The sequence below is a fragment of the Bidens hawaiensis genome, unplaced genomic scaffold, assembly GCF_021521415.1.
Source record: "Bidens hawaiensis isolate Kalapana, Puna unplaced genomic scaffold, B.hawaiensis_p1.1 tig00010745_1, whole genome shotgun sequence".
NCBI classification, from domain to species: Eukaryota; Viridiplantae; Streptophyta; class Magnoliopsida; order Asterales; family Asteraceae; genus Bidens; species Bidens hawaiensis.
This window is the reverse complement of record NW_027491825.1, coordinates 251,473-395,651: the sequence shown is the minus strand read 5'-3', so window position 1 is coordinate 395,651 and position 144,179 is coordinate 251,473. Positions and strand designations below refer to the sequence as shown.

At 36.6% G+C, this 144,179-nt stretch overlaps 5 protein-coding genes, 1 long non-coding RNA gene, 3 other non-coding genes and 2 pseudogenes across 15 annotated transcripts; 5 read left to right on the top strand and 6 right to left on the bottom strand.

Moving 5' to 3' along the window:
- Positions 1-26,345: 26,345 nt before the first annotated feature.
- LOC143536217 (uncharacterized) lies at positions 26,346-27,318 on the bottom strand. Its single transcript, XR_013135854.1, has 3 exons — positions 27,169-27,318; positions 26,685-26,803; positions 26,346-26,485 (listed from the first exon to the last, which is right to left on the bottom strand). It is a non-coding gene; the product is annotated as an uncharacterized LOC143536217 (long non-coding RNA).
- A 31-nt stretch (positions 27,319-27,349) lies between these two features.
- Positions 27,350-30,329, bottom strand: LOC143536216 (serine/threonine-protein kinase 12-like). 4 transcript variants are annotated; one of them, XR_013135853.1, is made up of 7 exons: positions 30,040-30,329; positions 29,598-29,672; positions 29,396-29,476; positions 29,222-29,316; positions 28,346-28,608; positions 28,171-28,233; positions 27,350-27,445 (listed from the first exon to the last, which is right to left on the bottom strand). XR_013135853.1 is itself a non-coding variant. In XM_077030262.1 (5 exons), exons 1-5 carry the CDS (start codon positions 30,271-30,273, stop codon positions 28,404-28,406), a joined length of 690 nt encoding a protein of 229 aa, XP_076886377.1. In that variant the 5' UTR covers positions 30,274-30,329; the 3' UTR covers positions 27,832-28,403. The 4 variants fall into 4 exon arrangements, 1 of the variants encoding a protein (XP_076886377.1); XR_013135851.1 differs by having other exon boundaries at positions 28,171-28,608; XR_013135852.1 differs by lacking the exon at positions 27,350-27,445 and having other exon boundaries at positions 27,831-28,233.
- A 991-nt stretch (positions 30,330-31,320) lies between these two features.
- Positions 31,321-34,782, bottom strand: LOC143536214 (F-box/kelch-repeat protein SKIP4-like). Of its 2 annotated transcripts, none has more exons than XM_077030259.1 (3): positions 34,723-34,782; positions 33,224-33,709; positions 31,321-32,012 (listed from the first exon to the last, which is right to left on the bottom strand). In XM_077030259.1, exons 2-3 carry the CDS (start codon positions 33,688-33,690, stop codon positions 31,415-31,417), a joined length of 1,065 nt encoding a protein of 354 aa, XP_076886374.1. In that variant the 5' UTR covers positions 33,691-33,709; positions 34,723-34,782; the 3' UTR covers positions 31,321-31,414. The 2 variants fall into 2 exon arrangements, with proteins under 2 accessions (XP_076886374.1, XP_076886375.1); XM_077030260.1 differs by having other exon boundaries at positions 34,718-34,779.
- An 18,513-nt stretch (positions 34,783-53,295) lies between these two features.
- On the top strand, positions 53,296-54,057 carry LOC143536213 (large ribosomal subunit protein eL36y-like). Its single transcript, XM_077030258.1, has 3 exons — positions 53,296-53,498; positions 53,591-53,790; positions 53,894-54,057. The coding sequence occupies exons 1-3, from the start codon at positions 53,298-53,300 to the stop codon at positions 53,922-53,924; spliced, it is 432 nt and encodes a 143-aa protein (XP_076886373.1). The 5' UTR covers positions 53,296-53,297; the 3' UTR covers positions 53,925-54,057.
- Positions 54,058-55,449: 1,392 nt separating this feature from the next.
- LOC143536231 (protein transport protein SEC13 homolog B pseudogene) lies at positions 55,450-61,553 on the bottom strand (annotated as a pseudogene). The gene is made up of 2 exons (XR_013135856.1): positions 61,512-61,553; positions 55,450-56,521 (listed from the first exon to the last, which is right to left on the bottom strand). The product of XR_013135856.1 is annotated as a protein transport protein SEC13 homolog B pseudogene (transcript).
- A 1,211-nt stretch (positions 61,554-62,764) lies between these two features.
- TRNAY-GUA (transfer RNA tyrosine (anticodon GUA)) lies at positions 62,765-62,852 on the top strand. The gene is given in 2 exon segments: positions 62,765-62,801; positions 62,817-62,852. It is a non-coding gene; the product is annotated as a tRNA-Tyr (tRNA).
- Positions 62,853-63,550: 698 nt separating this feature from the next.
- Positions 63,551-63,633, top strand: TRNAY-GUA (transfer RNA tyrosine (anticodon GUA)). The gene is given in 2 exon segments: positions 63,551-63,584; positions 63,600-63,633. It is a non-coding gene; the product is annotated as a tRNA-Tyr (tRNA).
- A 700-nt stretch (positions 63,634-64,333) lies between these two features.
- On the top strand, positions 64,334-64,416 carry TRNAY-GUA (transfer RNA tyrosine (anticodon GUA)). Its single transcript is given in 2 exon segments — positions 64,334-64,367; positions 64,383-64,416. It is a non-coding gene; the product is annotated as a tRNA-Tyr (tRNA).
- A 9,816-nt stretch (positions 64,417-74,232) lies between these two features.
- LOC143536211 (uncharacterized) lies at positions 74,233-84,909 on the bottom strand. Its single transcript, XM_077030257.1, has 2 exons — positions 84,868-84,909; positions 74,233-75,857 (listed from the first exon to the last, which is right to left on the bottom strand). Exon 2 carries the CDS (start codon positions 75,517-75,519, stop codon positions 74,833-74,835), a length of 687 nt encoding a protein of 228 aa, XP_076886372.1. The 5' UTR covers positions 75,520-75,857; positions 84,868-84,909; the 3' UTR covers positions 74,233-74,832.
- A 24,913-nt stretch (positions 84,910-109,822) lies between these two features.
- Positions 109,823-120,154, top strand: LOC143536230 (ATP-dependent helicase BRM-like; annotated as a pseudogene). The gene is made up of 14 exons (XR_013135855.1): positions 109,823-109,975; positions 111,501-112,697; positions 112,764-113,981; positions 114,688-114,800; positions 114,928-115,015; positions 115,098-115,184; positions 115,257-115,349; positions 115,420-115,503; positions 115,594-115,797; positions 115,901-116,140; positions 117,002-118,519; positions 118,610-119,066; positions 119,143-119,376; positions 119,469-120,154. The product of XR_013135855.1 is annotated as an ATP-dependent helicase BRM-like (transcript).
- Positions 120,155-120,802: 648 nt separating this feature from the next.
- LOC143536229 (ubiquitin-conjugating enzyme E2-23 kDa-like) lies at positions 120,803-124,115 on the bottom strand. The gene is made up of 6 exons (XM_077030272.1): positions 123,954-124,115; positions 123,754-123,833; positions 122,986-123,100; positions 122,843-122,895; positions 122,281-122,409; positions 120,803-121,125 (listed from the first exon to the last, which is right to left on the bottom strand). Exons 1-6 carry the CDS (start codon positions 123,995-123,997, stop codon positions 120,992-120,994), a joined length of 555 nt encoding a protein of 184 aa, XP_076886387.1. The 5' UTR covers positions 123,998-124,115; the 3' UTR covers positions 120,803-120,991.
- Between the last annotated feature and the right edge of the window lie 20,064 nt (positions 124,116-144,179).

The following is a 144,179-nucleotide window of genomic DNA, read 5'->3' as shown; positions in this document are numbered from 1 at the left end:
ACATACTAGAGTACAAACCATCAATGCATGAAAAGTCTCACCACTTTTTAAAATGTACAATCATCAATGCACCAATATCACATAATAAGGCTTAGCAAGTATTTTAGAAATTGGTTTCATGCATACATAAATAACTTATAGAGTACAATTTGCGTTATTGTCAACCAATGAATACGTCAGTCCCGTCAAGTTTGTTTGTCTGACACAATTTACAAAGTCATGTTATGTTCGAGCTCAACTTGGCAACCTGTGAACACAAATTACATCACATTCAACAACAGACCGCACATTCAACAATACACTAGCAACAACATGTCTAAATAAAAACCACCGTATGCTACATTGCTGATCATGAACGTTGTCGGCTATGATGTTTTTACATTTCTCCATAGTGTTTGTTTCTTTTTTTTTTTTGAACTGTGAAAAAAAAGACTTATGGGTTCCATTTTCAAATTTGAATTAACGTGCGTATGGTTATATTGAATCATAATTCCAGAGCGTATAGAACACAGGCGATAGTTATAAAGACTTACACGTTGAGTGATTTCGCAGCAGCTTTGGAAGCCCGAAAGTCTGGAGTCTGGATAACCTTTAAGATAACACAAATAACAATATTTTGCATATCGGCATGTTGACCAAAAATGTAATAATATATATTGTGTAATGAGAAACTTCAAAATTCGCATTTTAGAATTTGCCTGCAGATTTACGGTTTCCATTTTCAAATTACAGATTTTTGAAAGCCAAAACGTGTGTCTAAATTTGGAGCTTGATAATTTGAGAGCACTATTATGGGTCTAGCTAAACAAACAAGACCATGCACGAGTAGTAGTTGAGTACTGTAACAACTCGGGTTTTTCCAAACTTATATAACCCGACCCGTTTTTATGTTCGGGAATTTATCTCGTTTATCGAGTAATTTCTAATTTATTTTTATTGCTTATTATATTTATTAAATATAAAATAACTTTGAAAGATTTACATTTATAACCCAAAACCATACTTTAATACATTTTAGAATCCACAATTGTAGTTGAGGGACCAAACTGTAAATTATTTAATAGATTTTATATTCATCTTAAACCGTAACCCATTTACCCATATCCTATACCCAAACCCAATAATCAGACGTAACCCGTATTCATTTAACGAACCCGCTACCCGTTTGATTATCTTGGACCACAATTCTCGCCTCAATCATGGAAATCAAATCAAATTATAGGTTATACATACCATATGCAGCCAAATTGACAGTTAAATCTTGTTAATTCGATATTAAACGATTCGCGATTTCCTTATTTACGTGGCCAACCTTAAACTTGATTCATAATACATATAATCGTTCATACAAATTCAATTAAACGCGTATACACAATCCCTTAACCCTAGCCGTCATTTACCCTCAGTTTAATTTAATTATTATCGCAATTAATGTCGTGCTCTTAAGCTTGTTTATGCTGGCCCTGTTGCTCCAGTTACATCATCATCGAACATCGTATAAGGTAATTGATTATACCATCTTGGTCGCCGTTGATCGTAGATCGATAACCCTATGGTTAATTGTTCTATAGTTGGTTAGGGTGCGGGAGGGCTCAGGTTCGAATCCCTCAAGCCGCATTTTTGTTTGTTTTAATTATTTTTGAGGTATTATAGTTAAACCCTTAAATTAACTAATATTATAAATATTAAACAAACGTCTTTTCTAAATCCTTGGTAAGAAAACCATATTTATATATATGTATGAATATGTATTATGTATAAAATTGATTTTAATAAGATCTTAATTTAAAATACACATATTTAATATAATCTTGTTTATTAATGTATAAAAAAAACTATTTTAAGAATTTTATAAAACTTTGATCATAAACTAATAAATCCAAGTAATATTAAACTTTCGTTAGAACGCACCCGATCATCAAATCTCGAACGTCTATCTAGTTTAAGATTCATTGTTGAAATCATAAGTTATTTAAATTCGTTTCCCTAATTTTTTCGTTAATAGGACGTCTCGTCAATATTCCTTGAAGAGTTGATCTATCATTCACATTCTTATTATATTGTTTTCCTCGTTTGCTCGTCTGTTAAGGTGAGTACCACATTCCCCCCTTTTTACTCATTTTATCACTTTTGGGGACATATGCGTAACTTAGTATATTTTCACATTTATCTATACACAAAATTGCAACCGTTTGTCTTATGTGTTAACTAATCTCATGCCATACTTGTTATATGTTTATGTGCTCAATGTGAACCGCATTCGGAGAGGTCCAGCATAATCTCAGAAAGTAGTATGATCATACGCTAGTCGATTTAGCCTGGTGCTTTTCGACATCTCATTTTATTTGCTCATTGGTTGATTTGTTAATCTCATATGACTCGTTGCAGCTACGTATTTTATTATATATGTATAACTGAACTGGTGTGTTGCTTACCCAACCTCGTGTTGACAAACTAAATTATTTTTGTGACATTCGTCAAAAATTCAAATCTCGATTTGTATTCGTGTTGTAAACTTTTATTATGCAAACCCGACTCAACATTTTGTTTCCTTATTTAATTATTATATAATATTATCATATACCTCGATCATCAATAAATCGATGTTTGTCATGTTTTAATGTCGTTAAGAATAACATAAGGGGTAATACTTGTCATTTCTGAATCTATATTATCATTTCTTAAGTTTTAAAACCCTTTCATAAAACAATTAGAACTTGGAGGACCTTTTGTGTAAATATGTATTTATAAACCTAAACAAAACCCTAGTCTTAACAATTATCACCCCCATCTCTTTCTCTCTTATACCAGCCGCCACCCTTAAGCCGTTTTCCGACGACGACGGTCCAGCGACACCCCACCACCTCCGAACACCACCCACCACCTCCACCGCAGCCATCACTCCAGCCCCACCGCACCACCACCACTACAAACCCACAGCCACCCCTTTCTCCCTCTTCCTCGAACCGGTTTCCCGGCGACCGGAAGGCCGCCGTGCCACTCCGCCGTCTCTCCCTCTCTTCAATCTCTCACTCTCTCTCTCCCCGTCATTCTCTCTCTCTCTCTCTCACGGCTTTTCCACTCTCTCTCTAGCTCTCTCCGACAACTCTTGCTCGGCTCCGACAAACCGTTCTCGGCCAAACATCGTTTGTAGGTAAATTAATTTGGGGTTTGGTATTGTTAATTTTCATATATCGATTTGTCGGAATTAGATTGTTAATAATTGGTTTGGTAGTATCGATTATGTTTTTGGTCAAATACTTTGAAACTAATCGGGTTTGCGTTGTTGGTATGAATTGGGTAAAAGATGAACACCCGGGAAATGGATATAATAAGTTATTGGGTTTAATTATTTTGGTTCGGTTTGGTTGGTACGTTTATTAAATTAGAGGTCTCGGATTCGGGTCATCCTAAATCGGTTTTTGGTATTGTTTCTTGTTATACTTAATAAATTTATTATTACTATTAGTATTAACATAAATACGTAAAGATTATTATTATTATTAACTATATTATTATTATTATTATCGTTATTATTATTAACTAGATTATATTATTATTATTAACTAGATTGTTATTATTCTAATTATTATTATTATTATTATTATTATTAACAAGATAATTATTAGTATTATCATTATTATTATTAACAATATTATTAATATTATTATTATTATTACTATTATCTTTTAACAAAACTATTATTATTATCATTATTATTATAAATATTAAAGTTGTTATTAATATTATTATTATCTTCATATTATTATCATTAATTATTAGCAATAATATCACTATAGTTATATTATGAATTCGTTTAGAAATCAATCCGACATCGTGTATAATATCATTATTTACTATCAATATTATTTATTATTATTATTATTATTATTATCAACAACGTCTTAATTAATACTAAGATCTTTATTCTTTAACTATTATTATTAGTATTATTAATAATAATTATGGTTATTATTTTTACGTCATATCTTACATATCTATATATATATATGAAACATTTCTTTTTTAAAATTATCATTATCATTATTATCATCATCATAAATAATATTATTATAAGCTTCATTATAAATTCATTTTCATAAAAACCGAACTCTTGATTTAAAACCGTATTGCTTATATTTAATATTGGTTAGTTATTTAAAAGCCCAATAAAGTAATATTATTTTTATTTTAATTGTCATTTAAGTACGAGTCCCTAACCATTAACAAATTAACCGATAATCCGATTTACAACCGAACCTTCTCGTCCAATGTTTCCAATATAGTTTCATTATGGTTTCAAGTTCATTAATATATATTACGTTATTTATTTTAGCTAAGGTGTTTATCGTTTCAAGTCGGATCTGTTCGTTTACCGTTCGAGCTTCATTTATTTGTCTATTTAGTTCTCGGTTCATCAATCGAGGTGAGTACTTTCATACCACTTTTTCCATCTTTCTTTTGGGGTGACATTTCATACTTATCAAACTAAATGCTTTATTTACTTGAATCTTAAACCCACAAACGTGATTGTATACTTTACTTAAATAATTGCTTGATTTGGTGTTCTATGCTTACATGCTATGTGCCTATGTGTTTATCGCTTTCAGTCATGGGGAAGTCTATAAATCCGTGATCTATCTGGTATTCTCTTATAGCACGGTGTCGTTAATGTAATGCAATTAACGATGTTCTATTAAATCCTAGACTACTTGGCAACCCCTTGTAGCTAGGTGGCGCTAACGTAATTTTATTAGCGATTGTCAATTTATCCGAGTTGTTGCTTTTATTTATTGTTTTGTATACAATTTTTGTGGCTTTTTACACTATATACTTGTATGCTCAAACTTATGAATTGCTCACCAACCTTTGTGTTGACAAACTTTATTTTATGAAATGTTACAGGTTTGACTTTTGTTGACTCGAGGACTGGATGAAAACGTTACCAAGACCATTAGGGTATTAGTGAAACAAACAATATGATATTTACTTGTATTCAAATTGTTTGTGTGAACGAGATGTGTTGATTATTGATTTATGAAATAAATGAGTTGATTAAATATTGTCACTTTAAATAGTGTCTTGTGTATTTGTCCAATCACGTTGCACCCCGACATGTTCCGTCACCTTTGGTCGGGGTGTGACAGATTGGTATCAGAGCCACAAGACTATAGGATAGGTGGTTAGATGTAACGACCTAGTATAGTCTTTACTTTAGGGTCCTTATACGTGTTGCCTATACGTGTTTACCCTACTTGATTGTTCAATACACTTGTTTATTTATATACTTATTTATTTTATCAAATCATAAATATACACATGCACACACTCTCATAGAACTCCAAGGTATCCTTACCTTAAAACGCAAAAACGTTATATTTTTTTATTGTGTTTTATGGATCACGAGCTTAACTTGGACCCCGTTGTTTCAAATCTCCTTAAAGATTGTCTCATATGAGATGACCACTTTATGTAGTCGAATGCGAGCGTTCCGTTCGCCATCCTTATTTTCGGTGTTAAAACAATAGAACTACGGTGGTTCTTGGACTAGTGTTTTGACATGACGTTGTATTCCGATTTATTATTTTTGTTACAATCGTTATTTGAGTCGAAAACATGAAAAAGCGCGGTGGTACGTGCACATGTTTAGACTCCAACAAGGTAATTTTGTAAAAAGGTTTTAGGGTCGGAATATCAAGCCATGGTGGTTCATGCACGATTTTTTCCGACTTTAAATCTTAAAGCATTATTATTAGGTTTCAAGAATTTAAACCATTTTTCATTCATTTTGTTATAAATTCTTATCACAAGTCTTCATTTATGAATGTTATGTTTTTACTTATTGTTAATAATTCTTTTATATTTCGATTTTATATGGTAGAGTTTTACACCAATTTTCTCATTTTGATTTCACAAGAATTTTTTTTATTGCAATTTCGTTCATTAAAATCTCTTCGTTATAAAAAGGAAAATAAATAAATATATGTATATATAGAGTTTGATCGATACATAATAATTTTTAATATGCCATTTATTTTCATTAAGACGAGTTACAAACGAAAATCTTATTTTATAGAGTTTATCATATTAAGAAGGTTTTATGATAAATTTCACCTCAACTTTTCAAGTAAATTTCTTATTGAATAAACCTTAGATTGTCCTTAAAGTCCTTGTACAAAATTTTATAAAATTTTATTTTTATAACTATTCCGTTTATTTTGAACGATCCTTTCACAATATTAATTATTTAAACTTTTCATGACGTTTTAATTATATTACATAATACCCATGGTAGAATTCTCATTACCTAAATCTATTTTACAACAACTTTCATTATGCATTTTTGCTTCATTATAAATTTTCACCAATAAAACTTGCATCTTATGATACAACTCGTTTTAAATTTCTTATGGTAGTTTCGCTTTGATTTTTCAAGAAAATTCGCAAACTTATAGCTTGTAACTTCCTTGAAATCCTCACGCAAAACTTCATAGAAATTTTATTTTAAAGACAAAAAAAAATCGTTTACTTGTGATTTCTCGATTTACAATGCCGGTCATTTTAACTTACCATGGTATTTTCGTTACGCAATATTAAATAATGAACTTGGTAAAAAAAATTTTTTATTTCCGCAACTTTGTTTTGCCAAAGACGACATTCATCATTTAATATTGAAACCTCATAACAAATTTTGACATTCAATTTATGTATTTTAAATTTCCTCATAAGCAAAAATAAAAAAAATTATTGTAATCTTTATAAAAAAAAAATTTTGTGTGGTTCACACGCTCGGATCTCAAAAATTCTATTTATATAATATATATATTCATATATATATATATATATATATATATATATATTAACTTGTAATTTTAATTATCAAAATTTTCATGGACATTTCAAACATTATTTATAAATTATGATATTTTCAATTTAATACCTACTATTAGTCAAAATTTCCCTAAATGCAACCACAAATTCCCAAACGCCCGTGTCCCATCTCAAACTACCACCCTAAATCAAACCACCCTTCCATTTCAAAAGTTTTCCCACGCACTTAACTCTCTCCTCAATATGAACGAAACCTAACACATCAACGTTATATCCTTATCAACTCAAACCCCATGCAAAATCCAAGATGTACAACATTAAGCCAACAAAAGGCCTTAAATACCGACACTCCCACGCCACGAAAACCTATCAAGCCATTCACCATCCTAATATTTCGAAGACACCGACAAACACACCCACGAGTGCTTTGTACATATACAAACCAAAGTTTACCCAACTATGACTCAAGACCCTTTAACCCATGCTACGTCGAGTCACAAACCATATTGCCACAACGTTTCCCATTCAACCATAGAGTTTGATATCAAAATAGCAACCCAAACACTCATTACAAAATACATGTATAAACCAAATCTCAACCCAAACTAGCCAAGATCAAAATTATCCAACCCATCAACTTAACCTGAGCTTAAATAAGCCAAACCTCACCTATTAGCCCAACCACTATTCACACAAGCATCCAAGCCTAAACCACTCAAACAAACTAAACTCAACAAACCACATAAATCCAACTCAAGAAAAACCAACTATGCAAGCCAACCGAAACATACTCACTCTTCACCAAATTTCCAAACCATTCACCATCCGAAGCCTAAAACCTCTCCATACACACGCAAGCTTCGCTTTACCCTTAATTTTTTTTATTTTTTATTTTTATATATATATATATATATATATATATATATATATATATGTATACCTACATACAACTAGTGTATTTATAACAACCTCATGTGTTCAAATAATCACTTATAGATTATAAACTCTTTCAAGATTAACGGTTTACATGTTATGTCCATATTTTATTAATTATCTTTGTAAAATGTAATATTGTCATGACAACAAAATTTGATTATGAGGATTTGTTTTCAAAGAGATTATGTGTATAATTTCAAGATTTTAAATATTGTCACCTAAGGTGATAAATCTCTTAATAACTTTATAAATACGAGGTTTCATTTAGAATGTTGAATGCGGGATTTATTTAGTAATAAATTACAACTTTCACCATATTGCATAAACTCCATGACCATGGTTTTGCAAATCTTTTGGGACGCGTTTACAAATATTTTATATTGTAACACAAATTTTTGCTCAATAACAATTTACGCAAACTATTACTTCTTATTATCGCAAGCATAATTTTAAAAATATTTTTCATCACAACCGCTTATTGTATACAAATTCCTTAAACAACTTGGTTTACAAGATTCACATTTGGTAATGATTTAAATGTTTCTCTAGCTACGCGTTACTGCGAGGTTATATTATTATTATATTTCATTTTATGGGAACGAATGAACGGTTTTACTTAAAGACTTCATTTTTTTCTTAAATTTCATCCTATACGCTATGCGATTTACATATTTAGTTATTAATTCGAGTCACACGATTATTTTGATTTTTCTTCTCATTTGATGAGATGTTTCGATGACAATATTATGCACATGAGATTTCATTTTTTTGTTTTGAATTTTCATGACCAAATGCAAACTATTCAATGACAATTTGTGTAATACTTTCAAAACCTTAACTTCGTTGAAAATTTCATTTATCTTTTAAACGATATTTTCATGACTATGTTATTTATATTTGAGCATTTATGTAAACACGATTCTATATACATTACTCTATATCATTTCATCTAATCTATTAACGGCCTATGTGTGGTTGTCTACAAGTTTTGGCACTATTAGAAACCGTTATTATAATGACGATTATATAAATGGTTTCACGATAGTGGCCGTATTCACGTTTTATCACATTTCATCGATTGTTTTGGTTGTTTACTAAATGCTATTTTACTTATATTGATGCACGTATGCGTCACCCCAAAGAAACTCACCTCATTCTCGTGATTTCACGCAATCGTAATCCTAATTACTTATAACCTCAAGTTTGTTCACGTATGAAACTCATCGTACGCTATTATTAATTGTAACGTTGTTTACCCCGACCTTATGTACTCACTTTTGGGTTTCTCATTTACACCTATATATAAGTGCTTTTATTATGTTTCTCATTTGTAGCGTTTTTTCGAGTCATGCAAGGATTTGACGTTACTCTTTTGCTTAAAAATTTGTTCACGCAATTATCTTACTAAAGACAATATTCGTTAATAATTACTTTTTCTTTAAGTTTATTTTAATTTCGGGACGAAATTTCTAAAAAGTTGGGAATACTGTGACATTCGTCAAAAATTCAAGAATCTCGATTTGTATTCGTGTTGTAAACTTTTATTATGCAAACCCGACTCAACATTTTGTTTCCTTATTTAATTATTATATAATATTATTATATACCTCTATCATCAATAAATCGATGTTTGTCATGTTATAATGTCGTTCAGAAAAACATAAGGGGTAATACTTGTCATGTAAGGCCCCGTCACCGGTAACCCTACTTTCTTGTTGGATTTACTCATAAACGCAGTTCTAAATATCAGAGTTAATTAAAACATTCGCGGAATTTAAAAACTTTCATAAAACATTTCATAACAAAACACGTCTTGTCTTAAAACATCATTTTGTCTTTCAAAATAAACGAAACATTAAACTTAAGCGTCTTGAGTCTTTCGATGCCAGCCTCTTATTCAGTGCCACGTGTCTCCTCAAGCGAGCTGCCTCATCCTACTCACCTGCGTGCATACTAAAAGTCAGCTACGCTGAGTGAGTTCTAGTTAATCATACACTATACAATACACATAAACTTATATTCTTTCATTCATACTTTCATTCATACTTTCATACTTTCATTCATACCTTCATTCATACTTCCATTCATACTTTCATACTTTCATACTTTCATTCATATTTTCTTTACATACATAATCCTACGTTTTAAAGAGCCTTTCGCCCTATAACCTCACAGATATTATAAGGGTCTGGTCCCTAACATCACAGATATTATAAGGGTCTGGTCCCTAACATCACAGATATTATAAGGGTCTGGTCCCTAACATCACAGATATTATAAGGGTCTGGTCCCTAACATCACAGATATTATAAGGGTCTGGTCCCTAGTTCTCGAATATTAGTAGGGTTCGATTCCCTCTTCGTTACCATACAACCATACATCATACCTCGAGTATTATTAGGGCTCGGTACCCTTTTCGTAACCATACAACCATACAACCGTCTTTTCCTTCTTTTATTAACTTTATTACATTCATACACATAAGCATACATATCATACTTACCTTATACATAGAGTTACAACCTGACGGTACGTGCAATATCCGAAGATCGTTCACGTACTATCAAGCAATCATTCATACATATCACATATATCACATATGGCATACACTTATCACTTAGGATAAATGTATTAACAACACATCGAGTATGCACACAGCCCCGAAAACATAACAAGGAATGGGGCTAGAAACTCACCTGAACACGGTTACGTTCACCGTTAATCGTAATCCCTTTCTTCAGTTGTGCACGGCTGACTGTATAACAAGTATACGCATCAATTAACTATCACTTCTCATATTGCATTTCTATCTTTATATGACCCACAACGAACGGGGGTCCGGGGGCAGCGCCCCTGGCAGCGGGGTCTAGGGGCGGCAGCCCCTAGCAGGGTCCAAGGGGCAGAGCCCCTGGCTGGGGTCGAGCTGCCAGGTCAGCTTGGAAAAATTTTATTTCCATTAACTGTCTTAACACATTTTTCATTAGGTTTTTAATTTATTTCCTAATCGAACTTGACTTTAAGCGAAGTTAAACCTTAGGCGAACTTAGCTTTAAGCGAAGTTAAACCTTAAGCGAACTTAGCTTTAGGCGAAGTTATCAGTTAGGCGAACTTGGCCGTAAGCGAAGTTATCAATTAGGCGAACTTGGCCTCAGGCGAAGTTACCAGTTAGGCGAACTTGGCCGTAAGCGAAGTTATCAATTAGGCGAACTTGGCCTCAGGCGAAGTTACCAGTTAGGCGAACTTGGCCGTAAGCGAAGTTATCAATTAGGCGAACTTGGCCTCAGGCGAAGTTACCAGTTAGGCGAACTTGGCCGTAAGCGAAGTTATCAATTAGGCGAACTTGGCATCAGGCGAAGTTACCAGTTAGGCGAACTTGGCCGTATGCGAAGTTATCAATTAGGCGAACTTGGCCTCAGGCGAAGTTATCGCTTTGAAGGCGAAGTTATCGCTTTGAAGGCGAAGTTGCCCAGTTCAGCCGCTGTTTGGTTTCTATCAAGCATTTTTGGCGATTTTAACACCCTTGTTATGGTTCGACATCACCCACTACGCTCCCCAACCGTTTTCGGTCGTATAAACACTATAAAGCTTGGATCTTTAAACTTCAAAGATCAAGAATCATACATTTTTGTGCTTGTTTGGATCTCGTTTAACTTGTTTAATCACAACTAATCGCTCACACTCTCTCGGATCTCGCTCGTTCCTCTCCCTCGGCCGCCGGCGGTGTGAGTGGTGTGGGTGTGTTTTGGAGAGTTAGAGAATAAGATGGAATGTGTGATGTTTTAGGGTTTAGGGGATATTTATATCCCTTAAGCCCATGAACCTAAGACCCATTCTCATTTAACCCATCTCAATTAATCTAAGTCCATGATCCGCTCCTTACTCGATATTAAATAATCAATAACGCGAAATCACTAAACATAACTTTCTTTATTCAACCTTAAAATTTTAGGATGTTACATGTCATTTCTGAATCTATATTATCATTTCTTAAGTTTTAAAACCCTTTCATAAAACATTTAGAACTTGGAGGACCTTTTGTGTAAATATGTATTTATAAACCTAAACAAAACCCTAGTCTTAACACTTATCACCCCCATCTCTTTCTCTCTTATACCAGCCGCCACCCTTGAGCCGTTTTCCGGCGAAGACGGTCCGGCGACGGCGGTCCGGCGACACCCCACCACCTCCGAACACCACCCACCACCTCCACCGCAGCCATCACTCCAGCCCCACCGCACCACCACCACTACAAACCCACAGCCACCCCTTTCTCCCTATTCCTCGGACCGGTTTCCCGGCGACCGGAAGGCCGCCGTGCCACTCCGCGTCTCTCCCTCTTGTCATTCTCTCTCTCTCTCTCCCCGTCATTCTCTCTCTATCCCTCTCCGGCTTCTCTCTCACGGCTTTTCCACTCTCTCTTTAGCTTTCTCCGACAACTCTTGCTCGGCTCCGACAAACCTTTCTCGGCCAAACATCATTTGTAGGTAAATTAATATTGGGGTTTGGTATTGTTAATTTTCATATATCGATTTGTCGGAATTAGATTGTTAATAATTGGTTTGGTAGTATCGGTTATGTTTTTGGTCAAATACTTTGAAACTAATCGGGTTTGCGTTGTTGGTATGAATTGGGTAAAAGATGAACACCCGGGAAATGGATATAATAAGTTCTTGGGTTTAATTATTTTGGTTCGCTTTGGTTGGTACGTTTATTAAATTAGAGGTCTCGGATTCGGATCATCCTAGATCGGTTTTTGGTAATGTTTCTTGTTATACTTAATAAATTTATTATTACTATTAGTATTAACATAAATACGTAAAGATTATTATTATTAACTATATTATTATTATTATCATTATTATTATTAACTAGATTATATTATTATTATTATCATTATCATTATTAACTAGATTGTTATTATTTTAATTATTATTATTATTATTAAGATAATTATTAGTATTATCATTATTATTATTAACAAGATTATTAATATTATTATTATTACTATTATCTTTTAACAAAACTATTATTATTATTATAAATATTAAAGTTGTTATTAATATTATTATTATCTTCATATTATTATCATTAATTACTAGCAATAATATTATTATAGTTATATTATGAATTCGTTTAGAAATCAATCCGACATCGAGTATAATATCATTATTTACTATCAATATTATTTATTATTATTATTATTATCAACAACATCTTAATTAATACTAAGATCTTTATTTTTTAACTATTATTATTAGTATTATTAATAATAATTACGGTTATTATTTTTAACGTAATATCTTACATATATATATATATATATATATATGAAACATTTATTTTTTAAAATTATCATTATCATTATTATCATCATCATAAATAATATTATTATAAGCTTCATTATAAATTCATTTTCATAAAAACCGAACTCTTGATTTAAAACCATCTTGCTTATATTTAATATTGGTTAGTTATTTAAAAGCCCAATAAAATAATATTATTTTTATTTTAATTGTCATTTAAGTACGAGTCCCTAACAATTAACAAATTAACCGTAATCCGATTTACAATCGAACCTTCTCGTCCAATGTTTCCAATATAGTTTCATTATGGTTTCAAGTTCATTAATATATATTACGTTATTTATTTTAGCTAAGGTGTTTATCGTTTCAAGTCGGATCTGTTCGTTTACCATTCGAGCTTCATTTATTTATCTATTTAGTTCTCGATTTATCAATCGAGGTGAGTACTTTCATACCCCTTTTTCCATCTTTCATTTTGGGGTGACATTTCATACTTATCAAACTAAATGCTTTATTTACTTGAATCTTAAACCCACAAACGTGATTGTATACTTTACTTAAATAATTGCTTGATTTGGTGTTCTATGCTTACATGCTATGTGCCTATGTGTTTATCGCTTTCAGTCATGGGGAAGTCTATAAATCCGTGATCTATCTGGTATTCTCTTATAGCACGGTGTCGTTAACGTAATGCAATTAACGATATTCTATTAAATCCTAGACTACTTGGCAACCCCTTGTAGCTAGGTGGCGCTAACGTAATTCTATTAGCGATTATCAATTTATCCGAGTTGTTGCTTTTTTTTATTGTTTTGTATACAAGTTTTGTGGCTTTTTACACTATATACTTGTATGCTCTGTCACACCCCGACCAAAGGCGGCGGAACATGCCGGGGTGCAACGATTGCTCATAAGCGCATGACACTATTTAAAGAGACAATATTTAACAAACTCATTTCATTTCACAACATCGAAAATGTCACATAACTAAATATTCATAACTCAAATACAACAAAATATAGCAAATCAAATATTGTTCTTTTTTGCTAATATCCTAACGGTATTTGTGATGTTTTCTTCACCGAACTCCATAATCAACCTAGATGCAAACCTGTAATATTTCATAAAATAAAGTTTATCAACACAAAGGTTGGTGAGCAATTCATAAGTTTGAACAATAGATATATAGTATGAAAAGCCACAAAACCATAAATAATAGCTATAAACTTGGATAAATAGTTATCGCTAACAAGTTAGCGACACCCAACTATAAGGGGTTGCCAAATAGTTTAGGATTTTATAGTTATCGTTAATTGCATTACGTTAACGACACCTTGCCATGAGGGGTTGCCAAATGGTCTAGGATTTATAGTTCCACCATCCAAAAGCGATAAACACATAGTCAAATAAGCATAGAACACCAAATCGAGCAAGTATTCAAGTAAGGTATACAACAACGTTTGTGGTTTAAGACCCAATTATAAAACATTTAGTTTAGATAAGTTGAAATGTCACCCCCAAAATAGAAGATAGAAAACGGGGTATGAAGTTACTCACGTTCAAGTAATAAACTTGAAAGATTGATTATTTGGTGATTTGCCGGAACGACGAGTTTAACGTATGAAGCCTAAATAAAAGAAAGTCTTGGATTTAGAAAGGTTGTCTTGAAGATCTTTAAATAAAATAATTGTAGCAAAAACTAATCAATTAAAGTTCAAGGTTTAAAATGTAACTATTTAAGAATTTATAATAATAACCCTTTTAAAAAATGTAAGTTTGCTCAAAACCGGGTTAAAGTATCTAACCTTAATATTTACTTAACCAATGTTAAGTAATAAGGTGGGGAAAATGCTAAAATGCAAGTTCCATTAGGCTAAAGATACTAAAACGGGTTTTTAACGAGTGTTCGGGTTGTCGGTTCGGGTCTTGACAAATGGTCGAACCCAAAGTCAACTTTCCAAAATATTAATTGTTATGAGATAACTCATTAAAACATACTAACACTTAACCAAGTACGTAGATCTATTGTTTAGAACTAACAACGCACGTTAAGCGAGTGTTCGGTTTTGTCGGTCCAAACTATGTTATGAGATCAAGTTGGATCCAACTATTCCAAGTACTTAAGAAAAATAATTAAAATCAGTTTGTAAACTATTTTTTAAAGAAATATACAAGTCTTGATAACTAAAAACACACTTGTGTGTCTTAAGCGAGTAAAAGTCGGTATAGTTCGGTCTCCATCTCACAAATAGTTCATAGATGGTTTCTACATGCCCAAATATCATAGAACTTGTATATTGGTTTATAAATGAAGAAAACTTAAATTTTACAACAAAAAAAGTTAACTACAAGTCTTTTAAGCAAAAGTTTCGGTTTAGTTCGGTTTCCATCTCCCAACGAGTTCATAGATGGATTCCATATGCTTAATATCAAAGAACTTGTAAAAATGATTTTTGAAACTAAAATCTAGCAATAAACATGTTTAAACAACTATTTTAACAAAACTAGTAAACAAAAGTTCGGTTTCCGGTTTGGACTAGTTTCGGTTAAACCGAGGTTAGTCTTATACAAACCCACACCATGGAACTTGTAAATAAGATGAACAAACTAAAGGGTTAGAAGTTAGTCATAACTGATATGTATAATAAGTTATGTGTGTGTAAATATATATCAAGAACACGAAGTACTCCATGAAGCCTTGCCTTATGACATTCGAAACTTAACCAACCAAAGTCGGTGAAGTAACAAATAAAGGAAACAAGGGGTGTGTATTATATATATGTTGTACCACCATATTCAAGAGTTAGTAATGTTAGATGAACAAGTTAGAATGAAAGACTATAGTTAGTTTGACTTGAGAAGTCAAAACTTCAAAAATACATAAGAAATAACAACCTTGAATCTATGGAGTTTGAGCGAGTTTTTTGGAGATGTAGCAAGAGTAAAATGAAGAAGATGGGTGTGTATATATAGGGAAGGAGTGAAGGGTTGGGTATAAAGATTCTTTTATGGTTTGCATAAAAATGGGTATGTTTAAATGGTCAAACAATGCATAATATAAAAAAAACAATATTTTATATATTTTATATATTTTAAATGACAAGATCCAATATTTTATATATTTGAAATGTTCGGGTTACAAACGGGTCGGGTTTACATAACAAAAGTGACCCGAAATTGACGAATGTCACAGTATTCCCTACTTTAGGAAATTTCGTCCCGAAATTAAGATGAAGACGACGATGCAAACAAATGTGGATACTTCTCTTTCATTGCATCTTCTCACTCCCCAGTAAACTCCGCGCCACGCCGTGATTCCCAACGAACTTTTACTAACCGAATACGACTAATTTGGTTTTCTTCTCGTTGCGATCCATAATCTCAACGGGTCGTTCAACCATAATCATAGACTCATCAACATGAACTTCATCGAGGGGTATATGAAGATTACCCTCGGCTAGGCACTTTTTGAGATTTGAAACATGAAATGTCGGATGAACACCGGCAAGTTCTTGCGGTAGTTCAAGTCGATACGCTACTTTCCCAACACGCTCAAGAATTTTAAATGACCAACGAAACGAGGAGCTAGTTTACCCTTCTTTCCAAAACGGACTACCCCCTTCCAAGGAGATACTTTTAGAAGGACAAGATCGTCAACATTAAATTCGATCGGTTTTCGCCGTTTGTCAGCGTAACTCTTTTGACGATTTCTAGCGGTTAGGAGATTTTTACGGATTTGATCAATGACGTCGGTGGCTTCTTGGACCATTTCGGGTCCCGTGATTTGAGTTTCACCGATTTCGTTCCAACAAATCGGGGAACGACATTTACGACCGTAAAGAGCTTGAAAAGGAGCCACATCAATGCTAGAGTGGTAGCTATTGTTGTAGGAGAACTCGATGAACGGAAGATGAGAATCCCAATTCCCACCGAAATCAAGAACACATGCTCGTAGCATATCCTCGAGTGTTTGGATTGTACGTTCGGATTGACCGTCCGTTTGAGGATGATAAGCGGTGCTAAGATCGAGACGTGTTCCCAAAGCTTCTTGAAGTGAACGCCAAAAATGAGAGGTAAAACGGGCATCGCGGTCGGAGATGATAGACAATGGCAAACCGTGTCGGCACACGATTTTCCGAACATAGATTTGAGCAAGTTGCTCGACAGAATACTTCTCGCGGATCGGAATGAAATGAGAAGATTTGGTTAATCGATCGATGATCACCCAAATGCTATCGTTGCCTTTTTGGGTTTTGGGTAATTTGGTGATAAAGTCCATAGCAATATCTTCCCATTTCCAAACGGGAATCGGTGGTTGCTCGAGTAGACCAAAAGGTCTTTGATGTTCGGCTTTGACTTTCGAGCAAGTAAGACATTTAGATACAAACAACGCTACGTCCTTTTTTATACCCGGCCACCAAAAGGTAGCACGAAGATCGAAGTACATCTTATCCGCACCGGGATGAACGGAATAGTGCGAATTATGAGCTTCGTCGAGAATACAAGTACGAAGGTCATCGCGATCGGGAACCCACAAAGGATTGAGAAAATACAAAAGACAATCGGGTTTGGTTTCGAGTTGAAGTTCGGCTCCACATGACATTTCGTCATACATGTTACCTTCCTCAACGGAGGTGCGTTGAGCTTGAAGGATACGAATTTGAAGATCGGTTTGAACAATGACGCTTAGAAGCAGAACGGATTTAACATTAACCTTTCGACTTAGGGCGTCGGCGACAACATTCGCTTTACCAGGGTGGTAGCGAATCTCGCAGTCGTAATCACTAAGTAATTCTGCCCATCGTCGTTGTCTCATGTTGAGATCTTTTTGGTCAAAAATGTGTTGAAGGCTTTTATGATCGGTAAAAACCACACATTTTGTTCCATAAAGGTAATGTCTCCATATTTTGAGAGCGAAAACGACGGCACCAAGTTCGAGATCGTGAGTCGTATAGTTCTTCTCGTTGACCTTAAGTTGCCTTGATGCGTATGCGATGACTTGACCTCGTTGCATGAGAACACAACCAAGTCTTTGATGGGATGCATCACAAAATACAACAAAATCATCGTTTCCATCGGGAAGAGTTAGAATAGGAGCATTGCAAAGCATGTCCTTGAGAGTACAAAAGGCTTCCTCTTACTTCGAACCCCAATCGAAGGGTTGTCCCTTATGGGTGAGAGAGGTAAGAGGCAAAGAGATCTTGGAAAAATTCCGAACGAAACGCCGATAATATCCGGCCAAACTGAGGAAGGATCGAATTTCCGTGGGAGTCGTTGGAGTTTTCCAATCCTTAACAGCCTCAATTTTAGCAGGATCAACATGAATACCTTTGTCGTTTACGATATGTCCCAAAAATTGAACTTCCTCGAGCCAAAATTCACATTTGGAGAATTTGGCATAGAGTTGTTCGTTTCTAAGGAGCTCGAGAATGGAACGCAAATGATGTTCATGTTCGGCGTTGGATTTAGAGAAGATAAGGATGTCATCAATAAATACAATAACAAATTTATCAAGGAATGGTTTACAAACGCGGTTCATGAGGTCCATAAACACCGCGGGTGCATTTGTTAACCCGAAGGGCATAACCAAAAATTCGAAATGTCCATATCGAGTACGGAAAGCGGTTTTTGGAATGTCTTCTTCGCGAACACGCAATTGATGATAACCCGATCGAAGATCAATTTTGGAGAAACAAGTTGCGCCTTGAAGTTGGTCGAATAAGTCGTCGATACGTGGCAATGGATAACGATTTTTAATAGTAAGTTTGTTGAGTTCTCGATAGTCGATGCACATACGAAACGAACCATCCTTCTTTTTCACGAAGAGAACAGGAGCGCCCCAAGGAGAAGAGCTTGGACGAATGAAGCCTTTATCGGAAAGTTCTTCGAGTTGGTTTGATAGTTCTTGCATTTCCGACGGGGCTAGACGATAAGGAGCCTTGGCCACGGGCATCGCGCCGGGCACAAGATCGATTTGGAATTCAATCGGACGAATGGGAGGAAGACTGGTAACATCATCGGGAAAGACATCAAGGAAATCACGAACAATAGGAATATCTTGGATCTTCCTTTCCTTTTTGTCTTTTGTCACCGAGAGAGCTAAAAACGGAACGTACTTTTGGCGTAAGTACTTTTGCGATTGAGAACACGACATGAGATTTAGCCTTCAAGACGTTGTGTTTCCAAAGACCTTAAGAACCTTGCCGTTGACAAGCGGAATGCGAATGAATTTATCAAAACAAACGACTTCGGCACGGTGCAAAGACAACCAATCCATGCCTACTATGACATCGAAGCTACCCATTTGCATCGGGATGAGATCGATGGAGAATTTATGCTTAGAAAGAATAAGAGAGCAATCACGGACGACGGAATTGATGGTAATAGAATTGCCATTGGCGACTTCGACAGAGAACGGTCGGGAAAGCTTAGTTCGAGGCATCGCAAGTTTCGACTCAAATTTCAAAGAAATAAAACTTCTATCGGCACCGGTATCAAATAAAATAGAAGCCAAATGATAGTTCACCAAAAACATACCATTCACAACATCGTTGCCACTTGAGCTTGATTTGCATTCATCATAAACGCCCGCCCTTGATTACCATGGTTGACTTGATGTGCTTGTTGTGGAGGTGGAGGTGGTGCTTGGATTATTTGGATGGGTTGGATGAGTGGTGCATTGAGTTGGGGAATTTGGGGTTGGTAAGTTTGAACTTGGTAAGCTTGTGTTTGGTAGTATGGTATGGTTACGGTTTGAGCTTGGTTGGCAAAAGATAAACGTGGGCAATTTTGGCGGAAATGGTTGGGATCACCACATTTAAAGCAAGCTCGGGGTTGTTGGGGTTGGTTTGATGGGTATGGTGCATAGCGGTTTTGGGCATTTTGGGGAAAGTTTCTCGGTTGGGTTGGTGGCTTAGGTTGGTTGGGTTGGTTTCGTTGGGTGGATCGGCATGTGTTGGGGAAGTGACCAAATCGATTACAAATTGTACAATGGCGACACGGCGAGTTCGTTGGGTGGTGAAGTTGGCAAGTGTTACATAGTGGGGAGTTACCAATATAAGGTTTTCGGTTTTGGGGAAGAGTTTGGGCTTGTTGTGGTGGTTGAGGTTGGGTGACGGCAAAGTTTCGGTAATTAGTCTTGGGTTTCTTCTTCTTGTTGTTGTTGTGTCGGGAGGAGTTGGAGTAGTTTATAGCTTGTGATGCGGGTTCAATCTTGGCTTGGGGAGCGGGCTCGGTTTTGGCTTTCTCGATTGTTTTCTTGAGGGTTAGGGTACCCTCCTTCACGTGATTTTCCGATAGCCAACCGGCTAACGTGATGGCTTCCTCAAGGTTCGCGGGTTTGCTACTCATGACTGAGTCCCGGATTTTCATCGGTAAACCCCCAATATATTTGTCAATTTCACGTTCGGTTGGGGTGACCAAGTGAAGTACAAGAACGCTTAGCTCGTGGAAACGGAGCGAGTAAGCGGCGTTATCACCACCTTCTTGTTTTAGGTCCCAAAATTCTACCTCAAGCTTTTGGAGCTCGTGTTTAGGACAGAATTTCTTCTTCATCAACGCCTTGAGCTCGGCCCATGGAAGAGCCATGGCCATATCCGTACCTTGGAGGTGCATGACACTACCCCACCAAGTTAGGGCGGTTCCCCTAAACATGCTTGAAGCGAAGTTTGTCTTTTTCGCTTCGGGGCATTCGCTGTGTAAAAACACATTCTCCACAGATTCGAACCACTGCAACAACGTAGTCGCACAGTTGGTTCCATAGAATTCGGACGGGTTGGCACTAGTAAATTGTTTAAGCAGGTAGGATGCGAGTTTGGGCTCAATAGGTGCAACAACGGGTGCGGGTTGGTTTGCTTGTATTTGGGTTATTAGTTCGGGAATCACAGCGGCCATTTGCTTGGCGATGATGTCGGCCATACGTCGAGTGGAGTTCTTGCGCGGTTGGCGTCTTAGCGGAGGCATGCTAAAAAAATTATAAAGAAAATGGGATAAGTTTTTGGGTAAAAAAGAAATGAATATAAAGGTGTATAAAATAAAATAAGATTTGGGTTTTTGATTTGTGAATCCTAGAGTTAGTATGGAGAAGATGTTAGTGTTAGATAAAATATAAAACTTTGTTTATAAATAACAAAACCGAAAACAATAGTAAATGGTTTTTTTTTTTTTTTTTTTGAGAATTTAAAACTTAAAAATTTGAGATTTTGAGATTTATAGAGTTGGAAAAATCGTGCATGAACCACCATGACTTGATATTCCAATAGTAAAAAGTTTTATAAAACAACATATTGGAGTCTAAACATGTGTACGAACCACCGAAACTTTTTCATGTTTTGGACTCAAATAACGATTATAACACAATAAATCGAGATACAACGTCATGTCAAAACACTAGTCCACGAAATCACCGTAGTTCTATTGTTTTAACACCGAAAATTAGGATGGCGACCGGAACGCTCGCATTCGACTACTTAAAGTATTGACATTTATAACACGATTTATGGCCTAGAAAACGAGCATTATAACTCAACCATCCCAGGTAAGTAAATCACCTTCGATTCTTGGAATCTTTTTGTCAAATGGTCATTTTATAATTTCTCGCTTCCTATGATGGCTACAAACCCGAAATAAACGCAACCTTTAAGGGATTTGAAACAACGGGATCCAAGTTAATCTTGTAATCCATAAAACACAATGAAAATCTACTTTTTGCGTTTTAAGGTAAGGATACCTTGGAAATACTATGAAAGTGTGTGTATGTGATCATTTAGGATATTGGTGAATTTTAAACAAGTTAATAAATAAACATGCGATATGAACAATTAGATAGAGTAAACACGTATGAACACACGTATAGGACCCTAAGCATAACAATTCTAGGTCGTTACGTCTAACCACCTATCTTAATTGTCATGGCTCTGATACCAATCTGTCACACCCCGACCAAAGGCGGCGGAACATGCCGGGGTGCAACGATTGCTCATAAGCGCATGACACTATTTAAAGCGACAATATTTAACAAACTCATTTCATTTCACAACATCGAAAATGTCACATAACCAAATATTCATAACTCAAATACAACAAAATATAACAAAATATAGCAAATCAAATATTGTTCTTTTTTGCTAATATCCTAACGGTATTTGTGATGTTTTCTTCACCGAACTCCATAATCAACCTAGATGCAAACCTGTAACATTTCATAAAATAAAGTTTATCAACACAAAGGTTGGTGAGCAATTCATAAGTTTGAACAATAGATATATAGTATGAAAAGCCACAAAACCATAAATAATAGCTATAAACTTGGATAAATAGTTATCGCTAACAAGTTAGCGACACCCAACTATATGGGTTGCCAAATAGTTTAGGATTTTATAGTTATCGTTAATTGCATTACGTTAACGACACCTTGCCATGAGGGGTTGCCAAATGGTCTAGGATTTATAGTTCCACCATCCAAAAGCGATAAACACATAGTCAAATAAGCATAGAACACCAAATCGAGCAATTATTCAAGTAAGGTATACAACAACGTTTGTGGTTTAAGACCCGAGTATAAAACATTTAGTTTAGATAAGTTGAAATGTCACCCCCAAAATAGAAGATAGAAAACGGGGTATGAAGTTACTCACGTTCAAGTAATAAACTTGAAAGATTGATTATTTGGAGATTTGCCGGAACGACGAGTTTAACGTATGAAGCCTAAATAAAAGAAAGTCTTGGATTTAGAAAGGTTGTCTTGAAGATCTTTAAATAAAATAATTGTTGCAAAAACTAATCAATTAAAGTTCAAGGTTTAAAATGTAACTATTTAAGAATTTATAATAATAACCCTTTTAAAAAATGTAAGTTTGCTCAAAACCGGGTTAAAGTATCTAACATTAATATTTACTTAACCAATGTTAAGTAATAAGGTGGGGAAAATGCTAAAATGCAAGTTCCATTAGGCTAAAGATACTAAAACGGGTTTTTAACGAGTGTTCGGGTTGTCGGTTCGGGTCTTGACAAATGGTCGAACCCAAAGTCAACTTTCCAAAATATTAATTGTTATGAGATAACTCATTAAAACATACTAACACTTAACCAAGTACGTAGATCTATTGTTTAGAACTAACAACGCACGTTAAGCGAGTGTTCGGTTTTGTCGGTCCAAACTATGTTATGAGATCAAGTTGGATCCAACTATTCCAAGTACTTAAGAAAAATAATTAAAATCAGTTTGTAAACTATTTTTTAAAGAAATATACAAGTCTTGATAACTAAAAACACACTTGTGTGTCTTAAGCGAGTAAAAGTCGGTATAGTTCGGTCTCCATCTCACAAATAGTTCATAGATGGTTTCTACATGCCCAAATATCATAGAACTTGTATATTGGTTTATAAATGAAGAAAACTTAAATTTTACAACAAAAAAAGTTAACTACAAGTCTTTTAAGCAAAAGTTTCGGTTTAGTTCGGTTTCCATCTCCCAACGAGTTCATAGATGGATTCCATATGCTTAATATCAAAGAACTTGTAAAAATGATTTTTGAAACTAAAATCTAGCAATAAACATGTTTAAACAACTATTTTAACAAAACTAGTAAACAAAAGTTCGGTTTCCGGTTTGGACTAGTTTCGGTTAAACCGAGGTTAGTCTTATACAAACCCACACCATGGAACTTGTAAATAAGATGAACAAACTAAAGGGTTAGAAGTTAGTCATAAGTGATATGTATAATAAGTTATGTGTGTGTAAATATATATCAAGAACACGAAGTACTCCATGAAGCCTTGCCTTATGACATTCGAAACTTAACCAACCAAAGTCGGTGAAGTAACAAATAAAGGAAACAAGGGGTGTGTATTATATATATGTTGTACCACCATATTCAAGAGTTAGTAATGTTAGATGAACAAGTTAGAATGAAAGACTATAGTTAGTTTGACTTGAGAAGTCAAAACTTCAAAAATACATAAGAAATAACAACCTTGAATCTATGGAGTTTGAGAGAGTTTTTTGGAGATGTAGCAAGAGTAAAATGAAGAAGATGGGTGTGTATATATAGGGAAGGAGTGAAGGGTTGGGTATAAAGATTCTTTTATGGTTTGCATAAAAATGGGTATGTTTAAATGGTCAAACAATGCATAATATAAAAAAACAATATTTTATATATTTTATATATTTTAAATGACAAGATCCAATATTTTATATATTTGAAATGTTCGGGTTACAAACGGGTCGGGTTTACATAACAAAAGTGACCCGAAATTGACGAATGTCACATGCTCAAACTTATGAATAGCTCACCAACCTTTGTGTTGACAAACTTTATTTTATGAAATGTTACAGGTTTGACTTTTGTTGACTCGAGGACTGGATGAAAACGTTACCAAGACCATTAGGGTATTTGTAAAACAAACAATATGATTGTTACTTGTATTCAAATTGTTTGTGTGAACGAGATGTGCTGATTGTTGATTTATGAAATAAATGAGTTGATTAAATATTGTCACTTTAAATAGTGTCTTGTGTATTTGTCTAATCACGTTGCACCCCGGCATGTTCCGCCGCCTTTGGTCGGGGTGTGACAATTTTCGACGCATATGCAGGTCACCGTTTGATGTGAAGTGTGGACTTAGAAGAATTGTTTTAAGAACTTATGCTAGAAGAGTTTATTTTTGAGACTATGAATTTTCATTTGAATTATTTGGCGTTTTGTTTACTTTGGATTTCTTTTTATAATGAATAATGGTGTTATTTGAATTAAATAAATAGATATTTGAATTTTAATATTTGCATGATAGTAACTTTGTGAGCTGTGACAATCAGTCCACGCCCCGGTATTTTCGACGTAAGTTGGGGTGTGACAAGTACCGGAGAAGACCCATGCATGCGTACATGGGATACTTGCTCTTATTTAATTTAGCTATTTACTTTTTTGCTGTTAACTTTTCAAGTTAAGTTAGTAGTGAGAGAATAAAGGGATTCGTGGGTTATGCATGGCTTTCCATGTGCACATGTTTTCCAATTTCCTAGGTAGTTGGATTTGTAGTGGAGTAGTTTGTTTATACCCTTTATAAGAGATTTTCTAGTTTAATTATGTGCACATATAAAAACATTTTTAATCAGGTGGTTACTTCTGGTTACTTCTTGTTTTAAACAGTCGCCTCTATATCATATTAATGTTGTGAGTGTAAGAGATTAAATAATTAATATTTATGGGTGAATTTAAGGAAACAATTTTCACCCTTTATAATTTTTAATATATGTTGAAATTGGTTGTGAGAGGGATAAAGATTTATAATGATAAATGTATAAAAACGTATTATTTAATTATAAATAAGAAAAAAACATTAGTGATTTTTAGTGTAATTATACATATGAGGATAAATTTGTTAGAAAAATTAACTTATGATTATATATGTCAAGCATAATCATAAGTATTTAATTTAGAGGCATATTAATAAAAATTAAAATTTTGAATTATAACTGCATGAGATAGTTGCCCAGTTAAACTGCTCCTGCAGATATACATGATGCTCCATTCAATTGATCGATTCTCTTGTTCATCTTTCTCACAAAATCATACATTATTCTTGTCTCAAATTCAGAGTTTTATCCTATTAAATTATTTTTGAGAACCGTTGAAATAACTTTTAATCTGAAAGTTATCATACGACTCTCTGAATAATCAACATCACCAGCAAGAGTATCAGTCCAGAAGACTCTTACATACTTTATCTTTTCTGTTATAGATAATTAATATGAGTGGGACCTGCTCTCAACTATTTGTTTGTGTTCTTTCTCACAAACTAATGGTGTCAAGATGCGTTAGGGGAAGTGGTTTGTAAGTTGTGTTTTTAAATGCAAATGGTGCCATGTGGGCACCGTTAAAGATGCTGTTATATGTAGTTTGTAGAGAGAAATATGTTGTTGTCCATATGCCAATGGTGCCCCATGCCCGCAACTTAATTGGCACGGCCAACATGGCAAGTGATGCGGGTGGATTAATGCCCACAACACATAGCCTGATAGTGATTTCAGATTTCATTTCTTTTGTGCTTGAATTGGGGTGATATGAATTCAACTGACAGTGGTCAATTTTTGACTCTTTTTTTAGTAAGTTTTGATTAGAGATAGTTCATTTATTGTAACAAGAGAAATACATAAGATTTTTGTATCAAAATCTTACATCATAGTTCTATATGCAGAGTTTACCAAACATACCATACGTATACAAATGTATGTATGTATATATACTGACACACACAGATGACCAAAGCATGCAACTCAAAAGATTCCACATGGATGGCATGATCCAACGGTCAACTTTCTTCGTTCATTCTCCAAAACGATCTCTACTTCTGTTATGATCTCTTCAAACACTGGTCTCGCATCAGGATTCCAGTGCCAACATCTTTTTAGCAGCCTGTAAAGTAGAAACATGTACACTTTGACTTTTTAAGTCAAACATACAAATTTGACCTTCTTGTTGACTTTTCTTAAGCATTAATGCCAAAATCTTTCTATTCATAATAATTATTATGGATGTTTAGACTAGTTGCCAAATCTTGTGCAATAGTTTTTTTACATTAATGAAACAAATTGAGCACATTTAAGTAACTTACATCCTCACGTGTTCAGGGTATAAATAACAAGATAAAGGCGGCCTTGAGTCCTCATATGCCCGTCTGTCCGCTACTTGTTCGGGTGCTTCCTCTCTATTAGATGGTCCACCCTGAAACATCTAAAGCCACATCTAGATATAATATGGAAACAATGGAGATTAAGAAGATCAAATGATTATAAAAGTTTTATAGTCTTTGCATACTTTGACTTTTAAAGTCAAACTAAGCAAAAGAAACGGGTTGCGTAATTTAGTTTGGATTTTAAGATTACAACTTTTCTATTGATAGAATTTCTAATATAGTTTTACCAAAATCCTTTTTCCCATTTAACAAGAGTTGCTTCGAATTTGAGTTCTAAATTGACCAATTTTGACCACAAAAGTCAATTTGACCAACAAGTTTGCATTATAAGATTGACTAATTTGACCAACCAGGTCAGACTATGCATCATTTGTTAAGAACTGACTCACTGAGTATGTCTTACATCATGAACAATGAAAGCAAATGCGTAAACATCAACACTTTTGCCATAAGATTCCCGACGATAAACTTCAGGAGCCATGTATCGATCTGAAAGAAACACACAAAACATTTGATCTTTAAAAATCAACTTTTATGACTATTATGATAAAGTGACAGATTTAGTACATGAATTAGTGCCTCCTGTTATTTTATAGCCAGTAACATCTTTCTCATGTGCAGATTTGCTTTTTCGAAAGTTTGTAATTTTGAGGTGACCGGATTCATCTTGCAATACAAGCCTGAAAGGTTTTTTGCGGAAAAGAAAAGTTTATTAACTCAAAAGGTATCATAAAATTATAACATCAAAAAGTTAAGTGTGAACTGCATAGACGTGTGAATTTATGCCACCACACGAACCTGAAACGAAATCAGGGTTGTAAACGAGCCGAGCCAGGTTGGGCTTGTGCTCGGATTGTGGCTCGTATATATATTTTTTTTAAAGTAAGATTATATATATATATGTTTTTTTCACATATTGATATTATAGAAAAAGAAAAAAAAATTATTATAACATACCTATAATGCCTAATTAATAAGCTACAAAATTTATGATATATATACATTAATATTTGGGTTATAAATTATATATATTAAAATTTGGGCTTTAATATAAATGACGCAACAAGCGAGCCAACGAGTTGAGCTTACTTTGGCTCAGGCTCAGCTCGTTTAACGAGCTGATTTCAAGCGAGTGTTTTCTATCATAACTTAAACCAAGTATTTTGTACCAAATTTAAAAGATAAAAGAGAAACGAGAATCTGGTTTTTATAGCTAAAATGTAATTGCTTTATACATATTTATATATTTTGTCGTAAATATTAATATGCTTAAAGAAGAAAATAACATGTTTTTCAGGTTAAACTGGTTGTCATGTCTGCCTGCAAATACGCGTGTTGTGTTCATGTAAGGTTTTCGGGTTAGTGTCAGGTTTGACTCCTAAACAAAGAATGTTTCAATGCATACCTTGGGGTCAAAGCCCTGTGAATTATAGCATGAGGTTTATGGTTATGAAGATAATTCATGCCCCTGCAGATCAGGAAAAAAAACCATTGAAACTCAAAATAAAATTAAAAAAAAAACAACTTAAAACCAAGACCCAAAGTGAAATAAGTATTAAAAAAAGTGAGAAATGATATACCTTGCAATATCCAAAGCATAAGAAACCGCAGTCAATGTGTCAAGCCTTCCTTTCTTACTTAAAATATCATGCAAACTTCCCTAAAAAAATATCCCAAATTATAAGTACAGACTAAAAGAAAAGAACCCGAAAACAAACCAACATTTTTTAAATATTCGCTCAGGAAAATCAGGCGGTCTGGGTAGTTCGAGACACCAAGAAACTGCACAATGTTCGGGTGGCGCAACTTTTGCCATACTGTAAGTTCCTTCAGAAAACTTTGCCTGTGAACATATTTTAATACATGAGTTTAAATAGCTAAATGAGTATCAATGAGTCCAAGTTTGACCTAAGGGTGGTCATTCCTGACATGTTCCGAAACACAACATGAATCCGACACGAAATAATCAGGTTGTGAGTTATCATTTATAACCCGCTTGATAAACAGGTCGTGTTTTTACATGTTTAACCCATTAAGTAAACAGGCCAACCCATCAACTCTTTAACCCGTTTGCATCTTGATTACAACCCATATACAACAGCCAACTACTTGAATAAATAATTGGGTTACACAGATTGTGTTTGGGTTGACGTGTTTAACCCGTTGAGTAAACAAGTCGACGCGTCAACCCGTTTAAAAATAAAAATAAAAAGGTCAACCTTTTTAACCAAATTATAATCACCCGTTACCCACCAACCCGTTTATGACTTGCTTACAACATTTACATGTACAACTGCCAGCCCGTTTGGCTCGTTTAGATAAATGGGTTACACGGGCCATGTGCTTTAGTGATTTAACATGAATTAATATATGGCTAGTGTTCTGGTTCGTAGATTCAGCCTGCCAGCCCAACATAATTGCACCACTAGACTTGACTTTTATTGGTCAAAGCTCACCTAACTTTCTCATTTGATGCAAGTGATGACCGGATGGTCTTTGCCGCGACTTCTGTACCATGCCATTTTACTTTATAAACTTCACCATATGCACCCTGCTATCATGAAGTTTTGTTAAATATGCAACTCATTTCCAATTTTAATTTCTTTTTAAAAAATAAATAAAATAATTACTTCGCCGATGAGAACCGCTGCTTGAAGTTGAAGTTCAGAGTAATGAATCTGGTAACACGGAGTCTGAGAGTCAAGTGCAGCCTGTAGAAGATACAGTTTGACGTTTGAGGTTAAAGATTAAATCTTGAACTACAAACTATGATATAAAAACTTTATAACTAGTAATATTTCATCAAACATAATGTTTAAGGAAATGAGTTACCGGATCAATTCCTCCGTGTGCCTCAAGGATTTTGCAAATTTCTGAGTAACCGAAGCTACGTGCATCCGAAAGTGGCTGCAAATAACAAAACAAAACTTGGGGTGTCAATGATGTCGGGCTGTATTGTTCATCCCGAACACGACCCGTTTATTTGCGTCACAACATCAATCCTAACCCACATACACTTAAAATAGTGTAACCCGAACACGGCTCATTTTAACACATTTATCTAAACATGTCAAAAGGGTTGGCAGGTAATAATGAAGTTGTAAATGTATTAATCGGAAAATTTTGCTCGGGTTAAACAAGTCAAAAACGGGTTAGTGGGTCGACCTTTTAACCAAACGGGTTATATTTGCCAACCCAAAACTTATTTGTTTTCGGGTCGTGTTGGAAAAGAAATTTTATATTTAGGGGATGTTTCGTTTAAAGTAAAACGTACGGTACGACTCCAACGATCGGTGGAGTTGACATCCGCGCCTTTTTCAAGAAGTAAAAGAACAATTTCCGTAAAGCCTTCACAAGCAGCTAAGTGAAGTGCTGTTCTTTTGTCATAATCTCTTACATTTGGGTCTACACCGTTACCAAGCTCTTGCAAAATCCCACTTCTGTTGCCTTTGCCTGAGCTGTACAGAAGGCGGAACGTGCCATCTGAGTCGGTTTTCTGCACTTGCATTTGCTGCAACCATAAAATTCAATCTTAAACATGCAAAAGTAGAGACATGACATGATTTTTGGTTGGTCAAACAAGTTACAAATAGGATTAAAGAGTAAGACATGAAGTAAGATGTAGTGTAAAACAAGCTTGTTAGTTTGAATTATGCATAACACATTACTAAATAAAGGTACTTAAAAACAAAAACCATAATACTAACATGCAAGTTTTGCATTTGGATAAGACTTGTTTGACCAAATTATGGAAGCTTTGTCTCATAAGTCACAAGGAAAGATATGGAGAAGTAGTGAAGTGCATAAAAAACAACAAACCATGTAATATTGTTTCTGTTGTAGATGAAACGAGTCGCTTATGAGTTACTCGAGATCTGCTATTTAAAAGCTAGATTCGACCAGAGCTAAAGCCTAAATTGAAACTCGTCATATACACGAGCATGACTCTGAGCTTTATGAACCGAGCTTGGTTAGGCTCGCAAGTCTAAATGAAATATAGTATAACAAAATACATAATTACATGGCAATTACATATTTGTATGTATAATTTTGATTGAAAAACTAAATAATATATGTTTATACAAAATCATGATTGTAAATATACATATAAAAATAATGCGTTGATAAAAATAATTGAATAATAGATAAGCCAAGATTGAGATTGTGAAATTACTCAAGAGTTGAGCTTGAGATTTTAGATATAGAGCTGCAAAAATATTCGATCACGATCTCAAATTCTCTTATTTTAAGCAAGCCCGACCCGTTTTCACCAAGAACACACGAATCATAAGTTCAATGGTATTACAAAGTAAAACTGACCATGGAAGATGATGTGAAGGATGAGGTGAACTGGTGAAGTCTATCTGTTCTTTAAGGATGAGAGGAAACACTGTTAAGATCAACATTTGAAGCTTTTTAAACTTGTGGAATAATATTGCCGATGGAATTAAGGTAGAAAGACAAATAAAAACAAAGAAATGCTGCTGAGGTACCAAGAAATTAACTCAATTTTAAATAACATAATAATATCAAATAAACACTATAACAAGGGAGAGAGATTCAGGTTCCATGTGTTCTTATAATATATAAAACAATAAAACATCTTATTAAGCAAGTTCCAAGTCTTGCAAAATACAAGGGTAAAATGGTCATAAAGGAACACACTTGCAACTAATCACATCGTCATCAGAAGCCAACCTTGGAATAGAACTAGTAACCAACATCCCATCAATACTTGCAGCCTTATCAACATCAAACACCACTGTACTAAGCCCCTTTCCAACAACAAACATCTTCTTACCAATCGCCACCACCCGACACGGCGGTCTCGTAAGCACCGCCGCCAGTCTCCCAAACGCTTCCCATTCCCGACTCTCCTTCCGCCACATCATCACCCTTGTTCCCGAACTCTGATCCAACACATAAAGCGTGTTGTCCACTACTATACCCGGGCCCCGCCACCCCGACACCATGTCAGCATCTGCATGCTGCCATGTCCCGTTTAATGGATCGTACACGACTGCATAAACGTGACCAGATACTGCTGAAAGCCCACATCGGATGTAGATTTTCCCGTCTAGTACTAGAGAATCTTGAATCTCAGGTACGATGTTTGGGTCAGTATGAGATGTCCAGGTGTTTGTAGTGGAATCAAAAGTGTCCCATGAATGCGGGTCGGTTGACTTGGATCCTAGCCCGCCAATTGCATACATTTTATCGTCAATTGCTTCACAAGCAAAATAACACCTGGATAAAAATGGGAAAGCGGATTATTAAAGGGTATAATAACATGACCGAATTACCCCTTAAAGGTGCAATCATGTCGGGTTCAAGGGTTTGGGGTTGAATTGTTAAACCCGAACACGACCCATATGTTTATTTGTGTCAATGACATTAACCTTAACCCGGGACCCGGGTACATTTATGAAATTTTGTAATCCAAATATGACACATTTAACTCTTTATCTGAATGAACCAAATGGGTTGGTGGTTTGTGGAAAGGTGGTAGTAATCAAATTGTAGACGTGTCGTTGGCAGATTGTAATAAATGGGTCAAGCAGGCCATAAACTGTTAAACAAGTCAACCTGAACACAACCCGTATAGTTAATGGTTAAACATGCCAACCCGAACATGACCCGGTTAACCCATTTATCTAAATGTGTAAAAGGATTGACGGATAGTAATCAAGTAGTAAATGTGTAATTCGGGTTGGTGGGTTGTAAATGGGTTAAACAGGTTGGTGGGTCGACCAACAGGTTGGCGAGTTGACTAACGGGTTAAACAGGTCAACTCAAACACTATTTGTTCAAAGTTTAAACACAAGTTACACACCCGTTTATTAAAATGGCTTAACGGGTGCGCATAAAACCTAATTACCAACCTATAACTGAATTAACCAATGAAACAGAACCGATGCACTCGAACCTAACCAAGGGTCAGTTTGACATGTTTTTGAAAGCCAAAGTTATCGAGTCATTTTGTTTATCGATACTTACATAACCGACAAAACCAACCCAAACCAAGTTTCAGTAAATTTGTGGTTTATGAAGCCAACCCACACGTTTAATGTTATAGGTTATTATTATTTTCTTTTCAAATGGTAAAACTCAATTTATTCAAGGCCAAGTGTGTAATAACAATTTATTAAGTGGTTACAAATTTTCATACCTGAACTTTTAGTCAGGCCCAAACCTTTTGAGACCAAATCTGGTTCACGGTTAACCAACTCATAATAGAACCGAACCAACATGCAATACCGACTTAACCGAAATCGACCGATAATCATTCTCCGGATAACCGGAAATTCGGTTATTGTTACTTAAATATGACAACCCAAAACCTGATTACTTTTGTGTCCTGTCAAAAATTCCCACCCCTACATTTAGTCTAAACGGATTTTAGCCATTTTACAGTCTATTATATAACAAGCAATAATTACAAAACCACGAATTACTACCTTGCAGTTGACAAATGAGAATCTTCACTCCACGCATTCTTACTAACATCATAACAATAAACTTCATCAGTAGCATCTTCAACCCAACCACATCCACCCAAAAAGTAGATCTTTTTCCCCAAAACTTCAAAACCGACACCTTTTCGTTTCAAACAGTGAGGTGAAAGATCCGGGACACGTTTCCAACCCTTTTTGGGCAAGTTCGGGTCTAACACATAACAACAAAGTTGCTCTGATTTGTCTTTACACAATGCATAAATCCAAGTTTCAGTTAAATTATGCTTTTGACGATGCGAATACCACTCTTCACTGCAAACCAAATCCCGCCATTTTCTTGAAACACATTTGAGAAGTGAATGATATCTTCGGGGAATCTTTGCTAAGCAAGTTAGAGCAATATCATCTGGTAGACCACTGATCAATGATGATTGTGTAATGACAGATTGACTTGAACCCTCGAGTTCCATATTGTTGCAAATTCAACAGCTGTAAAGATTAAAAAAAACGTTAAACAAGTCGACATGAATTAAGTCACATATACAACATAACTTGCAACATGGTTTTAAGGTAATTAGGGATTCATCAACTCTATGTCAGTTTATGAAGATTCTTTCTGTGAGTATTGATTATGGCATCAAATTGCATCAGTCGAGTCTCATCAACATGAAGATAAGCTAAACCATTGAATTTGAAGTGTTAAATGTAAACAAACACATTGGAAGCATGAATGCAAATCAAGTCAATTTGAGTGCTAACTTAAAGACCTAATTAGGGGTGAGCAATAACGGAATCATTAACCGAAGCCAAACCCAAATTAACTAAAAAATTGATTGACCGAAAACCAAATTAAGCTAAAATCGATTATCGGTAAACCATTCATATGTTCATATAATTCTACCTTATATACCCCCATTTCATGTTTTATACCCCTATTTCATGTATTTCTAAGCAAAAATTTTAGCCCGAGTTTAGTCTTGGTTATTAACCCAACCAAAACGATTTCGGTTATAGGTTCGGGTGGACAATTTTGCGAACACCGAACTTTGTTTTCGGTTTTGGCAGAGTGGAATAACCGAAGCTATATATGCTCACCCCTAGACCTAATTCCACAAAAGACTGTATAACAGATATATTTACAACTGAATTACACAAAATTGTGTTTGCTTACACAATTTCATTCATCAAAAAGCGCTTCAATTTTTATCTAGACCTAAAAAACACAATTAAATTTCCAATAACATAATCACTCCCTATATAGATCATCAAATTGCAAAAACCATTAGAGATGAATTCAGGTCTCATACATATAAAAGCACCTCCAACCACTAATTTTGAACACAATTAGACACCAATTCCTAAAAATTAAAAAATTAGGGCACAAAATCTACATCAATTGAAATCAGGAACACCATATATTTAAATTATTCAAAAATAAGATGGTAAAAATGCAACGAATGGATGTGTGGATGAAATTAGGGATAGAAATAATGAAACCTTACAAACACATGACTTGATTTGTTTGTTGAGAGGAGTTTTGGAGTCTCGATCTGCTTTCTGATAACGTACAAATGAAGAAAATGAACTCGCGAGGGTTCTTTTGTATCTTATACGAAACTAGTGGGGTCAGACTGATACTTAAGTTATTATCATGGGGGTTCTTTGTCGGTTCTTTGACACTTTGGAGCCGAAAATATACGCTGACCCTTGTTCAAAAAATTTACAGTCTTCGGGGCTAGAAAACATAATAGGACAAAAACACATGTTGATTCATTAAACAACTATTCTCGTGTTAAATAACTTTGCCCACATTCAGCCTTCAAAGCAACATGACTCACAACAAACTCATGATCCTTTAACTATGAGTTAATGACAGATTATATCATGTCTATTAACTTTTTGTATTATGAGGACATGCTCATTAATGTAGTAGTTTAATGAAACCATACAAAGGTAAAGTAGGTGAGATTCTCTAGAGTTATTGATAACGTAACATGTTAAAATTCAAGTCGTTTCGAGCTTAGAAGAAGCTTAGTTAGAGTTAACTTAGCTCCAACGGGCATGAGTTAAGTAGTGCGGAGAGAGAGTGAGATCCTTCCTATTATTCATAGTGGTCTTCGTGGTTGTGTTTGTATCATGCCGTTCTTTGTCCTCTGTAATTGGAATTTGGGTTGTAAACATCATGAACAACCTGATAGGGCGATAGAAGGGTACTGATTTTGTAGCCATAGGAAACAATCATGTCAGTTTATGAATCACAAATATAAGTATACTATTGTTTACAAGTAGCATGAGCATAAGGGAAGTGTTACAAAATCCCGACTTGGCGTCCTAGTCCTCACCTCACTGATTAATTTTGGGCTAATCGGCCAATGGTCAAATCGGGCCAAAATCAATGTTTCCGACGAGATTCCGACAAAAATAGCAGTTTCCGGTGAGACTCTGACCAAAATTAGTGGTTTCCGGTGAGATTCCATAAAAAACCAGCGGTTTCCGGCGAGATTTATGTCAATTTCCGGCCAAAATGTGTTTATGTATGTATAAACTGAAAATTACATATAAAAATGTGTGCAAGTGTATATAAAATTGAAATGTATACATTAGAGTCCGATCCGATTAAACCCGATTAATCTCGACTAATCCTTGTTCCTCACCCCATCGTCCGACTAGCTACTAGCGATTTTGCCAACACCGCATACGGGTGCATCATGTATGTATAGTAAAATAAAGATCTAAACAAATAACGTAAGAAAGAGGCACCAAAAGGGCCTCTAGAATGAAGGTTAGTCCTAAGGCCATGAGACGTGATTTCCCTTTCCATACACGTGAAAACTGCTATATCAATTTCCATGCAAAAACACATATAGGGGCATGGTTCCATTTTCCACTTAAGTGGACTATCATTTTATTTTTATTTTTTGGAAATAAAAATAACGCTACACGGTTTAACAAATTATAATTATAGTTTAAAATTATATGCATAATAATAAAACTTTTAACTTTTAATCAAGTTTGATGTTTTAATAAACGAGTGATGTTTCAATTAAGAATCTAGATTCACATCTAATTACATATCATTGAAGTAACAAAGTGTGAAAGACGTAAAGGAAAAAAATTAGTAATCTAGAGAATGACAAGGACGTTTTGGAATTGGATGTATAGAGGTAGGGTCACAGAGAATGACAAGGACGTTTTGGAAAAAGACCCAAATACCCTTAAGTACCACCCGCGGGTCACAGAGAATGCTCTTATAAGCCACCCGCGGGACATACGGATCACCCGCATATCACGATAGAGGAAGAACGTCCTCATAACACGCGCGGAAGCATCCGTGCATCCTCAAATCTCATCCGCAGGATAGGACACCCGTCCGCCTAAACAACCGGAAGACAATGCCAGCGGGACAGCTGTCACCAATCAAGTACTCTCTAGAAGAAGGTTCACGATTCTTACTTGGGGAATACGTGACATACTAACCAATGAACAAAGAACACCTGGCCAGGTTGTTATAACCGTGCACATGGCCAGGGTGCGATCAGTCCTATCAGTTGGTGACACGTGTCCAGGTTGTTATACTCATGCACATGAGACGTATAGCCCAACCTATCACAAGAGGACACGTGTCCAGGCGGTTATCAAAGATCTTCTAGAAGAGGACAGCTGCCCCAATCATCTTCCATCATCCTTCGCCTATAAATACCTTGTTAAACGGTATGAGGTATTTATTCACTCACCTATATTCTGACTACACTTAGTCTCGATACTTCAGTACTTTCTACATTACGAACGTTATTGATTCTCACGCCGGAGGGTGGTTACAGGAAGCCCCCCCCCTCTTGTCCTTCCTGTAACGAGACTCACGGTGTCTGTTTTGCAGGTTCCGGTCACTGGACTTTGGGAGGTTGTACTCATATCTTGGTTGTAATTATCGTATCCTACCTTGTGGACTCACTAGATCCAGGACCCATACCCGGGGATCGGATCTGTGTTTCTTCATTGGCGCCATCCGTGTTTTGTGTTAGAACAACAATTGTTTTCGTTGGTTTTTTGGTTCGTTCGATATGAGTAAACCTCTTGAAGGGCCGACGGGAACCCCTGCACCTGATTCGCGTGTGACTAACACGGAAGCACCTCCGGGTCTTAGTGTTTTTGCACGTATTACGACTCCAGGTGGTCGTACTCTTGAACGTGTCACAACTCCGGGGTCACGAATCACCAATGTAACACCTGGGGGTTTTACCCTAGAAAATGTTACAACACCAACCGGTCCCACTCCCACAGACGGGGGACGTGGCTCGGCACCAGAAGGCTCAAATTTGGGTAATCTCAGACGGATTACGGATGAAACTCGCCGAAACCAGTCAGAATTTGATCTGGAAAATGATTTAGGCAACTATGACATGGCGAGATCTCATCAACGTAATTCCAAATCAAGAGAAAAGCTAACTCCCGAGAAGTGGCTTCATGTGCAACAACAAAGTTTGGTGGTTGAATATGAGCGCAGAAAACGTGATGAACGATTTCATGCCCGCCCTTTGAATTATGAGGAATCTCCTAGGAGATCTCCTTCTCCTCCACCACCAGTAAGAGGAAGTCAGCTCCGTTACAGCCAATCGACGGAACCAGAGTTTGGCGAATTACCGAGGTTACGTCCTCGTTCTCGCATAAATATGCGGATGCCATCTTACTTGGAAGAATTTGATAGTTACGACTCAACTTACCGACCGGGAGAATACAGTATGTATACCGGTGATAGTAGGATGAGTTCACGGGCAAGAAGTAGTCGTCCACAGGACATAGTTCGCCACACTGAATACCACAGTAACGCTGAACGGGACTTCACCAAACCATATCGTCCGGCAGCCTTTTCCGAAAAGTCAAAATTCATAGCAAGTATTGCTACAACACCCTTCCCTGTCAATGCTAAAATACCTACATCAGTGGGTAAGTACAATGGTATGACTGATCCAAGCGATCATCTCCAGAATTTCGTGGCAGTAGGTGGGGTCAGTGGCTGGACGCTCCCCTATTGGTGTCATATGTTTGCATTGACAATGACGGGGGCAGCGAGGGAATGGTTTGAAAAATTACTTGATGGTCAAATTTCTAGCTGGGATGACCTTGTAAAAAAGTTTTCTCAACAGTTCAGCCAGCAGAAGAAACATACACGAGACCAGTCAGAAATTTTGGATGTTGTCCGCCGAGATAACGAATCCATAGAAGATTTTATCACCAGATTCAACGATGAAAGTCTGAACATCAGTGGGATAAGCAAAGATATGCTTCGTGGTGCCTTCCGCAAGAACGTCAAATGTGACGACTTAGTCCGCACACTTACTGGCAGAGATGGAATGCCAAAAGAGTGGGATGATCTTATGACCGCAGCAAAGGTGTATGCTAACACTGAGAAAACATTGAGAAATGGTAACCCGAAGCAAAAATTTAAAGTCGAATTTCAAACTCCAAGACCTAATAGACAGGCGAAAGGCCCAATCTGGTCGAGACTTCAGCCAAGCGTGGACGTGTCAAAACCATTTGATGCAAGATCCCTCATAGGAAACAAGAACAAGACTGGACCCTCAAACCGAGGTCCCAACAATTGGACTCCCCTTTTAAAGACTCTCGCTGAAATCCTCACTACAGAAAATATAAGTTTCAGAAAGCCACAGCCACTGACAAGAAGGTCATTCTTAGATGCCAAGAAACATTGTTCGTATCATCATGACATTGGTCATAATACGAATGAGTGTAGAACATTAAAAAGTGAAATTGAGGCAGCTGTGAAGTCTGGAAAACTTAAGCATTTAGTGAAAAATGGGAAACCCGATAACGGTAAAGCTCCCATTCGAGACAACCAAGGTCCAAGTAAAAAGCAAATTAAATATTTGAACGTTCATATGATACAAGACGAGTTCAAAGCAGGAAATAAGAGAAAAGAATCTGATGATGAAGAGTGGAAGAATGAGCCAGTGATCTTCCCTCGAGTTAAAGGGGGCCGAACAACAAGAATCCCCTGATCATCACCGCCCTCTTCGGGCATTATCGTTCTCATTACGTCTTCTTCGACTCCAGCATTACGTCGGATATCATGTATGAACAATGCTTTGAATAGCTTGACGAAGAAGGCAAAGAAAAATTGAAACCCATTCATGCTCCAGTATCCGGGTTTGGAGGGGAAATAATGCATCCGCGAGGAGTAATTTCATTCCCAGTTACCTTGAGAGACGGAATTCATTCAAGAACCGAGGAAGTCGAATTTCTGGTTTTGCCAGCAACATCGAAGCATGACATTATTCTCGGACGAGAAGCAATTGGTGACTTCAACGCTCATCCGTCCACAGCACACGGTGCAGTAGGAGTTCCGACTTGCACTGGTATAGCAATAATTCATGTCAATCGACATTGCTTTGCAACCGAGAGCTCAAAACCCAGCAAGATCCCAAAACAAACTTTGAGAACTGAACCAGAAAAGTTGGCCTTGAACAAAAATTTTCCTGATCAAACTGTAACAATTGGACCTGCTATCTTTGAGATAGTACGGACTTTCTTAAAACAGTTATTATCAAAGAATGTTGATGTGTTCGCATGGCAGCCCGCGGACATGACTGGTGTCCTGCGGAGTATTACGGAACACAAATTAAGGGTAAACCCGTTATTTACACCGATTGTTCAGAAACAACGTAAGATTGGTCCAGAACAAACAAAGGCAATGAATGAACACGTCCAGGACCTCTTACAAGCTGGGATCATTCGTCTAATCCGTTATTAGACTTGGGTTGCCAAACCAGTTATCGTTCCCAAAAGCAACGGGGCGTGGCGGATGTGTATTAATTTTAAAGATCTAAATAAAGCATGTCCTAAGGATTGTTATCCGCTACCAGAAATCGATCTCAAGGTTGATGTTGTGGCACCATTCAAATTCAAGTGTTTCTTGGACGCCTACAAAGGCTATCACCAGATCCGCATGGCAGCGGGCGATGAAGATAAGACAGCATTTCGCACTGACCAGGGCACCTTTTGTTATAAAATGATGCCTTTCGGATTAAAGAATGCGGGAGCCACATATCAGCGGCTTATGGACATAGCGTTTAAAGATCAAATTGGTCGAAATTTGGAAGTTTATATGGATGACCTCGTAATCAAAAGTGTTGAAGAAGATCAGATGTTGAGAGACATCGAAGAGACATTCGAAACCTTGAAAAGTATCAACATGAAGCTGAATCCAGCCAAATGTTCATTCGGAATGGAGGAAGGGAAATTTCTCGAAGTAATTGTCACAGATGCGGGCTTCAAAGCTAACCCGGATAAAGTTCAGGCGGTAGCCCGCATGCCTTCGCCTTCTTCCCTCAAAGAAGTTCAGACACTCAATGGTTGATTGGTCACTTTAAATCGTTTTTTGTCAAATCATGCAGCCAAATCTCATCCCTTCATCTCAACTCTAAGAAATTGCTTCAAGAAAGCGCAATTTAAGCGGACCGCGGAAGCGGAACAAGCTTTCTTGGAAGTTAAAAAACGTTTGATGGAACTTCCCATGCTAACAGCACCTCATGCGGGAGAACCTTTAACATTATACTTATCAGCTTCAGATATTGCCATTGGGGCCGTCCTTCTGAAAAACGAAAGAATGTTCAAACACCAATCTATTATGTCAGCAGAACGCTATCAGACCCAGAAACAAGATATTCTATGCTCGAAAAACTTGTTTTGGCACTGGTATACGCTGCCCGACATCTCTGCAGATACTTCCAAGGACATCCCATTAATGTCCTGACCGGATACAAACTCAAGAACGTCCTCAGTAAGCCAGAATTGTCTGGGCGATTGGCCAAATGGGCCATTGAGCTAGGTGAACACGCAATAGAGTATAAACCTAGACCAGCAATCAAAGGGCAAGTGTTGGCGGACTTCGTAACAGAAGTCCCGCACCACAAAGAAAAAGAATGCTTGATCGAGCAACAACCTCAAGTACCTCCGGAATTGGGACAGATTTGGTCTCTTTTCACGGACGGAGCTTCAAGCAATGAGGGATCTGGCGCAGGCCTCAGGCTAGTCAATCCCGAAGGGCACGAGTTCACATACGCCATAAAGTTAGACTTCAAAAGTACTAACAATGAGGCAGAGTATGAAGCTTTTTTGGCAGGCTTGCAGATAGCCAATAAGCTTGGGGTTAAACATTTGGAAGTTCGCGTGGATTCTATGTTGATTGCGGGACAGATCAACAGTACATACGAAGCAAAAAACGATGTCATGGCTTCATATGTATCACAAGCGAAGGATTTAATGCTTCAATTTTCCTCATGCAAAGTCATACATATTAAGAGAAGCGAAAACAAACCGGCCGATGCTCTTAGAAAACTAGCTTCAACAAATTTTGAACATTTCGCTAAAGACATACGTGTTGAAGTATTGGATCGCCCATCTGTTCCAAAACATCAAGTTTTGGTAACCCAAACCGGAGCGGAATCTTGGATGACACCCATTATAGCCTATTTGTCATCCGGAAGAAAAAATGATGGCCCGGAAGATAAAACACAAAGCCTTGAATTATCAAATGCTTGACGGTGCTTTATACCGACGTTCCTTCCTCGGACCACTACTTCGATGTGTGGATGCTGAGGACGCGAACTATTTAATCAGAGAGGTTTATGAAGGCATATGTGGTCTTCACGCTGGCCCGCGCATGGTCGTAGCCAAATTGATGAATGCCGGATATTATTGTCCAGGAATGCATTTGGATGCTGTGCAAGAAATAAGAAAGTGTGATTCATGCCAGCTTCATGCACCTAATACGCTACGACCAAAGAATGAGTTAGTTCCAGTCACTTCAGCTTGGCCGTTCCAGAAATGGGCGATTGACATAATGGGACCTTTCCCCGAAGCCCCCGGATGAGTCAAATTCTTGATAGTAGCAATAGACTACTTCACAAAGTGGGTAGAAGCTAAACCGGTCGCCTCCATAACGGCAACAAGCATTAAGAAATTCCTGTGGGAATTCATAATATGCCGGTTTGGCCTTCCTCTGGAACTCGTTAATGATAACGGAACTCAGTTCGCGGACAGTGGGCTACAAGAATGTTTAAAAGAGTTACACATTTCTCAAATCTTCACCTCTGTAGTCCACCCGCAAGGGAATGGTCAGGTTGAAAGAACCAATCGGACCATTAAGGAAGGAATTAAGGCCAGATTAGGACTAAAAGGACTGGTTGGGTCGATGAATTACCCCACGTATTATGGGCTTTCCGCACCCAAAGGAATTCCAGTAATTCCGAAACCCCCTTTAGTTTAACTTATGGCACAGAGGCCATGATTCCGGCCGAAATCGGGATCCCATCCGCCAGAGTCCTCATGATCGAGGATAACGATCATGAGCTCCGGATGAACCTTAACCTCCTTGAGGAAAGAAGAGAGTTGGCATCAATCCGCGAGCATAATTATAAACGCCAGTTGCAAAAGTATTATAACTCGCGGATCCAGAGATGTGAATTTGACGCGGGAGATTTTGTCTTCCGCAACAATGAAGCCTCCGGGCAAGAGCCCCCAGGCAAGTTGGCTCCAACTTGGGAAGGACCTTATAAAATCCAGAAAGTTTTATCTAAAGGTGCCTACAAATTAGAAAGGTTGGTCGGGACAGAGATCCCTAGAACTTGGAATGGGGCCCAACTGAGGAAATGCTACATTTAGTAGGTTTGTCTTTTGGCCTGCACGCCTAACTAGATGTTAAAAATCTTTGTAATTTCGTTTCTTATAATTCGGCTTACGCCTCAGTTATAGAAATTTTCTTTTAAGTCACATATGAAGATCCTACAAACACTTATATTATGACAAATAAACAAAGTGTACCGGATATAAAATTAAACCTTCTTTATTTACACAAATGGGATTACAACAAACAAAAAAAGGTCAGTTACAAGGACAGAAAAATTTATGGTGCAGCATCATTATGCCCCGCCAGGGGCGGACCCACATAGTGTGGATCGGGGTCCCGGGACACCAATGTTTTTAAAAAATTTATTAGAAGCGGTATATTAAATTTTTTGAGGACCCCATAAGATTTAATACTTGGAACCCATACTATTAATGTTGATGTGGTCTGGTGGAAAGTCCCTTGTTTTATCTTTGAAAGGTCATGGGTTCAAGTCTTACAAGGCTCAGTTTTTGGTTTTTTGTGTTAATTTTTAGTGTTAATCAATCATTTGATTGCTAATGTTGCAATGATAACTTTGGAAACATTCAAACACCTCTAAAATACATATCATTGTTTTCAACTTTATGCATGGTTTTCTTTAGAAACATTCAAACACTTTAAAATATAAGTTTTATTTTTCACTAGTTTAAGTTAATGGTTTTCAACACATGCTTATGAAAGGGTGGATCTAGGTTCTATCTCAAAAATGTTTAAGAAAGGGAAAACAAAGTGTTTATGTGTCAACCCGACCCATTTTGACCCATTCAGGTAGTGATTATTGAAAAGAAAGTTTTATTATGATATTGTTTTTTATTATGTTCTTCGCCTCGACCCGACCTGAACAACGACCGACCCGAAAAATTTGAACACCGAAAATATGGGACCCCATTGGCAAAAAATCCTGGGTCCGCCACTGTGCCCCGCACCTATACCTCCCGCATCTGCAGCATGCTCTTCATCTTTTTCTTCTTCCGCATCAAGTTCAAGAAGAGATTTTAATTGCTGGATGCTATCCTCCTTGTCAGCAAGACCAGATATCTGCTCCGATAAAGAAAATTTCAAAGAATCAAAGTCCTTTGTTTTCTGTTTAAGGATGGCAACAGTATCGTGGCCAGCCAGAACATATTCCTCAGGAATCTTGGAATTCAAGCCAAACTGGTAACCTTCTTGAAAACCTAGTTGGCGATCGACCTGCTTCGAAGCTTTTAGGAGGATAGCAACGCAGTTCTCAAGCTCATAACTAGCCCGAACATCGGCAATGACCTGTTAAAACAATCATGCATAAGTAACTCTAAAAACAGTTAAATTATTTATGATAAGAATAAAATTTATACCTTGGGGATGGCTTCCGATAGTAGCCATTTTTGATCCGCTTTGGCCTGGACAAGTTCCGTCTTATGACCGGCGCATTCCAAGGCTTGCGCCCGGCTCTTGGCATTAAGGTCAAGTAGACGCTGATTCAGCTTGAAGGACCTCCACTAATTTGGCTTGTTCGTCCAATTGTTTCTGGAGAACAGCCTTGGCTTCCTCAGCAGCGGACCGAGTAGCCTTCTCCGCCTCCAGGGCCTAGCTGGCTTCCCTAGCTTCATTTATAGCTTTAAGGGCTTCTTCTTTAGCATCGGAAGCAGAGGCCGCCAGCTCGTCCCATTGCTCATTCATCGCCAACCAGTCCCTGGTTATCTCATGGGTAGTGGACATAGTATTCGCCAAGTAATAAGAATGGGAGTTCAGCAATTCTTGGCGGATACTAAGGCGACGTCTCTCCTTTTGACCATGCGGAAGACTCTCCCGCAGAAATTCAAAACATACGTCCATGTCACCGAATGTCGAAATCCCAACGTAAGGACCAATCAGGTTGATGCAGGGTAGGGTCTTCTTCCTCAGGAGTTGGAGAAGTTTGAGAAGCATAAGGAAAAGTGCTTACACCCCCTTGATCCCTGAAGTGGTAAGCATTATAAGAAGGCGACGTCTTGGCATGGACAGTTGTGTCGGCCTCCTTATTCTTCAATGGGGAGTCGTCCGCCACAATAACCGGATCCGTAGTAGTGTTAGGAGGTGGTGGTGGTGGACGAACAGGGGAATCTTTCAAACCGGAAATACCCTCAGAAAGGTTATCCAGGTTCACTGAAAAACATTAACAATGGTTTAGAAATATTCTACTTCACAACAAATAAAAAGAAAGAGGGAGGTGGGAACTTTGCATACCCAGCGAATTCCGCATCAAGTTGTTCCAACCGGGCTTCCAAGGCGGAAGTATTTGTCTTCTTAGATTTTTTCTTCTTTGGGACAATCTTTACCGGATTAACCTTGCGCTTGCCCGCCACCTTGAAGGCGCCCGTGTCAACGATCGGACGTTTGCCCTCAGCAGTAACGTCAACGTCATCTCGGCCTGTTGCCTGATTAGTCGTGGCTCGTTGACGGGTAAGACCTGCAGTTGAGCCCACAACTTTATTAGCATCAGTTGAATAAACTTCTTCACAAAGTGATGATTCCTCGCTAGATGAAAAGACTACAATCACCCCGCTAGAAGTAATGGCAGTTACAGGCCGAGGTTGTAGAATGCCCTCACCTTTGAGTATGGCTTCTTCAACATACTTCTCACCTTTGGCATACATTGGTTCGGAGACCAATGGTTCCGGACGAAGGGCAGTAGGGAACAGAAAGTTGTTGCTCGTCCGATCCAAAAAGGGACCATTTTTTGGATCAATCGGACGTCGCACCATCATGCCCCCTTCTTGGTCCAACAGAGTGCTGAAGGCGGAACCTTCATCTACACAAAAGTGATTATCACAGTTAGAAATCTAAGGTATATTGATATAAAAAGAATATATATTCCCAAACTTACTCTTATCAGTCTGCTCGTAGTAAGGTTCCAAAGTTTGGAATGGCTACAATCGGCTCATCCTCGCACTCACCATTGCTCCCTCGTGAATGGGACGCATGGGAGTAGGGGTAGAAATCAGTGTTTTAAACCATGAAAGACCTTCATGAGCGGTGGCAGGAACAACAGGCGGAGGAGCGTCCGCCTTGCGTTTCGCCATCTTGAAAGGAATGACGTCCTCCCGGATCCAGAAAAACTTTGGCTTCCAGCCATGAAGGCTACGGAGCCACTCCGTGCCTATGGTCCTCTTCTCGATGGATGAAAAACTGTACCACCCATCGCGAAGGGTCATTTTATAAAAAACGGCAAACTTGCCAACGATGGGTTCAAGGTAGTGAGTTTGGCAACAAAATTTGAAGTGTCGAATCCTCAACATCCCGAAGGGATGAATCTGTGAAAGATGAATCCCATAAGTCGTCAAGATTGATTTGACAAACTTGGTAACCGGTATCCGGAAGTTTCCCGTTGTAAAATGATCTACATATACAGCCATTTTATTTGGAGGAGGACTAGTGGCAATAGCACCACTAGCCGGACGTTCCGGCTCCCACTCCGTCGGTAACCCATATACGTTAACGTCGTTAAAGTCTTCTTCTTTAAGACCGACGGCAACTTCGTTAATAGTAGGGGTACCCTTCTTTTCTTTAGCCATTTAAAATAAAAGAAAGTTGAAGAACTCTAAGAAAGATGAAAAGATCTCAGAAAGAGTTGAGAAATCTCAAATGTTTAAAAGAAAGGAAATCTGAAAGTGATAAAGGTTACACGGAAACCACAAGGGTTATATTTATACCCATCGCAATTAATGTGATCCATAAAGTGCCAGAGGAGAGAGAAACCGCGAACCGCCAGATGGCTGACACGTCATGCGGAAAATTCAAGATAATGCAAACAGGCTGTCAAAGGCGTCACACACGTCTTATCAGTTGTCCTCAAAGAGCTTCTCTCTCAACCACGTCATCATAGTTATCCAAACTTTCAAACATCTTCTCAAAAGATATTAAAAATGGTAAAAGGATCACAAAAGTCAAAAAATATTCCTCATTAATTATCCAAAAAAGTAATTACAAGAAGGAAAAGAAAAAATTACAAGATACCGAACATTAAAGCCTATCCTAAGGGTTCGAGGCTGATGGGTCTTCCGGAGCCTTCAATGATGTATCCTCCGAAGAGTCATCCTCAGATTCTTCACCAAGATAGCTCTTCAAAAGTTGTACGCCGTCATCTGCGGAAGCAAATTCCGGAAGCATATCTTGTAAAGGGAAGGCCAAAGTATCATGCTCTCTAACCCGATTAGTACGATCTTGTTTGAAATTTACACCATGAAGCGGATGATCTTTAAATGAGCGGTAACTTCGAGCATAATTTACTCCTTCGTGAAAACACATAACACGCCCAAGTGAAGAAGAAGCAGCCATCACATTGGCAAAACTGTTATTAAGCTCGTTACATCCCTTGATATGGCGGATGACCTGTGGGCATAAAAACATAAGTTCTCAGTATCAAAAGTGAGAATTAAATAACAAGTGATAAAGTATGACTTACGGCTTCAATTCCTCGAGTAAGGAACCACTGACGGTCTCGCTCCGCACATTCTGCCCGTGCTCGGAACTCTTTGGACTCCACAGTGGCTTCCTCATGAGCTTGAAGGAGAGAGTCATAGGCAATTTGAATTTCAGCAGCACTCTGGTCTTTAAGTTCGACTCGCTCCTTCTGCAACTTTAGCTCAGCCTCAAGATCATGGATCCGAGCACCCTGAAGAGCCACTTGATTTTCTAAAGCCGAGTTTGCTTCTTGAGCCCGGGCTAAATCGTCTTTATCTTTTTGAGCCTTTGCCCGGTCAGCTTCACGAATGACATTTTGCCTTTCACAAGCTTCCTTCCATCGACAAGCAGAGTCAGCATTACGATCTTGCTCGTTCTTAAGAGCATTCTCCGCGTTGGCCTGCTTCCACTTAGCAGTTTGGGCATCAATACGATGCTCCTCAGCCTCTTTCTTAGCAGCTTCAGCGGCCCGCCGGGCTTCTCCCACTTTCCCGCCTAGAGTACGCCATTCACTTAAGATCTCCTGGCTACCGACCAAAGCATTAGCTAAATGATAAGCTACATTTGTGTGAAGATCATGGCGGGAAAGGTCACGTTGATATGCCATCTCAGCGGGTGGTGTACAATGTTCAACGAATTCCATACAGGTCCTCGGTTGGGAAAACCGAGACCCGTTAGTAATACCCCATGGAGGGACAAACAACTCGTGTTTGTCACCCAGGCCCGTATCCCCGTAATAACGGGAACCCGAAGGTTTAAGACGAAATGGGGTAGAAGAAGACTGTTGTGGAGGAGGACGAGGAGGAGATTCCTCAGTCCTGAAATCCTCCTCATTAACAGCAAGAGCGTTTTCCTGATCACCAATAACACTCCCAGCCTGAAAAAGATAGTTGAAGCGATTATCATGATCAGACAAGTCGTCGGGACCTTCAGTCGTGGTACCAATTGGAGGAGTCGGCATCCTTTCATCTGCAGTAACCTCAACCAGGGGGGAGGATGACCGGCCCTCCATATCAGCAACATCAGGCGGAGTAGATGGTATATCCTCCGCCCCTCCCCTTGAAAAAGGAGATGATGGTTTTTCAGTATGAGGAGTTGGTGTAGATAGCTTCTCAGATATATCCTCACTAAAGATCAACGGATCTACATAACAAAGTTATACTTAGCCAAACACTCATAAAAGAATACAATATTTAAAGGTTGACACGTACCTTCAACAGTATCAATGCGGTCAGCAAGGCTGTACTGCGGCTTTTTGGGACGATGCACTTTTCGTTTTTTCTTCGATGGTCCTGCCTCAGTATCCGCAGTCTTCACATTCGTGTGACCCGTATGAGAAGCTAAGAAAGCTCTCTTTTTCTCCAATTCTGCTAACAAAGATGAGACAGAGAAAAATTCAGAAGCACCCTCATCAGAGTCTCCCTCTTCTTCCGAAGACTGAGAAACATCTCCATCATCATCACTTGATGATAAGATGGCAATCTTTCCGTTGAAAGTAACGATAGTAAGGGTAGGAGGGTTTAGAACATAAACACCTGTTTCAAAGGTGGCATTCGAAGTCACAGATTCAGCCCGAACCTTCTTCGGAAACAGAAACTGAGACCTAGTTTTGTCAAGTATAGGTTGGTCCCCCGCCTCGCGGATGCTCTTGCGGACACAACCCCTGCCCTCAAAAAGAGCATTGAACATAGAACTTCGACCTGAAAAGATAGAAACTCAATCATCAAAACATTCATGAAAGAGAAGAGACAATACAAGGGAACTTACGCTCATGCAGATCTGCAAAAATGGGTTCCATGAATTCCGTTGGCCACAAACGACTCATGCCTGCCCACACTAATGCTTCTTCCGGTAAGGCATGCATAGGTGAAGGCTCCATGGTAAGCACACGATACCACTCACGACCTTCATGAGCGGCTGTGACAACCTCCGGAAGAGCAGAGTTCACCGGACGGCGAACCATGGTCAGAGGCACCACATCCTCAGATATCCAAAAAAACCTGTTGCGCCAATCTAAGGATAACTTCTCAACTTCATACCCGATACTCCGGTCAGAAAACCCTTGACATGTATACCAACCGTTGCGGTTAGCAAGGCGATAAAAAACCGGAAATCGATCAATATGGGGCACCATATCACGTGCTATACATACAAATTCGTAATGACGAATTCGCATCATAGCACGCGGATGCAATTGGGATAAATGGATCCCATAGGCGGTTAAAACTCTCTCAAAAAATTTTGTTATGGGAAAACGGAAATTCCCATAAACAAAATAATCAGCATACACAACCATTTTTCCAGGCGGCGGGAAACTGACTATGGAACCAGGGGAAGGAAACTCTGGCCCCCATTCAGGTGGAATACCATAAATCTCCAGTAATCTTCATACTCAGAGTAATCCCATGAAACTTCTATTTCGTCGACTTCAGTTTGGACGTTCGACATTATGGTAAAGTACAATAAGAGAGAAGAAAAGTTGTATGAGAAATTCAGAGAAATTATATGGATAATCAAAGGAAAAGAGCGATAAAACTTCGAAAGGAAGGAGTCTCTCCCTATTTATACCCATCGCAATTAATGTGATGGGATATGAACATTAGAGAGAGAAAAACATCACCCAACCAGTGACTGTCACGTCACGCGGGAAATTCGAAAAAGAGAAAAAGGTTGTACGTACAGTGACAGCCGTAAAAAACGTCCCATCATCTGTTCACGCGCCTTCGAGTGGTCAACTTGTCCTTTTTTCATGATTAACCATACCAACAGAAATATTTTCTACCTAATTTCAAAAAGAATCAAAAATCCCCAACATACATTTAGTCCAGAATTTCACCCGCATAAAAACTTCACACGGAAGAAACACTGGACTGGGGGACTTATAGAGGTAGGGTACCAAAAAGACCCAAATACCCTTAAGTACCACCCGCGGGTCATAGAGAATGCTCTTATAAGCCACCCGCGGGACATACGGATCACCCGCATATCACGATAGAGGAAGAACGTCCTCATAACACGCGCGGAAGCATCCGGGCATCCTCAAAAGTCATCCGCAGGATAGGACACCCGTCCGCCTAAACAACCGGAAGACAATGCCAGCGGGACAGTTGTCACCAATCAAGTACTCTCTAGAAGAAGGTTCACGATTCTTACTTGGGGAATACGTGACATACTAACTAATGAACAAAGGACACCTGGCCAGGTTGTTATAACCGTGCACATGGCCAGGGTGCGATCAATCCTATCATTTGGTGACACGTGTCCAGGTTGTTATACTCATGCACATGAGACGTATAGCCCAACCTATCACAAGAGGACACGTGTCCAGGCGGTTATCAAAGATCTTCTAGAAGAGGACAGCTGCCCCAATCATCTTCCATCATCCTTCGGTTATAAATACCGTGTCAAACGGTATGAGATATTCATTCACTCACCTATATTCTGACTACACTTAGTCTCGATACTTCAGTACTTTCTACATTACGAACGTTACTGATTCTCACGCCGGAGGGTGGTTACAGGAAGACCCCCCTCTTGTCCTTCCTGTAACGAGACTCACGGTGTCTGTTTTGCAGGTTCCGGTCACTGGACTTTGGGAGGTTGTACTCATATCTTGGTTGTAATTATTGTATCCTACCTTGTGGACTCACTAGATCCAGGACACATACCCGGGGATCGGATCTGTGTTTCTTCAGGATGATTGATTGTTGTTGTCTTCCTAGTTACAAGCATCCGTGGAGCAAGTCGCCAGAGTTAAATCTGGTCTCGCATGTGTTGTCTAGTTGCGATACTTGAAGGTTAAGGGTGTCTTGTGTCTACCATGGTAGATGCATATGGTTTACAATTTAGGTTTAGAAACCAATTATAGAAAAGTTAGTAGATTTTTTATGAATGATTATATAAGAAACTGGGTAATTAGGTTTATATAAACATTTGAATGAATACAAAATTTGGGCAAACTTATATAAATCCAATCTATATGCAACTTGAAGAAGGGTGGGGTGTGTTAATAGGCTGTGTTAAAAAAAATTGACTGCTAACCTTTTTGGTGAACTCGTTTTAGAACACAATAAGTTAACTGTGCATGTAAGTCAAGAGTTTGAATGGTAGAGATAACAAAATTAGTTTTAAATAGTTAAGTGGATATTAACTAATTCACTCTATGTAGCGATCGTCTGCTATAAACATTTCACTAATTCAAGGTAGTGATCCCCTTATTCGTTTCACTAATCTCAATAAACAGTGACCACATCTCTAAAAAATCACCACACAAATAAGTTGAACCCCTCACAAACTAATCATTATAAATAACAATACCCTCGTAACAACACAAGAATAAATAAGTTGATCTAACATTCTACATCCCACGGGCCTCGGTTAAAGAAAATAAATTTATAGACATAATATTCTTCAAACTTTCTAGGAACCGAGTATAGTCAACAATAGTCAACTCCGGGTCGGGTAATAACTGGTTTTGGGTATAGTCAGGTATTTGATCGGGTTTTCCGGGTTTCAGGTCGGGTTTAGACTGGATATTTCCAGTTTCGGTTCCAACTCTGAGGAGAAATCCTATATCAGACCGTACCCATGGGTCACATATGGATAGGAACCGGGTATTTTGCGCACCTCTGCTAGTTTCTGGTAGAGGTGCACAAAAAACCCGAACCCGGAACCGGACCCGAAATAAAAACCCGGAACCGGTTTTTTCAAAACCCGGGTTTTTAATACCCGAACCCGAACCCGACCTTACCCGTAGGATAAGGATAGGGTATGCATTTTGGCACTAAAACCCGAACCCCAACCGGACCCGATTTGTACCCGGTAATACCCGAAAACCCGAACCGGTTCCATAGCCGGAACCGGGTTTTTCCAATACCCGAAACTGGGTATTTCAAATACTCGATGTATACCCGAATAATACCTTAAAATACCCCTAAAAAGTGCAAACTTTTAAAAAATCCAATCTATACCCGAAAAAACCCGTAAATAGGGTTTTTTAAATACCCGGTTATATACCCGACCCGAACCCGATTAATAGGGTATGGTTTTTAGAGATAATACCCGACCCGATTATTACAAATACCCGGTCATACCCGAACCCGGGTATTTAAAAAACCCGATTTATGCGATGCTAGTTTATGGTGATCCATATTGATAATATAGACAAGGGCCCATGAACAAAAGGCCAGTATTATTAAGAGCCCAACAACACCTACTATATAACAACACTTGATTTAGGGTTCCAGCCGTCTGTCTACCGTCAACCGCAACCGCCTAGGGTTCGTTCTTTCATTCTCTCGCTTATTATTCATTCAATTCAATTCAATTCAATTCACTAAATCAATTTTGTGTGTTGGTGTAAGTAGGATCGGTCAATTGTATCCGTTTTTTTAGCTGATAAACGTTTAATTATCGTTTCATAGTTCATGTACTGCAACATCTGGTGTCATTGTGTTATCAGATTCATGTTTTTGTTCAATTTGCTGAGCTCATCTTTGTAATTTTAGGGTTTTTATGTTTCTAGGCCATATTATTAAATCGGAAATCATATTCACAAAGCTAGATATTGCTATTACTGAGTTTATGTATCCTTTTGCTTAAAATCAATTTGATCTATGCTTAAAAAGGTTATTCTTTTTCACTTAATTAAGTGTTAGAAAGCTGTTTAGAGCATATATACTGAATTACACAGTTTCTTATTACTGTTTGCCTTATTGTTTAATATAAGAAAGTGAGCTTATGCATTGGTCATGGAAGCACAGTAATGTATCTGTGTCTTTATATGTATTCTTATTTATATAAATGAAGACTCTAGGCCAAGCTTAACAACAGACCAACAAAAGTCAAGGTGTTTGAACAAATAATTGTAGTTTTTTGCCTTTAGACAACATTGTGCTATATAAATTGGTTTTTGAGCTCAGGTTTGACAGGCATCTTTTTAGTTCTAATGTTTTTACCCTTTTGCGTGTTATGGTGTTTAACAACACATGCACGTTTGTTTCTCTAATGTCTTTTCTTGTAAAATTTATGTTGATTAATACTGAATTGCATTCTCTTTTCAGTACAAAAATGGCTCCAAAACAGTCGAACACGGGACTCTTTGTGGGTCTAAACAAAGGACATGTTGTGACCAAGAAGGAGTTGGCACCACGCCCATCTGACAGGAAAGGGGTAAGTCATTATTTGTGTGTATTAATTAATATATTATTAGACTCGTAGAAATTTGATACTCAACTGTATTATTGTTATTTCGTTTACTATAGAAAACAAGTAAGAGAGTACACTTTGTGAGGAACCTTATCCGAGAGGTAGCTGGATTTGCTCCATATGAGAAGAGAATCACCGAGCTTCTTAAGGTCGGGAAAGATAAACGTGCTCTTAAAGTTGCCAAGCGCAAGTTGGGCACTCACAAGAGGGCAAAGAAGAAGAGAGAGGAGATGTCTAGCGTTCTTCGCAAGATGAGGTAAATTGTTATATTATTTGTATTTACATATTTTGTACGTTCATGGCGCCTATATGCGTGTGTTTGTTTTTTTTGTCTTACCTTTAGTTTGATGTTTGTACAGGTCTGGTGGAGGTGCTGAGAAGAAAAAGTAGGCTTTTGTTGTTTACAAGTGAAAGATCTATTGGGTTTTGTGTTTGACAAGTTTTAGGTATTTTGACCTTTTGTTGAACCTTGGTTTACTGTTTTTTGGATTTTGACTCATTCGGGTTGAGTTTGTTTGATGAAGATTTATGGTCCAACCTGTTGTGTGTTACATAAAAACCTTCTTAATCAATGTGTGTTTGGTAACTGGTTGAGAACTGAACCCTAATACTGAAATATGGAGTGCATTTTATGAACTCAAGAGCCATGTGCTTGGTTCCATTTTAAATTGGTAACAAATAGGCTGCTGCGGCTAAAAGAGTCATTAACGAAATGCGTTGTGAAAACGAAGCACATGATAATCAACATGCTTAAACCGAAATGTGTAGTGAACACGAAGCACATAATAATCAACATGCTTAAACCTGCAACACAAATATAATGTTTTGGCGGGTAGAGAATGTTACGTTTTGTATAAATAGTTCAAATCATTATCGCCCTTGCCTGGTATTCAACGGTTATCATTGCCAGGTTGGCAGAGTGTTAGCGTGATGTTTGTGTACTCATTTGTTGACGTGACATCACCTGTCAAACCCCCCCCCCCCCCCCCCCCCCCACTACACATATTTTTAAGGCAATGTAAAGGTACTAATTCCATGACCAATAAATTTACCATACTCATCTTCTTGGATGATAAGACTAAACAAAACAAAGCCAGCCATTTCACCAAGCAAAATTATAGAAATATTCAAAAGGAAAGTCGTGCAGGTAACCTCTTTTCCACTACTTAGATGACAACACGATGCGCATAAGACCTTGTAAACCATTGTTCAAATATAATGTCTCATTAACATAAACAAGGGAAGAGCTTATCCTACATAATAAGAAACTAAATATGAAATTCATATGTTCACAACCATAGTTGTTTGGTTTGTTGTCCAGTTAAATAGTGTACCCACTTGAAGTGGATTAATATTTTTGATCACCATTGGCATCATTATGATGTCGGATTAAAGGTAGGCGATCCATGTATTGGTGTTGCCAAGATTAAGATGCTAACCATTAGTCCTGTTTTTGATGCTCCTAGTCTTGTCTGAGGCAGGGGATGCGAGCTACTCTAAGGGAGGTATCAGCGTCTAATATGTTTTTGAGACAAACGTCGAGAAATATAACTAGATGATATTTGTACATATTGAATCTTATCGAGATCATACTAAATTTTTGAAGGGTCAATTTTACTATTACTATTACTATTACTATACATAAACGAGCTGAGTCAGAGCTTGTAAAATTATTGACGAGCCAAGCTGGGAACTTAAAACAAAGAATCGGATCGAGCTCTATTGAAATTAAACGAACCGAATTCGATATCATCCATCAATCTACCTAAACTCTTGTTAACCTTAACCAAAATCTAGAGATAACACAGCCTCATATTTCACAAACAATGGAGCATGAACCAAACAAACCGTAAGCTTCTATGCTTCATTGCATACTGAATAGTGATAAAAAAAATACAAGAAAACACAAAAACGATAAGAAGTTTTAATTATATTCTCCAGGTAGTAACATCCAGCTAAAACCGAGTTCAAAATGGTTCGAATCAACATTCAATCTAAACGGGCCCATAAAGTATGGAAAAAACACAAACACAAGCATGAACAAAAGCTAATCAACAGTGCTAACCTGTTGCCATTCGCCATCAACAGCTTCTTTCCACAAAGTGACATTATCACCCCCAGCAGCAACCGCCAAAAGATTCCCGGTTAATGACCAAGATACCCTCCAAACCGGGACCTTGAAATCACACAAAACCTTACCATTCCAGTTATCACCTTCTTTACCCACGGTCCATATCACAACCGTGCCATCCTCAGAACCACTTGCAATTGTTGACTTTGGAAGACCCAGATTCGGGGCCCACGCAACCGCACGAACCCAATCACTGTGCATTTGCAAGGCGGGAAAACAGTCCATTTTCCATATCCCGTTTGATAACTTCCATACTTTTACAGTATTATCGCACCCACCAGAAGCCAGCTTTTGAACGGGTTCAAAAGCACCCGATCCAACCAAAGCCCCGGGAGCCATTGATGGAGCCCACGTAACCGAGGTGACTCCAATAGGGTGAGCCTGGTCGATCCGTGTGGTGTCCCACCCACCATCCGACCTGTAGGTATGAACCGAAATGTTCCCATCGGAAGAGCCACATGCCAAACAAAGACCAAGCTCGTGTGGGGCCCACGCAATAGAGTTGACTGACGATTTATGGTCAGTGAATGTTTGATACTGGGTCCACTCGTTTGGGTTAGTTTCTTTCCAAACTATAACACTTGCATCATAAGAACACGATGCTAAAAATGACCCGAATTTGGGGTGGGCCCACGCGACCTGCCAGACTGGACCGTTGTGACCAGTCAAAGTGGTCAAATGCTGGGAAGTAGAGTTGTTGCTTACACCGATAATTTTGATGGTGGCGTCAGAGGATGCAGACGCTACTCGTTTTCCATAATAATCCATGCATACGTCATGGACGGTGTCGGTGTGACCGGTTTCAATCTTTTGTGCAGGCATTTCTGCTTCTTTATGTTATTAAATTACTGAATTCCTGCAGTCCCAGAAAAATATTTAATGCGCAGAAACTGAATTAATCCTTTTTTTCAATATGCCAACGGAAATGTAAGAGACAAAGTATATATAAATCTAAATGTTAACTCCATCAATTCAAACATTGGTTCTAAATTACCAATCTTGATGTAATTTAAAATGATATTATGTTCTTAGTTCCTGCCTAGAAACACGGAAATTTCACAGGAGCCCAGTTGCCTTAAAGAAATCATAAATTTAGAGTGTACTTATTGCCATCTTATGTTAGCCTAAAATTATATGCATTTTTACTCACCTAGTACTATAGGGGCGTGCATGAGTCAGTTTTGGCCCAAAACTGTGACCATATCCGAACTATCGGTTAACCGAAAAATGATAAACGATCAGTTATGGTTAATCGGTTTACATGTTGATTTGGTTAACTGTGAACTAGAATTGGTCAAGAAATACAAACAAAAGTGTTTAATAAAATCATAATTTAGAGAATGCTAATCCTAAGTTCTTAACCTAGTAAACTACTGTTTTAAAATCATGTTTTTTTAATAAAATCAATAGTCATACATGCATATTATTATAGGGGTGTGCACAAACAAATAAACCGAACTAAAAACTGATGGGTCGGTTTTCACATTTTTTTAAAAAATCGAAATTAATGGGTCGTTTTGATTATTCATATTTCCATAGCTGCCATAACCGAACTGTCCCATGAGTCTTTTTTTAAAAAAAATCAAGTTATATTTCGGTTGCAAGCTTCGATCATCCTAAAGATAGATACTTAGTGAGGGTCGAAAATTATTGTTCATCTGATGTTAACATGTAAAAATGAAAACAAAGAAAATGACGTAACAAAGACTCATGAGTGATACTTGAATACCATATTCACTGACCATAAGTTTAAATGATATCAATTTAATAAAAAAAAACACTCATGACTCGATTCCATTATCACAGTTATGAAAAAATACTAACCACCAAAAACGACCCCCTAACTTTGGTTTAATAAAAAAGTCAAAACTGACTCATCGGATTTTGATTAGGTTCAGTTAACTTAGTTATGGGTCGGTTAATTCGACTTTATGCACACCCCTACTATAAATTGAAGAAACAAAAGTACTTATCTGATACATTTACAATTGTGTTAGATATTCTAACCATTTTGTTATTAAAAATGTTTGACACCTCAACATACCTCATGCTACAAGCTATGTAGCACAAAAATGATACAGGTACGGGGAACAACAAAACTCAAAAAGCCAAGATACGAGTACGAAAAAATATATATATTAAACAAAGTCCAAAATAAATATATATTGATTTAAAGTGTAAACTCCAAAAACACTACATCAACCATAGATAATTAATTATTAATATCAAATCATTTTCAAATTCCGGTTCATCTAGCGAGAGATCGGCAACTTCCAAAAACCCAACATCTTCCATTGAATCAAAAGCATCTCCACCCACATCCCACATCTTTACATCATCATTCGGATTTATTGACAAAAGTCGGAGATTATTGTGGATGCATACCAAGCAAATGTGCTCTAACCCTTGAATATAATCCTTGTTTGGTTTGGTTTCACTGCAGAGGTTGCACTTAAATTTCCAAGTTCCTCCTACTGCACCTTGCTTTTCGATTTTAGTCACATAGTCCCACAATGGAGGTTATTCTACTGTAAATCATGAACATTGTGTTTCTTGAGAAGCTTGGGATGAGCTTGGTACAGTGCCCGTATCCGTATCCATACCTGTACCCGGTTGTAGCCGTACCGAAAATCAATTAAAACGCGTACCAATACCTGTACTGATTTTTTCTGTATGATGCGGGTACGAATACATGTATTGTTACGGGTATTTCTGTACGGTACCCGTTTTTATACCGTTTTGTTTTTTTATTTCCAAATCTCCGACGATCTTGAAACCGGTACCGGTACGAGTAACAAACAACCTCAATTAGTCCGAGTACCGGTACGTGACGAGTACCAAATTAGTACAAGTACCAAATTGGTTGCCAATTTAATGATCTGATAGTATTGAAGAACCTTAATCCGGTCGTAGACTTTAAGTATATATTTGTTTGTTCGACTCTTGGAAGTTATATTATTTAATATTGAAAAAGCCTATGATACTTTTTCAATAATAATATGGTTGGAGAATTTAAATCCTATCTTGAAAATGACATCTTCGTGAAATAGAGAAAGCCTCCCCGTCTGCAACTGAGGTCTTCTCTCTAATCCCGCTGGAGGGGGAGACCCCGTATTATACCAGCATCCTTTTCAGTTCTTCGGTCATCCAGAGGTGTATATTCCCATTCTGCTTGGATACGGTATCATAAGTCATATCGTTTCTACTTTTTCGGGAGTTGTCAGCTAACTAGTGTTTTCTGGTTCATGCTGCTAGTGTTTTCTTGTTCCTACAGCTAGTGTGTTAGGGATCCTGCAACTAGTGTTTTTATGGGTTGAAAGTAATAGTATTTTATATATTAAATACGAAGAATCCCAATTAAACCCCCACATATTCCATACAGGTACGAAATACCAAACGTACCCGTACTGCACCTGTACCCAAACCCGACTGTACATGTACTGTAATTCAACAAAAAAACGAGTACTGATACCCGTACCGAATAGGCTAAATCGGTACAGGTATGGGTACGCGTACGGTACGAGTCCAGGTACGAGTATTTGGGACAAAATGTTCATCCCTGTTAGAAGCCATAATCGATGATGATTGATTAATACAGATGATGAATATCGATGGTGATTGATGAATTGAGAAGTGAACAATGAAGACCGTTGATCGATAATAAGTTGACGCATGAAAAGCCGAATATGTATGGACGTGTGTCGTATGGTTGTTTTTGGAACTTGAAAGGAACCCTGAACATAAATAGAAGCGTCCCCGAAACATCCAGGATTTGTTCCCATCAACCCGGAAACGCTTTGGATCCGTCCTCATTAACCAAAACCATGGCGTTTCCGTCCCCAAAGCGTCCCCGGAACGAGTACTCCTTCTAAACTGCCGTCCCTCGTGCTACATAGGCTACAAGCACCTTCTGTTTACTCTACTGGTTTTACTCTTTGACAAGCTTTCTTGCAATTTTAGCTCTTAAAAAAGTCGAAACATCATTTATTTACCCCTATAAACTTACTGATAACAATATTTCAAGGGTGCAAATTTCTTTAATTAGTTAGCAACATTGGTAGAAAGAATTTACGTGTTATATAGTGTCAGACAGTCGACACTCATTATTCATGTGTTAGTAACGTATTCGACACTTGATTGACACCAATTCAATTCACTTAACATTTTCGAGCAATGACCAATTAGGGCACTTTGTGAATGTATGGGCATAAACAACTATTGAATCCCAAAATATGTTTTTACCAGTCCGACAAGTGCACTTTGTGAATATAAAGATATAAACAGCTTGTTCCTTCAGATCACAATTGTTCTTATTCCAAACTAATGGTTTCGATTTTAGATACAACTAGGTCGTTGAAGTCATATATCTGACTACGAATCAACTGAGAAAGCCTAATTCAGAAAAATAACCAATCTGCTACTAAACATAACATAAGTAAATGAATGATGTCCATACAAATTTATTGATCAAATTAGGGCACTTTGTGAATGTATGGACATAAACAACTTCTTCTTTCAGATCACAATTGTTCTTATTCTAAATTAGAGTTTCGATTTCAGATATAACTAGGTAACTAATTACGAATCAACTCATCTGCTTAATTCAGGAAATAACTTATTTGCTACTAAACAAAGCCTAGTGAAGAAATGAGAGTACAAATTTAAAGATATAATCACTTTGTGAATATAAGGGGATATAAACAGCTTGTTCCTTCTTCAGATCACAATTGTTCTTAATCTAGATTAATGGTTCTTATTACATATATAACCCACTATGTAGCACGGGATGCAATTTAGAGGAAGTACCTGTCCTAGGGACGTGTCCAAAACGTTTACGGGTTGATGGGGACGGATCCTAGACGTTTCTATTTTATTTTAGGGTTTTAACCCTTTCAAGTTCCAAAAACAACTGTAAGATATACGTCCATACATATTCGGCCTTTCATGCGCCAATTTATCATCGATCAACGGTCTTCACTTTTCACCTCTCAATTCATCATTCATCATCGATATTCATCACCTCTATTCATCAATCATCATCATTATGGCTTCTCAAGAAACACAATGATCATCATTTATAGTAGAAGAACCTCCATTGTGGGACTATGCGACTAAATTCGAAAAGCAAGGTGCGGCAGAAAGAATTTGGAAATTTAAGTGCAACATTTGCAGTGAAATCAGATAAGGATCATATTCAAGAGTTGGAGCACATTTTCTTGGTATACATCCACAATAATCTCCGACTTTTGTCAAGGAATCCGAATGATGATGTAAAGATGCGGTATGTGGGTGGAGATGTATTTGATTCAATGGAAGATGTTGGGTTTTTGGAGGTTGCCGATCTCTCTTTAGATGAACCGGAATTTGAAAATGATTTGATTATTGATAATTAATAACCTATGGTTGATGTAGTGTTTATGGAGTTTACACTTTACATCAATATATATATATATTATACATCAAATTAGAGCAGTCTGGAAACAAACATAAACAACTTGTTCCTTGTTGGGATAACAAAACAATTGTTCTTAATCGAAAATAACGGTTCCAATTTCAGATATAACTAAGTCGGTGAAGTCATACTGAGGTAATTAATTACGAATCAAGTAATCTGCCTAATTCAGAAGATAACTGATCAGCTGCTAAACAAAGCGTTATATCCGTACAACCTATTGAATACTCGATGGCAGATATAAGTAGGTGATTGAAGTGATATAGAGATAATTACGAGTGTACCTAATCCACAAAATAAAATAAGTGATATGCTGCTAAATAATAAATATATATATAACGTAAGTAAAGGAATAAGAAGCGGCGTTATAGATCGGAATCGATGACAAGAATACCTGCAAACTCAGTCTCGCCGGCGGCAACAACGATCGGCTGAAAGAAGGAGATTTTGATACACAGAATGCAATGAATTGAGAGGAAAGAAATTAATTAATTACGTTTCTAATTTATGTCACGTGGATTGCACATGAGACTGCTTTAAGAGAATTTTTTTAACAAGTAGACGGTTTAGGAAATTGTTAAGTGGCTCCTAGGTACACTTCAACCGATTTTCATAACAACAAAAAATTGAGGTGGCATATTGGAATATGCATTTGTACTTGAGATTCTTAGTCTTCTTACGAGTTAAGCAGACTTGTATGATCGGCTTCTTGAACAGGCAAACTCTAACAAAATGAGAAAATATGGAATACTTGCATTGTATTGGAAATATATATGGAAAAACCAAAACAAGTAAATGTGTTCATATAGAATCAACTTTAATAACAGAATAGTGAACAACCAGATGATAACAAGTAAATGCTACCCATCTATCTATAATCTATAATATATATATATATATATATATATATATATATATATATATATATATATATATGGAGGTTTTTAAATGAAGGTTTCTCATGCATTTGACCCGAATTCACACATATGAGTCTTATCAAACCCAGATTTTTCTTAAACGGGTTATAACATCTCATTAAATTAAAAACTAATCTCACCAAATATTTGATACAAAGATCCTATAAAGTAGGAATATAATAAAAATTAATATCTTACTTATTTAAAAAAAGATATATGTTATTTATAATAAACCAATTTTATAGTAAAAAAAATAACGGGTCTTGGGTCTCATCAAACTCATATAACTTTTAAACCGGGTTATAACATCTCATTTATTTATGAAACAATTTAATATCAAACTATAAGTATATTATTAACTTTCATACAATAAAAAAATAAAAATTCAAAAATAAATATTAAAAACAAATAATATAAAACGACCTCCGTAATACGGGAGATAAAAACTAGTATATAATAAAAAGAGAAATAGATGTGGTGAAACAATTGTCTGTTGTAGTTAAAGCAGATACACATGTACTAATAAAACAAAATTTTTTACTTATAAATAATAATTATCTATTTAGCAACTCACATTAATGTTTTACAATATTTCGACATGAGAATCCGGTAATGTATACTTTATTAAGCACCTAGATTTTAATATAATAAATAAATAAAAGTCGCTAATTCGTTCACATAAAGATCCGTCAACAATTGTTATAATCTTTTTGACATATGAAGACACAAACCGACCTTAGCTCAGTTGGTAGAGCGGAGGACTGTAGTTGTAAATTGCTGGTATCCTTAGGTCGCTGGTTCGAATCCGGCAGGTCGGATATCTTTTTCTATTCTAAGTTTTTCTTTTTTTACTAAAAAAAGCAAATCTGATGCAAAATTAGTTTAATGTCTTCTTGGGAAATTAAGATTATTATTTACTTTCTTGCAATCTCATGTAAAACTAATTTTAATGTGGTATGTAGAGGTGTAAGCAAGTCAACCTTTGGTGAGTTACTCGTGTTCAACGTGCTAATATCTTTGAATAGTCGAGGCATTGGTGAGTTACACAAGTTATGTTCACTAAAAGTTAAAAGTATGATTCATCTTCTTCACCAACTTTAGCTATCGGTTTGTTTTTAGCAAAAAAAATAATAATAATAATGAAGTTTTTGTAACAACCTAAATTTTATTAAAACTTTATTGTAGAAAATACGGTCCCAAAAATTTCTTTCAACATCAAAGACATCTTACACTTACAATATTTATTTACTTAAGTATAAAATAAAGATTTCCAGTGTTAAAGGACCCATTTACAATGTTTTGAACATTGGGCTAAATAAATTCCACAAAATATGGTTTAGACTTAGAAAGTTGTGTGTCGGTCCGTCCCGAGCGCTTGATCTTTCACCTTGTGGTTCCACGACTAAAACTCACAACATCAACGATCTTATTATTTACGTAAGATCCGAATTCACAACTGATCATCCTTGCGTGTGTCATTTACCTGTGAATACACGTATACCACATCTAATCATTAGCCTTAGCTCAGTTGGTAGAGCGGAGGACTGTAGTTGTAAATTGCTGGTATCCTTAGGTCGCTGGTTCGAATCCGGCAGGTCGGATATCTTTTTCTATTCTAAGTTTTTCTTTTTTTACTAAAAAAAGCAAATCTGATGCAAAATTAGTTTAATGTCTTCTTGGGAAATTAAGATTATTATTTACTTTCTTGCAATCTCATGTAAAACTAATTTTAATGTGGTATGTAGAGGTGTAAGCAAGTCAACCTTTGGTGAGTTACTCGTGTTCAACGTGCTAATATCTTTGAATAGTCGAGGCATTGGTGAGTTACACAAGTTATGTTCACTAAAAGTTAAAAGTATGATTCATCTTCTTCACCAACTTTAGCTATCGGTTTGTTTTTAGCAAAAAAAATAATAATAATAATGAAGTTTTTGTAACAACCTAAATTTTATTAAAACTTTATTGTAGAAAATACGGTCCCAAAAATTTCTTTCAACATCAAAGACATCTTACACTTACAATATTTATTTACTTAAGTATAAAATAAAGATTTCCAGTGTTAAAGGACCCATTTACAATGTTTTGAACATTGGGCTAAATAAATTCCACAAAATATGGTTTAGACTTAGAAAGTTGTGTGTCGGTCCGTCCCGAGCGCTTGATCTTTCACCTTGTGGTTCCACGACTAAAACTCACAACATCAACGATCTTATTATTTACGTAAGATCCGAATTCACAACTGATCATCCTTGCGTGTGTCATTTACCTGTGAATACACGTATACCACATCTAATCATTAGCCTTAGCTCAGTTGGTAGAGCGGAGGACTGTAGTTGTAAATTGCTGGTATCCTTAGGTCGCTGGTTCGAATCCGGCAGGTCGGATATCTTTTTCTATTCTAAGTTTTTCTTTTTTTACTAAAAAAAGCAAATCTGATGCAAAATTAGTTTAATGTCTTCTTGGGAAATTAAGATTATTATTTACTTTCTTGCAATCTCATGTAAAACTAATTTTAATGTGGTATGTAGAGGTGTAAGCAAGTCAACCTTTGGTGAGTTACTCGTGTTCAACGTGCTAATATCTTTGAATAGTCGAGGCATTGGTGAGTTACACAAGTTATGTTCACTAAAAGTTAAAAGTATGATTCATCTTCTTCACCAACTTTAGCTATCGGTTTGTTTTTAGCAAAAAAAATAATAATAATAATGAAGTTTTTGTAACAACCTAAATTTTATTAAAACTTTATTGTAGAAAATACGGTCCCAAAAATTTCTTTCAACATCAAAGACATCTTACACTTACAATATTTATTTACTTAAGTATAAAATAAAGATTTCCAGTGTTAAAGGACCCATTTACAATGTTTTGAACATTGGGCTAAATAAATTCCACAAAATATGGTTTAGACTTAGAAAGTTGTGTGTCGGTCCGTCCCGAGCGCTTGATCTTTCACCTTGTGGTTCCACGACTAAAACTCACAACATCAACGATCTTATTATTTACGTAAGATCCGAATTCACAACTGATCATCCTTGCGTGTGTCATTTACCTGTGAATACACGTATACCACATCTAATCATTAGCATATCCTAAGTAACTTAACCACCTAATAAAATATATTGAAAACCCGAGGTGATTCGTGCAAAAACTGCCATCGGCGAAAGGCAGTGTCAAACGGGCGTAGGATACACCACACTAGCGTAGAGTACGTCAAAAATGGCGTAGGATACGCCGGTCTTGGGTCTGCAGCCCATTATTTTTATTTTAGTGTTTTTCGACTTGCTCATTCGATCTTAAGGCTTCCATACCTGAGTCTAATCAATACATTACAAACTCAACTTGCTTATGAATTGAAAACAACCACAACTTGTGACTAATCATCAACAATCCAAATAAACTATACAAACGGGTGATTTATCAACCAACGATTTCACCTATTATGTTATTATACCACTTTAAGTATTACCAACGAACAACCCTTATATATCTTTCATAACACACCATTTGGTTTGTCATTACTAATTAACAACCCAACCTACCCTCGTGATCAATATTAATATTATACCCACTTTGTCATTTGTACCTTATACTAAAAGCCAACAAACACATTACTATATGCATCTTTATAAATAAGTTGACAACATAATGCAACTACCGCATTAATTTTGTCTTTTCATAACATATACGAGAAACATTTAAAGATATGTTCCAATAATTCAACTATACCCCTACGTATCTAGATGAAACCTACAATGCAAACACAATGTACAACTTGTATACGCATAGGGTGTAAGATTTACCTACCTTCGCCAGTAGGGTTCTTGTTAGTTTATCTTCAACCTTGATATGTTGGTTTCCAAGCTTTAACAAACCTAGCTTATTGAAAACCGACATAAACTTTAGGATACATAAGGTACAACATTGGCATCCATTTATTAACTACTCAAGAACAATATCCATTCATCCATAAGATTAAACACAAACAATGTATATACATACATACACACATATTTCACCCCATTTTGATCCGTTTGCATACAACTTGTACAATATCATATTAGATTAATTTCAATACTTTGAACACACTTCATTATGTACCTTAAAACATTCAAAACCACTATTTCAAGCTTAACCCAAAGTTACACAAACGTTTAACATTAATAAATATTTTATAAAACTTCATTCTTTCTTTTTTTGTTTTTTGTGCAGCCATATCATGCGCATCTGTTGTAATCGACTGATTTGACCCACTCGAAGAACATATTTTTCTTTGTTATAAAATTCTGGAGAAACTAGACTCATTAAGGTTTTGTACCCAAAAAGAATCGCCTTAATCGGATCAACGGGTGATTTTATATGATTTTTAAGAAAACATATCATACATAGTTTGTTCATGATTCAAACCTTGTGTCAAGAACACCGTAATTACTTATTAGTTGAAGGTTTGTTATTGCCTTGTTGATGATTATTAAGCCTAATCCCTTGTTTATAAGTCTCCTCTTCTTGCCCCTTGTTTTTCCCGTCGACACACATACTCAAAATCTGATTTTGACCATCTGAATATCTGACCACTTTTTAATTCAACTATCAAGCAACGACTAACCAGCCCCACCAATTCTTTGAAACTAAAATCCTAACAATGTTAATAAAAATTTGATTTATTATATTGATAAAAAGTTTGTAAGGCCCCGTTACTGCTAGCCCTACTTTAGCGTCGGATTTACTAATAAACACAGTTCTTACAAATCAGAGTTAATTAAAACTTTTCGCGGAATATAAAACATCAACCATTCGTTACAAAACATTAAATCTTTTCTTTGATACCATAACACAAAACATTATATTTAAAACATCTTTACTTCTATCTTCAGATGCCAGCCGTTCAATCCATGCCATGTGTCGTCCTCATGCTAACTCTATAATCAGCTCACCTGCGTGCATACTAAAAGTCAGCTACGCTGAGTGAGTTCTAGTTAATCAAGCAACTTATCATACAACCACTACATGCATTATATACGTATCCGAAGACACGTAGTCCACTATCTGACCTGCTCACCTTACCACTTAACCTCTTATTTATCCCTACCACTTAAACACTTTAATAACGAATGACGTTATGCCACTTTGCCACTTTAATAACGTATAACGTTATGCCACTTTAATAACGAAGTCACGTATAGGCTTACCCTACCACGTACTACCGTCATGCCACTAACACTCCTACTAGACTCTTGCCACTTCTAACACACTCTACCTCTACTTGTCTACAACACACTTCATATATTACATCATTTACATAATAAACAAGTCACATCATAGCATTCATACACACTAACAACCTCTTGGAAATCACTATCCTTGGCGATACGTGCAATATCCGAAGATCGTTCACGCACCAACAAGCATTATATAATAACTACCTCGTATGACTTCTATAGCATACACTTACCACTTAAGGTAAGTGTATTCACACTTCACATCGAGTATGCACACAGCCCCGAAAACATAACAAGGAAATGGGGCTAGAAACTCACCTGAACTCGGTTACTTCTTCCGTTAATGATTACTCCTTTCTTTGGCTGTGCACGGCTAACTGTATAACAATTATGCGTATTGATTACTTTCACTTTCCGTATCGCGTGTTTAGTTTAATTATTACCCTCAACAAACGGGGGTCCGGGGGCAGCGCCCCTGACAGCGGGGTCTAGGGGCGGCAGCCCCTAGCAGGGTCCAAGGGGCAGAGCCCCTGGCTGGGGTCGAGCTGCCAGGTTAGCTTGGAAAAATTTAATTTCTATTAATCGTCTTTACACATTTTCCACTAGGATTTTAAATTATTATTTTATTCACCATCTCATTTTCTATAACGAATTAAGCCTAATTCGCTATCAGATCACAGTCTAATTCGTTATCTAGCACATGATCTGATTCGTTAGCTGGTTCTAGTTCGTCATCCTTCATAACGAATTGGACCTTTATAACGAACTGGTCCTTTAACAAACTGAACCCTGAACCCTTAACGAACTGGGGTTTATTCGTTAGTTCTTCCTTAACGAACTCCTTAACGAAATGGAGCTTCTTCGTTACTTATCCTTAACGAACGACTTAACGAACTGCTTCTAGTTCGTTACTTCCTCTTAACGAAATGGATTAACGAATTACCTTCTAATTCGTCAAGTCGCTGCTAACGAACTAGGGTTAGGTCAGAATGTCAGAGAACATTCTCTGACATCCTTACCTCGTACACCCAACTCCGGCGCCACCTTCGCCGGAAAACCGGGATATCGCCGGAAAAACGATATCTCAGCCGTTTCACCACCGTTTTCACCGTTTTTCGTCCCGTTCGATCCAGATCTGAGCTAGGGCGACCCCTAAGCTCATCTTAGGTTCGGTTATACCCGATTCCACCCGGATCTCACGACTTTAATGGTTTAAAGGTGTCGGCTCGTCATTTCGTGACTAGATCTAGCGATTTCGAGTTCATACGACATCATACTAATCTTACCTCAGGTCGAAAACCGATTCTCCTTCTTCTTCTTCTTCTTCTTGGTTTCGGCTTAGAGAGAGAGTAGGATGAGAGAGAGATAAGTGTGTGTTTTGTGTAGTGTATGGAATATGTGAAATGAAAGGATTAAAGGGTGATTTAAGGCTTAAATATTATGGATCATGGGCTTGAGCTCATGGTCCATCTTCCTTCCTTACTAACCCAAGTCCATAACCCATATCCATTACCAAACACTAGCCCGACCCATGCTAACTCCTACTCTATTTATTATTTCTCCGCTAACCCGAGTAAACTTTCTCACCAAAAATAAATAGTATAATTAATATTAATTTAGAAATTTCGGGATGTTACAAGTCTTCCCCGAAACCTAACTTATTCCTTGTAAAAAGGATTACTTCTTATATCTACACACTTTATTGAATCGCCTTCGCTTTCTGGGTTATCCTTCTTACTACTGACTTGCAGTCATCGAGTGGTGATCATGTGTTTTAGCTATTAAGGTAGCTTGTCCATGAGGCCCTCGAGGTACCAAGTCTCGTCTCGTCTTCCCCAGAAACTTTGTCTTATATAATCACGCTAACTTCTAAGGCGACGCTTTACCACCACACAACTATTTATCATAACCAACATGCATTCAAGATAATTCATAAGTCATTCATACAAACCCACAAGAAGTCGCAAGCAGTTCATAAAACACAAAAAGGAAATCAAACATAGGTTCAACTGTAACATAAAACACTCCTTAACAGCACTAACATAAAACGACTGTGACAAGCCACTTATTCTCCTGCAACCATCTCAGTAGCTAGTAGACCATCCTTTCACGCGTCTCCCCTTCTTCCCTCCACTGCCACGGCTTCTCCACATTCTCTGGCTATGTGACCTGATTTACCACACTTGTAACATTTCTGATCCTCGGTGCATTCATGAGAGATGTGTCCCTTCTTCCCGCATCGGTGGCACTGGTTTAGACCAGCCTTGCATTCTCCCAGGTGCATTTTCCCGCATACCTTGCATGCTTCCTTGTCTGCAATCTTCTGTATCTTCTTCCCCGCATACTCCATGACATCTGCAGATCGTTTGGTTCCCTTCCCTCATTCCTTGTCCCCCACTTCCACATCATCCGCCGCCAGGTCATCATAAACCATCTCTGCTAATTCAACTGCAGAGTCAAAAGTAGCCGGTTTATTAGTCCTGACTAACGTGCGGACCTTTTGTGGAAGTCCCCTGACGTAGCACTTGATCCGTTTCGCCTCAGTGTTCACCATGTCAGGCACCAGCCTAGACATGCGGTTGAATTCAGTAGTGTACTCACGGTGTGTCATCTTGCCCGCCTTCAGATTTAGAAACTTCATCTTGGCCCTCTCAACTTCAGCATCGGCACAAAACTTTTTCATCACTAACTCTTTCAGATCCTCCCACCTTAGATCCTTAATCTCATCCCGGGTCTTCCTCTACTCCATACTTTCCCACCAGTACATAGCCTCATCTCCGAATGACTGAGTGGCATAACCCACTGCTTGGTCGGGACGACACTCGCTGATTCGGATAATTTTATCCATGGCGGTTATCCATTGAAGAGTAGCGATGGCGTCTCCCAAGCCAGTTAGCTTCGGCGGGTCGCAACCCTTGAAGGACTTATAGTTGCACCCACCTCTACCCCTCTTCATATCATCATCCTTCATAGACTTTACCACACTCGAGGCCTCCCTCTCTCCTTCATCATCTGTTACACCCTCAAAATCCACTAACGGAGTTTTACCGTCAGAGGGTGTGAACTAACAGGATCAGAATCATTAGTTATAATCAAACCATAAATAAAGTTTTCAAACCACGAAAACGTTTAAGTGTAAATAAATGCGGAAGCGTAAAACCATAAACCAAGTGTTGCGTCACGCAGGACGACTTAAAACCCAATTAATAATAATAGTTTAAAGATGAGTTTGCATAAACATAAGCGTTCAAAGTAATGCATGATCCTATACCGCGCGCCCGCCTCGGCTACCTGAGAATAACATACTAAAAGTGTCAACACGGGGTTGGTGAGTTCACAAGTTTATATCAATAAAGCGTTTACGTTTGCGTTTTGCGTTACCAGATAGTGTTAAATCAATTATATATCTATAGGTAGCTAGCCTATAAAGCAAGTATTACTAAGTGTTCGACACCGAAGCTGACTGTTTATCATGTGCCTTTCCACCAGGTCTATCCCGACCATGGTAATGTGTTAGCCAAAATTACACCCACTCGACCTCCAGTCGAGCTTAGCGTTGGGTAGGGTTTGTCAAACCCAGTAGTACTACTCAACAGTGACTCGCTATTATCCAATACTAAACGGTTCGATGTGTGAAGGACTTCAGTTATTTCGTTTGCCACTTAGCCTTTACAAGTGATATATAATAAATAACAAAATCTAAAGTGTTTCGGAGTATGTATTCTCCCCCAAGTGAAAAACGTTTTAAAAGAGTTAAAAGGGGAACGTGAAACTCACTGTTTGCGAAGAATTCCAAAAACAAGTCACCCAAGTGATGCGCGTCACAGAAAACCCTCACTAGCGTTCTAAAACAACAAGGAGATTTTCTAAGTGTTGGAACTATTATCGAGTCTCTAGACTCGGCACATAATACCTATGCACAAGATACGTTTCGTGTTTCATTTGTGAATCGTGTGTGACTTAACAAATACATTTGTGATACTTTACATGTGTGAACAACTATTTACGTGTCAAGTATTAATAGTGTACATTTCTAGTAATTATTCCCCGCAAGGGCAATTTAGTCAAAACATAACAATTATTTAGCAATTAGCACGTTTCATATATTTTCACAAAGTTCAGCAGCTAGTTTCATCAAGACAGAATTCTACTTGAAAGATTACTCTATTCAATAGATCATAGCATCTCAATTAATTCACAAAAAATCGTCACAAAAGGATAAAGTTAGGTTTCCAGAACATATTTTATTGTATTTTTATTCCACATAGATTTCTCACAATGATCAAAACATTACAGCAAACTCACAGCAGTCAAAATCATGCGCAACAGAATGTTATTTGTTATTCCCGTTAAATGAAAAATCCAACTAATGCAAGACCAATTGGGTTAGGTTCTTAACTCAACATGTTAACTTCCAGAAGTGGAACCAACCCATTTGTTCTTGTAGTTCATGAGATATGTTAATTACAAAACAACCTAACAGCATGTCTCACAATTCAGATTTGCACTTCAGTTTTGTAAAATAATAAAAGTTAACCTTTTCTCGTCCAAAAATTACAAACTTGGACTTTATAGAAACTAGACTCAACATAATACCCTGTAGTGTTAACAACCTCGACCAATTTCCACATTAACATTTAGTTACAGTTGTCTAAACATAACTTACAATCTGTCAAGTACCAGTTTTGACCTTTGATCACATTTAAATCGTTTGAGCAACCAAAACATCTCCAAATTAGGCGTGGTTGGGTTTTCTGAAAACTAGACTCAGAGTACTACCTCTTAGACTCATAAATAGCTCAGTTTGGTTTTATATTAACAAGTTACATGTCGTTCAAGTTTAACTATCTCTGCTGTCAAAACTCAGCAAGCACAAACAATCGTCTAACATGCATCCTAAGCATACAACATAACTCCAACATGCAATTAACATCATTAACCATAAAAATCAGTAGTAACCCTCTAGGGTTTACAAACAATCAATGATTTAACAATCTTTCACCATTCAAAATCACATATGATCATCTAAATCAATAACCAAAGCATAATCAATCATCCTCTAATCAAAATCAAGCACATAAACACTTAATACATAATTTACAAAGTTAGGGTTTCATGTTTATACCTTAAAAACGCCGAAACAACTAAGAGAAACGTGAGATATGCTTAGAAACGAGTGTGGGATGCTCCGATTATGAAGAACAAGATCACACGAAGGTGATATGGGTATGGGTGTGGCTGCCGATCGCAAGAGAGAGGGGAGGGGGGGCTGCCGATCGGGTTAGAGAGAGGGAGAAAGAGAGTTAGGGTTTTGTTATTATTAAATAATAACATGTTACACAATGATCCCTCAACTTTTAAATATTACTTTTCTAGTATAAAGAACTTGTTTGCATCTTGAGTTAGTGTTTTAAATGATATTATCAAATAACACATAAGCTTAACACATAATTATCACATAATTATTGTTTGGATGTTTATCGTTTATTCACCAATGATTTGCGTCAACTCGTTTGCGTTTCGGTGCAATCCCGAAAGACTACATATGTAGTGATTGTCAAGCGTCATTTAAAACTCTATTTTAAATGAAATGAGATGTGCGTTATAGATCAAGTGATCTTAAGTTTGAATTGACGGAGTTTGGATTAACGGAGTTAACCTGAAATTGACGAGTGTCACATCATCTTTCCTATCACCTCCTCCCGCTCCTTCAGCAATTCTTTCGCAGCCTCTAGCAGACCCCTCCAGATTCATGTTTTTCACAGCCGTGGCTACTGCTTGGACAATAGCTGCTTGGATTAAGGGATCGAGTTGAACCCCTTCATTGTTGTTAAGGTTTCTTCTAGCTGCGCTTCCCTCATCTCCTGTGTTGGAAGCCGTTTCAACCGAAGGTTGTTGGACACGACGAGGCCTTCCACGACATCCGGTGCGACCTCCAGCTCTGATGTCCATAAATGCTGCAGGAGCATTTGTTAGACCGAATGACATTACAAGAAACTCATAATGTCCATATCGCGTCTGGAACGCTGTCTTAGGGATGTCTGCCTCCTTTACTTTTATCTGATGATAGCCAGATTTGAGATCTATTAGTGAGAACCAACTTGAACCTTACAGTTGGTCAAACAGATCATCGATCTTTGGCAAAGGATATCTATTCTTTACCATAAGCTTATTCAACTCGTGATAGTCTATGCACATTCTCATACTTCCATCCTTCTTCTTCACGAACAACACTGGTGCACCCCACAGGGAAACACTTGGTCTTATGAAACCCTTGTCAAAGAGTTCCTGCAGTTGGGACATCAATTCTTTCATCTCGGACGGTGCTAGACGGTAAGGCGCTTTCGCGACGGGCTGGGCTCCTTGTACTAAATCTATCTGAAATTCTACCTCTCGCTCCGGTGGCAATCCCGGAAGATCCTCAGGGAATAATTCTGGGTAGTCGCGCACGATAGGAACATCTTTTATTTCTTTCGTCTCGGCCGTAGAATTGACAACATACGCCAGGTAGGCACCGCACCCTCGCCTTAACAATCCCTTGACTTTTATCATCGAAATGACATTAAGCCCAGAACTTTCCTTATCACCATAAACCGTAACCGCACTACCATCCAGGGATTTTAATCTTATTATCCTACTCTTACATACGATCTGAGCTTCATATTCAGACAACCAATCCATTCCCAAAACCACATCGAACCCTCCTAAGGTCATAACATACAAGGTAACAGGGAACTCGTGCCCCTCTAATTCTATCTTACAGTCCTTAACCATTTCCATTACTTTAACCGAAGTGTCACTAGCGATTTCTACTATAAAAGTTTCAGACACTCGACAACATTTCATTTTAGCTAATTTACTAAATGGTGTAGCTACGAAACTTTTGTTTGCACCCGAATCAAATAATACTGAAGCAGAGATACCGTTAACTAAAAACGTACCAGTCACAACATCTGGAATCTGTTTGGCTTGTTTTTCAGCATGTAGGCTCTGGTCCTCGGCCTAGTCTGATCAACATCATTCTTTCCACTTCCTCCAAGTCCCCCATCAGTGCATTCCTTAGCAAAGTGGCCCAGCTTACCACACTTGTAGCAAGCGGGTTTTGCAGTACAGTCGGGAGCATAATGTCCCACTTTTCCACACTTGTAGCAAGCGTTCGTACCAAACTTGCACTCACCAGCATGACTCTTCCCACACTTATGACAAATGTCCGAACCCTTACCCCATCTACACTCTCCCCCATGCATCTTTCCACACGTCTTGCACGATCTTTTCTCCCACACCTTCTGCTTCTTATCCTTGGAGTTCCATAACTGAGTACCGGGATGTTTGAAATGATTGACCCACTTCTTATCTTTCTTCTCTTCTTCCACCACAACATCATCCGCAGCCAGGTCCGCATAAACTATTTCTGCGAGCTCGACAGCAGAGTCAAAGGTAGCAGGTTTACTTGTCCTGACTAGCGTGTGGACTCTCTGTGAAAATCCTCTCAGATAGCACTTGATCCTTTTAGTCTCAGTGTTAACCATATCGGGTACCAACCTAGACATTCGGTTGAACTCGGTGGTATACTCACAATGTGTCATCGTTCCGGCTTCAGATTCAGAAACTTCATCTCCGCCTTCTCAACTTCTGCGTCAGCACAGAACCTCTTCATCACCAGCTCTTTCAGATCATCCCACCTCATCGCCTTTATCTCTTCCCGACTCTTTCTCTGTTCCACACTTTCCCAGCAATACATCGCCTCATCACCAAATGACTGGGTGGCATAACCGACGGCTTGGTCAGGACGGCACTCGCTGATTCGGATAATTTTATCCATGACAGTTATCCATTGTAGAGTAGCGATGGCGTCTCCTAAACCAGTTAGCTTCGGCGGGTCACAACCTTTAAAGGACTTATAGTTGCACCCACCTCGGCCCCTTCTTCTGTCATCGGCCTTCACAGACTTAACCTCACTCGAGGCCTCTCTTTCTTCTTCATCATCTTTCCTACCGCCTCCTCCTGCTCCTTCAGCAGTTCTTTCACGGCCTCCAGCAGACCCCTCCGGATTCATGCTTTTCACAGCCGTGGCTACTGCTTGGACAATAGCTGCTTGGATTAAGGGATCTAGCTGAACCTCTTCATTGTTGTTAAGGTTTCCTCCAGCTGCGCCTCCTTCTTCTTCGGTGTTGGAAGCTGCCTCTACCGAAGGTTGTTGGTCACGACGAGGCCTGCCACGACGCCCAGTGCGGCCTCCTGCTCCAACAACTACCCTAGATCCAGCCATCGTATTCTGGAAGGGAAAACACAAACGTCATCACTTAAGGACCTATTTAGTACAAGGATAGTAAGGCTAACAGGTAATAACAGTGGCCAGCTGTGATTAGCTGATCACGTTACTTTCCGTGTCCTATACACTTCCCTTTACGAGTCTATTTGTGCTGGTTCTACTCTAAACAGTTAATCAATCAAACAATCGATCAATCCTATCCCTAACATTCACATATCCTTTCTTTAGCAATTAAGCTAACATTAACATACATATTTTGCCATACATTTTACCTTTACTGGGCTTGCTTGAGTGACACATGGCTATCTTGAACTGGCATCTTCTTTCTTTCCTTACTTTAATCCCATTCTCTGTTCGAGTCTAAGCATATAGGATGCTTAAATCTCTCAAACTTTGCTCTGATACCAACTTGTAAGGCCGCGTTACCGGTGCCCTACATTTGGTGTTGGATTTACTCATAAACACATTTCTTAATATCAGAGTTAATTAAAACATTCGCGGAACATTAAAACATTCATAAAACATTACATATAAATCCATAACTTTGTCTTAATAAAACATATTATCTTTCAATTCAAATATAAATACTAAACGTCTTTAAGTCTTCAGATGCCAGACTCTTATTCTTCTGCCATGTGTCTCCATCAAGCGAGCTGCCTCATTCTACTCACCTGCGTTCATACTAAAAGTCAGCTACGCTGGGTGAGTTCTTGTTAATCAGGTAATATGTAATACTTTCACCTACTTCTACATACGCATCCGAAGATACATATTATATCCTTAACCTGTACATCTTTCCTTCGTACATATATAAATATATACATTCTTTCTTTCTTTCATTCTTTCTTTTATTCTTTCTTTACATACTTTGCATCTATCAATACTTTACATACTTATACGTTTTGAAGAGCATTACTCCCTACTGCCTCGAGTATTATTAGGGCTCGGTCCCTTTTTCTGCCTTGAGTATTATTAGGGCTCAGTCCCTTTCTGCCTTGAGTATTATTAGGGCTCAGTCCCTTTCTGCCTTGAGTATTATTAGGGCTCAGTCCCTTTCTGCCTTGAGTATTATTAGGGCTTAGTCCCTTTCTTCTGTACCAGACTATCTCTTACGTTCATTCATAACATACGTATATATCATTCGTACATTATACACAACATTATATCCATAATCATAACTTGTCAATACGTGCAATATCCGAAGATCGTTCACGCACCGACAACAATCATTCATATCTTTCACATAATACATATATGGCATACACTTATCCCTTAGGATAAGGGTATCAAATAATCACATCGAGTATGCACACAGTCCCGAAAACATAACAAGGAATGGGGCTAGAACTCACCTGAAGTCGGTTACGTTCACCATTAATAGTTATTCCTTTCTTCAGTTGGGCACGGCTAACTGTATAATAATTACATGCATCAATTAACTATCACTACTCATCTCGCGTTTCTAGTCAAATTATAACCCTTAGCGAACGGGGGTCTGGGGGCAGCGCCCCTGGAAGCGGGGTCTAGGGGCGGCAACCCCTAGCAGGGTCCAAGAGCCAGAGCCCCTGGCTAGGGTCGAGCTGCCAGGTCAGCTTGGAAAAATTTTATTTCTATTAACTGTCTTAATACGTTTTCCATTAGGATTTTGAATCGTTCATTAATTTGCTACTTAAAAGTTCAAGGGCTTCTTTGTAATTAAATCATTCTTCTTTAAGTCGAGGGACCATTCTGCAATTCTGTTAAACTTCTAGTTCGTTACTTATCCTCAACGAATTGACTTGTCATGACAAAATGGTTCTTGCAACGAATTAAACCCTCTAACGAACTGGACCCTTAATGAATCAGTCAATAGCGAATCGGCCTATGTAACGAATTGGACCTTCCAATTCGTTATCTTTTAACTATAGCGAATCAAGGGTAATTCGCTATCTTTACCCTTAACGAACTGAAGCTAGTTCGTTATATCCCCTTAGACGAATCTGCTAGCGAATTATTTCTAATTCGTTAGTTACTCCTAAGAGAACTAGGGTTAGGTTAGGGAATGTCGGAACATTCCCTGACATTCATACCTCGTATTAACTTTTCCGGCGCCGCCGCCGGAAAACCGCGGATTCGCCGGAAAAACGAGTTTTAACCTGTTTTTCACTGTTTTTCGTCCCGTTCGACCCAGATCTGAGCTAGGGTGACCCCTAAGCTCATCATAGGTTCGGTTTATACCCGATTCCACCCGGATCTCGTGACTTAAACGGTTTAACGGTGTCGGCTCGTCGTTTCGCAACTAGATCTAATGGGTTTAACATCATACAATATCATACTATCATTATCTTGGATCGGGATCGGTTTCCTTGGTGATTTCGGCTTAGTGAGAGAGAGCAAGATGAGAGAGAGCTAAGTGTGTGTTTTGGTGGTGTGTGAAATGAATGATTAATGGGTGATTAAAGGTTTATATATTTATGGATCATGGGCTTAGCCCATGGTCTTTCCTCTTTTCCTCTAACCCAAGTCCATAACCCAATTCCATTTAACCCAACACTAGCCTGACTCATAATAACTCATACTTTTGTTTATTAACCGAACTAGAAAACGGGATGTTACAAGTCTTCCCTCCTTAAAGATGTTTCGTCCCCGAAACCTAACTATTACATAAACAAATCTGGATAAAACTTGCGCATCTCTTCCTCGGATTCCCATGTAGCGTCCGATCCTTTGCGATGCTTCCATATCACTTTCACTAGAGGTACAACCTTGTGTCGGAGTTGCTTTGCCTTGCGGTCGACTATCTCGATCGGTTTTTCAATATAGTTCAACTGTTCATCAACCTCAATGTCCATTAGTGGCACATGGGACGTGTCATCAGCTAGGCATTTCCTTAGGTGAGAAACATGGAAGGTTGAGTGAATTCCTTCTAGCTCTTCGGGCAAATCCAGCGTATAAGCCACTTCACCCACACGACCTATAATCTTAAATGGTCCAATGTATCTCGGTCTTAACTTTCCTCTTTTTCTGAAGCGAATAATTCCTTTCCAAGGCGAGACCTTGAGCATCACATTGTCACCAACGTCAAACTCAATCGGCCGTCGCCGTTTATCAGGATACGACTTATGTCTGTCTTGAGCAACTTTCATTCTTGCCTTAATCTGATTGAACTTTGAAGAAGTTTCTTGCACAACTTCTAAACTTCTCATCTCTTTTTCTTCCTAACACACGGGAGTCCTACAACGTCTACAGTAAAGCATTTCGAATGGCGGCATTCCAATACTTGAATGATAGCTGTTGTTATAGGAGAACTCTGCCAGGTGCAGGTGATCATCCCAACTTCCTCCAAAGTCTAAAACACAAGCACGTAGAATATCCTCAAGGGTTTGGATCGTCCTTTCAGACTGCCCATCTGTTTGAGGATGATATGCCGTACTGATGTTCAATCTCGTTCCCATAGCTTCATGGAACTTCTTCCAGAACCTCGAAGTAAACCGAGTATCTCTATCGGACACGATCGATAATGGTACTCCATGCTTAGATACAACCTCTTTTATGAACAGGCTTGCTAACGTTTCTGACGAGATAGCCTCTCGTATAGGCAGAAAGTGAGCAATTTTGGTCAAACGATCCACAATCACCCAGATGGTATCATGATGCTTAGCTGTATGGGGTAGCTTATTTTAGTTATGAAATCCATGGTGATGTGTTCCCATTTCCACTCTGGTATCTCTAGCGGTTGCATCTTCCCATAAGGCTTCTGGTGCTCTGCCTTGACTTGTAAACAAGTTATGCACTTACTAACATAATCTACTACATCATTCTTTATTCCTGGCCACCAATAGTCTCTTTTCAAATCTTGGTACATCTTCGTAGTTACTGGATGAATCGAATATCTTGACTTATGAGCTTCATCTAAGATTCGACCTCTGAGATCTCCATGGCGTGGGACCCACATGCGGTCAAACCTAGTCTTAACTCCATGAGTGTTTTCCATCAACTCATTTTGCTGGCCGTAAATCCTTTCCTTTTTCACTAACCCATCATCTGCTAGTACTTCCGTCTGCACTTTGTTGATTTCTTCAAAAAGGCTTGGGTTCATAATCAGATGGTAGGACTTCACTGTTGCAATGACCTCCACATTCTTACGACTTAACGCATCAACGACCACATTAGCTTTACCAAGATAGTACTTTATATCAAAGTCGTAGTCTTTTATCAGCTCTAACCATCTTCTTTGTCTCATATTCAGTTCTTTCTGCTCGAAGAAATATTTTAAGCTCTTATGGTCGGTGTAGATTGTACACTTAGTACCATATAAGTAATGCCTCCAAATCTTTAAGGCATGCACTACTGCAGCTAGCTCAAAATCATGCGTCGGATAAGTACTCTCGTGGACTTTCAACTGTCTAGACGCATACGCTACCACTTTTCCTCATTGCATCAACACACAACCTAACCTTTGATGCGAAGCGTCAGCACAAACAACCAAATCCTCATCACCGTCGAGTAGAGCAAGGATTGGAGCTTGCGTAAGTCTCTTCGTTAATTCTTCAAAAGCTTCTTCTTGGAACTTTCCCCAACTGAATACTATCGACTTTTGGGTCATTCCGGTCAACGATGCGACTACCTTGGAGAAACCTTCGATGAATATCCTACAGTGGACAGCTAATCCTAAGAAGCTTCGTATATCAGTTGGATTTTGTGGAGTTTTCCAATTCGTAATCGCCTCGATCTTAGCTGGGTCCACAATAATTCTTTCAAGATTAATCACGTGCCCTAGAAATTTCACTTCTCGTAACCAGAACACGCATTTTGAAAACTTAGCATACAACTTCTCTTTTTTCAGAGTCTCCAACACTTCTCTCGGATGCTCAGCATGATCAGACTCACTTTTCGAATAAATCAATATATCGTCGATGAAAATGATAACCGACTTATCCAACATCGACCGACACACCCTATTCATCATGTCCATAAATGCTGCGGGAGCATTCGTTAGACCGAATGACATTACAAGGAACTCGTAGTGTCCAAACGCTATTTTAGGGATGTCTGCCTCCTTCACCCTCAATTGATGATAGCCTGATCTAAGATCTATTCGTGAGAACTAACTTGAGCCTTGCAATTGGTCAAACAGATCATCAATCCTTGGCAAAGGATATCTGTTCTTCACCGTAAGCTTATTCAACTCACGATAGTCTATGCACATTCTCATGCTTCCATCCTTCTTCTTCACGAATAACACTGGTGCGCCCATGGGGCAACACTTGGCCTAATAAAACCTTTGTCGAGTAGTTCTTGCAGTTGGGACATCAGTTCTTTCATCTCAGACGGCGCTAGACGGTAAGACGCTTTCACGACGGGCAGGGCTCCTGGTACTAAATCTATATGGAATTCTATCTCTCACCCCGGTGGCAACCCCGGAAGATCCTTAGGGAATACTTCTAGGTAGTCGCGCATGATAGGAACATCCTTCATTTCTTTCATCTCGGTCGTAGCGTTGACAACATATGCCAGGTAGGCACCGCACCCTCGCCTTAACAAACCCCCGTCTTTTATCATCGAAATGACATTAAGCCCAGAACTTTCCTTATCACCATAAACCGTCACCGTACTACCTTCCAAGGACTTTAACCTTATTATCCTACTCTTACACACTATTTGAGCTTCGTACTCTGACAACCAATCCATTCTCAAAACCACATCGAACCCTCCTAAGGTCATAACATACAAGGTAACAGGGAACTCATGTCCCTCTAACTCTATCTTACAGTCCTTAACCATTTTCATTATTTTAACCAAAGTGTCACTAGCGGGTTCTACGATGAAGGTTTCGAACACTCGGCAACATTTCATTTTTGCTAATTTACTAAATGGAGTAGCTACGAAACTTCTATTAGCACCCGAATTAAATAATACTAAAGCAGAAATACCGTTTACTAGAAACGTACTTGTCACAACATCAGGGATCTGCTTGGCTTGCTCCTGCGTCAGCATGTAGGCTCTGGTCTTTGGCCTTGATGGTTCAACATCTTTCTTTCTGCCTCCTCCAGCTTCAGTACACTCTCTGGCCATGTGGCCCTTCTTACCACACTTAAAACATGTGGGCTCAGCATAGCATTCATGCGCATAATGCCCCACCTTCCCTTATTTGTAACAAGCATTTGACCCTAGCCTGCACTCTCCACCACGAGTCTTCCCGCACTTATGGCACACATCGGAACCAGTACCCCATTTGCACTCACCACCGTGCATCTTACTGCAAGTCTCACATGACTTCCTTTCCCACACCTTCTGTTTCTTATCCTTGGAGTTCCACAACTGAGTACCGGTTCGTTTAGCAGGAACAACCCATTTCTTCTCCTTCTTCTCTTCCACCACCACAGCGTCCACAACCAAATCATCATAAACCATCTCTGCGAGTTCGACAATAGAGTCAAAAGTAGCAGGTTTACTAGTCTTGACTAATGTGCGGACGTTCTGCGGTAGCCCCCTCACATAACACTTGATTCGTTTGGCCTCAGTGTTCACCATGTCAGGCACCAGCCTAGACAGGCGGTTGAATTCAGTAATGTACTCGCAGTGTGTCATCTTACCCACTTTCAAATTCAGAAACTTCATCTCAACCCTTTCAACTTCTGCATCAGTACAGAACCTCTTCATTACTAACTCCTTCAGATCATCCCACTTTATTGCCTTAATTTCCTCTAGGCTCTTCCTCTGCTCGATCGACTCCCACAAGTACATTGCTTCATCACCGAAAGATTGGGTAGCATAACCCACAGCTTGGTTGAGATTACACTCGCTAATGCGGATAACCTTATCCATAGTGGTTATCCATTGGAGAGTACCGATTGCGTCTCCCAAACCAGTCAGCTTTGGCGGGTCACAACCTTTAAATGACTTGTAGTTACACCCACCGCGACCCTTCTTCCTATCATCAACTTTCACAGACTTAACTACACTCGAGGCCTCCCTCTCTCTTTCATCATCTTTCTTACCATCTCCACCAGCCCCTTCAGCAGTTCTTTCACGGCTTCTAACAGACCCTTCAAGAGTCAAGTTCTTCATAGCAGTGGCTACAACTTGAACAATAGCTTCTTGAATTGTGGGATCCAGTTGAACCCCTTCGTTATTGTTCGGGTTTCATCCAGTTGCGCTTCCTTCATCTTCGGTGTTGGAAACTGTTTCAAAAAAAGGTTGTCGGACACGACGAGGCCTGCCACGACGTCCAGTGCGACCTCCAGCTCTCACAATTCCTCCAGTTTTAGCCATCGTATTCTAAAAGGGAAAACACCAACGTTATCACTCAAGGAACTATTCAGTACAAGGATAGTAAGGCTAACAGGTAATAACAGTGGCCAGCTGTGATTAGCCGATCACGTTACTTTCCGTGTCTTATATACTTCCCTTTATGAGTCTATTTGTGCTGGTTGATGTACTAAAACAGTCAATTAAATATCAACTAAATTAAACAAGTAATAAAAACTATACCTAAGACTCAACTACACAAAACACCGACAAGTGAACCGATCGATTGTATTAAAGCTAAGTAAGTCCGGAATATCGAACCCACAAGACTCTATAAATTACGTTAATTAAATAACTAGACTCAACTTACGACACGACTATTTATTATTAATGTTTTAAGGGGGTTTTAAACTAATATTAAACTAAGAAAATAAATAAACAAGTAAACAAGAAACAAGCAACTAAACACAAGATCGAAACCAATAAGAGAATGAATCTACCTAGGTAGGAATCCCATGTATCAACAATCATCAAGCAATGGGCAAATAACATGATTATGGAAACTGATTTCTAAACATATTCATCTAACAAACCCTAAGGACCCTTGACTGAATCAAACGAAATCCCAAAGAACAATTATTAGATTATTAAGCAATCAGTATTATTGATTTCCGCAAAGTCATCAATTAGGGTTTATTAATAGTATCTAAAGCAAGCAATCTTACGAAACACTAAACCCTAGATAACTTGATTAGCTAACATGACATCACGAACATGGATCAACACAATAAGCAAGAATATTGTCACTATCTATCCTAGCATGCAATTGACCAAGACACATGAATAACTCCTCACCTTACAGCTTTTGGAATTTAGCAAAACATTCAAAATCTTAACTAACTATCAACAAGCTTCTATGATCTAATAGGCCTATTTAACCATAATAATCAAAACACCAAGTAAAGATTAAACATGAACCCTAATATCTAAATAACACAATCAATAGAAAACAAGATCCATGTGAAGCAATAGTTAAATAATCAATCAAGATAACAAATATTCATATGCATCATGAAAACAAAATCAAGTCTTTACTATTAAAATAACAAAACCATAATCAAAACATTATCCAAAGCAAGAATCAAGCATCAAACATGTTCATCAAACCTAGGTAGACATGGAGTCTAGCCTAGCATAGTTATAATCAAAGACAAATAACTAAACCAAAGAACAAAGGAAAACATCATGAAAGATAATGAACAAGAACAAAGATAAAGAACGAGAGAACCCGTCTTAATCGACCCTTGAACACTTGTATGAAATCTCGATGATCCTCTTTTCTTCCTAGCTCCAAAACACCTTCAATATTAGCTCTAACCTCTACAAAATCGGCTGCAATAGTTCTTCCTATTGGCTAGGTTATAACCCTTTATATATTAAACGAACTGGGCCTTGTAACTTGCAAAACGTGCTGACCAGGGAGCCCTAGGCGCCCCGCGACCGCCTTGGCCCTTGCCTTAGCGCGGCGCGGCGCCCTTCTGATGTAGCCCATGAGTTTTTCATGTTATTTATTACTTAAACTTGCTAGATCTCTTCCTTAGCTTCCAAGCAATAATAAGAACCTTCTGGAACTTCTTCTCCTTGACTTACAAATCATCATCTACATGAAAACAAATCAAAATAATAAGTGGAGTAATCATGTAACCAATGATGAACAAAACGAGTATAAACTTCGCATGAAAAGATAGAAAGAATTAAGTTTAACATGCAAGATACCAAAAGATTAAAAACATGACAAATATAAAAACTACTTGACTAAAAACCTAATTTAATATAAGATAAACGAAACATGAACTAAACCGAACTCAAAACATTAAAGAAAAAAAACTTTACACGAGATTCGAAATGTATAAATAGATGTATATCACTGGTTCTACTTTCAAACAATCAATCAATCAAAACAATCAATTAATCCCATCCTTAACATTCTCATATCTTTTCTTTAGTAATTAAGCTAACATTAACATTTATTATCTAACCATACACCTTACCTTTACCGAGCTTGCTTAAGTGACATATGGCTATCTTGAACTGGCATCTTCTTTATTTTCTTACTTAAATCCCATTCTCTGTTCTAGTCTAAGCATGTAGGATGCTTAAATCTCTCGAACTTTGTTCTGATACCAACGTGTAAGGCCCCATTACCGGTGTCTCACATTTGGACGTTGGATTTACTCATAAACGCAGTTACGAATATTAGAGTTAATTAAAATCTTTCGCGGAAATAATAAAACTTAAGCCATTCATTACAAACATCCATATTTTGTCTTTTAAAACATAACTTAAATTATAGTATCAAAACAACACGACGAGTCTTCAGATGCCAGCTTCGTCCAATCCTGCCACGTGTCCCTCTCAAGCTAACCGTCTTAATCTATTCACCTGCGTGCACACTAAAAGTCAGCTATGCTGAGTGAGTTCTAGTTAATACAAGTAACATACAATACGTTCTTATTTTACATACTTGTCCTTCTTTTCTTTCATTCATACATACGTAAGTATATATACTATCATTCTTACTTCTATACTTTCTTTCTTTCGTACTTCATATTTTATCTTTCTTTATATACACACTTATACGTTTTAAAGAGCCTTTCGCCCTATAACCTCACAAATATTATTAGGGTTTGCCACCCTTAAAGAGCCTCTCACCCTATAACCTCACATATATTATTAGGGTCTGCCACCCTCCTTCATAGATATTATTAGGGTCTGCCACCCTCCTTCACAGATATTATTAGGGTCTGCCACCCTTTACCGTCAATTCCTTCGTTTCATACTTTTCTTTTCTTTTATACATATATACTTCCTTACATACTCCTAATCTATAACATACATATACATGTATATAAACAATCACATCTTCAACTATTCCCTGGTAGTACGTGCAATATCCGAAGATCGTTCACGTACCGCCGGGCATTCATTAACTTCACACACACACACACACACACACACACACACACACATATATATCATAATAGGCATACACTTACCACTTCAGAGGGAAGTGTATTAACTAAACACATCGAGTATGCACACAGCCCCGAAAACATAACAAGAAAATGGGGCTAGAAACTCACGTGGATCTTGTTACGCTCTCCGTTAATTGTTATTCCCTTCTATAATTGAGCCCGACTAACTGTTAAATACATATTTGTTAATTAACCGTATAATTAATTTAGTTGGTATTTTAGTTATCTAATGTATTTTCTACGTTGGGCTTGTTTGTTTAGCTTTAGATGTTGGGCTTAGCATCTTGTAGACTTAGCTAAGTCAGGCCCAACTGTCAATTGAGGTATCTGAGCTCAACTGGGTTCAGGCCCAAACCCAATAGGAACTGGGTCAGCCGAGAACTCTTAGCAGAGAACCTATGTTGACCGAGAGCCCATTGTCTGACCGAGAACTCATATTTGGCCGAGAACGTATGTTTGATCGATAACATATGTTTGACCGAGAACATATGCTTGACCGAGAACATATGTTTGACCGAGAACTCAGTGGGGACTCATGACCGAGAACCCCATACCTGATGCTTTCAGCCATCGTATCAATTCTGCCCTAGCTTAATTAGCTGTTTCATGGTCCATATCATTGGTTTTAACAACCTTTTCTATTCACCCTAACCGTTTTACATCCGTTAGTATTTTCCTTATCAAGATCTAACCCATTTAAGGTATAAAGCATAAACCTTTATAGATTTAAAACGTCCTAGGCTAGATCTAAGGTTTCCTTTATGAACTGTATCTAACCATGAGTCCATTATGTCCATTTTAATCATCAAGTTTTCATTTTTATGAAACAACTAGACCCGATCTACTCTAGGGTTCAATTTCATGGCTAACCATTCGTAAAAGCATAAACTTTAAAGATCAAGATCATACCTTTACTTGTTTTAAAGTTACAGTTTTGGCTTGGTTATGATCTACAATCTTGTATGTTGTTTGTAAACCAAGGATTTATCAAGATTTAGCTTGGATTGCCCTTGGATCTTCCTCTTCTCTTGCGGCCGTAAATACAGTGTTTGTATATGTGTTTTGAGTGTGTAGGGTATTATGGATAAGATGGATGAAAATGAAAAGATTTAGGGTTTAAGGGGGGGGGGGTATTTATACTCCCTTAAGCCAATGGACCTAAGGTCTATCTTTCGTTTTTAGTCTATAATTTATTTTCATCTAATTCACCTACTACCTTTCCATCTGTATTATTTTGTTATTTCTTTAATAACTCAAGTAAACTTTCCCGTCATAACAGACCTGTATAAAATATTATTATTTGAAATTTTGGGATGTTACAAAGCTAATAAGTTAAAATGTGTTCGGCAATCATAAAAATCTTTTTTATTTTAGCTTTTTAATAAAGGTTAAAAAGTAGTTTTTTCAAAAGCCCCAAATCCTGACTTTTTAAAATGGATTTTTGAAAAAGTCAATAAGCATTTCCCAAACTCAATTCCAAACATGCTTTCTTGGTTATGACTTTTTATCCGATAAATCAATATCATCATTTTGAAAATTTGTTTTTTGAATTTAGTTCCGGTATCAATATCGTTACAGTACCATAACAAAACCCAAAAAATAAGTTCATAAAATGATCATGTTTAAAATAAACAACAAAAATCGATAAAACCCATAAGTTGGTAAAACCAAATGTTGCAGCAAAGTTCAACGTGAACTTAGACGGTTACATTTATACTTATTACGGTACTAGAACTATTCCAAAACACACATTATTAAAATAAATATATTAAAAAAACTAAAAATCTATGAAAAAAATAATAATCAAATAATTGAAAACAAAAATATTCATATCTGAGTTGGTAAAAAATGATTAATCGAAAAAAATCTACATATTCTAATAAAGTAAAATAATTATGACACGTGCCAGTTTATGGTTAATCCTTACAATTTTTTTCTCTCCAAAACGAATATATGTCATATATCAATAATTATTCACTTTCCTTTTACACTTCATTCATATCATATCTATAACATGATTATTTTATTCATTTTTCTTCAAAATCTATTTATATTATATCTATACACTTTTATAAAAAAAACATTTACATGCTGTACTTCTATACATTGATAGAATATATTTCACAACATACTTTGTGAAATCCAAAAATTAACAACAAACTGTGTTTATTAATATTAAAAAGAATATAACTTTAAATGCTATTATTAACATATTATACTATGTTTATTGTTAAAGATTGTAAACAAAAAAATAAAAAAAAATTTAATATGTTTTCAATTTATGAAGTAATTTTTTTAATCATTAAATTATAAATATATGCTTAAAAGTTGATACATTTTTTAAAAATAAATCCATTTATCTATTAGTTTTTTTGTACATTGTTATATAAATTTATAAATTATAAATATATGATTTAAATCTATCTATTTATTTTTTCGGTTAATGTAGTAAACCATACATATATGTGTTAATTTGTAAAGATAATATATACCAATCATGTTCAAATATAATAAAATATGTGTTAAATTGTAAAGATAGTATATACCAATCACTTTCAAATAGTTTCTTAGGTTTATTTTTATCAAGGATTGCTTAGGGTTTTTTGTGAAACTTAAATTTGATGTTACGGGTTAAAAGTTGGTAAATAGATCGTTTGATACAAATTAACTACATTTGACTCAAATTTGTTACGGGAAAAATAAGGGTAATCTGAATATTTTTAAAATTTTGAGAGTGCAAATAGATTTATTGTCTAACTTGTTACGGGTTCAAAGTTATGACTTGAAAATGTAAAACACATGAAAGTTAGAATTTTAATTGTGATTGGGTTTCGAATTTATTTTTAAGGACATTTTTGGAAATAGTCAAAAGATTCGGGATTTTGCACATTGAGTATTTTCCCTTAATTATTAAAATTTAAGAAAAAATGACAAACACTACTGACATGCCACCTCTAGACCTATCAATGCTTCTAACTTTATTAAATTAGAAACATTTGTGTCAGCATTGACTTTTCCTTTTATAGAGATCAGAATGTTGTATGTGAAACATGTCGTACAATATTATGCTCAAGTGAAGCAAAATATTCATAAAATTGAACGGGTTAACATGTTATTTTTTTGTCAATTGGCAAAGTCAATAAACCCTCAAACTTATCAAAAAAATTTGCATAATGTAGCTCAAAAATATTATTAGTACTCTCCGAAATTGGTTCGTAACCAAATTTATTCCCATTATGCATATATGACAATGAGAATAAATTTTCAATAGATGGAGTGTCTTGAATATGTTTTTGCAGGCGCAATATTTTTTTTACTAAGTTTATTTTTTTTTTGGAAAACATAATTTTTTGATAAATCAATTTATGCATAATGATACATGCATAGATGTAAAACATTTTTCCATATACATTATGTATTACTTTATTTGTAACTTAATTATTTTAATCATCTCGTGTGCTACACGGGCTCTAAAGCTAGTATAATAATAAAGAAGATATTTGATTAATCGAATAAAAATATATAAATCATAAGATACAAAAATAGATAATTAATGAACTAAATAGGAAAATCTAAAAAGACTAATATGGTAATTTAAAAGTACAAGATGAAAACAAAATAAATAAAAAAACACTAGTTTGGTAAATACTTTTTAAACAACATTCAAATTGTAAATAGTTTTTTCACCAACACTAATCTAGAAAAAAACTCTAAATTTTTGCATAAGACCACCACTATGGGACCCTTTTTATGGCCAAAATGGGCGCCCTTGGACGCGGAACTGACGTGAGGTCGAAGACTCACTCAAAAATAAACCGAATACGACTAATTAGATAGTGGTAAACGGGTATCGAACACAGGGAGTTTGTGGAAAATACGTTACTAATTTGGTTGTTAGGTTTTGAATAATAAAAATAATTAAAGCAATAAACGAGTTTTAACAATATAAGTAAAAATGCTCTCTCCCGATTTCAGGTTTCCAATGTTAATCAAGTTAACGCTTATTTGTGGAATGAACTACACAAATATAGTTTTGTGAAAATGCAGTTGATTGTGATAAAAGAGGACTAAGTACTTGGATTACAAAAACGCAAGGTTGTCACTCAAAAATCAATTTAGTATTGTTAACCCTAATTCTCTACTACTAAATCTCGATAGCCTATGGCACCAAGAACGGATAGTCAAGAACACGAATTTAAATCATACTAACAATTACAATACACACTCACAATCACCATAACAATATATTCATAAGATCAAAATATTATCCCACAAATAACATAAGCGAATAACAAGTAATCCAATTGAAAACCTTACAATTCGGGAGAGAACATAAAGATGATTACCCACACATGGTTCGATTCATCATCTCATCAATTGGGTTATAAGAATGAATCACAAACATCAACTAATGATTAAAATCACCAAAAACTTGTTCTTGGACTCCAAAGATCGTCTCTAAGGTGTTTTGGGATGATAAGATCATGAAAAGACAACCCAAAGACTCATAAAATAAGAAGAAAAATCGGCAGTTACGACTCCGGACCGTGGCCCACGGTTGGACCGTGGGTCACGGTGACTTGCTGAAAATCCTGGACCGTGGCCCAGGGTTGGACCGTGGGTCACGGTGACCCTCACGGTGGCCACAGATGTCACGGTACGGTGGCCTCTGTGGTCTTTTCCTTAGTTGAACCGTGGCTCACGGTTTGGACCGTGGGCCACGGTGGACTTCGATTTCGCCTTCCCGTTTTCCACTTCTTTTGACCTCTCGCGCGTCTTCGGCTCATTCGGTTGCCTCGGTATACTCCATAATAGCCCCGGAACCTCCTTTAAACCTACAATTCACCAATAATACCGTAGTTATCTAATTCCACAAATAAACTAATTCAAATCATGATTATTACGATTTTAAATCAATTAAGAGTTGTCCCATGGACCACCCGTCAGGAACACCACTAAGGGGCGCCCTTGATGGTGGGGCGCGGAGCAAAGGGGCGTTCCAATGATCGACATCCTTGTGATGTGAATGTGGGCCCCCCCTCTCAACAGCTCTCTCCATCTCTCTCACACACACATACATACATATGCACATCTTTAAATACTATTAAAACAATCCATTTTGTCCACATGTCATTCAACTAGCCTCTCCACATCAATTGTCCACATGTCTTTCAACTAGCCTCTCCACATCAATGCCACATCATTGCCAAGTCATCTATTTTCTTTCCTATTATTACCAATCATCTCACACAGTATATTTAAACCTTAAGATTTTCCACTCTATTCATTTTAATCTCTCTCTGTAAAGCCCCATTACCGGTGCCTCACATAGGACGGTGGATTTACTCATAAACGCCGTTCTAAATATTAGAGTTAGTTAAAACATTCGTGGAATATTAAAACTTCAACCAGAATATATTACATAACTTTCAAATCTTATCATAATAAACATTTAAAGTAGTTTAAACTTAAAACATTGTCTTTATAATAACATAACACTTCCTTGAGATGCCAGTATCCTCAATTCCATGCCATGTGTTCCCCTCAAGCGAGCTGCCTCATTCTACTCACCTGCGTGCATACTAAAAGTCAGCTACGCTGAGTAAGTTCTAGTTAATCATACGTCATACAATACATACACTTACCTTTAATCATGCATCCGAAGATACATAATAATTACTTTACTAATTTGCTTTCATTTCATACTTTCATACATACGTACATACTTTATTACTTTCATACTTTATATTTAGTGTCCATTCTATCTCAGATATTATTAGGGTCTGATCTCTTCCTTTTCTATCTCAGATATTATTAGGGTCTGATCCCTCTTTTCTTTGTCTATCTCATATATTATAAGGGTCTGATCCCTTTCTTGTCTATCTCAGATATTATTAGGGTCTGATCCCTCTTTACTTCTCTATCTCAGATATCATTAGGGTCTGATCCCTTACTTCTTCCTCTTCGTACATTCTATTTTTACATACCCGTAATATACATAAACATTCTTTACTCGTTCATACATATTCATATGTTGTACATATATCTATCATACCCATTCATCTACTATATACATTGTTGGTGCATGATGTCTGTTGGTGCATGATGTCAGTAGTTCAGTATCTTGTGTTTATCTGTGTCTGTAATCATTTAGTTTGTTTGTTTCGTGTTGAATACTGTTGATTTTGTATGTTCGCTAGTATGTTTAAGCGAACTTGATAGGCTAGCGAAGTTAAGACAACTTCGCCTAGGGTGTTAGGCGAAGTTATCGAGGTTTATAAAACCCCTAACTTCGGCCATTTTGGTTATGCTTTTGGGAACAACGTGGTTTGGTGATCTTGAGCATCACGTGTTGGCTATTGCAATATATCAAGTTTTACAGTATAACCTCGTGTGTTTACATACATATTCAACGTATTAATCGTCTCGACACTCGTATCGTATACGTGGGGATTCCGCACCCTCGTACTACGAGATACCCCTGTGTAGATCCGGCAGGGAACCTTTAATTGGTATCAGAGCATTTTGCTCGTGATTGTGTGGTTCGGGATTATCACACGGGTGTCAAGATTGTTCCGTTAAACCATTCGCGGAATGAGTTTACTTTGAAATACCTCGTTTTTGCCATTTGCTCCTCTTCCCTCATCAAATACATCTACATATCACCCTCGCGTCCCTCGCAATCGACCTAATTAAACCTGCAAAACTCCAGTGCTCGTCAGGCGAAGTTGCCGTCACTGAAACTAGGGTTTTCAGCGAAGATATAGAGTTTTCAGCGAAGTTGTGAGTAGCGAAGTTGTGAGTAGCGAAGTTAAGTAGGAGCAAAGTTAAGTTAAGTAGTAGCGAAGTTTAAGTTCTGCAAAGTTAATCTCCAGCGAAGTTACAAGCTAGAGCGAAGTTATACTAACTTCGCTATAGCTGTTCACAGTATTCTGTTTTTGATTCTTGAATCACCATTCTTTCAACTATGACTTCGTTAAACATCACAGAACTGGTAAAAATGGAGGTTGAAGCTAGTTCAGCAAATAAAGCTCCGAAACTGCTTAAAGGTACCGATTTCGTTGCATGGAAAGATAGATTTGAACAGTATGTGAAGTATCAAGACGCAAAGATGTGGGTTTGCATTCAATACGGGTACATTCCACCAACGTCCATGTTTGAAGGTCGTGAACAGATTAAGAAGTACAATAAGATGGAAGATGATGAAAAGAAAATGTATGAGGCAGAGAGTAAAGCGCATGCAGCTATTACAATGGCACTTCCACAAGAGATTCTTCATACCTTCAAAAAATACAAAACTGCTAGAGAGCTATGGGAAGCACTAGAGAATAGATATGAAGGAAATGTTGGGATACGTACCTCCAAGACAAAGCTGCTAAAAACCCAATTCTCCGTATTCAAGTATCTGAAAAACGAATCACTTGATGATATCATCACATGATATTATCATTTGATGACCGAACTAAATAATTACTCCATTGAATACAAGGAAGAAGAGATAGTAGAGAAACTTCTTGATGCTCTCCCACCAAAATGGGAGATGTACACTGTTCTGATGAGAGAAGATAAGGACTTTGAAAAGATTGATTTGGAAACAGTGGTCAATAAGTTACGTAATTTTGAACTCAACATGGTTCGAATGGAGACACCGAATGATCAGGTTCAGGATCCGAGAATGTATGGTGCGAAAGTAACTCCAAACTCAAGTTCAAAATCAGAATCCACTGCCTACTACTCAAAGGGGGAATCAAACTCCACTCCAGATGGTCATGTGATACTCAATATGGATGGTGACATATGTTTCGTAGCAGGAGGTAGTAATTCCTCAAAACCTCAAACTACAACTGGAAATTTCTCATCCAATTCTCCAAGCAATAACTACTCACAGATGCCCATGAGTGTAAAATCAGCTGAACAGCGGTTTGCTCTCTATGCATCCTTCATTGCATCTTATGAGAATTACATCAAAGGTAAAATAGTCGACCCTGCAACTTTGGATGAAGACTATGATCAGATCGATGCTGATGATTTGGAAGAGATGGATCTGCAGTGGCAGATGGATATGATAGTAAGAAGAGTAAAGAGATTCATGAAGAAAACGGGTAGAAAGTTCGTTGGAGAAAGACCAGGGTTTGATAAATCAAAGGTTCGCTGTTATAATTGTCAACAAAATGGTCACTTTGCTAAGGAATGTACAAATTAAAGAATCGAACGAAGTCAGAACAGGCCTGCTCAACAAAATGGGGGTGGTAGTGAAAATAGGGCTATGGTATCTCAATAGAATGGTGGATACAACTGGAATATACAAGTTTAGGAGGTGTTCGAACAGGCAAATCTGGTAAACATTGAAACTGGAGGAAGTGGGAGAGAGACGAGGGAAGATCAAGCATACATGGCAGAAGTGAACGATCAGCTCTTTGAGGTAAGTTGTGAACTTCATTGTGAACAATGTGAAAACCTGTCTGATCAATTAAAAACTTAAAAGAAGAACATCATTACTCTAAAACTAAAGAAAATAGTTACTCGGTAAAAATAAAAGCTAGTGAAAAGGATATCAGAAGTCTTAAAGCCACTTTAGCTGAAAAAATACAAGTGATTGATCTTAGTTATGAGGTGTTGGAAGAAAAGACCAAACTAATAGCTGAAAAGATAAACAGATAGTTGATTACCAGGTAAAAGTGGTGGAACTGAACAGAAAAATTGAACAATTTAGAAATTCTTCGGCAATGTTAGATCACATCATAAGTGTTCAACGTTCCCCGGTTAACAAAGGGGGAATTGGATTTTCTGAAGTTCCATCACCATACAACAATAACTATACCTATAATCCTAGTAATCAGCAATCTACAAATGTTGAGATTAGTCAGACAGTTCCAATCAAAATATCTGCTAAAGAAACTGAAGTTAATAAGAGTGAAACAAGTAAGTCAAGTTCTAATGTCACAAGTTCTGTCTCTAGCTCTGTCTCGTCAAATTCGGACAAGTCGTCCGAATCGGGTGAGATAAAAGAAGAGGTTGTGTTACTAAAACGAGGGGAGGACTATAAGTTTGATGAAAAGAAATCTTCTCTAAATCCGTTCGTCCCACCGTATGTGAGACAAACGGATAGTAACACAACCTCGACATCTGTAACAACTTTTGAGACGAAAGTTCAAAACAACCAGAATAGTTCGAACAGTAGTTGTTTTAGATGCAACAGGATAGGACATCTTGTCGCTGATTGCCCTCTGAAACAATGAAAACCTAGAAATATGAGGCCTACTAAAACTGAGTATAAAACGAGTACTAATTATGATGCTGGTAAGAACACTAACACACCAAATTACAATCATTGGTCAAATCCAAGATTTCAAAGAAATCAGTCTCGTTTTTTCCCAGTAAATTACCAAACCAATAATTATAGTTCAATTAACTCATGAAGGTTTGGATGGCCTCATAGCCAGTCATCTAGAAGTTTTTCTTACAGAACTTATAGAAACTCTCCTCAAACTAACTTTGGGCAACCAAGATACTGGATGCCAGATAACAGATTTAATCAACCCAAGACCAGAAGGTCTTGGGTCCCCAGATTTTAATATATTTCCTTAATTGTGCAGGAACAGTCAAACAGGGCTGTAAACAACATGTGGGTTGTTGACAGTGGCTGTTCCCGGCACATGACTGGTAACAAGAAATTGTTACGTGACTGGAAATCTGTTCAAGGAGGAAGGGTTAGTTTCGCAGGGGAAAGTGGAGGAAGAATTAGTGGTATTGGGACTGTGACGAATGGAAGAATAAAGTTGGAAAAGGTGAATTTTGTGGAAGAGTTGAAGCATAACTTGTTGAGTGTATCTCAGATTTGTGATAAAGAATACACTGTTCATTTTACTAAAAATGAGGCACTCATACTTTATCCTGGTTTCAAGATACCAGAGACGTGGGTTGTAATGAGAGCTCCAAGAGAGAAGAACACGTATGTGATGGATATGAGGTCAACCGAGATAACAACAGAATAATCATGTCTCCTATCAAAAGCAACAGAATCTGAGTCAAAACTGTGGAACCGAAGAATGGGTCATTTACATCTTCGTAAGATGAACTACATAGTCAAGAATGGGTTGGTACTAGGGGTTCCTTTGAAGAACTTCAATTTTGAAGACCAATGTGTATCATGCAAGAAAGGAAAACAGCACAAGAAGCCTCATCACTCCAAGAAAGTTAACTCAATTGTCAGCACCTTGGACCTACTTCACATGGATCTCTTTAGCCCTGTGAATGTAAAGAGTCTAGGAGGAACTTCATATTGTTTGGTGGTAACCGATGATTACTCTCGATACTCTTGGGTCTATTTTCTGAAGGCAAAAGATGAGACAGTTCAGTTGGTAATTAACTTGATTACCAAGGTGGAAAGTATTGTTGGGAGAAAGGTTAAGTACATCAGGAGTGATAATGGTACAGAGTTTAAGAACTATCAGATGGATATGTTCTGCTTACAGAAAGGGATAGAGCATCAGTACAACACCCCATATATTCTGCAACAAAATGGAGTAGCTGAAAGGAATAATAGAACGCTAATCGAAGGCGCCATGACCATGCAGGCAGATGCTAAACTTCCCGTGGTGTTCTGGGCTGAGGCTGTTGCTACAGCCTGTTATATCCTTAATCGTGTCTTAACTGTTAAAAGATTAAATAAAACATGTTATGAACTTATGCATGGTAGAAAGCCAAACTTGAAGGGTCTTGAACCTTTCTGGTCCCCTTGTTCGATATTAAAGACTAACTCTAAGTTTGGTGAGAAAGCTGACGAAGGTATCTTAGTTAGCTATGTTGTTGGGACACCCAACAGAAGAGTCTTTAATCTATCGAACAACAAGGTTGAGGTGGTCTGTAACACTGACATTACTAGTTACAAATCACCAAGGCCTAGCATGGGACCGGCAGAGGCTTTCGACTATGATAAACTATTCAAATCTTTTAATGTGCCCTACTTGGATTTTGCAGACATTGATGATAAAATAGCCTCACAGATATTATATGACGACGAGGAGACCATTGTGCAACGTCCACAATATGATGAAAATCAACCAACCTCGTCAAGTGCAGTTGAAACTCTTGCTGTCTCGATTGAAGACGAATTCTACAATTCATTTCACACTCAATCTTAGTCTCACACTGATGAACTGTCTTCAAATCTTGATAATGATCGGGAAGTCGGTCCGGTACAGTCCACCAAAATTCACAAGAATCATCCTTTGGAGAATGTGATCGGTAATCCTTCTGATGGTGTACGAACTAGAAGAAGTTTAGATGAACACACGTGTGTTTATGCAAACATTAAAGACACGGGTATTATAAATGAAAGCATGTACACCTGCTTCATCAGCCAGATTGAACCAAAAAATTATCAAATGGCTCTGAAGGATAACTCGTGGGTTGAAGCCATGCAGGAAAAACTAGCACAGTTTGAGAAGATGGAAGTATGGCAATTGGTTGAAAAACCGCAAGAAGTGAACGCTATCGGTACAAAGTGGGTTTTTAAATGTAAGAGAGATGAAAAGGAAATTATCATACGCAACAAGGCAAGATTGGTAGTGAAAGGGTTTAATCAGTAGGAAGGAATCGATTACAATGAAGTATTTGCTCCTGTGGCGAGATTGGAGGCAATTCGACTGTTTTTAGCATTTGCTGCACACAAAGAGATGAAGGTGTTTCAGTTAGATGTGAAAAGTGCCTTTCTTAATGGTAAAGTCGATGAGGTGGTGTATGTTGAACAACCTCCGGGTTTCCTTGACCCAGATTTTCCTGATCATGTGTACAAATTAAGCAAAGCATTATATGGGTTACATCAGGCCCCTCGTGTCTGGTACGCAACACTGTCAGATTACTTGCTAGAGAATGGGTTCGAGAGAGGAAAGATTGATAGTACGTTGTTTGTAAAGAGAAAAGGGGGAGATTTTCTACTCGTTCAGGTTTATGTGGACGACATCATCTTTGCAGCCTCAAGAGTTACTATGTGTCAGGAATTTGAAGCAGTCATGAAGAAGAGGTTTGAGATGAGCGCCATGGGTGAATTAACTTTCTTTTTGGGATTGCAGGTAGATCAGAAGAAAGATGGTATGTTTATTCATCAAACGAAGTATGTCCATGATGTGCTCAAACGCTTCAAGATAGATGATAGTACCCCATTTGACACTCCAATCTGCGTCAACCACAAATTGGGTATTGATTCCGACAGTGATGAAGATGTGGATCCCACTCAATATCGAGCAATTATAGGTTCTTTAATGTATCTAACTGCATCTAGACCTGACATTATGTTTGCAGTTTGTCTTTGTGCTCGTTTTCAGGCAAATCCGAAGGAATCACACATGAAAGGAGTGAAACGAATCTTGCGATATCTCAAAGGAAAGCCTAAGTTGGGACTATGGTACACGAAAGGGGGAGAACTAGACTTGGTAGATTACACCGATTCGGACTATGGAGGTTGCAATCAGAATAGGAAGTCAACAACCGGTGGATGTCAGTTTCTCGGAGGAAGATTGGTGTCGTGGCAGTGCAAAAAGCAGACCTTTGTAGCCATTTCCACCTGCGAAGCAGAGTACATGGTAGCATCAAACTGCTGCTCCCAGGTTTTATGGATACAACAACAATTACGCGATTATGGTCTGAATTTCACTCAAACTCCTATTTGCATTGATAACACAACAGCTATCTCAGTAACTAACAATCCCGTTAAACACAGTAAAATTAAACATATTGACATTCGTCATCATTTTATACGGGATTGTGCTGAGAAAAAATTAATTGTGCTTGAAAAGGTTGATTCACTGGATAATTTTGCCAATCTTTTTACTAAAGCATTTGACCGATCCCGTTTTCAAAATCTTGTTGAGCTTAATAGGATGATCAATCCCGAGTAACCTTGTTTTCTGTTTTTTTACAGTAAAAAAAAACATCGCTATCGCTTAAAATCATGTCGGTTGCTCAAGTTTGAAGGACATATCCTAGGATATGTTTGGTCCTTACTTCTACGTGTAAATTATAAGGATAGCCATTAACCAGATGACTGAAAGTGACCGGGGCGGTTTATGATGGGTTTTTATTCTTTCGCTTAAAATTAGTCGTTCATACTTAGTTAGAAGGACACATACTTGTATGTGGTCGGTCCGGCTGATCCATTGGATCTTCAGGATAGCCGTTTACCTAAAGACTTTGACTTAATCGGGGCGCTAGAATTTTAAATTTTTTTTTGGGGGAGATGATAAAATTTTTAAAGTCTATAACTTCGTAAGAAGTTTCAATACGGTGTTTAAAATGAAAATTGATCCAACCTTGGAAAGTGATAGATAAACTAATTTTGTGTGCTTAACTGGTGAAGTTATTAGGCCTAAAAGACTCTAGAACAGTCATTGTATGTTATGGTAGCTTTCTATGGTGCGTAAAAGTAGAAGTGATACAAACTAAATCTTCTCGATATAATGTGGAGAATCATTCTGAGTTGTGCATGTCTCCATATATATCTTTCCGAATGATAGGCAGAAAAGTGATTACCCGGGCATACACGAGCCCGTGAGTGTTCTGATTCCCGCGAAGATAGTGTTAAGTATCTGCAGTGATCCAGATTCAGGACTTCCAGTGTCTTCAATTTGAAGTTGTCTTACTGTCTTTGAAAAAAAAAACTCTAGTTATTACTGTTAAGCCTTCTGAAGCTTATTTTATTACAAAAACCTAGAAAGACGCAAGAAAGAATATTTCAAGTATAAGAAAGAACGGGAAGAAGACTCCGAAGATAGACGTATGCTCATTGTTTAATCAGACACTACGGATCGAAGTCAACTGGGGTTGACTTGGGGAAAGCCAATTACGCTTTGAGAATAGATAGGAGACATCACAATCTCTCATGTGATGTCCATCTAAATTTTGAGCTTAATTGAACCTAATCCGTATCACAAAAGCGATGAAAACCATACCAAGTTTTATACCTGCCTACAACCTGCTTCTTTATGTCATAATACCGCTGAACATGGATATGAGTGACAACCGCTTAATCAGTATGATTCCTGTTCGGATCTTTTCTAAAACATGCAGGCTCACGTCAAGACTGAAATTTGATCCCGTTTATTCTATTATTCAAATTTTCGTTATGTATTTGGTATTATGTTTCGACTTTTATTCTTTTGGTTACTTGGTTCTTTGATCGTTAAGTTTAAATCTTTTTCGAATAAATTTTAAAAGCAAAGTTGACCTTTGGTCAACTTTATGTGTTTCTGTTTTTAAATGGGCGAACTTAACGTCATGGCGAAGTTAATTGGTGAGCGAATTTAACTCAAAGTAGGCGAAGTTGACCAAGTGGTTGACCATAGGCGAAGTTATGAACAGGGCGAAGTTAACCTTAACTTCGCTGCTGGGTTTTCGTGGTATATAAGGGGAAACGGTGGTCAATTTGAGTCAAAACCTTTAAACCTTTCAATCGTAAACCCTCAGCGAAGTTATACTTTGAATCAAACTTAGTATTTAATAGTCTCTGGTCTAATCTTAAGGTTTGTTGGTCCTCATCATGATCTAATTCATGTATTTTGTGTGTGAATCTGGATCCTATTGCCTGTTTTAATTAAGTTTGTTATCGAAACACCTTGAAACTTGGGTAATGATTGTTTGGAGGTTTCGTTTATGTTAATCGGTCTTTATTCTCTTAATCGCACATTCATGTACAGTCGATCAACATCGAATTACTCATCCTTCAACTTAAACTGGGTGTATATCATACGCCGCTTGATGGGGCGAAGTTAGGGTTTCAGGCGAAGTTAACATAACTTTGCCAGTCACTCAACATCGCCGAAGCTATAACTTCGCATGTACCATGCAGGGCGAAGTTGTAGCCTGTGGTACACCAGATCTGACTTGGCTCGTTTGTTGTGCAGGTATGGCTACTGTGGCAGGTGCTGGTGGTGCTGGTGGTGATGAAGGTGGAGATAATAACAGACAGTTCTTTCCGGGTCACAACATGTATATTACTTTGGATCCGGATGCTCGGGGAATAGACGATTATCGTGAAATCATTTCTTTTCTCATTCGTTCACGCATTTTTCACGCCATTACTACTACTCTACCCATTTCACTACCAAATATTGAAGACTTTTGGAGAACCGTCGAATATGATTGTAGGGTTGATCCTCCGGTTATGCGTGACACTGTTAATAATCAAGTGATACAGTTCTCGGCCGATCAAATTAGGGTAGCTTTACAGTTTGGGGTTGAGACTACTGACGATCCTACTGAGTTTTCAGCCACTTTCCGAAATGGTGCTTTTGTTCGTATGGGGTATTCGGGTCCTTTGGAAGATTCTCAGAGACGAAAGGGGTTTCTGCTAGATCAGTGGCGGTTCCTTATGCACGTGACGATAGTATGCATGTCCGGTCGGAAAGCTGGTATAGATGGTATGGGTGCAACTATGCAATCGGCAATGACTGCATTGACTTACAACAAATCTTACAGCTTCAGTCAGACGATTTTTTATGAGATTGATCGTCAGAGGCGTGCTGTTGCACGGGAAAGATTTTTGATGTATCCGAGATTCCTACAGATGATTCTGAATCATGTAGCTCCTAATTTGCCACAACGTCGTCCTATTTCGTTTGTCGAAAGTGTGTCTAAGAGAATCTTTGCGCAGTGTAAGTCATCGAGTGCTCGCAGCAAGCATGACCTCCGTCCGAGGCACACTGCATTGTTTGATTACTTAGTGAATCCTGCGTATGTTGCTCCTCCGGAAGATGGGTTTCTTGATCCAGCACCGCAACAGGCCAATAATCCTTTACCACCTCCTGTGGTTCAACCACCACACGTGGTACAGCAACCACCACCCGTGGTACAGCAAGCACCGCCTGATGACCCTGTTGCAGCTCCATTAGCACAAATTGATCTTGAGGTTGCCTTTGGAGGGCAAGGGTTCTTTGACATGGAACGGGTTGATCCAGCTGCTGAAGTTCAACTCTCCGTAGCTGAGGCGTCTGGTGCAAATGTTTCCATGGTCGCTACATCTGTGGCGGATTCAGAGAGAACTGACTCTGATTCCTCTACTGATGATATCGTTGAAGCCCAACAAATTCTTGCCAGACAAAAAAGAATACATGCAAGCGAAAGAAAGATTCAGATGATAGCGAATCTGATTATGAGGAGGATTTATATCGGATGGTATGAAGATCAAAGAAGGCAAGGGCTGGTGAAAGTTCTAGAGTTGGTGAAAGTTCAAGGGTTGTTCGTTTTTCCCCACCATCGTTGTCCGGTATGACTTTGTTTCCTGCTTCTTCGACTGTCACACTACCGATCACCACAAGTGTACCTTTGGTGACCTCGTCATCATCTTTTGGTACTCCTCCAACCACGTTTCAGTTTACAGCACCGGAGATAGTTTCCTTGCCACCTCCTACACTTACTCCATCGGAGGTTGTTGCTAGATTTGTTGACTCGACATTGGTTGCGACTACGGGGTTACCTGTCTCAATACCACCCGCGGTTACTATTCAGCATACCTCAAATATGCCATCTAGTTTGGGAATTCCTCCACCGTATGCTCAAGATATTTCACACATGCGGTTTGATTTTGATGCTACTTTGTCCGACTCTGAAAGGATAGCGGCTCTTGAATGGGTAGTTGCTGAACAGTCAAGAATCAATCTCATCCAGACTCAAGCTATCCAGAGGCTTGTGGCAGAGAATCAGATACAATCGTCCCTCCTCGTTGAACACGGTAAACTCTTTGATGCTCTTAAACAGTTCTTAGCATCTCAGGAGGAGACGAGCTGCAAGGGTGATGAATTGAGAACCAAGAAGAGGCAAGACAGAGACGATGATCCCAATGCATCGAAAGGTGCAGGTGGTGAGTTGCCAAGAACTGAACAAACTCTTGGGACTTCCACATCTCAGGGGGAGTCTGCTGGTCCGTCAGGTAGTACAGGAGGTGAGAATGTGGTGGTCATAGATAAGGAGGAAGTGTTGGGAAATGATGATGAGTTAGTCGATGATGTGTTAACGATTGATGAGATTGAAAAGATTGGGGAACAGATAGAGATTGATAGTGAGGTAGAAGAAGGGGAGATTATTGATGATGGTGTAGAGCATGATATTCCGAATGTTGATAAGGTGAACTTGAGTCAAGATGCAAATGTGTCAGATGAGTCTGAGTGGGAAGAATAGCCGAGATGGAAAGAAGGCTGTGCTCAGTGGTTTTTCAAGACAAAGAAGCCCGCGGTGCCAACAATGTTTAAGAAGAGTTACAATATCAAGGGCTACGCTGAGTCAAAGAAAGGTATCATTTGCTGGTTGTATGACGAACAGTTAAAGTTGTTTGTGATTAAGCGTTATGATGGGATTCAGTATTTTAAGAATGCCTGAGATCGCTTAACAATTTGCCTGAGTGTGAGGTGAAAGACTTGGCTCAGTTGAGATTGATTAATAGGAGTGATGATGACTTCGCGAGATGGGTTGGAAAGATTGTGTGGAAAGAGAGTGTTAAGGAGAAAAAGTTTGAGTTATTGAAGCCTCAAAAAGGGAAACTGATAGAAGATAAGGAACGGGGAATCCGGGCTGATGGCAAGCCCTGGATGGTGATGAAGTATAAGCCGATTCGTTGTTTGAAAGAGGTGCCGATGAAGATGATTCCCAAGGACGTGTTAAAGGATCTCAAGTGGTGGTACGTTGATTGCCAGACAGCTGAAGCTGTTATGGAAGATGAGGATGAACAGGAGATCCTGAGAGTGTATGATCCCATGCACTTGGTTAATTTGTCTCAAGCTGATTTGCAGGTACTAAATGATAAGAAGATATTCTACATTCCTGCGTGGAAGGATGAAGCCAAGAAGTACCAGAGGGTGGTCTCTGTCTGTGTAAGGCAGGGCGTCCATGCTTGAAGACGATTGGTACGAGATTTTTGGGATTACAAGACACGAGAAAGAAGATAGAGATATGAAGCTACTGCCAAGGGGGAGTCTGTTGGTGCATGATGTCAGTAGTTCAGTATCTTGTGTTTATCTGTGTCTGTAATCATTTAGTTTGTTTGTTTCGTGTTGAATACTGTTGATTTTGTATGTTCGCTAGTATGTTTAAGCAAACTTGATAGGCTAGCGAAGTTAAGACAACTTCGCCTAGGGTGTTAGGCGAAGTTGTCGAGGTTTATAAAACCCCTAACTTCGGCCATTTTGGTTATGTTTTTGGGAACAACGTGGTTTGGTGATCTTGAGCATCACGTGTTGGCTATTGCAATATATTAAGTTTTACAGTATAACCTCGTGTGTTTACATACATATTCAACGTATTAATCGTCTCGACACTCATATCGTATACGTGGGGATTCCGCACCCTCGTACTACGAGATACTCCTGTGTAGATCCGGCAGGGAACCTTCATACATACCTTCTTTGTCAATACGTGCAATATCCGAAGACCGTTCAAATACCGACAAGCTTTCATTCACATTCAAAATATACATACATAAATAAAATATAAATCATACATGGCATACACTTACCATTTAAGGTAGGTGTATTAACTATCACATCGAGTATGCACACAGCCCCGAAAACATAACAAGGAAATGGGGCTAGAAACTCACCTGAATATGGTTACGTTCACCGTTAATAGTTATTCCCTTCTTGAGCTGTGCACGGCTAACTGTATAATATTTACATGTATCAATTAACTATTACTACTCGTATCGTATTTCTATCTTTATTTTCTACCCTCAATGAACGGGGGTCCGGGGGCAGCGCCCCTGGCAGCGAAGTTCTAGGGGCGGCAGCCCCTAGAGGGGTCCAAGGGGCAGAGCCCCTGGCTGGGGTTAAGCTGTCTTAACACATTTTTCATTAGGATTTTAAATTACTTTCTAATTCGTTAGCCCATTCTCTATAACGAATTAAGCCTAATTCTTTATCTAATTCGTTATCTTTTATGATCTGATTCGCTAACTGATTCGTTAGTCTGGTTCGTTATCTTAACATAGCGAATAGTGAGTAACGAACTACTGATTCGTTATACTATCATGGTCTGGTTCGTCATCTGGTTCGTTACCTCAGCGTAACGAATTGGATAAGTAACGAATCACTTAATTCGTTGTCTTAACATAACGAACTGGGTGAGTAACGAATCACTTGATTCGTCGTCTTAATCCTTTCATCCTAACGAACTAGAATCTGTTCTTATCCAGACTTTGACTAAGGGGGTCAAAGTCAAAATTGCCAAGAACAATAACAGTCAACAGACCTCAGATTCGCAATAAATCCTCATTTCTTGATGAAATAACATGAATAGGGTATCATTGGGCTCGCAATACCAGCGCCTACAAACCCTAAGTGTCAAATCGGCCAAACATTCATGTTTAAAGGGTGTTTCGATTGATACATGCATATGGCTCATCACAACAATCGATTAACCTATCAAATGTTAATGGATTTCTCTGTGGATTAGCTCGTTTGATTCGTTTTCAGCATATACGTATAGATCTAGGATTTACTTGAACGAATCTGAACCTATGGAACAAGTTCTAGATATAAACGTACCTTAAACGAGTCAAACCACAAACATGAGCTGGTCTTTGATGTAGGTTCGGTTCGTCACAACGTTCTAGCACCAAAAATCTCGGGTTTTCAACTTCGGATCTAGGTTCGGGTTAAAGGATAATGTTTGTGTGTGTTTTCCAATGTGTAGGTTATGGTGTAGAGATGGATAAAATGAAAAGGGTTAGGGTTTAAGGGGTATTCATACTCCCTTAAGCCCATGGACCTAAGGCCCATTCCATCTTATATTCCATCTTCTAAAGTTCAAGCCCAACCGTGTACAGTTTATTATCTAAACCGATAAACGACACAATATAAAATAAACGAAATTTATTTTATTATTATAACAAAAAGTAGGATGTTACACTCTCTTTCTCTCTCTCTCTCTCTCTCTCTCTCTCGGCTTACTAACTCCACCATCCACCATCTTCTATATTCCGGTAATGTAGATCGGGATTAATCGTTTTCCGGTAAGGTTATATATTATACTCTAATGGCCAATAATGTTATATGATTTCCGGCAATGTTATATCTTTTTCCGGTAATATTTTCTGATATGGTTTTATATTTATTTTAATTGTTATATGATTTTGTAATAATCTCTTTAGGTTGTATCAAAATCCAAGATTGAATTGATATTTTGAAGTTAATACGGTTTTCTAGTAAGGCTTTCCGGTAATATATTTTTTTCCCGTTTTTGTTTTTATTTGTATTAATTATTATATGATTTTCTTATAATCTCTTTAGGTTCTATATCAACATCGAAGATACAATGGAGATTTCCCTATTTCGTTTTTCTGGTAACGCGATTCAAATATTCCGGTTATCAATTAGAATATTTGTTTACATAGTTCAAATCTTCTATAACTGGTAATTTATTTATTATGTGATATTAATATTAATATTTAATTTTCTGATTTCAGGTTGTGTCTCCAACTTAATATAGTTAATTTCATGGAATGAGGATTTGTTGATAAGATTTCTTATTTTTTATTTAATATTGATGTATATTTTGTTATTATTCAAGTATTTATGTATTTTTGTTTAATATTGATGTATATTTTTGTTATTATTTATGTATTTATGTATATTTTTTACACTTTCAAAAAATATTTCTCAGCTGCCAATATTATTGGCAATCTTCATTAGTAATATTAAGTTTTGAGTAGTTCCTAATTTTCACACACTTTTCATCTTTTTTTGTTTGACCAATGTATAATGAGGCATAAATGTCACAATTAATTCTAATGAATGTTATCATTTGGTTATGGAAACTGTAACAATTAATGCACTCTAAAAAATCAAAATATTATTTGAATTTGAATTCTAAAAAAAAGATATATTACAGTTGGTTATGAAAAATTTTGGTTTTCATTGTCAATATTATAACGTTTATTAGTTTCCAATCTCGAAAATCTTCCTATCTTATATGTTTGACTAATTTATAATTAGACATAAATGTCACAATTAATGATAATGGATTTGTAACAAAATTGAATGCATATTTCATTGACGGTAATAAAATAATATTATTTATGGATCGACTAAAAAAACTAATAATTTCAAGATTACATTATGCCATGATTTATGTAATATTTTTTGTATTTAGGATCTTTGACTATAACAAATTTCGTTTAACAATTTTGATAAACATATTCATAACTTAAATAACAATTTATTATATTCTAATTTAATCAAATCATATAATAAAGTTGAAAGTCATTATTTATAATTATTATTTTTTACGTGTATTTAAATTAATAATTTGAATTTCAAATAAATAAGTTGACTATAATTTATTTATTTATTTTTGGAATTGACTATAATGTGGGTCGGTGTTTTCTAAAATTTTTAAAGTTAATAACTTTCTTTAATATTGTTGACCGACTATTAGTTTTGATAGTTCCAGAAATTTTGGTAACAGATTTATAACTTAAATAACCATTTAATATATTCTAATTTAATTCATTTTCTTTAATATATTCTAATTTAATTCATATTCCTAATATATACACAACATAAAATGTCAATATCTTAAATACGTATCTATTACATTTTATGTTTGTACGGGATACTCATATACGTTCGTTAGTAATGTCTTTAATAATATTTTCATTTAAATATAACAATTAATTTAATCATTTTTAATATATTTTTTATTAAAATACATGTATATATGGTATATATATTTTTGTAACATATTTTTTCACCTATAAATATTTTCAAAGTCAACATAAATTTTTTTAATCTTTCCAAAGTTATTTGAAAATTCATTTATTGTAAAACTTTTTTATGTTTTGCAAGTTTAACAAAATATTAATGTCAGTGATTTAAAAGTTTGTTGCAAGATTGATCAAAAATAAAAATAAAAATAAAAATTCATAATCTTTTGAAGTTGACTAATTCCAATTTTTTTTTATTTTGTAACTATTTTGAAAATATTTCAAAACGAGTTGTTTTAAAAGAGTAACAAATTTGTTAGGTATAAAATGACGGCAAAAAAGGTTTTTGTTGATATAGCTTTTTGGTTTAATGGCTTAAGTTAGAAAGATGTTTTATGTTGTCATTTTACTTTATTTGTTGTTGTATGTTATTTTGTTTTAATAAAAACAACAATATAATTAAAACAATTTTATTAATGTTCAAATGTTACTCATTATTAACTATGTTATTATGGTATATTTAATTTAGATGCTATTGTTTATTATATTTTCAGGTGGTGAAGCAAAATGAGTTTCTTTTGGTAGAAAGTTTGAAAAAGTTGATGGTGGTTTAATATGAAAGAGCATGTTTATGTCTTTTGTTGATGTTTTTTGGTTGTTCGATGTACGTGAATTTATTGTTACTTTTAACTTTAATATCTAGATAATGTAAATGGTTAACGTTTTGGTCCGAAAATTTGAAGATGTTTTGTGTTGCTTGAAATTTGTTGTTTAAATTTATTATGTTTGTTGACATGTTTTTCCACCCGTGTGTAACACGGGCTATACCCTAGTATATATATAAATGAACACCCTTGGGGCATTAAATCATAACGGGACATTATTGGTTGGGACTTTGATGCTCCCGGTATTTACGTGACGCTAACGTGACATTGTGAGAGGTTTCGATGTCCCCCACCAGAGGATGGTCAAAGAAGTTGTCAAGACAAAATAAATTTACTCTTCAAAGTTGTCACGCAATAAACATTAATATGTCATTTTCTTGAAATTCATAAAAACACATTATTTTTATTCTGAGCATTTATTAAAATATCTAAGCATTTATTAATATCTCAATTCTGTTATATATGTATAAAATTACAAAGAAATATAATTAGATTTATAAATATTTGTAACAAATATCATCAAATACTATATATCTATCCAAACTTGCCACTGTTTTACTTAAAAAGTTCTAAAAACAGCTAAATAAATTAATATTTTGTCGTATTCATAAATATATGTAAAATGTTACTGTAATAATAATAAAAAATAATAAAATAATATATGATTTGAAGCGAGTCTAAAAAACTATTAACAAACAAGCTGAACTAAAGTTTTACACATAAAGCTCTTTTCTATTAAAGGAGCCAAACTCAAGCGTTGACGAGCGTGAAATCATTTCATTTGTAAATAGTGTATTTATTTAAAATTAAAACAAAAGAAAATTCCGTTTAAATGTGATGTAATAGTATGAAGCTTTGGTTATTTAATGGAGATCCATATTCAATCCACTCTCACAACACTTTTGAGGATATATGTGGCTCAATAAAGAAATAGTGAGATCCTTTTACCATTAGATCACCATATACGAAATACCTAGACAATTCTCTATTTTTCAGAAAGTTAAAAAACGGATTAAAATTATAACTTATAAAAAAAATACTTTGCATAAAACTTCTGTATGCTGTTTAAAACAAAAGGGAAAAAAGTACAACCATGATGGGACCTATTACTTGAACCAGAGTTAACTTAACCCAACCCACCTAGGGTTAGTTTAACAAAAATCATGGGACCCACATAAAAAAAATACATATACACACACCTTCCAACACGCAAAACAAAACAATATAGAAAAAAAGAAAAAAGAATTAAACAATTGGATCTAGGGTTTGAGTTTGACTGATGCAATTGCAATTGATTCAGAAGCCAAGCCAATTGGGCGTGAAATCACACACACACATACACATACACATACACATACACATACACATACACATACACATACACATACACATACACATACACCTACACCTACACCTACACCAGTGTGTGAGAGAGAATTAATAATATCAAATAATAATAATCAGATGAGTCCAATTCCTCCGGTTACTTCGCCGTCTTCTACATCCATCGGACCACTCATGGCCCACCACACCACACCATCTCTCAATTGAATTAATAATAATCAATTTTAATATAATAATTGTTCAATTTTCTAGAGAGAGAAACTGATTTTATGTGGATCAGTTTTATCCGGATTTAATTACCTACAACTTGTTTATATATATATAGAAATATTTCATTAATGCAATCTGGTGGTGGTGGTGGACATGGACGGAACATGGTGGCCGGACCGCCGTCCTCGTCTGAGTCGCCGTCGTCTTCGTCGTCGTCGGCGTCACAGCCTCAGTTAGGGTTTGATCCGATCAAGCATCAACAACAACAGCAGCAGAGGCAGGTTAGGTTTGTGATTATTATTATTATTATTATTGCTATTTTGTTTTGATTAGTGGAATTGGTTACTGAATGTAGCTTTAGTTTAATTAGTTAATTGCCTACATAAATGAGTGTTTGTAGCTTAATTGTTATTAATTCCGGAAATGTGGTATTTTAGTATATTATAAAATTTATTATTACTATTATTTTTATTATTATTATTATTATTATTATTATTATTATTATTATTATTATTATTATTATTATTATTATTATTATATTGTTTACTGAATTTAGCTGTAGTTGAATTGTTGTATGAATTACTTACTTAATTGGCTACATAAATGAGTGTTTGTAGCTTAATTGTTATTAATTCTGGAAATGTGGTATTTTAGTATTAATTTATTTATTTATTATTATTATTATTATTATTTACTGAATTTAGTTGTAGTTGAAGTGTTGTATGAATTACTTAATTAGTTAATTGGCTACATAAATTTTTTTGAAAATTGACTTTCATAAAAAACAAACACCACCAACGACTATCACCAAGACGGAGAAAGACGCCGAAAGCCAAAAACCAAAAACAACAATCACGTTACATCAAATAAACACCATCTTTTCCAATCCACTACCCCTATCTTAGATCTATTGGCTACATAAATGAGTGTTTGGGGATTAACTGTTATTAATTTTGGAAATGTGGAATTTTAGTATGTTAAAATTTATTGTGGTATGGTATCTTACTGTACTTGTTACCTGAAGTGTCTTTTGTTTTGCAATTTGTTTATTTATGTAAAATTTCTTAATACTTGTAAGGACAATATTTTAAATTATACCATTAATAATTCCTTTTTGTGACCTTTGTAAGGACAATATTTTAAATTATACCATTAATAATTCCTTTTTGTGACCTTTTAATTATTGGTTTTGTATTCCATAATTTTGGGTTGGGTAGGTCTTGATGTGTGTGTATTGTAGAAGGAATTAAGGAATATAGAGATGGAAAGTAATTAAACTGCATGTGTAATCATACCACACATATATGCTATCTGTCTTGTAATGAGGTTGGTGGTCTTGTGGTTTTGCTTTTGCTATTTGTAGTATAAATTTGTTACTTTGTTCACTGCTTAGTGCTTACTACTGCATACAGAGCACATGTCAATTTGAAACTAATTAGAGAACCTAACAGAACATCACTTATATTCTTCAAATATGTTTTAGAGGACAGCCATAATTAAGCAAGAACTACTTACTATGTTTCTCTATATATTCAAAGCTTTTTGATGACGCACACAAGCACTATAAATAGTGAGTGAACGAATCATAAATTGTTACCTCATCGTGTTATTAAGATGTTTAAAGTAGTTGAAAGTGTCAAAGTTCTGGGCCTGTCCTGTTTTAAATCATTATTTCATATTTATAAGAAGCGTCTAAAAGTATTTGTCGATAACATAAGAATATGCTCTTATCTGTTTAGTTCTGATATGAAACTGTTCTGCTTTTTTTGTTGTCGTAAGTATGTTTTTCGTATGTTGGTTATGCAGTCGTTGCAACAGCAGTTACTTAGAAATCCTGAAGGGAGAGAAGCTTTATTAGCATATCAAGCTGGAATAAGGCAAGGAGTATTAGGAGGTAATGCTGCTTCAACTTCTGGATCTATGCAAATGCAACGTTTAGCTCAGCAGTTTAGCCAAGAGGAAGGACAAAATATGAGACAGGGTTTCGATCAACACAATATGAACCCAATGCAACAGGCATACATGCAATATGCTCTTCATGCCCAACAAGTCCAACAGAAGTCATCTGGCATGCAAGCTCAGCAGCAAATGGGAAATACAAGAATGCCGGATAACCTTGCATTTCAGGCTGCTAATCAGGCTCAGATTTCTTCCAAGAAGCCACTTGACCATTTTGCCCTTGCAGGGAAGCAGGTTATGGAGGAAAGCCACCAGGCAGTTTCTGACCAAAGTCAAAGTCAAATTCAGAATCAGAAACATTTTGCCATGCCAACGGCACTTGACCAGTTAATGCAAGGAAATAATAATATAAGACCAATGCAAATTCAACAAGCTCAACAGAGTATTCATAACATGGGAAACAGCCAGGTGGCAATGGCCGCTCAAATGCAGGCGATGCAGGCTTTGGCTCTTGAGCGTAACATTGATCTGTCACTTCCTCAAAATGCTAATCTGATGGCCCAGCTACTCATGCAGTCTAGGATGCTTGGTCAACAAAAAGTCAACGAAAGCAACATGGGCTCACAAGTTGCAACTGAAAGTTCCCCGCGTAGTGATATGTCTGGTCATTCAGGCTCTACCAAAGCAAGGCAGACAATGTCACCTGGTCATCTTGGGTCAACTCCAAATACCATGTTGGTCAACAATTCCAGTGGTGGTCAAGGCCAACAGTTCTCTACGCATGGGAGGGAGAATATGAACCAGTTGCCACCTAGGCAGCCCACTGTTAACGGTAGTGGGATGTGTTCCATGCCGCCTCCTCAATCACCTGCTAACATGAGCCAGGGTGCAGATCATTTTAGCAAAAACATGTTAACAGGCTCAGAAATACAACATCCTAGACAGCAAATGAATAGGTCTTCTCCACAATCTGCAGCTTCATCTAATGACGCTGGAATGGATAACCCTTCATCTTCTCAGAAAGGGCAAAAACTACCCCCGGGATTTACAAAACAGCAGCTTCATGTTCTTAAAGCCCAAATTCTTGCTTTCAGGCGTATAAAGGTATGTAAAAGTTGTATTTTTTATCTTCATATTATTTGTTGACTTATTGATTTGACTTAATGACAGAAAGGTGAGAAGACTCTGCCTGCTGAATTACTTCAAGCGATTGCACCACCTCCACTCGAAGCGCAGTTGCAGCAAATCAATGTCACTGCTGACAGAAGTCCTGTGGAGTCCAATAACAAGGATCTGAAACGAGAATTGCACGAGGAGAAATCGGCTGCAGGTACAACAGATAACGCACAAGGTACAACTTCAGTAAACGAAGCCCCATCAGTTACCCTCTCTGCAAAAGAAGAACAGAGAAATCCTGCAATTTCTACCAAACAGGAGCATGAAGTTGATCACGTGACACAGAGAGCTCATGTAAGTGAGGGTCCCACAGACAAGGGTAAGGCAGTTGTATCATCGCATGCTGTTGTCTCACAATCTGGAACTTCACCTCAAACAAAGGATTCGGGTCCTTCTAGAAAGTACCATGGCCCACTGTTTGACTTTCCATTCTTCACTCGGAAACATGATGCTTTTGGATCAAGTATGCTGATCAACAACAATAACAATCTAACACTTGCATATGATATAACGGATCTCCTCGTTGAGGAAGGTGTTGAATTGATTAACAAAAAGAAACACGAAACCTTAAAAAAGATTAAGGGTTTGTTAGCTGTGAATTTGGAGAGAAAACGGATAAGGCCGGATCTTGTTTTGAGGTTACAAATTGAAGAAAAGAAGCTTCTACTACAAGATGTGCAAAAACGTGTGCGAGAAGGACTCGATCAACAACAACAAGAAATAATGGCAATGCCAGATAGACCATATAGAAAATTTATTCGGTTATGTGAACGCCAGCGTATGGATCTAAACAGGCAGGTGCAGGCTGCTCAAAGAGTTATTAGAGAGAAACAACTTAAAGCTATATTTCAGTGGCGTAAAAAGTTTCTAGAATCTCACTGGGCTGTTAGGGATGCACGGACTTCATGTAACAGAGGTGTTGCTAAGTATCATGAGAAGATGTTGAGGGAATTCTCAAAGAGGAAAGATGGTGACCGAAGTGCAAGAATGGAAGCTTTGAAAAATAATGATGTTGAGAGGTATAGACAGATTCTTCTAGAACAACAACATAGTGTACCAGGTGAGGCTTCTGAGAGATATGAGGTTTTATCTTCGTTTCTGTCGCAAACTGAAGATTATCTCACTAAACTTGGAGGCAAGATTACAGCTGCCAAGAATCAACAGGAGGTTGAGGAGGCCGCAAATGCTGCATCTGCAGCTGCAAGAACTCAGGTATGGGATTAATAACCTGGAAACAAAAGAACATGAACATGGCATGTTCGTGTTCGTTTATGTAACTTTAACTAAAAAACGATCGAACCTGAACATAAAACGAACGGGGTATACTTGTGCGTTCTTAAGCAAGTTGGCCCTAAAAAGTTGTTAAAACCAGACTAATTTGTAATGGAACTAAAAATTTTAAATGAACGTATTAACTAACGTAAACAAATGAATTTAAAACAAAGGTAAACTAATGAACAATAAAAGATCATAAACGAATTTAAATAAACGAACAGTCATGAACATGAAGGAATAAGACATGTGTTCATGCTCGTTCGTTTATTAGATAAACGAACTTCTTGCCGAACGGTTCACGAACTCTTCACTAAACGTTCTGTTTGTTTACAGGCCTAGTTGTACTTAGTGTGTCAAATATGTTTATAAAGGTCTTAACAATAATACTATTATTTCGAATAAACGAGTTAACCTATTTTTTAGGCTATCACTAAAATACCCCTAGAGAGAGATAAGGCCAAGCGGAGCGCTATCTTTTTATTTTACCTGTTAGTAATAAAGTGAAACCTTAATCGATTGTTTCATAAGTAAATGGGTCAAAATTGTCCTCTTTACAGTCTATACTCTATATAAACATGAAAATGATTTTTGTATTTCATATCTTTATTTTTTTCTTTATATAAGTGTCAATTTGTTGTTGAAGGGTCTATCTGAGGAAGAAGTGAGAGCTGCAGCTTCTTGTGCAAGGGAAGAAGTTCTAATAAGAAACCGTTTCTCTGAAATGAATGCACCTCAAGATGGTTCATCTGTTAGCAAGTAAGCTTCAATAGTTAATTTTAGTTGATTATGACTTATAAGATGCCCTTGGTATTATACCATCTATAGATATAGATGATTACGACTTCTTTCACTCATTGTCCGTCCTATTATTGGTTATCTACAGATATTATACCCTTGCACATGCTGTGAGTGAACGGGTCATACGACAACCCTCAATGCTACGAAAAGGAACTTTGCGTGACTATCAGCTTGTACGTTTCTTTAATTCATTTTTATCATGGATTAATTTGGTCAATGTTATAATGCACTATTATCAATTTGTTGGTCTTCCAGGTTGGATTGCAGTGGATGCTTTCATTGTATAACAATAAGTTGAATGGTATATTGGCTGATGAAATGGGTCTTGGGAAAACTGTCCAGGTAAACTACTTGTCTGTAATCCTTTTTATTCACTTGGCAACCAAATCTTATTTTTTTTAATTCTTTGCTCAGGTTATGGCTTTGATTGCTTATCTGATGGAATACAAAAGCAATTATGGCCCACATCTTATAATCGTTCCTAATGCTGTTCTCGTTAACTGGAAGGTTCGTTAACCTTAATCATTTTCTAATTAATATTCCACTTTACATTCTTAGCTAACTTAGTTTTTTGCAGAGTGAGTTACACACTTGGTTGCCAAACGTCTCCTGCATTTATTATGTCGGTAACAAAGACCAACGGACCAGATTGTTTACTCAAGTAAGAACAACCCCCCCTCTACTCTTTTTCTTCCTCTTATCATTACATTTACAAAACTCATTTTTCACGTTATTATATTTATCGTGATAGGAGGTTTGCAGTATGAAATTCAATGTCCTAGTGACAACCTATGAATTTGTCATGTTTGATAAAACAAAACTTTCAAGAGTTGATTGGAAGTATATAGTTATTGATGAAGCACAAAGAATGAAGGACCGAGAGTCAGTTTTAGCCCGTGATCTTGACAAATACCGCTGTCAAAGGCGGCTTCTTTTGACCGGGACCCCCTTACAGGTCTCTGAACTTCATTATGTTTTTGTGTGCAAATGCTATGTTTTATACTTTTTAACGCAAATGCTGAGTTGGCGAGTGCTGTATGCTTATTTCCTGTTTGCAGAATGATCTTAAAGAGCTCTGGTCATTGTTGAATCTGTTGCTTCCGGAAGTGTTCGACAATCGAAAAGTGTTTCATGACTGGTTTTCACAGCCGTTTCAAAAAGAAAGCGCACATAATGCTGAAGATGATTGGCTTGAAACCGAGAAAAAAGTTATTATCATACATCGACTTCATCAAATCTTGGAGCCTTTTATGCTTAGACGTCGTGTTGAAGATGTCGAAGGTTCACTTCCTCCAAAGGTAATCTTGTTTTTTGATGGGTCAAATGGGGTTAAGTAATATATTAGCTTAAAAGGAAACGGGTCAAGCAGAACTTTGTAGATGTTTTGTCAGATTAAATTATTTTTTATAAATATATAGTTTTCTCGTTGTATTTGACAAACTAATTATCTACAAAAAAACTATGAGTTCGAACAAGACGTGTTTTGGGTCAACTCAATACAACCCTTAACCAGAATTACCCGTTTTGACCCGTTACTTAAGGGTGTGCATGAAACCAAAATAACTGATCCTTAACCGAAATAACTGACATAATCAAAATAAGTGATCCTTAACCGGACGGTTTGGTTTTATAAATATTTATTATCCGAATTTTTGGGTCCGGTTTCGGTTTTGCTTAAACGGAAAAAACCGAGTTGAATCGTAGAAACGAACCCATTTTTATAGCCATACCGAACCTGTAAAAACTGAATTTAGTTGTTGAATTTATGCATTATAATTTTTTAAAATTTAATGTTAAGCATTACATAAATGGCTAATAAATGGTGCAACCCAAAAATTTTAGCCACAAATTTGTAATAATCAATTAATTATTAATTAACAAAAGATATATAGCATCGAGTTCTTTTTCGTGTCATTTCTTTGGACGAAAAGTTTCAAGCCAAATGGCAAAACCGAAAAAACTGAACTGAACTGAACCGAATTCATTGTGCAAACCGAAAACCAAAAAAAAAAAAAAACAAAAGTACAACGGTTTTCAAAATCCAAAAGGTCAAATTTTATATTTTTGGTTTGGTTTGAACTTTTTAGCCCAAATTATCATACATTCCAGCTTCTTTAATTTCTTCCTTGTGTCTGACCTTAATAATGTTAAAATTACAGATTTCCATCATCTTACGATGTAAAATGTCTGCTATCCAAGGTGTGGTTTATGACTGGATAAAAGCTACCGGTACAATACGAGTCGACCCGGAAGATGAGAAACGCAGGGTTCAAAAGAGTTCATTGTACCAAGCCAAAACATTTAAGCCCCTAAACAATCGAGCCATGGAGCTCAGGAAAACCTGCAACCACCCTTTACTTAACTACCCCTTTTTTAATGATCTCTCGAAAGACTTTCTCGTTAAATCATGTGGCAAATTATGGGTTCTTGATCGGGTCCTAATAAAACTTCAAAGAACCGGTCACCGAGTCCTTTTGTTTAGTACAATGACAAAGCTGTTAGATATATTAGAAGAATATTTACAATGGCGTAGACTCGTGTACCGAAGAATTGATGGTACAACGAGCTTGGAAGACCGTGAGTCAGCTATTGTGGACTTTAATGACCCGGACACAGATTGTTTCATCTTCTTGCTTAGCATTCGTGCAGCGGGACGCGGTTTGAATCTTCAAACAGCTGACACGGTTATCATATACGATCCCGACCCGAACCCTAAAAACGAGGAGCAAGCGGTTGCTCGGGCTCATCGAATCGGTCAAACACGAGAAGTCAAAGTTATTTACATGGAAGCCGTGGTTGATAAAATCCCGAGTCATCAAAAGGAGGATAATTTTAGGAACGGAGGTAGTGTTGACTCAGACGATGATCTAGCAGGTAAGGATAGGTACATCGGATCTATTGAAAGTTTGATAAGAAATAATATTCAACAGTATAAGATTGACATGGCGGATGAGGTCATCAATGCTGGACGGTTTGACCAAAGAACCACACATGAAGAAAGACGATCAACTTTGGAATCTTTGTTACGCGATGAAGAAAGGTATCAAGAAACCGTTCATGATGTCCCGTCACTTCAAGAAGTCAACCGGATGATTGCTAGAAGTGAAGAAGAAGTTGAGATTTTTGACCAAATGGATGAAGAGTTTGACTGGGCTGAAGAAATGACCCGGTTTGACCAGGTTCCTAAATGGCTACGTGCTGGCACTCGTGAAGTCAACACTGTTATTGCCCGAATGTCTAAAAAGCCCCCGAAGAACATGTTATATACAGATAATATTGGCGTGGAGTCAAGTGAAATGGGTGCTGAAATAACCGATAAGAGACGAGGACGGTTTAAAGGAAAGAAGTTTCCAAATTATGCTGAGCTGGATGATGACATAGAGGAATTTTTTGAAGCTACATCTGAAGAGCCTGTAAAATCAGATGAAGAAAATAGGGATTCCGATGATGATGATGAAACTACTACACCTGTAGTTGACAAAAGTCAACCAGAGTTTCATCATCCTGCGCCACCTGGATCTTCTAGAAACAATCATATGCTTCCAGACCCAGGTTCTTCAGGTTCATCTTCGGATACCAGACGACTAATGCCAGTAGCGGCTTCTTCTCTTTCATCTAAGAAATTCGGGTCACTTTCTGCATTAGATGGTCGGCACGGTTCTCGTTCTAGATGGCTGGTATGTTTAGTGTTGACTTTTATTGTTCACCTGTATCGTGTTTTTACATGCGTGAATCTAACTATGTATCCCACAAATGTATACAACTAGGGTGATGACCTAGAAGCAGGCGAGATTGCAATGTCTGGAGACTCACAGATTGACCTTCAACAATCGGGTAGTTTAAATCATGACCATGATGAAAACGAACAAGTTTTACAACCTAAAATAAAGCGCAAACGTAGTGTTCGGCCGCGGCCCGCTGTGGAGAGGCAGGATGGCAAGTCGGTTGACCGATCTCTCCTTGGTCAGTCCTCTCGCCTGCCCTTTCAAGCTGACCGAAGACCTCCTGCCAAAACTCAGCCTGACCGAAAGTTGGTTCAAGAAAACAACAGTTACAAGCAAGAGCAAAGCAACCTCTCATTGAAGGCTAAACGAACCACACCCCCCTGCCCGGAAAGTTTCCGGGCAGCCAACAAGAACTAATCCTGTATCGGGTCCTTCAGAAGCAAAGAAAGGAAGTGGGCCTTCTGGTGGAACCGTGATGACTGATGCTATCCAAAGAAGGGTATGTACTGTAATAAATAGCAGTTATTATCCAACCGTCACAATTATAAAAATCTTTATTAATTTGCTTAATGCAGTGCAAAAATGTAATTACTAAGATCCAGAGGAGAATTGAAAAAGAAGGCCAACAAATTATTCCTTTATTAACTGATTTGTGGAAACGAACCGTAAGCCCTGGAAGCAATAGTCTTGATTTAAGAAAGATTGAGTTGCGTGTTGACCAATTGGAGTACAATGGAGTTATGGATTTGATTGCTGATGTTCAGCTTATGTTAAAAGGCGGAATGCAGTATTTTGGATTCTCACATGAGGTATATACTATATATAACCCTTCAATAAATAACCGGCCGGCTCAGGTTGATCCACAAATACTTCATTTCAAAATAATAATATTGATGAACAGGTGAGGTCCGAGGCGAGGAAGGTGCACGATCTATTTTTCGATATAATGAAAATTGCATTTCCCGACACTGACTTCCGAGAAGCCCGAAGCGCCCTCACTTTTACTGGCCCATTGGCTTCCTCATCTCCTCGAGGGTTACCACCCGTTGGCCAAAGTCAAACCAAGAAACCAAAACCGATGGTTGACCGCAAAGAGCCGGAACCAAGCCTCTCCCCGAGACCACTCTCTCGTGGGTCCACACCCGCTAGAGAAACACGGTTCTGGAGCAGCAGCAGCAGCAAGGCTCAGGAAGATCCTAGACCGTTGACCCATCCGGGTGAGCTCGTGATAAACAAGAAAAAGAGAAAGGACAGAGAAAAGTCGGCGCGGGTAGGGAATGGGTCGGCCGGTCCAGTCTCACCTGTTGGTCTTGGGACTAGGAACCCGAGTAAAAGTCAAACCAGACCTAGTCAAGGTCAAACAGTTGGTCAGCTGGGAAATGGGGGTGGAGCTAGCCTTGGTTGGGCTAACCCGGTTAAACGGATGAGGACGGATGCTGGGAAAAGGCGGCCGAGCCAACTGTGACGGGTTCGCAGGTTAGCGTATGCCGTATGGTTTGTATGCATTAAGTAGTAAGTACCACCATTGAAGCATATAATACAAGTGTGCTACTGTTTTAAATAATAAAAGGTTTTTGTTCGTCGAAAGATGCCCGTGTTCAGTATATGCAATGATTTCCCCATTCTTTCGGCTTGTGTTTGTTAGGAGGTAACGAAGTGACTCATTATACACAATGAGAGCCCGGAGTGAAATGCTAACTTAAAAGAAGACTGTTTTTATATGTTGTATAGTATTTAACTTGCTGTTTTGTTATAACTTTATTTTATTTAATGCTGTCTTGGTTTAAAATAAACGTAGTTCGTTAAGAAAGTAGACCTTAACTTTTAAGTTCATATGTAGCATTTCGATTAAATTAATTAAGCAATTCAAAACCCGTTACAACGCGTGGAGAAAGATAACTAGTGTGATTTGATCTGCTTTGCTTTGCTTGCCACACTATCCAAATACAAATATTTGACTGTTCTCTAAAACATACAGATACACAAATAGGAGATCCGACGCAAATGGATTTTAACATAAAAAGTGTGAGAAACGCTGAACTAATTATGTTTGAATTGCAGTAACCATATTACATACAGTAATTAATTAATCTTGTGCATGGTAAGACAATGTTTGTATTTGATCACAACACTATACACACATTTATATATATAATTTCTCACTTATGTAGTTTTCTCCCTTCTCTTCATGTGCTTTTTCTTCAATTTTTCGACAATTTATGCAAATTCATATACACAAAGCATATTACCATTAAAGTACACGAACAGAAACGAACAAATCTGTACATAAGACGAAATGAGAAGGGGAACAGGAATTTCCTTGCCATCCCTCCGATACAAATGGTCCTTTTTTAGTTAACAAGACACAATTACAACTAAGACATAATTTACAAACATCGGAAAGCTTAATGATCGACCGTCGGACTACGGGTCCACTGGGCCCGCTGCCATGTCATCATCTCCCGAGTCATATTCGTCTTCACTCAGCTCCTCATCACTCACTTCCTCCTCGGGAACACCACCCACATCTTCCGCTTTCGCATACTTTTCGCAGTATTCTGTTCAATGAGCCAATGCACGACTTTCAGTTAAGAGGTACAAGTCATTGAGGAGTAGACCACCATGTTCAATGGCTAATGCATCTCATAACAATGAATAGGTGGATCTTGCTTTATTAAAAAAGAAAATAAATCTTTAATCGCACACAAAGAGATACTGTTGACTTTCTTAAGTCAAACAAAGAATCTTTAGCTTAAAGAATATTATTTGTTATAAGTCTTAACATTAGAAACAAAAGATCATATTGAATACTATAAAAGTGCAAAAAAAAAAATCCTTAGTGTAAAACAAGTTAAAAGATTCACATCAAACTTGAAAGTCAAAGTCAGTAACTTTGACCTACAAAGTCAAAACAACAGGCACAAGAGTAAATATTACAGAAGCAACCACTTCACAGAACGCAAAACCATAGTCACATGGATCGCGGTTCGCTCCGGTACGGGAACGCAATTCGCTAGTGGAAGCGTATTCGGTACGAACCGGTACGGTCCGGTACGTGTACCATAGAATCCGGTTCAACGTTCCCAATTTAGAATATAATGTAACCAATTAAATTTACCATAACATAAAATAAAAATTACCAAAGAACATACCTATTTAAATTTACCATAGCATAAACTAAAGTTTACCAAATTTCAAAATCCAAATTCTAATCCATAACAAAATTGAAATATCAATTGTTCTAATTGAATAAATATAAATGTATAAATATAGAAGTTTCCATAAAAAAATATCGACCTAATTGATTTTGAAGCCAATAACTGTTGAAAACATGAATATAGGAGTTTCTTAAACTGCCACCCAAAATTATAGGATCTATTAAATTGATAATATCGGCAATAGGAGAAGTGGAGAACGAAGAACCTGCAACTGAAATCGATTTCTCCATCGATTTGGAACGACGAACCAACCAATTGAATTCGCGATTTGGAACGCTAGCGATTTCGTTTCGGTACAAAACGATCCAATACGAAATCGTGGCATGCTAAGGAATTATGTGGCAAAAGATGACACTTTCTTGGAAGGTCATGGACCATCGGGTTCAAGTCACAGTCAAGGAATTTTCTTTTTTTTTGTTAATATTTATTTATTCGGTTTGTATTTCAGATTTCACCTCAGATTTGAAACACGCATTAAGATAAGAAAAATCATACCTTTCACTCGTTGGTCATAAGCAGCTTTATCACGCATCATAAGAGCCGCAGCCTCACCATTCAGTGGATCTGAAGCGTTCGGGTACAACAAAAGTTGTGGAAGGAACACTTCAAACACGTTCACCAAGTCTATAAATAGATACATTACGGTTCGACATCAGTTAAATGTCTAAAATACCCTTCCACTACGACCGGTATAAACAATCTTGCATTGGCATTATTGATTTAGAAAGTATGCTACTAAGTGTTAGAAAGTATGTTTACTATATGTTAAATGTCTAAAATACCCTCACACCGACCAGTATAAAAATGCTTGCATTGGCATTATGGATTTAGAAAGTATGGTTACTAAATGTTAAAAAGTATATTACTATATGGTAAAAGTCTAAAATATCCTTTAATACCATCAAAACAAGGGAACCTTGCACATCCAAATTAGTGTAGTTAAATCACTGTTAAGAAACTAATAAAGGCGGTGTTCGGAAATTGGGCTTATTCATATCCAAGCAATCCCAAACAACCCCTAACTGTAAACTGAGAATTTCAGAAACGCTGCAATTACCGAACATGGGGCTCCATGTCTGATTAATCACATCCAAGCAAACCGAACCCGACCTAAAAATCAAATAAATTACAAATGTGTAAATAGCGAACAACAAGATCATGGATTCTTCAGATAAAACCAGTGTAGGATTTCACACTCACATTTCATCGACATTTGGATGGTAAATCTTGTTAACGAAGCCAATCGAGGGAGATTTGTAAGGATAAGCATCCGGAAGCTCAACCCTTAGCTTCCACACACCTCCATGATATGGACCTGTATGATTCATGATCACATTTAAGACACATTTATAAAAATATCTTCTTTTTTTCACAATTTCAACATTAATTTTCCCCTTTTCCTCAAAACCTTGAATTTACAATCCAATCTGAGATCTCAATAAATTCTTTTTGACCAAAAAGATCAAAAGCAACATCTGATTTAGATTTTAGAAAGCAAAAGGTAAAACATCAAGATCAAGAAACATTGCCCAAATTCAAAACAAAGACACAAACTTTTTATCCCAAATAATCAATCAATGATCAAAATCCAATCAAAACCTTCTTATAATATTATCTAATATTCAAGAAAATAAAAATCTTGTTTAATCCTGCCCATATCAGTTCAATCCAGCTAAAATCAAGAATACCCACAAAACCTAACATCAAATAAAGATAAACCCTTTTCAAAACTTTATAAAAAAAAGTCAAAATATGGTTCATAAAAGTTGAATCCAGCAAAACTCAAGAACACCCACAAAAATTAACATCAAATAAAGAATAACCCAGCTCAAAATTAAATCAAGAAAGTCAAAATCAGGTATAATCTAGCTAAAATCAAGAAAACCCACAAAACCTAATATCATAAAAAGTAAAAAAATTAAATTTTTACATATGATAATGAAGAAGAAAATAATAAAGTGGACTTACTGTCAGCAGGCCCATGAAAATGCACATAAAACTCTTGCATCCCATCATTGATCATCTCCACTTTGTAATCACTCATCATCCTATTTAATTGATGATGATGAATCAGTTGACAAAATAATTTAAAAAATAAATAAATAAATTAAGATAAGATTTAAAATGCACAAATTTTTAGACTAAAAAGATGGAATTGAAGAGCTTACAGCTTCATCAAATCCATCTCTCTGCGTTTGCTAGGAGAAGACATTTTTGTGTGTGTGTGTTTTGTGGGTGAATCTGTGTGTGTTTGCTATTGGGTGAGAGAGATAAGAAAGAGAGAGAGAGAAGGGAGTTAATTATGGAAAGAAAATGAATTTGGACAACAGAGATATTAATTAAAACAGGGGACACCCCTTTACTAAAAAGAGATTTTTTTCTTGTTAAATTAGAGATTGGTATACCAAGAGAGTTATTTACTTATTTGTTCATATCTTGATATTCCCACTTTGATAATATTGGTAAATGGTTTAAGTGTAAATTTGATGATTATGGGTTCAATCCCTATTAAAAGTGATGACCATGATGTAGTTAGAACATGTCAGACAACGATAAGATAATATGACATGTGGTATTAAATACAAACAAAACACGATAACTAATCGTGTTATTTATTTTCAAACACGAACTTGTTTAATAACATGATATCATATTAAGAGACATGTTTAAAGATACAATAAATAAACATGTGTAATGAAAACAAAAATGTTCAAAACGAGCATAAAAGTTTTATAATGTATGATCTATAACATCCATTAACAATATAATATCGGGTTCTGATCGGCATGTGTGAAACGTCGTATGTAAGTATCACTTTAGGTTTAAGACTTTAGGAGTGTATAACTGTATATTAATCTATTTATTTTTAGTTTAAAAACCTACACAAGATACTAACATGTCTTAAACCTGTTGAAACACAAATTGTAACATCCTACTTTTGAATAATAAATAAAAAGAAATTTCGTTTACTTTAGGGTGTGTTGTTATTTAGTTAAGTTTAATAAATAATGAAGTGTGGGCTTGGACAATAAAAGATGGAACAAGGGGTGGTAATGAGCCTTAGGTCCATGGGCTTAGGGGTATATAAACTCCCTCAAACCTCCTTAAAACCCTAAAACCCTCATTTCAATCTTCTAGCCTCCATACACACTAAAAAACACACACAAACACCCTCAAACCTTATGGCTCATATCTAAAACCCAAAATCGAGCATATTTGTATTAGATCTTTGATCACACAAGCAAGAAACAAGTCCAATGTCACATATTAAAGTTAACAATAGCTCGAAGTGAACCCAAAAGGTATGTTTAAGCTTAAAGATTGTGTTTTTAAGGACAGTTTGCCCTAAGATTTGAGATTAAGGCAAATCGGGTATTTTTATACAACAAAAATATAAGCTTGATGATAAAACGTGGACCTATTAAACCCGTTAGTATAGATCTAGCCAAATCGGGTTTTGAAATCAATAAAGGTTTAAACTTTATTGCTAAACAGGCTAGATCTTGGTCAAGGATAGAAATGGAAATGGTTAAAATATAAGGTAATGGCAAAATATTGTAACGGATGACAAAATATGAAGTAATAATAATAATAGTGTTAATATGCTACAGTAGTGTTCGAATGGAAAGTAATCGAATGAAAAGGTATTCGAATGGAAAAGTATTCGAAAAGAAGGTGATGGGAATGGAAACTTATGAATCAGGTTCTTAAGAAACTTGATTCAGCAAAGTTATCTAATCGAATAGAAAAGTGATCAAATGGAAAATGTAAACGAATAGAGGTGTATTCGATTCGAATGGATATTGTAATCGAATCAAATGAGGAAAGTAATCGAATCGAATCAGGAGGGAAAAGTGATCGAATCGAATGTCCATTCTATTAGAAATGTTCATTCGATTAGAAATGTCATTCGATTAGAAATGCCATTCGAATAGAACTGCCATTCGATTAGAACTGCCATTCGATTAGAAATGGTCATTCGAGTAGAACTGAGAATTCGATTAGATTAGTCAAGACTTAGAATTTTCAAATGAATTTTTAGTAAATGATTGTTAATGAAAATAAAATTTTTCCATGCTGACTTGGCAGCTCAACCCCAGCAAGGGGCTCTGCCCCCTTGGACCCTGTTGGGGGCTGCTGCCCCTAAACCCCGCTGCCAGGGGCGTTGCCCCCGGACCCCCGTAGCTAGGGGTTACAATAACTTAGAAGTATGATATAATTAGAAGTAGTTAATTGATACTATAATTGTTACAGTTAGTCGTGCACAGCTTAGGAGGGGTATCACAATTAACTCTGAGAAGCACAGGATACATGTGAGTTTCTAGCCCCATTTCCTTGTTATGTTTTCGGGCCTGTGTGCATACTCAATGTGATTAGTTAATACACTTACCTTAAGCGGTAAGTGTATGATATGTGATAGTATGATATATGATGTATGAATGATGTATGTATGATATAGTAAAGATTGAGAGTATGTATGAAAGTTTATAATTATAAAAATAAAGGAAGGTACGGTATGGTAATATGACAGAAAAGGGAACCAGACCCTAATAATACTCGAGGAAGAAGGGAACCGAGCCCTAAATAATACTCGAGGTAGAAGGGAACCAAGCCCTAATAATACTCGAGGAAAAAGGAAACCGGGCCCTAATAATAACTGAGGCAGAAAGGGAACCGGACCCTAATAATACTCGAGAAAGTAGGGCGAAATGCTCTTTAAAACGTATAAGTATGTATGTAAAGTAAGATAAAAATAAGAAATAATGAAAGAAAGAAAGAATGAAAGTAATAATGAAGATATATACTTATGTATGTACGAAAGAAGGATAAACATGTTAAGTAACTAATATGTATATTTGGATACATATAAGTAAGTATGTGATCGTATTGTATATTGCCTGATTAACTAGAACTCACTCAGTGTAGCTGACTTTTAGTATGCACGCAGATGAGTAGGATGAGACAGCAGGCTTGAAGATGGGCACATAGCAGAAGAATAAAGAAGTTGGCATCTGAAAACTTAATTTTATGATGTTTGAACTTAAGACATGTTTTATATGGTTTAAATTTTAAGACTTATGTAATTAATGGTTTTCATTTATCTATTCCGTGAAAAGTTTCAATTAACTCAGATATTTAGAACTGTGTTTATAAGTAAATCCAACGTCAAAGCAGGGCACCGGGACCGGGGCCTTACACAAATTCAAACATGTCTTAAACAGTTTGACATGTTTAAGACACAACACATGTTAAGCTCAAACTTGTTAAAACCTATGTCGTGTTAACAGATCCATATCATAAATTGACAACTCTACCATGATGCTCTAATATATTTTACTTGGTTTTAATAATACAACTATTTGCAATTACAACGAACTAGTTTTTTACTCAAGTGTTGTTATGGGTTCAAAATGTAGATAGAAATAATCTTACCACGACTGTGCATTTTATAAAGGCAACAAAACAAGAGAAAAAAAGAAAACCCGGAAAGAAATTAAAAAAAAAACTAAGGAAAAAACAAGAAAAAAATAAGTTTATTAAAGCTTATTAACTGTAGTTTAACTTTTTTAAGTCCAGGGTCAACAATTTAAATTGGATTAAAGTTCAGATGTGTTGTTGAAACATTTCAAGTTTTGTTTTCAAAAAATTGTGTCCCACGGGATGCAGACCAACATATTTTCCATCACACCACATGCGTTTCTTGTTTTAACATTCCTTTGCACGTGTATATATATTGAATTATTGATAAAAAAAACATAAAAAGGAAATTTGTTGGATGTCATGTAACATTTACTAGTTGGTCAACCGCCTACCTCCACCAGTCATAGTCAGGGGTTTAAAAGTACAAAATCGTGCCTCGAGTCGTTTCCCCTTAGCCTCGAGGCGCAACGAGGCGGAATAAAAAATATAAAAATAAATATATATACTTCCTTCGGCCCATTAAAAATGTCTATGGTTTGAAAAATAAAAAGTTTAAGGTAGATTGAATGATTACTTTAATGCTTACCAAATAATAATAATGCCCTTGAAAATTGGACCCATCAATATTATTTATTAATACTAGTTGTGTATGTTTAAGGGTAAACATAGAAATTAACTAATAAATTTTGAAAGTGGATATTTATAATGGGTAAAACTATAAAGAAAATATGAACACTTTTAATAGGACGGAGGGAGTATTTTATAACGAATAAAAATTAGATATAAGTATAAATTTGTGTATTAAATTTTACGGTCAAATTAAATAAACATGCAAACTTGGGGGGTAAAAAATGAAGTTTTGCGAAAAAAAGGTTAAAAGGAAAAAACGTGTTTTAGAAATTATAAAAACTAGGGTTAAGGTGGCAATGGAAACAAAACTATGGTTATAAGCGCCGTTTGAAGACCTCCACACGTTCCAGGCACACATTTTGCTCCGTTTAACCCTAAAAATGACCATTGAACTCTTTCCAACACTGCTATCAACTCACTCATCTGCCCCGCCTCACTCAGATTTCACTGCCTTGGCCCGTAGAATTGTACGCATAAAAGAACCCCGTGAGACGCCACCTCATAATCATTTTCTCACCGCCTCCTCTCGAGGCGTGCCTCAAACCGTTGTTTTAAACCATGGTCAGAGTCCATAACTATTTATGAAGGTTTACAGGTTATATATATTATATAATGAACAAAATTTGAAATATGTTAGTACTTTTTTTTATGTTTTACAATGTAAAGGCCCTGAACCTAGTGCCTTACATTATCGTTGAATTTACTCATAAACATAGTTCTAAATATCTGAGTGAGTTAAAACTTGGCGGAATAATACAAACTTCAACCATTTGTTACAAATATCAAAAACTCTTTCGAATAACATTAACAATTGTCTTTTAAATTCAAAAATAAAACATAACATGACTATTTCTTCCTCGAAAGTCAGTCTTTATTCTTCGATGCCATGTGTCCCACACCTCAAGCCAGTTGTTTCATTCTACTCAACTACATGTATACTAAAAGTCAGCTACGCTGAGTGAGTTATAGTTTACATGTCACAGGTTTGTCTTACACATTTATCATACATATTCGTATCCGGAGATACTATCGTTATCTTTGACCTGCACTTACTTTCTTACTTTTTACATGTACATATATTTAGTCTTACACATTCTTACATAATCATACAATTGTTAATTGATGTGCTAAAAGTAGGCAAATAATTATTAACTAAATTACACTAATCTAGACACTAAGTAATACTCTAGACTCTTTAAACTCGACTAAACTACTGACCGACAAGTGAACCGATCGACTATAGTATAACTAAGTAAGTCCGGATATCGGACCCACGAGACTCTTTAAATTACGAAACTAGCTAATTAGACTCTACTAAAAGGCACGACTATTTAATAATATTGTTTGGTGGGGGGGAGGGGGTTAAACTAATTACTAATAAACTATGAATTAAACCATAATTTAATTAAATAATAATAAAACATCATGATTACTTAAACCTAATTAATTATTCTAATAATAAACTTAAAACCCTAATTGAATAAAATATTAAGAAACTATTAAAAACACTTAGATTAATTCAGATGATAAAGATAACTACCTAGGCTAGAATCCCCTAAGTTACGGCAATCAATTAACTAGGAAACTTAAGTTGTGGAACTGAGATCGTAAGATAAACCCTCGACAGAAAACCCGAACATGACCCTTGAACTTCAAGAAGACGCCTATGGATTTCTAACAAGTTTTAAGACTCACCAGTTTTATGGATCTAACTTCCTTACGGTTATTTAATAATTTATATCTAAGTATCTTTATGACGAAATCCTACCTTACAACGCGGAAATAAAAGATAGCTAAGTAGACTCAATTGACATAGACTAAGTTGACGATCAAAAACTGGACAGACTCCTTACAAAGAACTAAATCTAGCAATCCTGACCAACAAAGATCTATCAATAACCTATCACCTTACAGCTTTCTAGGCTAGCATCTCACTTTTATCTATTTAATTAGTTACATTGTTTCTATGATCTTAATGCATATTAATCATAAACTAGTCAAGAACACAGAGTAAATGACCTAACAAAACCATATCCTATGAAACAATCAACAAGGGCAATGTGAAACAATAAATCCAAGTAAATAAAACCAAGCAAACATACGCATCAATTAATTCAAACTCAACACTTTACTTAAAACATAAAATCCATAACGAAATAAATCCCAATTAAAATCAAACCGAATAAAGGTTCATCACGACCTAGGTAGTTTATGAAGTTTAGCCTAGCATTGTGTAATCTAAATCAAACAAAACAAATAGAATCGAAAACATGGTAAAAATATAAAGAACGGGAAATTAGAGATGATAAAACCCGTAATCTTCAATCGCGAACGTCTAACTCTTCACCGGCTGTTCTCGTGCCTTCAAAACCACCTCGAAACTCAAAAATATGCTCCAAAGAACTCCCAATTCGTCTGGTGGCAGCAGGTTATGTTCAGGTTAAAGTTAGGGATGTTTAAATACTAAAAACAGGGCCCAACAAGTAACAAAAACGAAATAAAAAATCTCATCAGATGTGCCTAGGCGCCGCACGACCGAAGAGAGTATTTAGGCCACGCGGTGCGGCCGTGTGAAAATGGTCTGACCAGTTCTCTATCCGGTTCCTTCCTGACGCGTTACAGATCTCTGTTTTGGCTCTTTTTGACTCGTTTTTCGCCCTTTTCGATCACGATCAACTTCAATTGCCTACGAAACATAAAAGTGTTAGTAGTATACAAATATCGACTAAAAACTAATAGAAACTATTAAAATATTAAGTAAAATATACACGGGAAATATAAATATTTAGCATTATATCATTACCACATTCTTGCACATATATTATAAGGGTATGCTGCCCTGACTTTTTCACAATTATTATAAGGTCTGTCGTTCTAACTCTTGCACAGATATGATAAGGGTCTGCCGCCCTAACCCTTGCTCCGATATCAAAGAGGCCACTCTACTCTTGCCTAGGTATTAAAAGGGGCTGTCATCCTAACTCTTACATTCTACTCTTACTTGTCTCTTATAGTTATATATAGGAAAACAAAGTAAACACATGTGACAAATTCTTACAAACATTCTTTCATTCTCAATAATAGCATTCATACTCACCAATATATATATAGGGGTGAGATCTAGAGAGAACTCATTTTAAAAATAAAACTATAGAACTACTAAAGAATTATTTTTAACTTTTAAAAAAAATAATATTTTGCGATTTTTTTATTTCCTCTTAATAAGAAGATATTGTTCCTAAAAAAGTTGTCGATGTAATGCATATGTGCATTAATGTGTATTGCATATATAAAATAGTGTTTTATTGCATATAATACGACACAAATGCGTTATATAATACAAATTATGGTATATATGCAAATACAACACTAATAATTGTATACAAAATACACTATCACATATATGTAATATAACACTAATTCACATATGCACTATATTGATTTTTTATATTTTTGTATTTAATATAACACTATTGCAAATATACAATACAATCAACTGTATATATGCTATTCAACACTATTTCAAATATCAAAATGTACACTATTGTACATATGCATTATAAAAAAGTCGATGTATTGCATATATGCATTAAAACGAGTTTTTTTAATATTTTTTTATTTTTATATTTTTATGGAGTGAAGAATAACAACGTATAAGAAGAATGAAAGAAAAAAACTATTTTTTTAATTAAATTAAAAATACTTCATTATTATTCTCTTGTTCTCTCTCTAAGGAGGAGTTCTCTCTTGATCATTTCCCTATATATATATATATATACACACACTTATAGTCTTACAAGTATGCACACAACCCCGAAAACATTCAAAGGGAAATGGGCTAGACCTCACCTAGATCATGTTCCTTTATGAGTTTGCGGTCACACCTCTCAGCTGTGTACGACTAACTGTTTAACAATTTACAAACGTTACTTAACTACCCCTAGTCAAATAATAATTCTAGGTTAGTAAAAACTCTAACGAACGAAGGCTCGGGGGCAGCGCCTCTGGCAGTGCCACAACATTAAAATCCAATATTCCTTATTATTATTATTATTATTATTATTATTATTATTTAACTTAACTAAATAATAACACAACATTAAGTAAACAAAATTCGCTTACTTGTTATTATCAAAAGTATGATGTTACATACAATATTATTTGTTATTAGTTTCTATTTACTTTTCGTCTATTTAGATGATAAATTTAATGTTGACGGAAGTGCCACGTACTGAAGTAGTAGAGATGTTAATGCTAAGGTATGTGGGCATACAAGCAAGGTTGAACGATATAAGAAATTAATTCCTTGGCAAACGTGGAGTGCCATGTATGTGATTGAGAAAGATGATAACTCCAATAAAAACCGCATAAACTCTTAATAGTGTAGGGGAGAAGGGTAGAGAGGAACCCAGATTGACATTTGATGAGGGGATTAGGTATGATTTGTTTGGCTTGCACCTTACAAAAGATATGATCGAGGATATAAATTCTTGGAGTTGAAGTTGTAAGAGATGTGGAGATATTTTTTAGACTTTTAAGGGGGTGTTTAGATTTGTCATGGATTTGTCTTAGAACCTTTTTTCTACACATAGTCTTTTCTTATACTTTCATTGCCTTAGCTATAACTTTGCTTTACCTTTATCTTAACTCTGCCTTGACATAGAGACTTTAAAGGGTTGCATATAATGACTTTTAAGACTACTCCTATTAGTAAAACACACATGGTTTGCTTTATTATTTGAAATTAAAAAAAAATAAAAAAATCAAAGAAATGGACCGAACGGTTCACCACACCAAACCAATTTGTTAACTCATTCACTGCCACATGTCAGTTTTTTAATGGACTTCTATTTAATTTGTTTTTTGCTTTTCCTCACACACTAATTAGTTTTAACTATAATAGTTATTTTTTATAATAACTTTTAATTATTAAGCTTTTAATAAAATTCTAAAAATACAGTCTTGTTCAATATTTTTTGAGAACACGCCGGTATATTTTTTAATATAAATATTATCCGGCAAAAAGAAGCTAAAGTGAAGATGATGAAAAAAAATTTCAGTACTCTAGTCAATGAATTAGAAGCTTATCCAGTTATATGACCGATAGAAAATTTCACGTCGCTTTAAAAAACGATTTAGTTGAGCATATATAACAAAAATTTGGCGATGGGTAGTTATATAGTTTGTATTATTTGTAAGTTTAATTCATATTTCATACTACGATTTTAACTTTCTTTGTAAATGGTATCGAGTATGTTTGCTATATATATATATATATAATTTTATAAATAATTTAAATTAAATATATTGCTAAGATTTTTAAAATTTTTTTTTATGTTTCTAGTCACTTTTAATAAAAATAACAGCAAATATAAATTATATTTATTTAATAAAAAATAAAGGTTGGGGCTAATGAATGTGAGAAGTTGGGTTTTGTTTAGTTGTATATGTGGAAGAGAGAGAAATTAATTTTATAATAAAAATTAAGTTTGATTGGTATATGAATAAAGATAGTGTAAAGAGATGCATATTGCTTTCTTTTTGGTGTATTATTTATTAGGGAATACTAATATAGTACTCTCACCACTTATGCTATTCATAGTTACCAATACTATTATTATTAGTATTATTTGTCTGATTTATGGTTTTGTTCTTTCATGTCACAATTTTTGTCTAAAAGGGTCCTTTCAGGTTGTACATAGTGGGTGTAAAGATTGGACGAATTCCGGCGAGGAAGGGCGAGAACACCACCCCGGATGATTTTAGGGGCGATAAGGGGGTGGGGGGATTTGTTGCCGGGAGTTTTGTGTGTGTGTCGTGTGTGTATATATTATTATTATATTATTATGTGTGTGATATATATATATATGTGTGTGTGTGTATATTTATATATATGTTATGCTGACTAGGCATCACATGACGCAAAACATCCAATTTTATAGCCCTCCACTATGCATAGCCTTAGAGCTTGGACATTTACTAGAAGTAATATTCTTATTTATTGTGAGAGGAAATATTTGCTCTTGTCCCATTTTTTCAAACTATACTTATATTATTATGCTAGACGGGTGTCCGCGTGATGCAGCGGGTGTTTGAACATGTTAATCACGTACAAATATAAGTGTTTGTGGTTCGGTTAAAACCTTGAAATAGTTTAAATCGTTCATTGGTTTGACTTGTTTTTTCTTTTTCTTTTTTACTTTCGGTTTGTTGGTCGGTTTCAAAATTTTCAAAACGTAGTGAATGGTTGGTTCGTGGTTTATATCGGCAACCGGCCATATGAAACCAGAAATGACTGTAAATTAACCTAATTGCAATATGATTCCTTTTGTAATATTTGTTGTTATTATTTCACGTCGTAGATCTTCCATTGATATTTACCATTTATGTGGCTAAAATTATCATTTTTTATTTATGATCATCTCAAGTATCATATTATGTTGGTTTTTAGTTAAATTTGATGGTACATTTAAATTATTAATTATTTTAAATTAAATCTATTATTAAAGTTTAAACTGTGAAACCAAACTGGAACTAGGCCGTTAATAAAGATTCGGTTTCAACTTTCAATTGTTGAGTTATAACATCCCATTAAATTAAAAACTAATCTCATCAAATATTTGATATAAAAATCCTATAAAATAGGGATATACTAAAAATTAATATCTGATTTATTTAAAAAAAGATATATATTATTTATAATTAAAAAACCAATTTTATAGTGTAAAAAAAAATAAACGGGTCTTGGGTCTCATCAAACCCATATAGTTTTTAAACCGGGTTATAACATCTAATTTATTTATGAAATAATTTATCATCAAACCATAAGTATATTATTAACTTTCATACAATAAAAAAATAAAAATTCAAAAAATAAATAAATATTAGAAACAAAGAATATAAAACAACCCCCCATAATACGAGGGATTAAAACTAGTTTATTCCATAAAGTAGATCAAAATGCCGAAAGTTATTAATGTTCACCGGCCCTTCAACTTTAGTTTCACATATTTACTTTTTGGCATTTCAATTTTGGTAATTAAATTTTTATCGTAACAAAGCGAATCGATACTGACCGACTTTCTTCCATATACCCGCAACAATGCATATCCTTCGAATATGTAATGCCTTTAACCCGCTTAGCCGCAAAGCGAGGGTAAAAGTACACGTTCTTATTTGAAACACAAACACAAAGATATACTATAAAGATAGGAAAAACTATAGAAGTTACCTATAGGAAGCGTGGAAGAACAAAATTAACCCTACTCGTTAATATCAAAATATAAGGACAATTAGGAGTGAAAAATGGGGACGCATGTCTTTCTCCTGCCCTCCTATCAATTCTATACAAGCTTGGAGCTTCTTTGTACTATTAGTAAGATCGTGTATATTGATGACTTCTCATGACACATTCACCTTGTTCTTCATTGGCATTAAAAAAAGTCACCCTAACAGCTGCTTTGTACAAAATGGCCAAGCCATTTTTGCCCTCAAAACGCCCCCTTAGCGCCCGACATGTGACATTCGTCAAATTTCGAGTCTCGATTCGTATCCGTTTTGTAAACTTTATTGATGTAAACCGACCCTTTTTGTAAACCGAAGCTTATGATATAATAAAAATGATGAATTTTATGTTACAATATTGTTTTACACTTGTTGGGTCTTGAAAACATTCATTTCGGTCTTTAAAACGCTTAAAAATCACTTAAAACGAACTGCCAAAACTGTCATTTTTGAAAATATTGAAAAATCAGGAAATCCACCCCGTTGCGCCGCGCAACGGGGGACCCCTATTCTGGTCGCGGGGCGCGACGGCAGACCTGCAGCAGCTACATGTTTTTGTTGTTTTGTGTTCGTTTTTTACCCTTTTCTCATGCAAACACTTGATATAAACACTCATCTTTGACCCAAATCCTTCCCCTATATATACACCACTATTTCCACTCATTTACACCTGCTACATCTTCAATTTCTCTCTCAAATTCAAAGATCTTAAGGTTATTTTCATTGTGTTCTTGAAGGTTTGACTTCCAAAAATCAAACTGAGTTTAATCTTTAATTCTAACTTGTTTATCTAACATTTCTAACACTTGTTAATGGTGGCACAACATATATATAATACACACCCCTTGTTACATTTGGTAGTTGCTTCTCCGACTCCGGTTGGTTAAGTTTCGGACCTCGTAAGGCAAGGCTTCATGGAGGACTTCGTGTTCTTGATATATATACACACATAACTTGTTTGCATATACTAACCATGTCTAACATCTGCTCATTTTAGTTTATTTACCTTATTTACAAGTTCCATGGTTATGGGTTTAAGAGTCTATGCTTTGGTTCGACCGCAAATAGCTCCAAACCGGAAACCGAAATTTTGCTTACTAGTTTGGTTAAAAATAGTTGTTTAAACATGTTTAATATTAGATTTGAGTTTTTACAATCATTTTTACAAGTTCTTTGATATTAAGAATGTGGAATCCATCTATGAACTCGTTGGGAGATGGAAACCGAACCAAACCGAAACTTTTGCTTAAAAGACTTGTTGTTAACTTTTTAGTTGTAAAACTTAAATATTTCTCATTTATGAATTATTATACAAGATCTATGATATTTGGGCATGTGGAGACCATCAAGGAACATATTGTGAGATGGAAACCGAACCAATCCGATTTTTACTCGCTTAAGACACACAAGTGTGTTTTTAGCTATCAAGACTTGTATATTTCTTTAAAAATGGTTTACAAACTGATTTTAATTATTTTCTTAAGTACTTGGAAATGTTGGATCCAACTTGATCTCATAACATAGTTTGGACCGGCAAAATCGAACACTCGCTTAACGTACGTTGTTAGTTTTAAAACAATAGATCTACATACTTGGTTAAGTGTTATTATGTTTTAATGAGTTATCTCATAATAATTAATATTTTGGAAAGTTGACTTTGGGTTTGACCATTTGTCAAGACCCGAACCGACAACCCGAACACTCGTTAAAAACCTGTTTTAGTATCTTTGTCCCAATGGAACTTGCATTTTAGCATTTTTTTTCCCATCTTATTACTTAACATTGGTTAAGTAAATATTATGGTCAGATACTTTAACCCGGTTTTGAGCAAACTCACATTTTTAAAGGGTTATTATTATAAATTCTTAAATAGTTACATTTTAAACCTCGAACTTTCAATTGTTTACTTTTTGCAACAATTATTTTATTTAAAGATCTTCAAGGCAACCTTTCTAAATCCAAGACTTCTTTTATTTTAGGCTTCATACGTTAACTCGTTGTTCCGGCAAATCTCCAAATAATCAAACTTTCAAGTTTATTACTTGAACGTGAGTAACTTCATACCCCGTTTTCTATCTTTTGTTTTGGGGGTGACATTTCATCTTATCTAAACTAAATGTTTTATACTTGGGTCTTAAACCACAAACGTCGTTGTATATTTTACTTGAATAATTGCTCGATTTGGTGTTCTATGCTTATTTGCCTATGTGTTTATCGCTTTCGGATGGTGGGACTATAAATCCTAGACCATTTGGCAACCCCTCATGGCAAGGTGTCGTTAACGTAATGCAACTAACAATAACTATAAAATCCTAAACTATTTGGCAACCCCTTATAGTTGGGTGTCGCTAACTTGTTAGCGATAACTCTTTTATCCAAGTTTATAACTATTATTTATGGTTTTGTATACTAGTTTTGTGGCTTTTTATACTATATATCTATTGTTCAAACTTATGAATTGCTCACCAACCTTTGTGTTGATAAACTTTATTTTATGAAATGTTACAGGTTTGCATCTAGGTTGATTTGATGATTGTGGAGGAAACGAAAGTCAAGACCTTTAAGTTATTAGCAAAAATGAACAATATTTGATTTGCTATATTTTGTTATATCTTGTTGTTGACTATCTCTTGAATATTGTTATGTGACATTTTTGATGTTGTGAAATGAAATGAGTTTGTTAAATATTGTCGCTTTAAGTTAGTGTCATGCGCTTATGGACAATCGTTACACCTCGGCATGTTCCGCCGCCTTTGATCGGGGTGTGACACGACACTATGAGACTCTTTCCTCCTCTAAATTGCCCATTTTACGTTTGGTCTAATATACGTGAGGAATATGGATCCGGTAGAAAACATATTTTATGTAAATATAGAATGAACCAATAGATTTTTTATACATCACATCCAGTCTATTTCTTAATGAAGGGTATTTTTACACATTTGTGGAGAATTATTTTTAAGAAACTCCTATAATCCTCTAACAGGTTCCAATCGTTCTCACAATATTCTTTGTTTTTATTTGATCCTTCCTTCTCTATGTGTGGATGGCAATTATTGGTGTAAACTATATGATTCAAAATTGTAATCAGTAACCATTTTGGTTTATTGTATTAATAGAAATTTGTTTTAACAAAATAGCTTAACATCATCATTAAACTTTCTAACTAGCCAGTTTTTACTTTTAATTCAAATTTTGTACTAGGTGCTTCCATAAATTGCCAAAAAACAAAAATGGTGGGTGGCAATTATTGGTGTTAGGCGTAAGCTAGTATTCTAATTAAATTATTGAATAATCCAACAGTATTTTATTATGGAATTTAGATCTTTCTATACAAACGTTGTGACTTTCACCGAAAAATTGTTATTTAAATTTACATTGCTTTATACAATTGATATATTTCTCTCTAAAAAAATACTACCAAAGAATTGAGTTACATGAAAAACCGAAAAAGATGGAGAATATGAGAACCAGTCTTGATCATCCATTTATTTTAATCTAAATGTCCAATTTCTGTTAGTTTCTACTTTATAACAGTAAACAAGTTGATAGATACCAATGGGGGTTAGACTTCAAAATATAGATTAAAAACAAGACTCCAACAATTTTCAGCATATGATTCAAACGAAAGAGGCAAAATATTAAACTCAAATATATACAAAAGACCAAAGACCCAAACAGTATTGTGTATTCCCACGTGCAAGAGGGTTGCGTGGTGTAGGTCCGTGTCAAAAGTATTTTGATAAGGTTGGTTTAACCAGGGCCTCCGAGCTCGGGCGGATTTGATGCAATCTTCTCAAGAGTAGTAGAAATGTGTTAAACCAAGTCATCACCCATCGAGTACATCACCTTTCCTCACAAGCCAAGTACTTAACCCAAACCATACTTCTAACCCCCTTCCAAGTAGTTAACATGTGTTTATAAACACGTAAAGACACGGATGCTTGAGTCAACAAGCACAAAGTGATAGATAGTTGGCTTAAAATTCACTTTCAATATATAAATTAGTCTACTTAAAGTCTTAAAGAGTTATAAGTCATTAACACACTAAATGAAAAGTCCAAAATAAAGAAGTCATTGACGGTTTGCCTTCCCCAAGTAATGCAAGAACCCTGCCAAAAGAATGGTCATAGAGATCAACATCATCTAACTTGAATAATAAACATTTTAACAAACAAGAATGAATTGTTATAATAAGAAGTTCTTAAAATCTTGGATCATATATAAGACAAACTAAAATACACTAAAAAGATGAGAATGGTATGGTAGATGATGGAGGATAGTGGGAGAACTTGATTGTCATAGGATGGATCGAAATGAAGCCTTAAAGCTCTATTTATATACTGGTAGGGAGCTGAGGACGACCTCATGCCTTGTGAAGTATGACCCTGTGCCACTGACGTTTGCACTTTATCTGGTATTGACGATTGGAGCGTTGAAATTATACAGGTAGTACGGGGGTGTCTAGAAAGACAATGCCCAAGTCAACTTTGTGGGATCCAATGATCTTTTGTCTTCGCCTAAGAATTCCTTGCAGACATGAGGGAGGGTATGTCAAGAAACTGTTTTCTTGAAAAAATAAACCTTGTTTTTCAGCACGAGAATGCTTGGTTTGTCATTTCGTGGCATTGTTTGTGCCTGAAAAGTTAACTAAGCGAATGAGTGAGTTATATACCGAATTTATACAAGAAAACGACTAAAACCAAGCCTCGATTGATTAAAAGTATATGTTGTATTATGCCCAGGTCATGTAATAACCATTTGAAACTAATATTTAAACCGTATTAGATTACATGAATAAAGTATTTCCAATAAAAGTCGCTTTATTCAAAGAGAGATATGTATAGAAAAACATAAACATCAACAGTCTCCTAGATTCATTTTATATGATCGTTTGGTACTGATTTAATTCGTCGATTGTAGGATTAAAATATATGAAATTCCCATAATCTAAATTAATTTAATAATAGTGTAATAGACCTTTATCCGTCTACAAAGCAAGAAGTGCTTGATTAGTCAATAAAGAGTTGCTTACAAAATGGGAAAACCAAAATGTAGAGAGAGAATCGATTTATTTTATAAACTACAAATGTTTTTAATTACTTAATCAAAATAATTTCAATGATTTATAAGGTTGGCTCTTAATCTTTTTTTAATTAAATTATATTACACCGGTGTAAAGTTGATATGGTTCACATCATGTTTCTATTTAAGATATGTATCATGGTAATCATGCTACATTTGTCAATCACCAATTGACAAGTCGATCTAATTTTCAATTTTGATCGCGACTTTACCTAAATTGATAACAAATCATAGTGATCTTTTGGGACTTTTATTGCATCTCCTTATAATGAAGAAGAGATTGGAAAACTTGGTGAAAAAATGAGTTTTTAAAAAGACAAATATGATTGTTACCTAACTATGGACATAAATAATTGTAGTTATATACATGTTATATAATTAATTATTATTGGTTTGTATTCTAACCATGAGTTGCATATTATTTAATACGTGTTGTTCGGTATTAACAAGATGAAGGGTAAAAATATGATTTGTTAGGAATTTTGTTGTGGGTTTATTAAGTATTACATTAATTTACATATAACGTGTTTTACTAGTTAATATGAAAGCAAGCCATGGCGAACCAAATTGTCTGGGTTGTGGGTTTATCAATATTACGTTGATTACATGAAAAGTTGTTTAATGTTCTTGTTTCATATTTTAAAGTTGCGAACTCACAAACCCTTTGTAGTTGACCGTTTTTAAATTATGTTTTTTCAGGTTGAGATAACAAGTGGATATACTTATGTTTAAGAGTGTAGTTTTTGGAATACATAAATAGTTAGAATGTTTAAGTTTGTTTTAAGTGTAATGATGGCGTAGAACCTAAACCCTTGGAATGTTCTAAGTTGTCATGAAATGAAATGTGTATTTAGTTTATTCTTCTTGAACAATGTACTATGAAACCATATTTCGTTGGGTCTTGTAATTCTGTTTTAATGGGGCGTGACAAAACAGATAGAGAAAACAACTGGTGAGAGTTGTTTAGCCTGAGACCAAAATGACATAAGCAACGCCAACGGTGGGCAAGAAATCTCCGACGAAGTCGACAATGACAAGGTAGACAAACAAATGAACGACGAAACATATAAGTTTTGGGTCACCTATATTATTGAAAGACTTTATGTTCTTAGGCAGTTGGGCGTAATTAGAGGTGGGCAAAAAAACTGGTTTCGGACCTGACCTGCGGGTAGAGAATGGGTTTTGGTTCCTCAAAAATGGTGAACCCCTTCCACAAATCCGACCCGACCCAAAACCCGATAAAAACCTGGCAAACCCTGTCAATACTCGAAACCGGTTTCTACTTGACCCGGTTCTGGATTTTTGTTAACCATACCTGGAACTAGTTCCTCCCTAGTTTCGTTACTTGAAAATAGTCGATCTGTGGCTGTGCGCCTATAACTTATAGGCTATAACTAGTGTAATCAACAATTGGGCCGATATGAAATATGTTTAGCATACAACTTAGGCCCAAACACTTTTCAAAGTTCTCGAAACCAATTGTTAGATCTAGAGATGATCAAAAAAACCGGTTCCTGGAACCGAACCGGTGGAACCGAACCGGAACCGAACAGGTTCCTACCCGTTTTTTGTAGGAACCGGACCCTATCTGATTCAACCCGATGATCCGTGACCGGTTCTTGCATTTCTGAGTGGGGGCAGGCAGGAACCGGAACCGAACCGGAACCGAATCTGGAACCGAAACCGGTTCCTAACCGTTTTTTGGCCGTTTTTTGACCGTTGGGGTCAAAAATAGCCGTTTTTTGACCGGTTACGGTACAGGAACCGGTAAGAACCGGTTAGATAGGTTAGGGGTCCGAGGGTGGGAGAACCGGTTCGGTTCCCTAACCGGTTCGAGCCTGGAACCGGTTTAAAAGGTGGTTTTGAATATTGGAACCGGTTAGGAACCGGTTCCGGTTCCTAGTCTGGAACCGTTTTGAACATCTCTAGTTAGATCTGGTTTAGTTTAAGAGTTTACTCAGGGACTTATGGTTATTAAGAAAATCTGAATTCGAATCCGTATCCGAATTATTCGAAAATCCAAATCATAACTTAGTATATTCGGATATTTCGAAGTTTCGGATTCCGAATCTCGGATATCTGAATTTTTGGATACGTTTGGTTAGCGATTTTGAAAATTTTTGGATGTTTGGATATCCAAACTATCCGAAATAATTTTTTTAACTATTGAATAATAATTATTAATAAGTATCGGATAATTTTTTTGGATATTTTAGATAATTTTTGGATTTTTTGAATAATTTTCGGATAATTTTCGAATACTTTGGATAATTTTTTTTGACATGTCAGATACTTTTTGTCGGAGATTTTAGATATCCGAAATATTTTTAAAAGTAGTTCTTTAACTTTTTTATAATTATTGTTTTTCCAAAATTCGGATATCCGTTTGGATATCCGAAATTTCGAAAATGGCTTCAGATAGTGAAATACACTATCCAAAGTGTTTGAATATCCGAAACTCCAGATTTCTAACTTTAAACACCCCTAAGTTTAGTTTAGTATTAAAAATAGTTGTTTTACACTTACAAACTTGATCTCTCTCCCGAGCTTAATTTGCGGAGGAGTATTAAACAGTTAGTTACAATAGTGATAGTATAGAGACTGTATCCATAAATTGGTGTTATATATAAGACAAATACCATAAAACCAATATACTTTTTGGTTTAGTTCAAAAATTCCATCAATAACTTTTTTCACATAAAAGTCTTTTGTAAATGCTAATTTTAAATATAATAATGAAAAAAGAAATTTAACAACTTAATAAAGATTTGACTCATTACATGAACCTCTTCCATTCGTTTCTAAGCCATTTCGATAAATATGTTAAAACAACTACCAGATGCAATTGTAAAATCAAACCACTATTATTTAAGTTTGCTTATCTAATTGTTGCATATAATATATAAAGTCGTTCAAAAAATAATTGTTGCATCCATAGAAGTAAGAAAAAATTGAAGTGCACGGTTTCATTTTTCTATTTCACAGTTTCAATAGGTTTCTTCTTAGATTTAGGAGCAAATCATTTTATTTTCTTATCAAAATTGAAGATTAATCGAGAACACTTTGGAAATTGGAACAATCGAGAATTCCTGTTCTTTGAAGCAATTGAAGTAATCGGATTTTACAGGTCTCTTAATCAGAAGTACACCCGGTAGTGTGTGTAGCACACAACAACGTCTTGCGATGCATCGCATCATGATTTTATTGCATCACGTAATCGCAGCACATTGCCACACATGATGCGATCTTCTTAGTGCATCGTGCATTGTGCGCACATTATAAAACCAAGGTACATACATAAATGAATGAATATAAACAGACGTACACAAACATAAATGAATGGACAAAACATGTGTAAATGTAGTTCATTCAAGTAAATCCCTTTTATTGTTAAATTTCTTTTTTTCACTATTGTGTTCAAAATTATCATGTACTAGGACTTTTTATTGTGTAAAAAACTGTTTAGAGACTTTTTTAAGCTAAACCAGAAAATATGTTGGTTTTTTTTTATGATATTTGCTTTTATATGTAACACCCGTAATGCAACCTTAATCAATTAAACAATCTAATACAACAGTATTAAGTATTACAAGGTTTATTTCACGCTATATGTCTCTTGCCACAATAATCAACCTTAACCTTAAGATCGAGATACATACTAGTTGCGAAAAGACGGGTGAAAAGTCTTGATTTATGTGCTTATTCTAGAAACAGTGGTTTGAGACTTTGAGTACGTCACATGTAATTGCAACCTAGATTGTGTCAAGTTTTGTCTTTAGTCCTCAAGCTTTCTGTGAAGTTTCATATTTGAAGAAACACTAGATGACCTTGTACAGATTATAGATAATCTGGGGGTTAAGTAATGTTTCCCACGGATGAGGTCTAGCTGAGAAGGCTGTTCTTCAGGAGACCTGCAAAACAAACACCGTAAGCTCGTCACTGAGAAGGGGGGGGGGGGGTTCCTCCTTGTGACC

Coding starts and splice junctions, on each gene's coding strand:
- LOC143536213 (XM_077030258.1), top strand. CDS start 53,298: ATGGTGTTTAACAACACATGCACGTTTGTTTCTCTAATGTCTTTTCTT. Junction 53,499..53,590: donor GCCCATCTGACAGGAAAGGG/GTAAGTCATTAT, acceptor CGTTTACTATAG/AAAACAAGTAAGAGAGTACA. Junction 53,791..53,893: donor AGCGTTCTTCGCAAGATGAG/GTAAATTGTTAT, acceptor ATGTTTGTACAG/GTCTGGTGGAGGTGCTGAGA.
- LOC143536229 (XM_077030272.1), bottom strand. CDS start 123,997: ATGTCTTCTCCTAGCAAACGCAGAGAGATGGATTTGATGAAGCT. Junction 123,834..123,953: donor GAGATGGATTTGATGAAGCT/GTAAGCTCTTCA, acceptor TCAATTAAATAG/GATGATGAGTGATTACAAAG. Junction 122,410..122,842: donor GACATGGAGCCCCATGTTCG/GTAATTGCAGCG, acceptor ATCTATTTATAG/ACTTGGTGAACGTGTTTGAA.
- LOC143536214 (XM_077030259.1), bottom strand. CDS start 33,690: ATGGAACTCGAGGGTTCAAGTCAATCTGTCATTACACAATCATCATTG. Junction 32,013..33,223: donor TCTCATTTGTCAACTGCAAG/GTAGTAATTCGT, acceptor ATTTTTATCCAG/GTGTTATTTTGCTTGTGAAG.
- LOC143536211 (XM_077030257.1), bottom strand. CDS start 75,519: ATGGCTGGATCTAGGGTAGTTGTTGGAGCAGGAGGCCGCACTGGGCGT.
- LOC143536216 (XM_077030262.1), bottom strand. CDS start 30,273: ATGCAAGTGCAGAAAACCGACTCAGATGGCACGTTCCGCCTTCTGTAC. Junction 29,477..29,597: donor CACACGGAGGAATTGATCCG/GTAACTCATTTC, acceptor TATCTTCTACAG/GCTGCACTTGACTCTCAGAC. Junction 28,609..29,221: donor GCATCAAATGAGAAAGTTAG/GTGAGCTTTGAC, acceptor ATATGTTCACAG/GCAAAGTTTTCTGAAGGAAC.